This window comes from Cinclus cinclus, chromosome 1, assembly GCF_963662255.1.
Source record: "Cinclus cinclus chromosome 1, bCinCin1.1, whole genome shotgun sequence".
NCBI lineage: Eukaryota > Metazoa > Chordata > Aves > Passeriformes > Cinclidae > Cinclus > Cinclus cinclus.
In genome coordinates, this window is record NC_085046.1 from 15415360 (window position 1) to 15551247 (window position 135888).

Genomic DNA, 135888 nt, shown 5'->3' on the forward strand with positions numbered 1-135888 from the left:
TAGTAACAGTATTGTCAACTTTTTATTATCTTAATATATTCTATATTTTGTTTCTGTTTTTCCTATGTTGTATTGACTCATTGAAAGAATGTATTTCACAGTTGTACTTAGAGAGGATTTAGGTAACAGTGATATCTAGATAAATGGTCCTGCTCTGAGTGAAGGAATATTATGGGAGAAAACAGTCTGAAAAAGGAAAATTTTGATATCAGTTTCAGTGTTACTATTGGAGTTGTTTAGGTAAGTGAGATTTTTCCATTGACACAGGAATACTCTCATCAAGAGGAGAAACCTGTCTATTGCTGAAGTTGTGAAGGAAGAAAATTGCACACTGTGCTCTTTTCCTTCTCCTGCCTGTCTTCTGAGCCCTTTGAACAAACTCAGTCATGTATCAGAGAGGACTTCCTCCATATATGAGCTTCTGGCATGTTTTTGAAAATGTGTGGTCAGGTAGTGATTGAAGTTGTATATTAATGATCCAGTGAGGGAAGTGTCTAGTGGGAGTTCATCCTTGAAGAGGAAGAGAATAAAATATAAGGGTCCAAACATGTAGCCTAGACACCAGTCAGGAGGGCCCTTCACTGGAAATCAGCCTTACTTTGCTCTGGTTGATCAAATTGCTGGAAATAACCACCACAGACTGCTGGGGTAGTAATTTCTACTGTCTTAATGTTTTTCAATACATGGCTTCTTAAATACTCTCTCTTTTTATTCCTTGTAGTCAAGGATTTCATCACTTAGATAATCTCTTTTTTTTTTTTTTTTCATCAGTAAAAATTTTCACATAAGTAGAAACCAGAGGGATCTCTCTCCTGATGCATTTACTTCACAGTCAGATTTGAGCCATGGAAGTAGAAGTCACACTACAAGATAAAATTATTTTAGAAGTATTTTTCCAAACTGCTGTTTGTTAAAGACATAACCATGAATGCATAAATTAAATGTCAAGCAGTTAGCTTGACAAGGCAAGCACGTTTTCAGTGGATGCCTAAGAGTGCCTAAATTATTATCTACTGTTCTCAAAGTCTTTTCACAAAGTGGGCTCTTGCCAACATACCTATGGTGTAACCGAAATAAAATGGAGAACACTGATAGAACATTGTACAGGAAAATACACAGAAGCCTTTAATAATTCTTATGGCTGAAGACTGATATGATGATAAGACCACGAGAAAGTTAGTAAAGGCAACTGTTGTCCTTTTCAGTTTGGGACAGTGCATGTTTTCTGTGTTGGTGTATTAGTTAAATATCTATGGCAACTACCAAATGTTATTCTGAGGTTTTTAAGTGGGCTTCATACAGAAAGATATTTGCGATTGTTCTAATTTTCATTCCACACGGCTGAGCGAGTCGGAGGTAGCTTCTTGCTTCTGCAGCGTCTTTGAAGACCAGTCATGTTTGTGCACGTCCTCTATGCAGTAGTTCACATTGAAGATTTTTTGAAGGTTCCTGTTGCCAGCAGTACATGCTGCCTGTATGGGCGGCTGAGCAGCTTTGGAAGGCTGTCAGGAGCACAAGCAGGTTCCAGTGGCCTGTCGGAGACCGTGTGATTAAGGAGGTGAAACCTTCTTCAGAAGAGTTTAAGAATTCACTAGATCCCATTACATTACAGCTTCCAAAGGATTTGACCACCATTTTCAATTCAGATTTTGTCTACTGAAACAGATTTACTTCTCCCAGTCTAGAAAACCTCCCTTGGCAATTTCCTGTGCTCACTAGATTTTGGAGTCTTGTATGCATGTCTCTAGTCACTCAATTACTTGAGGCCCCATAATGAATACAAGACTGACTGGCTGTCAAATTTCCTGTCTCTGCATGAAATCTCTATCTGGTATCTCAAATACTATTTGCAGACATTCTGGTTTAGCCCTGGAAATCAAGGTTATAGTCATCATAATTGTAGCATCCTTTAGAAAAATAGGTTGAATGTTTCTTGTGTCAAGCAACCTGGGTTTATGTGTCCAATCCCCAACCTGCCCACCTCCTGATTTGTAACTTTGCTCTGTTCATACCTGTTATGTTTTTGTCTGTCAAAAAATAATCAGAAGTCTTTAGGCTTTTCAAATGGGAAGAAAATCAGTTTATAATCAATAAAGTGCCAAAATATTGAGTAAAATACTCTTTCAGAAATAAATATTGTGGAGTCTACTGAGGTTTGTGTGGGAAGTTGGAGGTAGAACCAAGACTTCACGTGTTCTGTCTCCAACTGCATGGTGCTTGCCATAAGAACAAATTTGAATCAGCTTTTTTGCCTCATCTTTTCTCAGAAAATGAACTTGACTGCAATAAAGTGTATGCATGACTGATGGAGTCACTTCAATTCAAAAGCAATAGAGGATGATAGAATGAAGCTACTAAAGCTGAAATTCCGTGGAAGGCATCTTGGCACTCTACAGCTGCCTCCACCTGCTTGCTTTATCTGCCTGACCCCTGCCCATTGTTACCAGTCTTGTATTGACATCGTGAGGGATTAGAACGAGATTTATCCTCTCATCCTTTGCTAAGGGGTCTCTCTTACATTCCCTTGGAGAGCTGTAATTCTAGAATTTTGCCCTTTTGGAAGGTGCTTCTGGGAGGCTTCTGCCCCACTCCTGGCCTTGTGTGTGTCACCTTGGTGAGTTATGTCACTGTAATGACACTGCTGGTGGAACCCACCAGAACTGTGTCTTATCTTGATGCCCCCGCAGTGCGTGCAGAACTGTTGGAAGGAAGGGAAGCATTTCTGTGCTTTTTACAGGCTAGGCTTATTCCCCCCATCCCAAATACCTGCCGTTCAACCAGAACTCCTTACAATAGCGATGCCTTTCGTTACGCAGATAAACACAGGCGGGAACGATTAGGACGAACGCGGTTTTGGGTGTCGTTTCCACGCGTCGTTGGAGTGTGGGAAGCAGAAGCCGTGGTCGTGCCGGGAGCGGCCGGCAGGGGTCAGGCGGGAGCCGCCGGCTGAGCCCGATGCGGGGCGGTCCGTAGGAGCAAGGGACAACTGGAATAATGAAATCTCGAAAAAAAATAAGCCCTTTTTAAAGGCTGGTTGTAACAGTCCTGCTGGGTATTGTAAATGCCTCAGGTGCACTTGATACTGCTGTTACGTTCCTGGCCCTGGCTCCTAATTTTTATGGAAAGATGGATTGAACTTCAATTTAGGGATATTCGGTAATCCCTCTCAGGACATACTGTAACAGCTGGTATTTCTGTGTTGCAGCAAATCGATTCCATACAGCAGTCAGCGATGCCTATGGCTGGGCTCCGGCAAAAACTTCCAAAGCATTTTAAATAAAGTGAGCCAAAGAAAATAGCATCATCACTGCAAAAATGTAGCTTAATTTGCACGTTAGGAAAAAAAAAAATTCCTCATCCCATTCCAGCAAAATATTAAGCATTTTACTGGTAAGGATTTCATCAGGTCATTTATTTTTCATTAATATATATTTAGGATCTGGGAGGAATAACTTTATGCTGTATATAAGTTTCTTAAATAATGAGGAGCTTGATTTTTTTTTTTTTTTTTTGTACGGAATGATTTACTGTGAATAAAGAAAAATAAAGAAATGAATGGTGTTGAAACACATTGTATATGTGTAGATCAACAAGATTTTCTGCATTTTGCAGTGAACTCTTTTTAAGGAACCTGAATTTCTGGTTAATAGTAATGTGCTTATAGTGAGAATGCCTTGTTTGGTTTGTTTTAATTTTTTCTGGGTTTTTTTTTGGGGAGGGGGCGGTTGGGGTTGTTTTTTTGGATTTTTTTGTTTCTTTTTAATAGAGGAAAGTACTTTAAGATGCATATAAATCAAAGATGTTTCATTAGTAATCAATAATTTTGTTTCAACCAGTTTCTTACACATGTTAAAATAAAAATGCCTCCATCCTTCATATGCTGCCGTGATGTGCTCACGCTGAGGACTGTCGCTGAGTTTGGGACAGCACTCCTTCTTTATGTGTTAAACAGAAAACAAGCAGAATTACTGTAAAGTGAATATGTTCCTTCTTAATTGGTACAATGTGTCCTTGGCTATGATGTCTTTTTTTTTCCCCCCTTTTAAGCTGCACCCTGGCTAGCTTTACATATAGATGTTTTACAGCTCTTGTCATCATAAGATGAGCTTTGACTCTGGAATACTTAATTTCCTTATCCGTGCTTTAAGTTAATGGACTTTTGTGCTGACTTGATGAATGTCAAAATTTTCTTCTTGAAGCTGATTTTTTTACTGAAGACTTCTCCATAAACTTCTATAACAAAACAAAAAAAAATCCTAAACCCCTAAACAATCTTACTAGATAACTTTTAGGTTTTTATTTGGTTCTTTTCATCACAGAAGTTGTCCAGGGAGGTAACTTTTGCTGTATTTGCCTTCTTAACCAAACCACCCAGATTCACTTGGTAAATGCCATGGGGACATAAAAAACCCGCATACTTAAAAAAAGCTGCCAGACTATTTAAACTATAGGCTAATGCCTGGGGACAATTTAACAACTAACTTATATCTAATAACTGCTTTAAAACTTACTAAACAAAATCTTCTCGATGGCCCTTAGTATGCTGTAATAATTTTAGCCATGAGGAGATTTTTTCAGTGAAAAACAAAATTTTGATAGCATACACTGTTTACAGCACCTGTATAACACTCTTCCACAAGACTGTTGCCAAGTTAAAGTGGGTCCAAAATGTGCACTTTAAGAGCCAACATGACTTCAAAAGTCATTCTGATTAATATGAATGTGTTAAAAAAAACCAGCAGAAAACAAACCAGCAATAGCAGCTCAAAATGCTCTTCTGTTTGTTTATTTTCTTTTGCTAAAGCAGAACTATGCTACTTTCTTTCTTCAAGGTTCGTTTTTGTTTACTGAAATCTGAAAAAAAATCCTTATTTCCTGGTAGCTTCTACTTCTCCCTCTCCCTTCTTTCTCCCTGCAAACACATCAGTCTCTGCCCTGCTCTAAGTAGACATTTGCTGTCTTAACTTGGAATTTCTTTTCATGTTTACATTCCAGTTTCATATTTTAACATACTTGAATACAAATATGTTCACTGGTATTTGAAATTAATTTTAATTTTTGCTACATGTACTTTTAATTTTTTGCAGAAAATGGTTAAAATAAAGACACAAAATATACTATCAGGAGACCTGTACAGTTATTACAAAATATGTGTTAAAAAACCACCAACTTTGTCGTAATGAATCACAGAAAAATTCCTTACATGGTAATGGCTCCATCAACTCCACGAATCACACTGCTGTTTACCTTAGAAAAGTTTTTGCTCCAGTCCTGCTTTTTACAACTTCAATTAAAATTTAGATTATATTTCCACATTACAAATAAAAATCTTAAATGACCCAAAAACAATTGAAAGGAGGTTAAATAGAAACACTGAATAAATTACCATGCTAGTAAGAAATTTTATTTTCCTGAGATAAGTAGTAGCAAAATTAGAATGACCTCAATTATTCACAGTTTTAATAAAATACCCCCAGACTTTATTTCCAAAATAAATTCCCTGACATGCTGGAGTTAAAGAGTATAATTTACACAAGAGAAATGTGTTATATTATTTTTAATGCAGAATGGGATTATAGCCTAGACTGAAGAAAACAAAACTTGCTTCACCTGGAGGAAACAAATATCTTAGCAGTCATAAATTAACGCCTAGTGCTTGGTTTTGAGAATCTTAAATAAAAACTCATTTCATGATAATTATTTGATTTGGTTAGCTGCAGTAACACACAGTTTAACAATGCTCTTAATTGCAGAATTCTGTTTCTGTTCATTCTAGGAGAAGCTGGGAGATAACATAAATCTTTGTAGACAACTTGGCTGCAAGCAGTTAAACTGAAATAAACTTCTGCCTTCTGGCTGCAGTGCTGCTCTGAGGTTTCTGCGTGACGCTCTGCAGACTAAATCATGCCAGCGTTATCAACTGGATCTGGAAGTGACACAGGTACGCAGGCCAAGGAGGGGCTGGGTTTCCTCCACATCTTACTTGTTAAGTCTGTATTTCAAGGAATATAATTAATTATGGTCTCACCAGATTTTTAATTTAGGACTTAAAACATAACCTTTTCTCCCTGAAGTTAATTTAGATACATGAAACACTACAGATAAAATATATTAATTTTGAAAAGTCCCACCACAAATCTTCTTCCCCTCCATCCCCAACCTCCTAAAAAGAACAGCTCCAAACATATATTATAGATGGATCTGAAGAATTTGGATTCACCTCTGAGCATGGTTCCTACAATGTTAACTTGAAAAAGGACAAGGAGGGAAAAAGAAAAAAAGATGATGATATCATGCATGCCTTAATATTTGCAGCAGTCTAGACTATCCCCTCTGTGAGTTACAGTTATCAGTGTAGTTATTTCTGAACACAGACTGTTCAGTTTTGACAACTCTATAACAAATTAGGAGAAGAAAAATACTGTCTCAAGTTCTGTTCCTTCACTTGCCTTCCACGTCAGAGCCCAGTTCCTGTCACTGACTGCTGGCAGTGGGATTGCAGATATGTAGCTTTCCATAGTTTTCTCCTTCTTTGTGGCAATGTTAGGTTATATTCAAAGATTAAATTTCATCTTCTCGTTATGCTGACATTCTCCCTCTCTGACAGTATTTTTATCCCTTTGTTTGGGATGCCTGTTAGTATTTTTGCTTGAGAGTGTTTGTTAAAAAAGGGTGATCCAGCTGAGGTTGCAATATAATACAAAGGTCCCTTCGTGCTTTCCACCCCTGTGCCACATAGTTTTATGCACAAGAAGTAACAGCAGGATTTGGAAAATTAGGATGGAGATTTCAAGTCAGGAATCCAAAAATATGTCTATAAGTATATATGTAAGGAACTGTATTTGCTTCTTTTTTTTAGTAAACTGTACAGGGCAGTGATTTTGTTTTCCCCACATGTAAAATTTATCCTAGATGACAATATTAATCTTTACAATTAGGGCATGCATGTGTTTATTTGTTGCCATGGGGAAGGAGAGTTGTTTGGGTTTATATGTTGCTTTGTCTCCCTATTCCTGTGTTTAAGGGATTTGACTACGACTTTGCCAAACCCTATCTCGGCATACCTTTCTTTTCTCTCCCTCTCCTCATGAAAATAAGTGAATTGAAGCTGTTCAGTATGCTGAAGCTGAGTTTTGGAAGATGTGTCAGGTCTACTCTGGGCTAATGTTCCACTCTGGACCTTTGCTTTCTTTATCATGCACTCTTTCGTGTCCTTTCAAAACCTGCCTTAATTTTTTTGAAATTGTTACTTGTTCATTTAAAAAAAATTGTTAATCTATCCAAAGTAATAGTAATGGGCATACTTTCTGAATGAAGAAAGAGAAGGGCTTCAAAAAGTAGAAGATAATCCTAATTTTGAAATATTGTGGGTTAGAATGCATCTAAGCATGTTTTACTGTGCTATTTAATTAATATGATGATGCAAACATGCCTTTAGTAATTAAGATCTGTGTTAAAATTCTAGTGTCTCCATTGTCCCATGACACTTATAGTAAAACATAATACACGTCATTAATATCTTGCTGTTAAATAATAGTGCTTGCTAAATCCTATTTTTTTTTTCTGACTCAAGTTGTAAGTTATTTTTCTAAATAAAAACTTGCATTTGGAGTGAAAAGAAGATTTTTTTCTTCCCCTTTCTTTACAGTACTTCCTGATGGGGCTGATATGAACTTAAGTATTTTTGGGATGGTTACATCAAACTGTACTTTCTACCTTGGCTATGATATAGGTGGTTTCTAACTGGAGTCCTGCTTTTCTGTTGTTACTCTTAGATAAAAAAATAGTGATGTGCATAACATTTTTCCTACCTCTGTTCTTCTTCTCACCCTGCCTGCACAGACTGGTATTGTGACATGTGATGGGTTGAAACTGCTCTGTCTGGGGTACTGAGGACTTTGCAAATCACTTAGTGGGACCTTTAGGGTGGTGACATAATCCTGTTCAGTCTGTTTGCTAAAACTCTCTTTTGTAAATACAATCAGATAAAATGCAGCATAATCTATTTTTTTGTATGTTAGATACTGGATGAAATAAAAGTAAACCTGGATTTAAAAGCAAATGAAAGAATTCCGTGAGGACTTGTAAATAGAAATGCATCATCTGCAAATATTGAAAGTTGCCATGTCACAGACCACTGGACATTCAGTCACCAGTATGGGAAGATTAATAATTTAAATTTTTTTAATGTAGTCTGAAGTATCAGATCACTGTCAAAAGTAGGATAGTGTTCATGATGGGCTGTATTTGATGAGACTAAATTTTTATTTGACTGTGTTCATTTTACCTTGCTTTTACTTTGTCAACAGCTTTTATCAGAAGTGGCACCATGTACTTGCAGCTGCTCTATTCATACACATTCTTCATTCACCAGCTTTTGTTCTTCCGTGTTTTAACCTGTATCTTCTGAGCACAAGCCACGCCTCTTTAAATCTACTTTGAGGGGCATTTACCAGGCTTTAAGCTGTAATAAATCAAAATCATGGCTACATTATTTTCAATCTTTTAAAAAAATATTTGTTTGAATTTATTCAGATTGATATAGTGACTTTCAATTTAATCTTATACTTTACCAGATTGATCTGGCTTCACTAATCTAAAGACAGAGGACAAAGGCTTACATACAGATGCTTCTTTCTCTTCCACTCTCCATTAGCTATGTATAAAACCTAATTTTATATAATAATAATTGAAAAGCTGCTCATTTTGTATAACATCTGTGTGACCCTTAAGGCTTATGGTCCTGTCAGTGTCAAGCTTATGCCTCAGGCTGGGTCAGAAGCTTTCAACAGTTTCTGTGTTGCTAAAGTCTGCTTGCCCTCTGTGTGCAAGCCTGTCAAACAGATTTTTTGAAGACTGAGCAAGAAGACTTGCGTTTTTGCAGGTAAAGCAAATCTGGGAGATCTGCTTTTCACTTATCTGGTATATTTAGGAAGGTGTAAAATTGTAGTTCTGGCTTCACAGTTGTAGGTGACAGCTTTGTTGCTGACTTTGGTGGAGCCAAGATGACATCATTATGCTTTAAGTGTTGTTCTAATGTGAAAAACATCGTAAACTTGTTGCAGATTGCTTTCCTCCCAGTGCTGTATCAAGCTTAAAAATGCTTTTCTGTTCTCAAAAACCAGTGCATGAATGTGCAAAACAGACTTTGTGTTTTTGTTTCATGTGTTGTCAGCAGGAAAATTATATTTATGGGCCAAGTTTAGGCACCAAGTATAACTGTGTGAGATTGCTTATATACAGTGAAAGTCAGAAGCAGTTCTTGGATTTGAATGCTGTAAATTAGAGAAAATGTGCAAGGGCTTATGTTTGTTTCGCCTTGAGCATATAAAGGAGCTAACACTCTGCCAGATAGTGGAGTTTTCTCAGTATTACAAGACTGCAAAACTGAATACATGTCAGGTTTTTAATTTAAAAAAGCCCCACATTTGTTACTAACCAGACTCTAAGTTCACATGGCCTTCAAAATATTCCTGGTTTTTGTGTTTTCTTCTTTGTTTTGTAATAATACCGAATAGATATGTGAAAGCTGTTCTCAATGTTAGGTATTTTTCCAAAATGCGTGTACAGTAGTGTATTCTGTGTTTCTTTAGAATTAATATCAACCTCTGAAGCTACGTCCTGTTGATGTGGATATGCTGAATGCTGGCAGAAATATTTTTCTAGGATAGTTCATATGGATTGATTTCCCAGTGGTCAGAGACCACTGGCAGCAATGGGAAGTTCAAAGACAATTTTGCAGTCACCTGAACACAAAAAGAGGCTGTCTTGCTTTTATTGTTTTCATACAGATGTCTTCTCTTTACTTACTACTATAGTAATGCATTTTGATCAGCTTGTCAGTTTCAATGTGATGTTTTCTAAGAGGATTTGATAATAAAAAGGATAAAAGGGTGGATAAAAAAAAGTAATATTACATAGAAAAAGCTGAGTAGTCGGCTAAGCTGAAAGGGAGGCATCAGAAACATCTGTAGTGGAAGAAGGACAAATAATTCCAAAGTGCTAAAATTTTGATTTTAGCCTTTTAACCCAGTTTTCAGGGTTTGGAGGGAGATAGGTATTCAGAGTTCTATTTTTACAGTGTATTTAAAGAACTCAGCAACATAAAATGGTGGCCAAAGATCTGACTGCCTCATTGTTATGCGATAAAGAGAAAGAGAATTTAGGAGAGCAGTGAAGGAAAGTTTTCTGGGAATTGTTCTTCCATTGGAGGCTGCCAGGGTCATTGGTTCCTGTTCCAAACTGCCTCTGCTTCTGCATGGCGCCCTGTGGTTGAAACAGAGCAGAGGGAAAGCCTTCACTCACCTGCTTTACACTCTTGGTTACAACTTTAGGTATAGGTGTGCTTCAGCAAGTGTGCTATGTAAATGCTTTGGCTGCATCACAATTTCAAAGCTGCTTTAGTTCTTCAGCACGTTGAAGTGCATAGGTATGGCCAGATATTCCTGAAAATGGATATGACAGCCAAGTCAAAATTTATACAGAATTAGTAAATAGAGCCAATATTTTATCCATCTGCCAGAGGCATTAAATGACTTTTAGGATTACATTAATTTGGAAGATTTGGGCAAGTATAAGATGTATGGCTAGCTTTAATTGCAATCTGGCTTAATTTTTAAAAATATAACTTGCTGGTGTTGGAAAGGGTATTTATTTTGGTATCAACGTATTTATGGTGAATTTGTTAACAACTGGAAAATTTGTTAGACGTGAAATGAAATGTCTCTAAACTGTTCTGTTTTGTGTTAACATTTTATATTATGCTAGACCAATTCAATAGTGCGGAATCAGAAAATGTGTGTAAGTATATTTACTGATGGTAAACTCTTTAAAACTGTTACAGTTTTTGAATTCAAATGGTCTGGCAGCTGAAACAATTTTATCACCCCCCCCTTCTTTTTTTTTTTTTTTTTTTGGTGAGTTGTGTATAGTTTTGTAGTAAATTTGGAAGTACAATAGCCTATACTGTTTCTAAACAGAGGCTGTTATGTATGGCTCTGTTTGTTGGACCAAAAGCTGTAGTTTCACAAGTGCTTGACAGTTCTAGTGATGCCAGGTGTCCTTTGCTGAGAGCAGACTGCCGTGCTTTCCCCCTCAAGCATAGCTGTGCCAGCATCCAGGTTAGCCAGCAGAGCCTACTGCTGGCTCTGCAAAATACTGTGTGCACTTAGTGTCAAATGGAAGGTTCTGTGGCTTCTCAGCCCAGTATCACATCAAATCCTGGCTGATTTAAAAGAACTGAACCTTTTAATCAAAAGGCAATTTATTGCTACTAAGAGATAATGAGAAACTTCCCTGCTAGCTGTTAGTTGCCTGTTGTGAAATACAGGGATTCAAAATAGATTTTTTTTTTTTTTAAATAACACTTTGGTTTAGGAAAAAACCCAACACACACAAAGAACATCTCAAAGCCACATACTAGTCTTACAGATAAATGATGAAATAGTTTAATTATTTCAAATAGTTTACTTTCCTAAACTTACTTTCAGAATAAGGTGATGATGTTGGATCATGGAATAGTTTGGGCTGAAGGGGCCCTTGAAAGTCATCTAACTTCAAACCCACAACCGTGGAACACCTTTCACTAGACCAGGCTGCTCAGAGCCCCATCCAGCCTGGCCTTGAGCGCTTCCAGGGATGGGACAGCCCCAGCTTCTGGGAACAGCCTGTTCCAGTGCCTCACCAATCTCACCACAAATAATTTCTTCCATACACTAACCTAAATATCCCCTCTTTCAGTTTGAACCATTACTCCTTCTCCTATCAGTACAGTTCCTGACAAAGAGTTCCTCTCCAGCCTTCCTTGTAGGTCCCCTTCAGATATTGGAAGTTTGCAGGAGGTCTCTATGCACACTCCTCCAGGCTGAACAGCCCCAACTTGCTCAGTCTGTCAGTATACTTGACTCTCTTAATTTGTGTAAATTCCTATATTCTTCTATAAACTTTTATATCAAGTGTATGTGGCTGCATGTATATGACTGATTGTGTAATGGTAGAACTTGTTTTGAGTGTTAAATCCTAAACTAGGTCCTACAGTGAATCATAACACCTAAATAAAATACTGACTTGGTTTCAGGTATCAATACAGCCTAGGAATGTAGGATTTTTTCTTCTGATCTCATGACAGATATATATCCTATATGAGATACATGATTAGCATGTATCTTGACCATGAGAAGTTGAGATAGGTGGTAATCAGACAGTGTTTCCATTATTCTTAGACCCAACTGAGTTGAAAATAATGTTGATTTCTGGTGTTAGAAGTCTTTATTCAGGCTCTTAATGAGATATTGTGTCTTTGTTTTGTAGATGTTAAATGCTATGTTTAGGAGTCTTTGCTGCCCCTTCCCAGTGCCGAGTCTCTTATTACCTTGTAGATTGTGACTAAAGGGTTAAAACATGGCCAGCGTGCCCAGTGCCTTCCTAATGCTGGAACGAGTTCTTTCCAGACTGCCTGCCAGGTACTTGCTATTGCCTCCTCCAGGGCTGATGAAGATCTAGATAGAAATATTAAAGACTTGCCAAGCTGATGTCTGTGGAAAGGACCAGTCAATTAGTCAAGGTTATTCAAGGTGCCATCGTATGCAGGCTTCATTGGAGGAGATGGGGTTTTGGGTTTTTTGGGTTTTTTTTTAATATCATTTTTTTGTATGAGTTTTCCACAAGCTGCTTGTTAATTTGTCCTTGATGGGTCACTTTAAATCAGTTTTATGTATGTGTTATTCTTGCATATAATAGATGGACTTTTGAATGCTCATAAAAGTACATTTTATGAACTTTGAAAATATCCATGTTGACACAGTGTCTAGTAACTGCATTTTTGAGGGGGTTTCATTTTGAAACAGCTTTGATGAGCCATACAAGCAGGAACTTTGCAGCAAGTTTTGCCCTGTATGGATGCAAATGGAGATCAGCTCTTTAATTCACATAAGATCGTTAACGGTATGTGGTATGTTAAATCTGAAATACACATGTTGAGACAAATCCTAAAAGACCAATAACTGTTTCAAACAACTGTTTATTCTTTAGCTCTGGGAGCCAAGTTCCAAAACAAAAGACTTTTCCATTTTTAAGGAAATAATATTTTTAAACATGATGGGTTTAAATGATTACTCATTCAACATTTTCTGTCATAACATTGTTTTAAGGTGGGTTAACAAATTTACTGTAGCTTGGAGGAATAAAAATTAGGTACGACTTTTAAGTTAAAATACTATTGCCCTTATGAATGTGCAGTCTTGTTATTTAAGGACACTTACAGAAAAAATATTCTTTTTAATTGGGAAAAATATACAGCATTGGTATTTCTATTGATCTGCCATCTGTAAGGATTTCAGAATTTTACTTTTATTTGTGAATTGGCAAATAAATCAAAACAGGTATTTTTTCCAAGATGCCGATCACTTGCATGGCTTGATTATGTAGATATTCAGTGTTCTGTACTTTGAAAATTATTATTATTTTTTTTGTAGAAACACTAAACTGCAAAATTTAAAAAAGGTCTTTACTGGAATGAGTTAATCCATCTGGCTCTGCAGAGAAAAATTGTTACTCTCTAACCTTTTATAGTGTCAGCAAGCCCATATATTCAGTAGAATTACTTAAGAGAGCATAAAACAAGAATTATTTGTAGCACATAAATTTGAGTGCATAGTGGCCTTTTTACAGCTGGAGTCTGATAGGACGGTGCAGTGTGTCCATCCTAATACACAGACATACTGCATATGCTTTTATTTGAACCTGTGCACAAATACTAATCCCAAATTTTAGAATGAACTAATTTTCAGTATGTAGTGTTAGTGACTGATTTTGTTATTCAACAACAAGGATGTCAGAATGAGTGCTTCTACTGCAATGCTGTTTGCTTGTGTGTAAGGCAAATGTCTGAGCCTTCATAGAACTGAAGTGCAGTTCAAATGTGAAAAAAAGTTAGCTTGTTGTAAATGGCAGCAAATGGTGCTGATTATTTTACCTTTGACAAAGTGGAAAATTTAAAGGTTGGTTTGTCCCATTTTATTAATACAATAAATTTTTACAGTGTTGTTCTGGGCCTTTAGATATATGTTCTTTAGTGTTTATTATCCCTCAGTTGCTGTAAAAATTCTAGATTCGAAGCCTGGCATCATTGTTCAGAATGCTAATTCAGGAAATTAATTAGCATATGAAAGCAAAGGCACATCCATGTTTCCATTTCTTTCCTTACGCTAACCAAAACAAAGCTGGTGTTTTCTTGTAATATGCAAGAGTGATGGAACGCAGAGACCATATTTTTTATCATTTAGCACTAGTTTATAGCTTCCACAGACTTGTCCTAATAATGAAGCTATGAAGGATATGACAAGAATGGTGATATTAAATTTCTCTAGACTAACAGTAAATTTTTCCATTCTGATGTCAAGAATGTAGAGCATCTGGAATCTGCAGTGTGAGTGGTTCAGTACGGGAACAGTTTCATCAATTGCTTAGCCATTTATTCTCCTCCTAGGAACAAGCAGCCTTCTGTAGAATATAACTCTACAAAGGAAGCAATTTTCTAAAACTGGAAAAATCTTTTATGTCCTGTTGTTTTTGATTTAAAAGGTTTCATTGCTTATTACTCTTAAATCAGACTGCATGTCTATGCAGTCTACATGCAAATCTACTGTACACATTTTAAATTGGAATTAACATTATTCTACATTTTGGTCTTCAGATCAAATAAAACTAAATTGTATTAATTAAGTTTAGAAAAAGCTGAAGATGCTCTGAAGACAGTAACTGCTCAAGTATGTTGAAAGAACAAATTGAAATGTAACTTTTTACCCTATTAGGTGTGATTACATTGTGATAAGTCTTGGGGTTCCTCCCACCCGAGCTGTGGGAGTTACTTCCTCTCTTAAAATTGTGTAGTTGTCTTACGTATCCGTGTTTAATCACATAGTTATGTTTTTTGTTTGTATGCTCAGATCTTCTAGGAATAATTTTTAAAAATCAAAATAAATTAGTTTTTCTTGTTAAGTCATGTTTACTTTGCTGAATTTTGACTCCTGAAGTATTTGAAGTGTTTTGATACTATTAAATTCCAATGGGTGCATGATTTCTTTTGAATATAAATGCTGGTTAAACATAGGCAAACTAGACTTAAAAAAAAACAAAAAACAAGAACGTAAGTAGAATAGCAACAGTGTATAATAAAAGCAATTTTTTTTTTTTTGCTTTTATTATACACTTTTTGTAAGACATTCCACATGGTGGTGCCAACATCAGGCATTAAAAACAACAAGATTTTTTTTCTTGGTTTTTCTTTTTTTTTTTTCTAAACAACTTCTGGATAAATTTTTTAAAAAGCTCTTGCTTGTGTTTATTTACATTGTGGGCACCATTCAAAAAAACATGAGGTCCATGCATGCCATATGACTCAAGAAGGTGGGACTTCAAGAGAAACATCAAAATTGAGACCAAATCAAAAGTGTTCAGTGTGGCATCCCTTCAGACTACATAATTGCTACTGGAACAATTAAAAAAAATCTGGTTTTAACAGCCTGGCAGTACTTAAGCCATTGTTAAACTTGAACTTTTTTCCATAACCTTTGGCTCTGACTTCTAGAACCACCTGACATACTACTTAGAGGTTTTGCAGGAGATTTGAAGTTGATCTGAAGTCGACTCTACTATGAAATTCACATTACTTCTATGTCTGCATGGGAGCATCTCTGTGCAGTGAGATCTTATAGGGTTGCAGGGATTTGAGCTACTGCCCTTCACATGTAAGAAAGGTGCATGTGACAATTGTTCTGATTTGGTAAATAAAATTATGCCAGTGTGTAGCTGCCAATATAGTGGTGTCCATTTCATTACCAGTTTACACTAACTTGGCAAATTATTGTGTCCCTGTCCATATCACAAAAGCAGTTTCTTTAATATGTTGTGTGCTGGTAAAGTCATATGCCAACCACAATTTTCACTGTTTCACAGTGCAATGCATAACATCAACACATTTCATATATTTTACACACAAAGAAAAATAATGTTTTACTTGGAGGTGTGTAGAAGATCCATATACTTTATTTCTTAATATATAAAAATCAGAATGTCCATCTGAAAATGTCCATCTGTGCATCACAGATGGAACAAGAAGGAACCAGAAAAAAGGTAAACCTTTACAAGTGCTACCACCTTCTTCTGCCATTGTCTTCTGGAGCTGAGTCAGGTGATCTGTAATCACACAATTTAACTTTAGACATGTTTTAGGTGTTTGTCTTCTCTTCTCCCCAGGGTAATACATGAAGTCCTCCTTGTGCCTGATTTTTACTTGGCTCCTTGACGGAGTTGTTTTTTAATTCCTGGCTACACAGTGTTCAGTTTTGGGAGGAGTCTGAAGAGCAGTGGTGTTCTTCAGCACGCTGCATGGCGCAGTCCTCAGTTTCCATTGCTGTGGAGAAGGGCTGGATTCTCATTTCCTTCTTGCTGAAAGCTATAAACACGGGACTCTAGAGCCAAAGCAAGGAAGAACTAGAAGCATGGTTATGATATTGGATAGGATCAGTCAGCATTTGTCTAACTGTCTCCACTTCCCCAGGGAAGTTGCACGGACTGGGTGCATTGCTGTTGAAGCTGGAGTAGTGCACTAGGAACGTGGACATGTTTCCCTGGAAGGGGCAATTCAGGGCTATACAAATTAGTAAAGCTCATACAAACTCTTGAGCTGGATGTGAAACCTTCATGTGTGTAAGCACCTGCAGTGCTGGCAGTTGGGGTTTTCCTCTGGGAGTTTTGTGTGTAAAACCAAAGTCTCATTATGGGCAGATTCAGTCTCCCCTGTGTCACTAATAGTTAATCCATCACGAAATACAAACTTTCATTTTATTTTTCACAAGGGATTTTATTATCAAAGTGTTGAGGAGCAAGTTACAAGGAGAGAATAGTTTTACAGTTGATTACATGTGGAATTTATGCAGATCTGATGGATCAAGAAAAGAAAGCTTACTCTGTTACACACCTTTTATTTGAAGGAAGTGGCTGATGTTACTGCTTTCTTTCTTCTGCATGATATACAGGAATTGTCCCTAAGCAGTTATGCCATAGTGCAAGCTTACATTGAAAATTTCTATTCCATTTTCCGACAGCCTTCAGGTTATTTTGGGATAAATATATTTATGGTGACAAAAGTGGCCAAGTGTAAAGAGTTTTTAAAATTTTATAAATGAAAAAAAAAATGAAGAAATGTTTTAATTTTCTAAATTAAACTGTTTTCATAAATTGTGGGATAAAACAACCATTTCTGCTAAGTTTTGAAGTTCTAATAATCTGGGAAGTTGGAGCCTACAAGTCCCACTCAGACCGTTTTTCTCTGGCTGTCAACTCAATGATTGTATCTTGCTAGGAAAAGCTTGATGATCTTTTTTTCTGTCTGCAAAATTGTAGTGGTTTCAGTTGTATCTTCTTTTTGCAGTATTTCTGAAGCATAAACAAGAACAGATTTAAATGAAAGCAGGATTCTAAGAGAAATGAATGTGAACTACCAAAAAATGCTTGGAGTACCAAAAGAGTATATTGGGAAAGAAATTCTTTTTCCCAGAATATTTTACCAAGAGGCAGTAAAAAGATGAAAATATAAATAATCAGAACCCAAAGGTGCTGTATGTGATGTTGAAAGGAATATGCACTCCCTGAAAAGGTTGTGAAATTATGTTTTCTAATAAATATTCTAAATAATAAGTTTTAGGGAAATAATAAGCATAATAACAATAGGTATCCAGTAATTTACAACAATGTTCTTTTACCAGTAGAATATGTTGTGAATCTGTTCTTGTGATGAACAGCAGCACTTGCTCAGACTAAAAACAATAACAGGACCGTGTATCTTGGATCCCAGGAGACTGTTGGTGTTTTTGTAGACAGCAGACAGGAGAAAAAGGCATTTTGTCCTTTTTACCCCAAGTAATCCCACTGGAAAATTAAACATGTGCTATGAATTGATATCAGCTCATGCCAGGTTACCTCCCTAAAGACGACTGCTGCAAACACTGTTGCTACATTTCTTGGACAGCACTTTGATGGCCTGTGTGCACGATAGATATTTTATGCTGTACGCTACTGTGGAACAGTGTGCTACTGTCTGCCCCTCGGAGACCGCTGCTGAGGTGTGCCACAAATAACTGAGAGCAGCAATTGCTTTAGCCCTTGAGAGAATCTCAAATACCTGCAAATTAAAAATGTTACTGAAATATTTCTGTGTGCGTGTGTGTCTGGGAAAACTGCGTTGGTTTTGTTTTTAGAAGCTTAATCCTGCAAAACAGAGAAGGTGCTTTTGTATTGCTGTGGATCCTTGCTGAACACAGGATTGAAAAAAATATTAGGTAATATATTAGCAAGAAGTATTTAGAAAAACCACCAACCTTTCTTTAATGGACCACCCTATCCAGTTTCTGTTCTTTTAAGAAAGTTTTTCCTATTCATGACTCATTTCACTCTTTGGCTAACATCAAGGGAAATGGAATAACGATTAAGCAAAGGAATGTATGTTTTTTTCTGGGTTTGTCCTTTTCTCAAAACCTTTATGAATTTTCTGCATAACCTTGTGTAAATATATATGGATGTAGAAGTTTGACAACTATGACAAGGTAAAAAGTACACTGCTAATACTTGTTTCTTAGTAATTTTTTCTAAAAGTTTATTTTGATTCTACACGTTAATGTTGTGCTGGATACTCCAGACTCCCTCTTCAGTTAAAATGACATGCTCCAGGCAGCCAATTACACAGAACTGTTAAGTGAAATTAATGAGATCACCCTAGATCACACTTTGTGTTTTATTTTCATTTTATAGGTCTGTACGAGCTGCTGGCTGCATTGCCAGCCCAGCTGCAGCCGCATGTGGACAGCCAGGAAGACCTGACCTTCCTCTGGGATATGTTTGGTGAAAAAAGCCTTCATTCACTGGTGAAGGTAAACCACATTTAAGTCAGATTCTCTTTGAGAAGAGCATATGGAAAAATGTTTTGAGCGCCATCTAGTAAACCAGTGACCAAACTGTTGCTCAGTGAAAACAAAACAGCCTTGTTTAAACTCTGTTTCTGGCAGGGTGGAAGTTGTTAAATAAGATTTTACCAAAAATACATAGATGATTTCATTTAAGAGTGATGTTTTGGCAGTGTAATGCTAATGCAACAAACATATGTTGTTTGCCCTTGTTTAGAATAAAAGCATACAAAATAGTAGCAGGAAATCTGACACTTCTTTATGGTCACCATTCAAGACCTGGAGTTTAGCTTAAATAAATAAACATTCACAGCAAAAATTAGAAGGAATATATTTTCTGAGGTCAAGTATGGCAAGAGTTCAGTAGCCACATTAATTTAAAATAATTTCCTTTAACAAAGTCAACTGAAACTCTAGTAAGCTGTTTCTTTTATTGGCTTATCTCCATTTAATATTGTGTTTTGCTCATAAATATGCTGGACTAAAGTACAGCCTAAAATAAGTTGGATGAATATTTGAGCAAAATATTATGCTACAAAAATGATCAGCAACAAGAAATGCAAGCATGCTGTGGGAGTACACAGAGCTATCCCAATAATCTTAAAATGTGTAGAGCTGAAAAATGGGACCAATCAGCTGGTTAAAAATATTCCACTCCTACAAAATGGTAAGTGTGTCTTCAGTCCCTGATAAAGAGTTAATTCAAGTTTGAAGGAAATTCTGAGGTCTGAAATGAGTCAGTAGATGGTAGTAACCCATGCCATGAGTGTATCCAGACTTGTGCAGAATTTGTTACCCTTGTCGATTACTGATCTAGAGGAAGCTTAAAACTGGCATTATTTCTAAGTAGGTTTGAAAGAATCACATTTTCCCATTTTTTCAGCCATTTTATTCTGGAAAAAGATGTAATAATGTTGATACTTGGTCAAGTGCCTGATGATACTCTTCAAAATATCTGAGAATTTGCATATAAAAAGTAAACATAAATGCTGTCTGACATTTGATATGGCAAATGCAAGAGACAATGCAACAGTATTTGGCAATACTTGCTTGCCTAAAGGATTTCATCAACGTTTCTGAGGTGCCGTGACTCCCAGACTCCTTGTGGCTTTGCTGCAGCTGTCTGTGCAGGTGGCTCAGATCACTGCAAGAGGAATACCAGTCATCTTGCTGATGTAGGGTGACAGTGGTGTGCATCTGAGCAAAATGTTAGGTCAGCTGCTAAATTAGTTTTCTTTCTGGTTTGGGAATTAAAGAAGGCTGGCTAGAAAATGAGTGCAGATCTGTGAAACATTGACACTTCAGCATTTGCTCTAACTTTTTGTCAAGGCAAAATCTAAACCTTTTCAAACTCCTTCACTTAATGCCCTTTGCCCCTCATTCCAAAAGAAGAAAGCAGCTAACTGGTTTACTCAGTTGGAGTATGCTCTCAGTTTGGAGCTGTTGGCTTTCCTAGCAGCTCACCCAGTTGCATCCCCTGGTTACCATGTTTTTGTTATTGCAGGGTGGATTGGACTTTCTGACTGTAAAAGAAAATAAAGATGAGAAAGGGGATCTGTGAGTGCTCATTTTAATGCAATTAAAATAAGAAGGCACTGAAATATTCTAACCATCTTCATTATTTATCTTGTGCTCTGTAGGTTCAACTATTAAATATACATGTAACTTTGACCCTGTTGATGCTTCTTTTAATGTCCTGTTGAAGCCTCACACTCTGAAAATAGATGTCATTCTTGAAATCTCAGAACTACATTTTAGTTTTCACTATTTGGCCTTTTTAAAATACAATATATTAATTTCATTTGCGAAACTAGGTTTTTTAGTTACAAGAATTGAGACTGTTAAGAGCATTTGGTGTGACCCCTGCATGTCACAGGCTATCAAACCTCACTGTGGAGTTCTGGTATATAAAGAAGGGTATGGAGAGCTTTCGAAATGTTTTCTAGTTCATATACCTGTCTCAAGATGGGCTTAACTGTATGTGAAACTCATGGTATTTGTTTGACCTTTAATGCATTTTAGAAGGATTGTTCAGTATCCTCTCAAGTTTCAGAGAAGACAGTCCCTAGCCTTTTTGGAAGAGACCTGACAGAGCAGAAGAATGAGCCCCATCTGCAATAGTTTGTCCCTGTTACAACACTTCAGCAGTGCAAAATCTTTCCAAGTTTTGGTGTCTTATTTGAAAGACTGTTTTTTCCTAGCAGTAACTTCTTAAAGTCAACTGTACTTGCAAAGACAAATGTTTTTAATTCCGCAGACAGAGAATGATGACACATATTTTGTAATAAAAAAAAGAAAAAGAAAGGAAAAAATGTGCACTAGTTTTGAGCCAAGGATGTTGTGATCCTGGTATGTGGCAGTATAGGAAGTAAATGAGCATGAGTACATTACCGATTAGCACTGATATTTCTCTATTTTAATGCATTGCTTAATAAAAATATCTACACCGATCTTACCATACTGCTTAATAATTTCAGATACTATAAAAGAGCTTTTTTCCTAAGTTATGAGGTGGATAAACTGCTCCAAAATTATTGAAAGACTTAAGTATAAAAGAAACTTTCTACTTTTTCTACAGATACTCTGTTTTATGGGTATTTAATTAATATAGCATTTGCTTCATGGTTGTATACTATAGCATATGGTTTGTTATTCTGGCTCTCATAATATTAAAAAGAAAAAAAGCACCCCAAACCTTGTCTTGGAGTTCTCTTCATTCAGTATTGTTGGACAGAAATCTCTTTGAGAACTTGGATGAGCCTAGGCTGTTCTAAGAAGTCAGAAATGGAAAAGTTGTATTAGATCATCCAGTCCATTCCCCTGCAAATACTGGATTGTTCCCTACAGTACATTCCTATTGTAGTCAGTAAAACCAGCAAACACGGATGCAACTGTTCTTGCTTTCCCTTTTCCTCACAAAGGAATCTGTTGATTAGATTTCAGTTTACCAAGTAAAAAAAAAAGAAGAGGGAACCCACAACTTTTGTTGACAGTTTGGAAGGGAAAACTGGTTCTGGTTAGTGTTTAAAATTTGTTTCTGCTTCCCTCAATTTGTTACTTCCTTGTCTTCTTACATGACTCAGATTTTACCAAAAATCTTCAGCCATTTCGTTCCTTTTTCTATAGCAGAGATCCCGTTAATTCTGCGAGATTTATGGGATAGAAACACAGAGGGAAGATCCTTCAGGGTAATTACAAGCGTTGACATAGCTAATACCTGAAACAGTACATGTGCTCAGCTTGGATATTTTTTAGAAAGGATAAATAAAGATGTGCTCTAACTACTACTTTGGATTATTTTTAGAGGAGCAGCTGGAATTTCCATGTGTGTTTGCTTGCTGTTAGTGCACCAGACACGTTTTACTGTTTGTCTGTTTAGCTCCAGGATGAAGCTTCCACTCGCACTGTTGCTTTAAACATTTCTGGTTGTGGATGTAATGTTCAAGAATTGAGTAAACTTTTCTGTTGCACAGCTACCAAAGTATTTCATAACGAATTGCAATTTGTTTTTGGCCAACTCAGTACTGTACTTTCCATTATGAAAAAGAAGCCACAGCAAGTGCTATTGCACTTTCCCTAGATAGGAAGGAGTTTGTGCATTCAAAAAGATACATGTTGCATTAGGAAAAAAGAAACTACTGGGAAAGCAAGGAATATTTGGCGAATCAAGTCTGATTTTATTGTAACTGCATAGTATTTTGGTAGCTGGCCCTGCAAAACCTTAATTTGTGCAAGTTTTCCTAGTTTCACCTGGATATGATTTGACCTCAAGTTCTAAGAAGGTATATTTTCTGTGCGCTAGTTTGACCATGCAAATTGCTAAAAACATATAAAAAATAAACTAGTCAAATATATCCTGGTGAAATTCCTTTGGCATGTAAATTGAATTACATGATTGCATAGCCCAGATTTTACAGTCATTATGGTATAGAAGCATTGGAAATTTTCAGTGTGGATACTCAGATTTTTCAATATGTAAATGTTGATGGTTTCAGTATACTGTGGTTCCATTTTTTGGCAATAAGAAAAAGATAGTGTGTACAAAAATGAAGTTGACTAAGGCAAAGCAAAAAGGATTGATTTGACATTTCCTTAGTGATAAAATCAACTATCTGCAGATGATGTACTAAATCTTCAGTCTGGACTGTTCATGGGATGTGCAGCTTATTTGGGCATTTATGAAAACTCACATGGTGCAGCTTTCCACTACCCTGTGAAATGTCAGCTGTTCTGCAGCCAGCATCCAGCTGTGTGCTGCCCAGATCATGTGCATTCATCTCCCATGCCATGCATCCAAATGGTGCATGGTCCTGCCCGGACACAACCTCAGGCATCCAAAGACTTGGATCTTCTTCCCGTAAGAATGTACAGAAAATGGACTTCAGTTGTATCAGTTGTGAGTTACAGCTGATTGTTCTGAACATATTGTTCTGTATTTTTGGTGGGGATGATCATAGACGGAGGGAATGACATTTCTGAGTGTGCCTAAAAAGCAAGTGGTGGCTGAGAAGAATGTATTAGGTAATGTAAGACCCGATTAAGACATAGTAAAAAATGAAGGTTGGAGATCATACTGAGACAGAGTTGGATTTCTGCATGAAAGACTGATAGTGGAATATGTTGACTACTTCTGCACTTCAAGTTTGAAACTGGCAGTGAAATACGTTTTGCTGGACATACAAAACCTACTTATTTTCCCATTACTCTGTTCTTCACATATGCTTTCTCTAGAAGTAATATTTATACATTCTTCATAATTTATTGTTCAATTTGTCTGTTTTCTGCATGTCTCAAGACTTTTTTTTTTTTTCTCCTGTTAAACATACAGAAGAGGAAGAGAGCAGGGTTTGTTTGCAAGGAGATTTTGATGACTAATATATTTGCACCTGTTAAAGCAATGGTGAGGTGGTTTCTGATTCCAAGGCAGACAAAACCAGCCACCTCAGGAGCTCAGAGGAGCTCCGATACTCAAGAACTGCAAACCTGGAAAATGCACTAGAAGAGAAAGTGGGACTGGAGTTTTGTACCTAACCTCAGTTTACCTAACAGCGTGAGAGGGTTGTGATTTGGGGGGAAAGCACTGGAGAGTTGGAGAGATATATAGACCACCTTGGAGTGGGTGGAATCATTGAAGCTGATAGCTCAATCAGAAAAATGCTTTGATATTTGAAGTCCTTAAGTTTCTTTACTGCTGAGTTCTCAACCATACTTACTTTTAAAAACCTTTGCCTCCCCAGTAAAGGGAATAGGCTGTAGCTCTCTAAATTCATGTGGAGGTCTGAAGTGCTGTTTGCCTTGGAGATAGGAAAAATGATGGAAAAGGCAGTGTGAGTAAGGATTTACCACCTGGACATCAGGAGGAGGAGGAGGTGTGAGTGTGGAAGAGGTGGTTGATAGCCAGTAACAATATATGGCCAATGAAATTTAATTGTTCTTCATACATTAAAGGAGAATAAAGTAAGGTTGCTTCATATGTTATAGTTTACACCTGTCAGTCAGAGAAAGCAAGCAAAGCCACCTCACGGCAGAAGTAAAGCAATCACTCTTTTAACACAGACTGTCCAAGTGCTACACAGATGTGGTCTGTTGTGCTAGCGTGGAAACTTTTGCTATTTCTGGCAGGAGGAGAAGGAATTTACTATAGTTGAAGTAATTAATAATAATTAATTAGATAATGGGTGGAAGCTATTTGTCATTCTTTAAATCTAGATCATCAGAGACACGATACAGTTTTCAGCTCTGAAGAGCTACCTGGCAGTAGGTAGTGGGGTGCATGTGACAGTATTAGGATACTGAATCTGCAAAGATGTATTAGAGCTGCATGGAAGAAATTAAACACTTTTCATTTTCTCATTCTTTTTCTTATTTTCGGGACTGTAAGGTTGATCTCTAATTAATCTTTGAAGCTTCCTTCTTGGTTTTTATATACAGAATGTATATGGAGGAATGCTAGAATTTCAGTACTCATCTCATCCAAAGTATTTGTATAATTAATATACCAAAACGCAAACTTTCCACATGCTTTCTACTTACCTAAAGGTGAAAATTTTTCGGAAAATAATGCTGTGTAAGGGAGCCTCTTGATGATTGACAATAGTTTGTATTTGTATTTGGAGTAATTACCACTGAAGCAATGAGTCATTTTGCTTCCATCAAAATTATTACATTTTTAAAAAGTGTAATGCAAGGTGTTACTGCTCGTGAAATGCCACATAAACTTAAAGTGTTACTTTTCAAGCCAAAGTGATTTTTTTGAGACTTGCTCAATTGCCAGCAACTGAAATCTGTAAGTAAAGAGATCACTCTTAGCTGGAGGCAGTCAGCTGCCTTTAAACTTAATTTCCATGGGAACAGTGATCAGATTAATCAAAATAAGGTAATTGAGGTTTTACAGAAAACAGTACTGGATCTTTACTTGATTAGGCTGATATTGTTTCCATGAAAACACTAGGAAAAAAGGTAGCTAGCAGCCAGGCATTGAGCAAATGATTGCTTCTCTTGTTGAGATTCACATATTTTCTGGGCATTATGTGTGTGTTGAACCCTTTGACTTGTTTCTGCTTTTGTAGTATAAAAATGCAGTACATCAGGTAATAACTGGGCAAAAATAAGCAAAATAAAAATTGATTCCTTTTGAAACAATAGCTAAATGCCCCAACCTTCCATGTTTCTTCTCTAAGTAAAGACAAAGTTGTTTTTCCATGTGTGTTCACTTATACATACCTGTGCTTATTTTTGCCTTCAATTAAGTGAAAAATGCACCTCCTATTTATTTAGGCATAGCTTTAGATGATGTAGCCTTGTTTGTAGAAGAATGCAAGTTAGGGACAAGTGGATGGAATGATGCAGTTGTGAAATATGGATCCTATGTGATGGTTCAACTAAAATTATTTGTTATAGTTGTAGCTAGTACGTTATTTACTAAGAAGTAGGCAGCTGGTGGACATAAATAATCATTTTGTCCTATTCAAAATCTGTTGAATGGGCTGTCCTGTGGTAAATACTTATTTTGTGGGTTTTTAAAAATATATTTTTATTTTGTATTTTTTTGGTAGAAATTTATCTGAATATCTAGTGTTAACTTCTTTGTCAGGATTTTAGACATTTGATGTGTCTAGGATCTTTCAGTTTCTACATCAGAGCTGCTAATGTGTTTAGTAATAGGCACTTGCAACTTTTCATATGAGGAAGTCCTGTTCCTGTCATCAACTCATCTATCAACCCACTTTGTTAAAAATAATAATAAAAAACTGAAGATCAGATCCCAAAAGGATCAAATTGTCCTGTTGACAGTTTAGTCCCATAAAAGCTGTATAAATTAGGTTGATATGAGAAGCCTCTAGAGGTGGGTGTAACTTTAACAAACTTTTAAAATTAAAAATAAAGCAGATAAGCTTATTAAGTCAGAGGTGTGAAGTGTTTCAGTATTACTCGAAACTTGTGAATAAATCAGTGCTTTGGAATGTGAAAAAACTTTGGTTTAGGTTAAAGTCCAGACAGAGGCTTTTTTTGGATCAGTGGTAATTGATTTAAAGTTTCTGCTGGGAAACCTCCAAAGAGTAGCAGAAATACAGCCAAAATGTACTGGACATAAAATAAGAAAATCAATCCTTCTAAGATAAATAGTTTGTAATTTCATTGTTACCAAGGGGGCAGTGTATCAGCCTGGTGACCAAACTGGTACCGCACTTCAAAGAGAACTTTTAGAACTGAAATCTATGCTCATACCCAGATTTTTCTTGTCTTACAAAGCTTGTGCAGTATTTACTTAACCAAAGTGATACGTTTTTGTCTATGGTACTGAGACCAATGAAAGGTCTCATAAGCTGTTCAGTAATAGTCTGATAAATCCAAGACATCCAAGGATAATGTAATTTTAAACTGTTTTTCTACAGTGTTCTTCCTCTTTGGACCAGAAGTTCTGTGGCAGAACATGTGAGGGAGTGTTTAAAATAATTTTTTTTTGTTACTGGTCTTGGACTGTTTTTCTTTTAAGAACAGAAAGTCATAGCTACCCAAACCAACCTCTGCAGTGTGAAAACATTGGAAGAGTTAAGAGGGATGGGATGTGATAGTTATAAAATCTTTCTGAAGCATGGAAACTGATACAATAAGATTTAATAAAAATTATGCTTTTAAGATCCAGCAAAAATGCCTGCCAGTGTTTCCTACCAGCAGGTTTTGTTACTGCTTATGTTAGCTTTCCTTCCTTTTTTTTTGGAAGTCTAGGTTGTATCCTTTCTCCAGCTAATTCTCGTTAAGTTCATTTGTAGTGTTCACTGATTTTTTTGCTATGTTACATACATATTTGCTGTCTTTCCTTAGCAAGAAATACAGGAATGCAAGCATGGGTTTTACTCATCTTTTCTTTTTTTTATTCTTATGTATTGCACTAAGCACTTAAAAAAACTCAAACCAAAACCAGCCCTTTTTTTTCCATTCTCTCTATTTTAACTCTTTTCTTCCTTTTTGAAGCAAGGGAAGAAGAGAGAACCGTAGGTGTGCACTGTTCCTTTAGATTTCCACATGGCATTGCACAGCAGAGTTCTCTTAACCACAGGTGGTTTTCTCTAAAAGCCATTTCTGTGTATCTTTGTAGAACCCAGTCCTCACCTTGCAGGTGTGGTGGTGTTAGTGAAGTTCATTTCAAGCTTAAGTTATGTTGAGAGCTGCACCATGTAAGTGCTTAACATACCAATACTCTCCACCTGGTGCACAGTCTCTGCAGAATAACCAGTTAGGAGCCGAGTAAATAAGATTTCAGAGCACGCAAAGAATAAGGCTTACTTTTTATGCAAGTTTCATGGGTTGACTTGGGCCAGATGCCAGGCACTCACATAAGTCAGTCCTCTCTACAGTTGGACAGAGGAGAGAAAATTTAACAAAGAGTTCATGGGTTGAAGTAATGATCAGGAGAGATTGCTCACCAAATACCACCAAGGACAAAACAGTCTCAACTTTGAGATACAAAGTGAATTTATTGCCAACAAAATTAGAGCAGGATAATGAGAAGTAAAATAAGCCCTTAAAAAGGGCTCCTCCCTCCTTCCCAGCTCTGCCTCCAACCCCAGTGGCACAAGGAGACGAGGAATGCGGATTATGGTCACTTCATCACCTGAGGCTTCCTCTGCTGCTTAGGGAGAGGAGTTGTTCTTGTTCTCTTGCTCCACTGTGGGGTCCTTCCCATGGGAGGCAGTTCTCTGTGAACTTGTCCAGTGTGAGTCCATTTCATGAGCAACAGTTCTTTGTGAACTGCTGCAACGTGAATCCATCCCACAGACAGCAGTCCCTCATTGTACTGCTGCAGCATGCAGTTGTCCAAGGACAGACTGCTTCAGTCTGGGAAGAGGGGCCCCTCTTTCCACAAGTCTCCCACTGGATCACAGCCTGCTCCAGGCATCCACCTGCTCCAGCATGGACTCCTCCTCAGGCTGCAGGTGGATCTCTGCATCCCCCATGGATCCCCATGGGCTGTGGGAGGATCTCTGCATCCCCCGTGGATCCCCATGGGCTGTGGGTGGATCTCTGCATTCCCCTGGATCCCCATGGGCTGTGGGAGGATCTCTGCATTCCCCTGGATCCCCATGGGCTGTGGGAGGATCTCTGCATCCCCTGTGGGTCCCCATGGGCTGTGGGTGGATCTCTGCATCCCCTGTGGGTCCCCATGGGCAGCAGAGGCACAGCTGCTTTACCATGGTCCTCATCATGGTCTGCAGAGGAATCTTGTCTCCAGTACCTGGAGCACCTCCCCCCCTCCTTCTCCACTGACCTTCTTGTTTGCCTAGTTGTCCTTCTCACATGTTCTTGCTCCTGCTCTTCTCTGGCTGGAAATAAAACTGCGCCACAACCTTCATTTTTGATTTCTTATTAATTATGTTAACACGGAGACATTACCACCATTTCTAATTGGTCCAGCCTTAGCCAGCAGCATGTCCATCTTCTGAGCCATCAGGGATTGGCTCTGCTGGACATGGTGAAAGCTTCTAGCAGCTTCTCACAGAAGCCACCTCTGTGCCACCCCCCACTAACAAAAAATAGGCCATGCAAAACCTTGACAGCAAGTCAAGGGTGAGTAATTTATTATGGGCATTTGCTGTAACTTATCTGTGCTTTCAATACAATAGCAAAACCTAAATCTACATATTCACTCTGACGTAGCATCTCCTGTATGGTGACATAGTCTGTTTCTATGCTACAGAGGAAAGGGCTTCATGTTTTCTTGATCCACCTGGACCACTCGGAGGTATCAGTGGTGTAAAAGAAATCTTTCTTATTCCTGTGGAAAGATTGAATGGTCTAAAGTTAGAGCTGTCTTGGATTTGTTTTCAAAAAACACTGGTGCCTCAGTGAGCCATTTAGAGTTGCACGTGCATACCTTGTGGTCAGGGATTTTCTGTCTTTACCCACTCAAGATCAGTTTTTCCTCTGTATGTTCTCCCACGTATGTCTGCAGGCTTATTCTATTTCTTGTCTACTAAATAAGGCTTGGATTAATTCCTTGTCTCTTAGGAAAATTAAGACAGTAAGTGTATGAAGAGAAAATATTTGTATGCCATGTTATCGTGGCTGTATACATTCCTAGGGAAAACATTGCTTTCATCTAGTTTGCTATGTTGCTCTCATGTATTTGCAAAGTTACGCTATTTTATTTGATGCAAACTAAGTGATACTTCATCAGTGCTGGAATTGAAGGTATTTTGAGATTTTCCAAGTGTAGCAAATACCAGGACAGGAACACTCCTCTGTCTTGGCTGCAAAGGTGCAGTCTGGTGCACAAAGAGATGGATGCAACCACTACTGAGCACTTGCACCAGTAGCCAATGGACCAGAAAAGCTACCACAGGCAGAGCAGTGCTTCAGCCAGCACAAAACACCAATGGTGCTCATATGAAAAAAAAGCAGGCAGCCTGGTCCCATTTCTTATCTCCAGCTGGTCAAAGCACTGCTGACAACAGTGACACACCTTTCTGCTCTCTAGATTTCTAAACAGATCCATGTTTGTAGATTCCCCAGATACCAGCACAGGTGTTGAGTCCAACTAAATAGCCATGCCTGGACCCTAAACTCTTTATCCAGCCACAGGTTAAGACTGTAAGTCCTTCCAGATAAGGGTCTCCTCTTATTTGCTGGCTGCACCATTAGGGAAATACAAACATACTGTTTTTATAATTTTCTGGACTCGGATGTTACACAGAGAGACATTACCTATCAATATGATTATCAATAAAATAATAAACCATTTTGACTTCTGAATTCCATTGCTTATTTTAATTTCATTATCTGTAATTCACACACTGTACTAGATGCATCAGAATAACCCTCTTGATCCTTTTGCCAGCCTGCGCTTCAGAACTCTTTGTTTCAGAGAATGTTAATGCTAAGTTGGCACTTTGTGCTCTCTCCTTCAATTTTACAATGATTACCCTCTGATTTCGGTCTTGCTGCCTTTCTCCTTCGCTCTGTTTCATAGACCACTAGCATGAAATCATTGCTCCCCAGAGGAGGAGATTTTGAACCTTGAAGCCACTGACCTTTTTCTGCCCCAGTGGCTCAGATACGGTGTAACTCTTTATGAAGAACGTGATGTTTATTGAGTGGAGACCATGGTGAGGGGTAAACAGTCTTTGTCTGTTGGAAATTAAATCTCTATTGTCTCGCTATCTATTTCTAACTTTTCTTGTTGGCTTTTGCTAGCAGTCACAACCTGCACAAGATAATTCCAGTGATTTCAGTTATTCACAAACATAACTGCCTCAATTATTTTGATAGCAAGAGTTAAAAAAGACCCCAGTCCTGCCAGCTATAAATGCTAGTAATTATGTATGGGATAGCCTTGAGTACTGCTTTACATTTACTATGGATATCATCTTCATAAAGTATTTTCAATTTTAAGGTGCTTTACAGATTGGGTTTCATGGAAAAGAGCAGTTTTTGTTGAGATTTAGTGATTAAATAATCCAGTAATGACACTGCAGACATACACAGCTTTAATCAGGATCAAACCATAAATCAGGGTGTAATTTTGAATTTCCAAGTTTCAAACATTCTAGGAAAAAAGTAACCCATAATTGTCATCATGTTAATTGGTATATGAAATACTAAGCTGATTATACTGAAGTTTAGTGTATCATTAAAGGCTAACTACAAATCATACCCCAGCACGTGCCAAGCATCAAGGCATTTGTAATTGTGTGCTGCTGTGCTTTCATTTGGAAGCATACGCTTTCCACCAATTTATAACTAATAATCTGATGAAGTTTATTATTTTCTTCTCCCAAAGGGGAAGCAATATTTTCCTTTTGTGGTATATCTGGAAACCACTGAGGAACACCTATGTGTAGCTTGACCCTGTGTTCTCTTCTTCTGCTTTTTCTCTCTTTGTTTTCTGAATACATGTATTGGTCTTTCAACTTACTAGAACTGGGTTATTTTGTATTTATTATTTTCTATTGCTAAGTGAAATTTTAATGTATGAAAGCTTTGTGTTATGTGCATTTATTATCCCTTCATAACCATTCTGTCATGGCTTCTTTGTGAGAATGTCATCCTGGTTTTTACTTACGTCAGCTTTTCCACTGATTTAATAATGTAGGCAAGAGTTACCTCTCATACACTTGAGAATGATCATTTAAAGATGGGTATAGTTAAAGTACTTCACTGTATTTTGATTGAAGTGGGGGAACTCAAGTGGCTTAAGTTGGATCATTATTTTTGATCTCTTGATCTATCAAGGGTAAATTGACATTTTTGCACAATAGAAAAGGAAATGTGCTGCCTTTTGGTTCTGTTAATGTTATGATTCGTGGCATAAAAATGTAAAACAAAACATCACTAGATAATGATACTCCTGATATTATTTAGATTTTTGCTGGTTTCATATTCAAATGGAGTGTAAACCAGGTTAGGTCATGCTAGCTAATGTTTTGGTTGAATCCTACTTTGAAAAAAGACTGAAGTTGGGTTGCAGTTCCAGGTTGGAAACTGTTAGGAAATCTCTTGGCATCCCAGCAGTTGATAATTTTGTGTTGCTTGTCTGTATATTTATAGATCTTTACTACAATAATGAAATTGCTAAATTTATCCCCATATTCTTTTTTGTAATGGTAGGAGTATTGATGCAGCTCCCTTATATTTGTTATTCTCATCTCCTCATAGGGAAATTTCTGCTGTTTTCTAGCAGCTTTCCAATATTTAAAGATATGGTATGGCTGTAATTTTGTGCACCTGTGCAAATACATTTGTGTTACCCCTTCCAATATGAGACTAAATTAATGTATTTGCTTTGATTTGGAACTTCCTGTGAAACAGGTTTGTATGTTTAGATGATTTAGTGCAAAACTTGAAGTGCACTGGTCTGAAAAGGTATGGGGAAATGACAGTAAATCTCTCCTAAATTACTGCAATTTTCTTTCAATATTGTGTCATTATTTTTTCATATTTCTTTTTATCCTACAGCACACATTGCACTTAAGTGTTGGTGTTTCTCTGTCCTCTACAGGGAATGTTGAGAATTAGTTCTGTCCTTTAACACTATTGTAATTTTCTGATTGAACTTACTTGGGACATTTTACTCCTAACACATCTCTGTATCCTTTTAAGTAAAAATTAAGACGCTGTTTTCATGTCTTTTTAAATTAAAATTGTTGCTATAAATTTTGCTCGTTGGTATTAATTGATTTGTTAGAATCTCCTTATTTTGATTTCCATGCAGTTTAAATGGTAGCCTGGCCCCTGGCTGCAGTATGCAGGCCTTGGCAGCTTTTCTTACGTTCTGTGCCTCCTGAAGTACTCACTGAAAGTCTTCCATTGCTGGTTTTTACTTATCTTAAATTTGCTCCCCATTTACATATTTTCTCCACATTTTTTTCAATTTTTCTTTGTCTGCTTTTACCATTATTCCCAGAAAACAAAAAAATAGTGACTTTGTGTCTGTCTCTCATTGTCCAAGGTCTGTTTGGTGTGTTGTGATTGGAAGGCTTTGTGATCAATCACCTGTTTTGGAAACAAGGGAAGACTTGAATGCAAAGCATGTCTTCATAGATGTTCTTTGGTTTCATAACCATGATTTCATTCAAGAATATTTGAGTAAATGTTTAATTTTACACTGGTGACTTGCCCTAATAGTCTTAAGTATAAACATAATGTTAGTGATTGATTGCTTTGTTTTGCTTGGTTTTTGACATGGGACTGTATGTAGGCAGAGGGACAAGGGAATGGTGATGATTTTAGCTCCCTTACCTGTTGGCAGAGGCTGGTAGAGATTTTGCTTGGTGCATTTAAGCATCCTCATATGCAGCTGCTTTTTATTTTTGTTGTCTGTATCTTGCCTAGGGTTGAGGTATGGGGGAGTCTGCCTCTGATGGCTTTTACATTTGAAGTCCTTCAGCACTGTTTATTTACATTATTTAAGTCTCCTGCAGTTGTAAGTGCAGAATTGACTAAAAATCCACTTTTAGATTTGAGAAAATATATTAATGATTAAGGTTAGTCCTTGGTATCTGTTTATAGTTGACCTCTTTTAAATTAATTATTGCGAATATTTAAGAAATATTTACTCTGTTATTTTGTTAAGGTCTTAGGTTGGGATCCAGTGTTTGTGGGACTTTGATGGAGTTTTAGCAAAAGTTGTATTTACAGTAGGATTCTGCTCTGATGATGGAGGCCTTAAACAGAAGGTTTTTTTGCATTATCTGATGCTTCAGTGTAGCTTCTTTCAAAGAGTGGCAGATTTTTCTTGAGGCATATAATAAGGAAGCAAAAGAGTAAAAATAGAAAATAATAATTAAATTATAGTTATGTTTTGCATGTGTATGAATGTCTAAATGATCATGGTTTTTTATTCCTATCAGTGGATTTTCACATGTATGGACATACATTTTTCAATGTCAGTGTTTTTCTTAAAATGTAATTTATAAGGCGAAAACATAATGTTGTGAATTACTTGGGTTTTTTGTATTGGTGTTGTTGATTTTTGTCTTTGCATCTGAGTTTTGTTAATCACGTGACCTGTGTGATGACATGTCCCATAGGATGTAGAAAAGTGAGTTGCATATTTCTCACATTGCATAAAATGTACTGACCCCACTAGATGGTGCTAATTGATAAATGTATGTCTATGTGTATTTTTATATATATATATATATTTAATTTTAGCTCAAAGCATGGATGTCCATGCCTGTGAATGAAGTTTGGGTTTTGGGTAGGTTAATTCTGTAACACTGAGCTGCACAGAAGTGATCTCTTCAGGGAACCTGAATCAAATTCAATCTTGGACTAACTTGCATTGAGCATAGACTGCGAGGATAATGTTTACTGCACTAAGCAGGAATAAACCAAACTCTTCATGATATAAAGTCAGCAGTCTCTGCCTGAATATAAAACTGAAAAAGCCCAATTTTATGCCAAAGTGTCTTAGTATCTTGTCTATGTGCAGCAAATCCTGTTTTCTTCAACTAATATTTAATTGGCATTTCTCTAGGATCTTAATTCTTCAGGCAATGGAGCTTGCTGAAAAAAAGCAACCATCTGACTATTAAATGAGCAGTTTAACTGTTGTTCCTGTTAGAATTGTGTTTATTTGGTAATCAGGGTTAGGAAAGTTCCTTTCTTTGGATTTATATTGTTAACAGAACAGTGGAAGTCACTTGCTTTTGGAATAAAGTCTGGAAATTTTCTTCTGTATAATGACATAAAAATGAGAACATCAGTTTGGATTTGTGTTGTTTAAAAACAGTAGTATCAGAAGAAATGAAATTTGCAAAGCAGAACATTTATAGGTAAAAATATACTTGTGGGTGAATTAGATCCTTTTAATGTTTATATAAGTATAGTTGTTTTCTGAAATAAAATATTGAGACATTTGAGGCATTGCTGAGGTAAGTATCAAATCTAGGCACATATTTGTATTGCTTCTAGCCTCTAAATTAAATCCTAAACTTAGACTTCAAGGAAGTTTATTAGCAGCGAACTGGGGACCTGCTCTTATTGCACAGTGTCTCTATATTTTCTTTGGAGACTTCCAAAGACAATTCTAATCTTTCAGTTCTGTCTCACATTAAAGTTTCTTCTTCCGCTGTGTTTATTTGACAAAGCAGGACCATACAGTTGTTCATTTAAAACCTGTCCTCTTACCTTTTTTACTTGGAAAAGTGCTCTTTAATTTAATTTAATTTTTTAACATGCTATCTCCGTATTCCTAGCAAGTTATCTCTTCAGTCCTCTGATTTGAACTTTGGGACTAATGCAGCATGAATGGGTATTAGTGTTGGCACAGAAGGTATTGTAAATTTTTGTTTGAATTCACTTTATGGCTCTTTCCTTGCTAATCGACATACCAGCATAAAGCAGTAGGAAATAATGGAATATTGGTTTGGGTTTTTTAAAGTTGCTGAATCAGATAATCAAACTCGATCAACAGTCATGAAATGTTCAGAATTGCCATTTTCCCATGTGACCCTCAGCAGTAAGATGAAGGTTGTTGCTGGTGTGTTATCTTCTTAGAAGGATTTCAGATAATGGTAGTTTCTAAAGTGCAGTCAGCTGTTGATGCAATCTCTGTTCTTTACGTTTCAGCAGCATCTCCTTGTCTAGCAGTTTTTTTCTTTCCTTTTCCCATTCATATTTATCAGTATAATTATGCTTACCTATTTTAGATATATTTTTTCTTTGAAGTATTCAAATCTGATATTTGAGATCAAAGAATGATTATATTTTTCTGATTTTTCTAAGGTAAAACTCCTCCTCTCAAATTGATAAAGGTCTTTAAATTTAAAATACCAGACCTCAAAGGAAGAAACAGTTTTGCTACATAAAACAGTAACATTATATTTGCACTGTTTAAAAAAGGTTTGCTATAAAGCTGAAGAAACTTTTATTTTTCTTAAAATCTAAACAATACCAAGACGTGAAGTTTTTAATTTCTGATATTTTTTATCAATTCTTTGGATTATTTGTTATTATTTGTTACATAGTAATTCAAATTAATTAGGCATATATTTTGCAAGTTTTTGTTGCATTACTTAGACACAGTCAGGTGATACCTAAAAAGTAAATATTTCAGTGAGAAGACATGAAAGGTGCCCTTAAATAAAAAACAAAACCCAAAGCTTATTTTTGGAATGTAGGGTTGAAGTAACAGAGACATGTATATGTATTTTTCTGATAGTTTTTATTTGATAATTTTTCTTTTTTATTTGATAATTTTTATTTGAACTTATTTTTAATTCATTATTGTCTTGAATGAAATGTTTTTCATCAAGTTTGTACTTAGAATCATTATATAAAAAGCTGCTTGATTATTGCAGTAAACGTTGCCATCTTTCATTACAACTGTGCAACTTTTCTGTGTACTCATGCTCGAAACTGAAGGGCTTCGGTGGGAATTACAACTCTTTTCTTGCTTGCATTAAGTATTCTTTAAGTAAATGTATATTTTAAAAGTAACTTAGAAATAGAGATTTCCTGATACATTTTACATATAAACAAACACTGCAGTTGGTCGTATGTATGTCACTATCAGTAATTGAAATACCAAAATATGTAGGCTTACAGGACTTTTTTCTAAAGAGATGTCATTTTAGTAGTATTGGTTTGGAAATCAAATACACTTTTTGTCTGTAGTCATTGTGTTCCTTTTGGTGATGAGGAAACTGATGCTTAGTTCCTTTGGTAATGTGCTTTTAAGTTTTTATATAAAAATGGTTATAATTCTGAGTACTGTTACCATTTAACCTTGCAGTCTTTATATCTGACTTTGAGAGTTTTGCTGTATGTGTGTTCAGTTCGCTATGTCTGAAGTACTGCACAAAATTTCCTGAGAGTTGACGCAGGATCTTTAATAAAAGATTTGGAATATTGTGTTGTGAATGATGAGCCCTCATAATTTTATTAATGAAAGGAAGAGAGAGAAATAGACACTTACGTGAACCCACCTCAATTTCTGTTTTCCGTTTAAATCTGAATGCTTCAATTTGAAAAGTGTTTTTTTTTTTATTTTTAATTGAAGTAACAATACTGAGGGGAGGAGGAGGGAGCATCAAAATGGGAGTGTATAGACAAAAGGGCCATAAACTGGGAAGAGAAATTGGGGACTCAGGAATTCTGAGTTCAGTATTGCCCTATTGAAATATTTCCCTCAAACTTTTACCAATTTTAACATGTGTTTACACAGGTCAGTGTGTGCTTTTGGAGAAGAGAATTGCTATATTTTTATTAGATTCTGACTGGTACTATTCAGACTGGGACATGATGGATTTATTTCTCAGTTTTTCTTTGAAAATGTATTTATGAAGGGTAGTGCATTAAAATTGTAGAAACCATTCAGCATCTAAAGGCTGCAGTTTGAAGACTGCTTGTTTGAAAAGAAAAAAGTCTGATGTTCTGTTCTTTCTGTTCAAGGACCTCATGTCCTTAGCTCACATACGAGAGCTTCATTCAAATTTGGAATTGTTCTGATGCTCCTTCCTTTGGAATTGGGGTTAAAAGTACAGAAAAACAATTTTGAAAATACTGTATACAGTAGTCATGTCGACTGTTTGGCTCTAAAGGGGCAGGGAAATTTATTTTGGAACAAGTGCAACTTGTTTAGCTTTGGTCTGAACTTCCTCTGTCTATCTAGGGACTCTTTTCCTATAAGCAAAGTCATCAAAACCTTTGCTTATTACTGACAAAAAAAAGCCTGTTTGAATGAAGTCTGTGAAATCTCATATAATAGGACCTTTATTTTATTGTATAAAGAACAATGAATTCAAAGTGAATTTTTTTTGAAGTAAAATAAACATTTCTAGAAACTCTACATGAATAACTGGGTTTGTAGCCAGTATTTAATCTGTTTTGCTTACCATTGCAAAAATAAAATAGCAAATGCTATTACCATATTACCTCCTTTTAGCAACAAATGGAGAAGGAGAATTGCCATCCTTTAGTGGGTGTGGGGAAAAACATTATGACAAAGTAGATGGAAAAGGCTGAGGTACTTAATGCCTTCTTTGCCTCAGTCTTTAACAGTAAGAGCAGTTGAGTGGGTAGGCAGCCCCAGCTGGAAGACAGGCACGGGGATCAGAAGGAAAGCCCATAATCCAGGAGGAAGTGGTGAGTGACCTGCTACAGCACTTAGACACACACCAGTCTATGGGGCCAGGGGCATCCACCCAAGAGTGCCGAGGGAGCTGGCAGAAGTGCTCACAAAGCCCCTTTTCATCATTTGCCAACAGCTTTGGCTAACTGGATAGATCCCAGTTAACTGAAAGTCAGCAAATGTGACACTCATCTCTAAGAGGGCTTGGAAGCAGGATCCAGGGAAGTACAGACCTATCAGCCTGACCTCAGATCCTAGGAAGGTCATGAAGCTGATTGTCTTGGGTGCCATCAGGTGGCAGTTACAGGACAACCCAGAGGGTCAGGCCCAACCAGCATGGATTTAGGAAAGGCAGATCCTGCTTGTCCAACCTGATCTCCTTCTGTGACATGGGGACCTGCATATTGGATGAGGGAAAGACTGTGGATGTGTCTACCTGGACATGAGTAAAACTTTTGAGACAATTTCCCACAGTATCTGCTGGCTTAGGTGGGTGTGCTCCTTGGGCAAAAAGCTGTTGGGATGGCTGGGCCCAGCGAGTGTTGGTGAATGGAGTTACATCCACCTGGTCACCAGTCACCGGTGGTGTTCCCCAGGGCTTGGTACTGGGGCCAGTTCCATTCAGTATCTTTATCAATGATCTGGACAAGCGCATCAAGGGTCACAACAACCCCTGCAGTGCTACAGGCTGGGGAAAGAGCGGCTGGAAAACTGCCTGGCAGAAAATGACTTGAGAGTGTTGGTTGACATCAGCTGAACATGAGCCAGTGAGTGTCCAGGTGGCCAATGGCATCCTGGCCTATGTCAGCAATAGTGTGGTCCGCAGGACCAGGGCAGTGACCATCCCCTGGTACTTGGCACTGCTGAGGCTGCATCTCAAATTCTGTGTTCAGTACTAGCCTCCTCAAATCAGGAGGGACAGTGAAGTGCTGGAGCATGTCCACAGAAGGTCAGCAAAGCTGGTGAAGGATCTGGAGCACAAGTCTGATGAGGAGCAGCTGAGGGAGCTGGGGGTATTTAACCTGGAGAAAAAGAGGCTCAGGGAAGACCTTGGTGCTCTCTACTCTACAGTTCTAGCTGCCTGAAAGTAGGCTGTAGCCATCTCTGGTCAGTCTGTTCTCCCAAGTATCAAGCAATAGACAAGAGGAAATGGCCTCATGTTTCACCAGGGGAGGTTTAGATGAGATTTTAGAAAAAATTTCTTCACTGGAAGGGTGATCTCCAGCACTGGAGCAGGCTGCCCAGTAAGGTGGTTGAGTCATTGTCTCTGAGGTGTTTAAAAGATGCATAGGTGTGGCACTTAGGGATGTGTTTTAGTGGTGCACTTCACAGTGCTGGGTTAAGGGCCTCAGTTTTAAAGGCTCTCTTTGGTTTTCAGCTGAAGGGAAGTCATGGTATATGAGCATAGTGGAGGTATTTATTATTTTCTCTCATATTCTTTGCTGATACTAGCATGTAGACAGGAAATTATAAATATTACAAGACTAGTTCTGAGACACAGATCTGCAGACACATCCCACTGTTCATGAAGGACGTGTTTGTTAACAGTGGTACTGTTAAGAGGTACTTAACAGATATTGAAGTACTTTTTCTAATGAAAACAAATGTTATGGGGTGCTGAAATTTAAGAACACAGTATATATGGCACAGAGAAGCAAGGGCAGGATCACCAGATTCATCAATTGCTCACCTAACGTCTTGATGTTCTCAAAAAGGAATAGAAGAGATGCTTTTTCATTTTACAATAAAAATCAAGAAATGGGTCCTTACAGACCTGATTAGATCTTGTTAGGACAAAATGAAATCTGACAATGCCCTCATGACTGTGTCGGGTTAGTCTCAGAGCTGCTACATCTGTGAGAGTGCCTCAAATAAACTCCTGAGTGCTGGTGCTCTTCCTGAAGCATCGAATTTTTGCTGTCTTCATCATCTTCCTCAGATGCTGCCCAGCTCATCAAGGTCAATCAAGGGTGTAGGAAAAATGAGGTAATGAGGCACAATGTTAAATGATTGACAAGGGAACTCTGAAAACAATGATAAAAAAAAAAAATCCTAAAAAAAATCCTAAAAAAAAATCCAGGGAGAATAGGATTTTACCATACAACTTACTGCAGTGTGTACAGGCATTTTTTCTGTCTTGAAGTTTCTGGCTAGACAATAAAAACTAGTTACTTGACCAGAATTTTTAGCAAGCTTCATTTTTATCCCTAACGAAATGAATACATAATTTGATTTTGCCAGTAGATAACAGTTGCCTTCTTTCCCCCCAAAGGTTCCTTTCTTTCATTTATAGCATGCCATGCTTCTTTTATTTGCTCTAGTTTTATAATTCATAATAATCACATGATACTTGCTACCACTGTTAACTGGGCACTTCCCAAGTTACACCTCTGTCACACATCCAAGTGCTTTGCAACCAAGTTCTGGCTGAACTAAATTTCAAGCAGCATTTTCTGAGAGTCTGATTTGAAGCTGTGGCCTCTCCAAGCTGCTGATTTGCACGAATCACATCTGATTTAAAATAATGTAACTTTGTTTAGCACATCATTGTAAAATTTTTACAAAACATAACTTGACAAGAAAAATGCCCTTAAATGTGATCTATTCTCACATTTATAAACTTAGAAAAATACTATAATTGTGCATACAGTTTTGAAAATTTATTTCTGAAAATGCAATGCAATTAGAAATTTCTGGAGGAATTCTGTTTTGAGTATAGGTCATGCTGACTGCTGGGTAAAGGACATTTTTGAAGTGTCATCCAGTACATCCTGGACTCTTAACAACTTTAAGGGCTGAGCAATGCTAGTGTAGATTTAGATGGAACATAAGGAAGAAATTTTTTGTAACGGGAGTGGTAACACACTGAAAGAGAGAAGTTGTGGATACCCCTCTCCTTGTAAGTGTTCAGTGTCAGAGCAACTTGATCCAGTGAAAGGTACTCCTGTCCATGGCAAGGGGTATAGACTAAATGATTTTTAAATGTCAAACCATTCTGAGATTCTGCACTTGGAGTTTGGTTTGCGTTCTTTTAACACAGCAGAAATTTTGAGCACTTTGGTGTGCATGTTTAATTGTTGTCTCTTTTCAACTAATGGACTTCAAGTACACATATGACACATAAAAGGAGTGTTGGAGATTTCTTTTGTTCACATGTTTTGCTGTAGCAGAAAATTGAACTAATATTTTTTGCAACTTCATGACTGTGGAAACAGGTTTCTTTTCCTGTGATGTCTCTAACGTTCCCTTCAGTGTTAACATGAGTGGATTTAGTCTTCAATACAATGTTTTGGATAAAATGGTTTATGATTACAGAAATTAACAAAATCCCATCAAGTTCAGTCTTAGACCTCGTATTTGAAACGGTATTAAAATCTCCAGTTACAACTCTTGTCCACTCCTCAAAAAGTCAACTCCTCAAACACCCTTTAATAAGGGTCGAGCTAAGGAGCTTGGGTTTCTGTTCAAGAATTTAGATGCCCTGTTGGTTATTTCCTTGTTCTAGGTGGTTATGAGGGGAAGAAACAAGTGCTGCAGAAGGAGTCACCACCACCAGCTGACCAATGCCCATCCAGTCTCCAAACAGTAGCTGCTTTGTCAGAACGGTCAGCTGTCCCAGCCGTATCTCCTCCCGGACTCTTGGCCACCCCCAGCCCACTCCTGCAGGGCACAGAGCAAGTTCAGAGCTGGTTTTGATACTGCACAAGCACTGTCCAACAGTAGCTAAAGCCTTGCCCTGTTACCAATGTGGTTTTGGTCGCAGATCTCCAACACAGCGCTGTACAGGCTGCTATGAAGAAAATTATCTCTGTCCCAGCCAAGCCCATTGCAACAGTTTATACCAGACTGTCTGAAGGTTTTCTGATTTATTAGTGATTTCATGGTATACTGATAAAGAAAATTTTAATTGTTTATTACAGTACAAGTTTTTCATTAGGGTTATCTGACATGTTCTGAGTTTCTTCTAACTTTCAGCTGTTCAGGCAGAAATGTTTTCATGCCTTCAGTCTGCACTTGAATTGCTAGGAAATTCATGCTTCTGCTTTTTGGAAAAAAAGCTTAAAGAAGCTGGTGCTCTTTTTGCTCATCTGTTTTGCTAAAACTTTTTGCTGTTGCAAATTACGCTAGAATTGAGATATCTGAGTATGTGTTTCTAAACCTTCAGAGGCTTGCTTTGATTCTTTTAACATTCTCTCCAAGACATTTCTATAATCACTTATTTCATATTTGAGGCAATTTAAGGTTGCTATGGGGATTGCTCATTGCAAACATCAAATAGTTAGCTATGATTTATTAATTTCTATTTTGTTTCCATTTTCTAAAATACATGATACTAATTTCTTAGCAGTATTCTGTCTCTAACTGCAATTCAATTGGTATGACTAGAATGTGATTTAAAGGCTGTATATGTTCTAGGTTTTCCTACACCTTGTGTTCATCATGCCACTCTATTGCAGAGTTATTAATGTATTTAAGTTCCTTAATGTACCAAAGCTGCAACAAGGACTACAGAAAGTGTGGAGAACAAATTAATAGTTTTGTATTCAGTCTGTATTTTTGTCCTGTGTAAATAGGTCTACAGACCACCATTGAGTGATGAAGATAAATCAAAGAGCTGGCTACTTTTTCTGTTACTTTCATGTGATACAGTGTGATTCTGAAAGGAGAAAGGAAGGGAATTAAACAGTCCTTTAGTTTAAATTCTACATCAAGCAAAACATGCATTCTCTTTCAGCAGAGATGATGGTATGTAATTATAATTTCTGAATGGTTTTAATAGTTATTTTCATTTGTTTCGTCATAGAACATAGTTTCTTTTTTTCATTCTTGCTCATTTATTTTACCTTGACTCAGTGTCATTGGTAAATTTAGACAGTGAACTCAAGAGTCTGAATTCCAGAGTCAAGGTGATTAAATGAAAACCCTCATTCTTTTCTTGAAATCTCACCGTGTAAATGTTGCAACTATTCACAAACATGTCTTTTACAGTCATGAGTGCCGTGGAATTATTTCTCTTGCTTCAGATATTTCAGATGCAGAACACAAATTGCAGATTAAGCCAAAACTAGCACTTACTCCTCCTTTAACAGTTTTTCTTTTGCTTTCTTTTTTGTTCTCTTAATCTACTCTGGCTTCTTCATGAATAGATGCTCCTCTTTGTAGTAGCCCCACTTTGTAGTGGTGCCACTAGTGGAATTAAATAATTTTTTGCAAATGTACATGAACCTGAAACTGGTGGATAATTAACAGCTTCTCTGTGTACAAGAGTCTTCCATTATGCATTACGCATCCATGTACCTGACTAAGCCAATAAATACAGCAGCTGCATAGTTTTTGTCAGTGCTTTGATTTTAGACACTCTTGCTGACAATATATGATGAAAAATACAATGAAGAAAGCAGTTAGAAGAGATGTTCTGCCAACTGTTATGGATTTTCTGCTACAATATATTCAATGCCTGTCTTCTAAACACAACTCGATGCTTTGTGTGTTTATATTGACATTCTAGTTCAGATCACTAGTGCATTTTTTAAAGAAATTTCCCATCTTCTCAACTTCTGCTGCCTTAGTTTTACATCAGCAGTCCAGTATGTTAAATGGGTTCCTTTCAGCTGAAACTAAACAAGCAGATTAGCTGCTAATGGGTATCCAGCAGGCAGTGCTAGGATAATCCAAAGGAAAACCCCAGAAATGCACATGATATGGTGTTAAATCGAATTTTGCAGGTCTGGTATCCATGCTGAGTGGTATCTCATCTTATGAAATAAAACCCAAGTAAAGGAATGTTTATATAACTTCTAAGAGGGTATGAGCTTCTGATGTTTCTCAAAAGGAGAAGGACTCTGGTCCAGAATTGCTGTCTGCCCCAGAATGATGGTCAGTGCAAATACTCACATACTCACAAGCTCCTCTTCAGCACCTCCTATCAGGAAGGTTTCATTACCATAATAAAAAGCTCTTACCTAGAGGTGTTGACATGTCTGAGTAGTCGGTGACACCCTTGAGTAGTCCACAGAACATTTTCACACTCTGTGTGTGACAGTTCTTGTCTTTTATGTGCTGGTTTGGCTCACTGATGACCAATGCTTTTAGGGTTACAAGTGATTGCATATTGGACTCTTAACACACACTTACTCTTTTCCTATGCCAACTGTTCTGTCAATCAGACTAAATTTGTCTTCTGTTAACTCTTTGACACCTTTGATACATGCTTATCCCACTCCCCTGTTTTATTTTCAATCATATGATATTAGAACTGTACATGGAAATTAAAAAATCTAAAAGGAGAAATTAAACTTATTTTGTAGGACTCTTTGCTGAAGGTTTTTAATTTTTGGACTTAGAAAGCTCCTCTCAGCTTTTGAAACAGTCCAGGCTGAGGACACTACTCTGCTTTATTATAGAAAGCTTAATTCGGTCTCTCTGGGAAAATCCAGAAACAATTTTTCCTGCTTACAAGTTTGCCAAAAATTGTATAAATTTGCAAATGGTTATTTTTCCCTCTTGGGGCATAACTTCAGAGTTGGTTGTCAGTTTTTGCAGAACCTCAAAGATCTTCTTACTCCACAGTGAAAAGAATAGGTAGTCATAAAGAAAATTAAAAATCCCCACAGCTTAGTCATCTGTTCAGCAGAACAGCTTTTTATGTTTTATTTACAATATATAATTCTTGCTTTAAGAGGCTTGGTCTCATCTGTGAAGAGATTTTCAGCATTGAGGCTTTACATGTAAATGTCAGAATAACTTAAAAGCAAATGTACTATATTTCCTATTTTTAAGCAAAGTACAGTCCTATATTTTCCTATAAGTTTCTAGTAGAAAGGAGGCAGTGGTATTAAAGTTACATCCGGTATTGCCACTCAGTGCAAGCTAAAGTTGCCTCTTGTATTAAGTAGAATTCTTTAGCTTGAAGCTCAAACAAAAGGCTGCAGATATGATACATCTTATTTTCTCTAGGTGAATGCTCTTGCTTCTACTTTTGAATCCACTCTAATACTTCTCTCAAAGTGTTCCAGGGTAGTTTTAACTTCTGTTAATTTCATTGAGTCACGTTTGTAAAGGGATGAAATATTTGCACCACCTTGTCCTGTTTTTCTTTTCATTTCTATGTTTGGCTACTTGACATTATTCATTTTCATCAGTGTAGTCACTTAATCTAGGTATTCAGATTTCAAATTGTACTTGTAGAAGAATTAAAATTTGGAAATGCAGTGCTTGGCATGCATATATTAGCATGATGTAAAAATTTCATATTTGGGAAAATAATTAACTGAAAGACAACATGTAGAGAGGTTGCCAAAGCATATGCTGCATGCACAGTAGTTTCTCTAAAGATGTTTGTCATAAATGCAGTCATTCATCACCCTGAAGTCTGGCAAATTCAAAGACCACCAGGTGAGCTTGCAAATGTGCTCTCTCATTGTTGAAAGACAACAGAGATGACCAAGTGCCCAGTGAGTAGGAAAAGGCAAGTACTGTACTTGTCTTCAAAAAAAGCCTAAAATTACAGCATGAAGAGCTAGAGGCCAGTCAGCAGTAGTGTGATCTGAGGAGGAAATTATGGAACAAATCATCTTGGAATTCATTTTTAGACACAAGGAGGGAAGGAGTTGCCTGAAAATGCATTTTTGCCTCACTGTAATTTTTGCTTTATCAGTGGAGTTGTGCTAAATCTCCTACTACATTCAGGAATATATTATATAAAAGTGCTGCATGCATTATGGATACGTTACTGATCCAGAAGTTAGAGGTTTGAGGTAACTGTTTTTATGATGCATGTGGTAATTTTATACTAGTATGAAAGGTAATTGCACATTGATTGCATCTTGGTGCACAGACCAGTGGTTTTCACTTTCTGTAGGTATATCCTTTAAATTACAGAGATGTAAAAGACAGATGTTGTCATCTAATGATCTGCTTTTAATGATCTATTTTAAAAATAGATTCAACTAAGAAGGCAAACTACTGTCAAATAATATTAGATATTTGGGGGGAAAGCCCCACTCTGTATTGCACCTCGAATGGAGGTGTGCTGATTTTGCAGTGTCCATTACCATAGACCATGAAGTGTTCAGCCCTAGAGTCACTCATTGTGCTAGTACATCAAATTAATACAATTTTCAACCTGAGGTAACAAAAGCAATATCTAGAACTGTCTAGTAGCAGTTAAATTTTCCTGCTTACTTGTTTCGCTTCTGTTTTTTTTGTTAGGCAGTGACTCTCTACAACTCCTCCCTAATCAAATAAAACCTTAATGATTGTCCTTAAATGCTTGACTGGAATCCAATATCCACTCTTAGGAAAATAAAAATTTGTTTTCAGTCATTTCTGCAGTTTCTGGCTATAGACAGAGCCAATAACTAGTTCAGGTTACACTGTGCCACCTCTTGAAAACCTCTTTTTGTTGCATGAATTTCCAATTGTATAACCTTTTTCTCAAAGGTGGGTTAAGTAAGGCTGTCTCCACATTGACTTTTTCTTTTTACTCTTATTAATTTGGTGGTAAAGATATGTACAGGTTGCCCAGGATGAAAGCAGCTTCATCAGCAGGAGTGCTTCTATTTTCTTTGAGAAACTGGGGCGTAACATAGACAACTGTTTCTGACCTCAGAGCTGACAGTTCAAGCTGGATAAAATCAAGATGTTGTCGAAACAATCAAAAATTGTTGGGTTTGAGACTTTTTGATTTACTATGCCTTTTAGTTATTCAAGTTAACAGTCCAAATAAATCACAAATTTCTGCCAGACTTGGGGAGCTGTGAATCCTTTTTTTGCTTAGTTTCTCTGCTTTGTGAGCTAGAAATATGAAGTTGTCCAGTCACTTACAGTTTTGTGAAATCCAGTATGAATTAGTCTAAGTAATTGCTGAGTAAATAATGTCTACATAAGGAATGTAAAATTCAGATTCATGTTCTGGAGACAGTAGTGCTTTCCATGTAGTTTCCAGATGAGAACAAATTATTTCACATTTTATAAATCAAGCGACTGTAGTGCCTTCATGCTTCACCATGATATGTCAGAAATTCAGCATCCTGTAATCAATGACATACTGAAATAATCTTGTTAAGATTGCAGAAATGATGAAGGAATCAATCAAGACTTAGACCTTACTATATCATATTGTACTAACATGCTCTTTACTTTGAATAGCATACAGTTTAAGTGAGGAAAAACAGATGTGGACTTAGGATTGTGGAGCACAGCAGAAGACAGGAAAAATGGCAAACATAAGTGTCACTGACATGACATTATTTTGTCGTGGACATATTTGTGAAAGTTCAGTGTAAATTAAGAAAGAAAAGGCTTAAAGAATGAGCTTTAAATTAGGAGTGAGGGAGTCCTAGGCAGTGAGAGGAGTGAGTGCTGCTGGGGGGAGAAGCAAGCAGAGAAAAGCAAATGTGGAAGAAGGTGGGGGAAGGCTGGAGGGAACATTTGGTGCAAAATGGAGATGATCTGGTCAGCTCTGAACAGTTTCAATGTGCGAAGAGTGCTTTGGTTGCTTCTTAAATCAGTCCCTGCTGTCTGACATCTGTTCCACTCCTCCCCCAGAAGTGTGTTGGGGAGTGCTAGAGTGTCACTGGGGATCCTATTTCCCAAGGACATGAGGGAGTCCCCAGCCAAGTTCTGCACCCCACGGCCTCTGCCAGACCTCGTTTTCCCCTTCTTGCCAAGCACAGAAGTCCCTGATTTAGCTCCTTCTGCAGCTCCTTCAACCATCTGGAGTTCATGCCTCCTACAGAGCAGCAGAACTAAAGCACAAAATCTAAGAATGGGGTATATTTGCATTAGTTCAGACTACTGTTGTCTTCATTTTTTAGATTTTACTTAGTATTTGTAAATCCAGGTATCTTCAGGAAAATAATGTTTATAAAGTTAAATGTTTAATATAGTCTTTTATGCTATTCTGAAATAGATAGAAACTTGTTAGAAGTTTTAAAGTACTTTGGGTCTTAAAAGCATTCATAATGGAAAAAAATCTAAATTTTGAAATGCATAACTTGTGGAGGAGAGAACAGGGTGGTGTTTAAATAATGGTGTATCCTTTCCCTTCTTGGAAGAACCAAACCACAGCACATCTTTAATGTTGCACACTACATGTTGCACATGTTTAATCTAATTATTCATTAAAAACCTTAACTTGCTGAAGGACTGCCTCTTTCTTTCAGATGTGTTAGAATTCATATTAGCACTGCTTTGCCCTTGTTTCTGAATTATTTTAATGACGGCAGCTGCTCCGTCAAGTTGTCTGTCAAGATGTGGGTGGCAAGCTATTATTTCACTTCATAAATCATAATTTACAGGGGTTTTTATATCCATCTTGGGGATAAACACTTTATGCTTTGTGTTTTCAGCAGCAATATAAAATGTAATTGATACTTGAAGCAATATGTTAGAAATATGGACAGAGAAAGCCAGGAGAGAAAAATCACAAATGTTTAGTTTTTCTGTGGGTTGGTCTGCATACTGAGCATTTTTTCCATCTGATTTCATATTCTTAGCACTTCAACAGAGGATGATGATGAATTGCATTTACATGATTACTGCCTGTAGGTTACTATAAGGATGTTTACAGACAGTCAACAGACTCAACAGGGTTATTTTGTACCATTTCTCATGCTGCTAAATAAACTTATCACTTTGTGCTGTTGTCTTCCAGATTCATGAAAAACTACATTATTATGAAAAACAGAACCTGATGCCCATACTCCATGGTGCAGCAGCCTTGGCAGATGATGTAAGTGTCCCCTGCTGAGATCACTGGTACCAAGTCTACCAAAAAACTGTCTGCAAGCAGAACTCTTCATAGTGCAAACATACGAATGTAATCCTCTGAGTTGAAATCATAAGAAGCTGCAAAGGTTTCCAAAGCTTCTGTCATCACGAGCCATTTGCTGATATTACTTTGATTTTTATTCACTTGCATGTTACAAAAACATTTCATCTAGGTAGCCTCTTGTTCTGCTTTAGTAACTAAGCAATTAAAATTACAGGTTGGAACTCTCCTGGGAGGGGAAAAGCTGTCAGCTATTAGTGTTTTGAGAAAGTCACAGACAAGAGGAATGCTTTGGAGAAATAAAGACAAATGAGATAGCAGCACTGCTGACAGAACATGAGAAACTACAAATAATATTACAGAAATGAAGCATATGAAATGCCTAGGATGGAGGCTTGTTGAAAAAAACCAAAACTACTTAAGAAAAAGTACAGTAGTGATTTATTGATATTGGAGCTTTCCAAATTACCTTCATAACCAAAAAATAAATTGTAAAAGTGGTCAGCATTGATGGAGTAGTTAATTTCCTGTTACTATAATTTTTATTTTCAAGAAAAAAAATCCAACCTGCCATTTCTTGCTATTTGGTTAATTCTAGGATTCAGATGAATTGTGAACACACCTGTATAAACTATGACTGAACCTGAGGTAGGCCAGAATAGAGAAATGTTTAATAAACTGTGGTTTAGGTGAAATCCAGAAATCTTTGCAATTGATGATGTCAGGTTGCTTTTTTGGAAAAGGCAATATGTATTAGGATCCATTTAAAATACACCGTGTTTGAACCTTCACATACTTTATAGATGTTTAAAAATCTTAACTATCTATTTATATAATTAATAGATTTTGGTTTTTAAATTTTACAAATGATTAAATGTTGTGAATTGAGATTGGTAGCATTTTAACAAAAAAATAAATTGGACTTATTTGAAGACTATTGAAAAAAGGATACACATTAATTTAATCATGTTTTAGTAAGAGGAGAGGTATATCCTGTAACATACCAACTATAATAAGTTGACCTTCACATCAGGCATATATTAGTAATATTTTTTTAACCTTCTCATAGCTTTGAATAGTGTTGATAGTAATTTTGAAAATTAGAAAGCTGGTTGAAATTCTCTTCATTAAGTTCTTGCTGACATATTAATAATCCTTGCTAATATTTGTGTTATGGTACTCTGGGCTAAAAATATTAATAATAATAATTTCTTATTTTTGAATGCAAAACTTAGTGTTTGATACTTTCATAAATGTTGAGCAATCTCATTCTTTGTTCAGACCCATTTAAAATGCATAGTTTTGGAAATCTCCAAAGTACTCTGTCCAGTTGAGACAGGTTGGGGCTTTTTACCCTACTAATGTATTATTACATACATATGGTAGTATTTTTGAGTGCACATGTTGGGACATGATTGTGTCTGGGCATCTACCTTCTTCAAATGTACAGGTTCTTTTTAATAGATGCTCTTGTTGCTTCTTTATGTGTAAGTGCACTGCAGCTTTTATGGGCACTGTCTCATAGGGTAAGGATATCCTTTGGTGGCTGAAATCAGGCTAGCACACTGCAGAATTTTCTGTTTTGATAGCAAATTTTGAGGAATCAAAATTACATGCAGTGGACTTTTAAACTTCCAAACTCACGAAGTTCCAGGTTTAAAGTGCTATTCATTTCTTGGCATGTTTTATGACTGGTTGTCAACTTCAGGAATTTAAGAGCATGTTGGTGTTATTAAACACGCTTTCATTTCAATAGGCTTTAAATTAATGTTTTCTCTTCTTACTGATAGTAACTGTTCTATAGTAAAAGAAGGAGATATTCTTATTGGCAGGTAGATATTTCCTGCTTGATTAAAAACCCAACTCTGAGGAGCTGCTATCATAAATAAAACTGTTTAAGGAGTGTGTTCTTATTCTTGTGTTATTTTTAAAAGCATTTTTAGAAGTAACAATTGTTGCAAGGCTTTTCTAAATATTTTCATATTCCCAGCTGCCATACCTTCTCTGTCCTCTACCTCAGGGACTTTAAGGCTGAATTTCCCATCAGACATTGTATTTGCCTCTTATTTTGGAGCAGCAGTATCTGTCACAGGGCTCAGTGATTCCATGCAAATGATCTAAACATCTCTCTTGGATCCAGCCAGGACAGGGTTAATATTTTGCTCTAGTTGGGAGACAGGAGTGGTTAGGACATGGTGGTTGTTTCTTACCACCTCATGTCAGCTCAGAGTTCCTGAAAGGGACTCTCTTCCAGAAACAAAGGGCTTGTTCCAGTCAAGAAAAGAGGGTGGAGGGAGCCATCTGGTATTGTCTATTACCAGGGAGTTTTTCCATTTCAATAATATATTTTCTTACACCTTTTGTTATTAATATTGTTGCTATTGCTTATTTAGTAATAGTATATACATACAGTGTAGTACATTGTCTTATCACGGTTTCCAGTAAATTACAATTATTGTAAATTGTAAATTATCCTGTAATCTTGCATTTGTGCCTCCAGGTGGAGAGGGAAGGGAAAGTGGTGCATGGTTTGAGTGGGAGTACTAAATTGGAGAATACCATTCCTAAACCATGACAATATCACTTGCAGGATAGGTATATACAGCAAATAAGACCTTAAGGCTGGTAGAAAGACTGTTCTGGCACAAGAAGTTTCAGAACTTTCTCCAGAAGCTTTAAAGACCAGTCCCTGGTACTGCTCCCCTTGCCAGCTTCACTCCACATCTGGCCTTCTCCCTTGCTTTTCTTCCCCACTCTTTAGTGTCAGCTTTTCATAAAGAGCTTGTTCAAAGGTTATGATTCCCTCAAGAGATCATAGAGGAGGTTTTCAGTGAGCTTTTCCTGCAGTCTTCAGCACAGGAGGAGATCACACCGTGTCAGTGTGTCCCAAGTATGCCATGTACTGCTGCTGGTAGCTATTTCAAATCTCAACACTTTAACAGCAAGAACAACAATAACAAATAAAAATCCAGTCTAAACTAGCTGAGATGGTATCTGTTTGCTAATTTGAAAACATGACTTTGTCTTTCAGTCTTTGTTTTCCTCCTCTTCTATCACAAGGTATTAAATGTGCCTAAAACTTCCATGAAAATGTCTGGGAAACAATATAAATCACATGAAGGAAAACAAGTTTTAATTTATTTTATCTCTGAAAAATATTTTCTAAATTATAAGATTAAAATTTCTTTTAAAGCAATAATGAGGGATTTTTCCCTCACTGTTCTAAACCTTATGTATGTTTGTTTGCATTTGTGCCACGAAAGGAAACACCAGTTCTGCTGGAGTTAATACTTGTTCGCTATTCATCTGAGAGAGAAATACTGAAATGGTTATTCTGCTGAGTCGTTGCTTGTCTCCATCAGTGAAACATGAATTAATAGATTTTATTCTCCAGTGATGAGCAGTATAATCTAAAGAATGAAAAGAGTACCAAGGGAAACCCATGTCCTAGACCTGCTGTCATTCCTATCACAGAATGTTTTCAATATTGCAGGACTTTTCCCACATGCAGACTCAACTGCAGTCAAATTACCTCAATATTTGGCTTTAGGTCTAAAAATATTTCATTCTGACCTTTCCTACAGAGATTGTTTTCTAATCTTTTTAGTATTAAATAACACAAATATTGTTAGTATTAGCACTGAGGTACTTGCTGGATGTTTTTAGCTATGAATTATAGTTAAAAGTCTGTAGGATGGTAGGTGATTAATTTTTGTTACTTTGTTTAATTTGAAGGTTAAAAGAAAAAAAGGCATTCAAACCATGTCAGATGTCTATAATGGCTTCTTCAAATAGATTTCTCTATTATATATAATTATGCAAAATATACATTTATCAATTTATTTTGAAAATGTATACAAAATGAAAGTACAAATTTAAAATTAGGTCAAACAAATAAAATTACCTGCTGCAAATAGCCAATCTTTCTTTGAGACATTTTTATGATGCTGATTTAATGCAAAGAAAACAAGTGATTATCTGAAATCATGTTTTGCATTATGAGCCATGTTGCTTCAGAATTCTAAACTGAAGTCCAGTGCTGTGAAGTGCATTTTATCTTTTCCTTCTTCTGGAAAAATAGTTGGAGCCTAAAATCCTGTAGTAAAATATGCCTCTTGAGTCCAAATTAGTTGAGAATGGCATGATAAGAAAAACCCAAGTCATGAGCCAAAAAGCCATGGGATTAAAAGTTAAACTGCTGCTCTATTGTTCACCAAGCTACAATTTTGTAGTATAACCAAACATAAATTACTGATCTTGTTGTTAGGACATAGTTTGTGCATTTTACAGGCTTGAATTGCTGATGACCTGTTGTAAATTATGTTATGATTAACTCACTTCACATTTAACAAGCTCCTTCCAGTGTATGTGTAAACATAATAAAAGGTTCAGATTGCTTGCACTGTAGGGGCACTTTGCTTTCTTATCCCAGTCCTAAACAGCACAGCTACTGTGGGTTTTTGGAAGCAGTGTGGATTTCACCACCTCATTCGAAACTGTTTTTTATAGACAGTGTCAAAGTTTGATCCAGTCATTTTTACAAGCACTTCTTTGTCTGCACGCAAAGGACCATTCACTTAAATGAAGTGCTGGGATTTGCCCCCTTTGCTATAAATCAGAATGTGATCTGGCTGCACCCTTGCCAGAAATGATTACTTGTGTTAAACTGAGCCAAAAGGCCTGGCTTAAATCTGGCCCGCTGAGGGCCAGAAACAGAAGCGTGGTGATTGATGGTGTTTTCCTTCATGCTGGCTTCTGTTTGAACATGCTGGAAAGCAGTAACCTTGAACAAGATAGATTCTGGTTTGTCACTGATGCACTGGGTAAAACAACGCTTTGCTAATGGTCTTTGTGTTGATTCAATCTCCCACCCAGCTGGCTGAGGAGCTGCAGAGCAAACCACTGAGCAGTGAGATCAGAGAGCTGTTGAAACTCCTTGCAAAACCCAATCTCAAGGTGAGGATGAGTTGCACCTGCAAAGTGTGTTCTGTATGGGTGCGTGCATCTGCTTCCTTGGGCTGTGTGTGGGTTTGTCTGCTTTAACAAGTACTATTTAAGAATGTATGCAGTGTTAATAAGAAATACCTGTGATGAAAAAACACATTTAATGTTTTCTAAAAATTTTTATGCTATTACTTGTACTTATAAAAGGAATCACTTATTTGCAAAGGTTCTTTTTTAAAGTAGATAATTCCTTTTTTCTTTTGCTAATTTTTAATGCAAGTACTTCGTCAGTTTGTTACAACTGTGCTTTTACTAAAAGGTTGTCAGTCATACCATTGATTTAACTGCATCATACATAAGGAACGCAGCCTGGTACTCAGGACAAAATTCATAAGGGATAATGTTTTTTAAAACATCTAATTTTGAAAATTTTCTATAAAACTCCTGGGGTTCTCTGTGGTGTTTTCGAGGAACTTGATACCTTTTATCTGACAGTAGACTATAGAACGACTGAATCCCTGAGGTTGGATGGAGGCTGTCTGGTTCAACATGCTGCTCTAAGCGGGGTCAACACTGAGCTCACAGCAGGTTGCTGAGAGCTTTCTCCCATCAAGTCTTGGAAATAAATGCCTGGGAACAGACATTCTTCAAATACTCTGTGTGGCCTCTTCCAATTCCTAATTACCCTCCTAGTGAAGTTTTCTTATATCCAGTCAGAACTTCTCCTATGTATCATTGGTGATGCACAGGATCATTTTATTTTTCCACTGTGAAGAGAAACAAGACCTTAGTGCTTTAGATGCTTATTGAAATGGCAATTTATTAAATGCAGCAATTGATAAGTAGAAATTAAAACTGTGGAGTGGAAAGGAGCTCTTTTAAAGACAGTTGCTCTTTTATCTTAAGTAGAAATACTGATCTCACAACCTGAGAAACTATGGTATCTTCAAAATGCTACAAAGTTGTAAAGATCAGTTGCACCTGACACTTTTTTGATGATTTTTGCACTGATGCTTTTTGCATAGTTTGTAAAGTGACAAGCAGTTTTTCTTTGAGGGGGTAAGTAATGCTGATGGTATATTAGGAGAAGAATTGTTGATGTATGAAATTGCAGAGATCCTAAGCTTCACTGGAGGTATTTTCTTAGTGGCTGTCCACATGTGCTTCATACTTCTAAAGGTTTGTTAGGTTGAATCTGAAGACAGCTCATTTGCCACAATTGTGTCTCTCCCTCTCCTTTTCTTGCTTTCTCTCATTCATTCACTTGTGCTCACTCTCGCTGTCTGTTCCTTGGTAGCTGTAAAAGGCAATGTGATAATCTTAGCGGGATTTCAGGGAAACAAGTGCTTTCCCCTCAGAGTGGTTAATGTGATTGAACAACTGCAGTAACTTAGCAAATGTCTTTCTTGGCTGCAGGGGGAGATGGCCAGCTGCAGGGTACCAACACCTTTGCCTGGCCAGACTGCCTAATCCTGTGCAAGGCGCATGATTCCCGGCCCTGCAGGGGCCTTGCAGGTGTTTGTGTGATATAGGTGTAAGAAATGATGGTATGCAAGGTACTTTGCTTGTCCCTTATCTTCTCCCCCTGCCATGTCATGGCAAACATGCCTCAGAGTGATGGCAAATGATCACTGCTCCCTCCTCTATCATGTTGAACAGATGACTGTACTGCATTCAGTCAGAGGCTGTAGTTAAGATTCTTCTCTTGATCTCCCCTGCTCTCTCTTGGACACAAAAGGGAATGAAGGACATTTCTGGGATTCAGTATTTCCACTTCCTCCTCAGAGATGTCCTAGTCCCTTCAGTTGTATCTGAGCTTATGCTGTACAAAGTTTTTCTAGCCCTTTGCTATTAGATTCATGGCTAGAGAGGGTTTCTTGGTTTCATTCTAGGTTCCTGGGACAAAATGATGGCTAGAACAGCTTTTTTCACACACCTGAAATTACTTGGGATAGGCTATCCATCTTTTCCAGTTATGTTCCATAGACTTTATCTAAAAGCATGTATGGCTTAATTTGGGGTTGACTTTAAGGTGGCTGTTATTTTTCAGGGGAAACTCTCCTCTCCTGACCGGATTTATAACTGCAATGTTAGCTGGAGCCAGGAGAGCTTCCACTTTCCTACAGCTCTGCTCTAACATTTATAGCATGGTGAAGGATACTTTGGATTAGTTTACTGCACTACATCACTGCTTCCACAGGTCTCATGGTGTAAGGGGACAGGTTTAGAAAGGTGTTTATAACTTTTCAGGTTTGGTTAATGGGCCAAAAAAGGCAGGGAGTGGTTTCTAATCACGTCTGATTACAGAAGTATTTCTATATTTTGATTCTGTATTACAAAATTATTTTGTTGAATATATTTCTGAGTGTTTGCATCTGATGAGTAAAACGTTGACAAGTTTTTTGGTGCTTGTCATTTTCATCTACTAAGAAGTTTTCCAAGAAGAAAGTAGTTTCTCTGAGGCAGTTATATTTATTAGACCTGAGATTTTCAAAAGGTCCTAGAAGTAATTCCAAGGTTTTGTCAGGTGTATTTTCATCTGAAAAGAAAAATAAATTGGGCATTTCTAGTCTTCTAAAAACTGCATGAAGTATCCAGTTACAGAGAGGGGTTTTTTCCCCTGCTCTCAAATGTGGCATCACTTACTGTAATTAAATGAACTAATAATGATTGTGGTTTATCTTTTCTGATTAAAACAGAACTCTGGAAGTAGAACAGAGCACGTAGCTCTGGGAAATCAAGTGGATTTGTTTAACTGTGTGTTAGACATTTCATTTGCGTTCTGGATTTAAAATATAATTGTGTAGCCCTTTGGACACAGGCCAGCCACACTTATTATTTTTAATTTCCAGCACTGAATAAGGACTTACGGTTTGCATTCTTTAATCTTGCTTTACCTTGTTAAAGATATCAAGAAACAGAATTGTATTTCCATACCCTAGAACCTAAATCCAGTTGAATACTCTATTTTGTTGTTAAGCAGAGCAGAAATTAGTTCTTTGAAATAGAAGTATAGAATAACCTTAGTTGAAATGGACCCACAAGAATCATCAAAGTTCAACTCCTGGCCCTGCACAGGACTCCCAAAAAATCACACCATGAGCCTGAGAGCATTGACCAAATGCATTCAGCTGTCTGGCTTGGTGCTGTGACCACTTCCATGGGGAGCCTGTTGCAGTGCCCAACTACCCTCAGGTATCCAACCTAAATATCCCCTGACACATCTTAGACCATTCCCTCAGATCCTGTCAGTGGTCGCCACAGAGATGAGATCAGTGTCTGTCCATCCTCTTCCCCTCATGGCCAAGCTGTTGGCTGCACTGAGGTCTCCCCTCCATCTCCACGAAGCTGAACTGACCAAGTGACCTCATCCACTGCTCATATGGCTTCACCTCCAGACCTTTCACCAAAGAGAAACTGCACTTTCAGAAATCTAAAATAGAATTGCAGAGAGCTGGGCAGGCAGACTCAAGCCTGATCTGCTGATGTCTCAAATCACCCAAATATGTCCTTGCTTAGGTCCAAACACCATTCTGAATGGAGCTACACAGCACTGCCCACAGGCTGGCCTGGCCTGACCATGAATATATAAACCTATAAGTTTTGTATCACCAGGGTATACATTTTATTGCAATTTAATAACAGCAACCAAACAAAATGCCCATGCACCTCCCACACAAACACAACGATGTAAGTTTCAATATGTTTAGTTCTAGTTATCTGTCATCATTTTAACTTTGACACGTTAAAACACGTCTTAAACTATTTTTTAACATGAGGAGTAGAATATATAATTGGTGTATACATGAAGAAATAGTATTTCTGATTTAAGAGAAGACATTCCCCTGAGTGCTTTTGTAGAAAATTCGAATAGCATAAAGAAATAAGTATTCTCAGCTTTAGTGGTTTATAATTTGGCAAAATTGAGAGAACCTATGTGACAGCAGAAAAGGATGTCTTTAAAGAGGAGCACTGTACAGAATTCTGAAAATAATTACAAATTATAATTTATTCTGAAAATAATTACAAAAATTTTAAAAATTATGATGCATCAGGTGGGCACCAATGCAATTGAGAGAGGTGTCTTTATAGAAATTTGGGGTTTTATTAATCTGGAAATACTCCTGTTGACAGCACTAAGCTTTTTTTTTCTTATTCTCTATAGACAAAATATTTTTCATTTTTATGTAACTATGTAAATAGGAACATATAATTGGAAGATTAAGATTCAAGATGCTAACACAAAATACACCTAAAAGGGAATTTAATTTTGGCTATTTAATTAACATGTCACAAGCAAGTTAGTGAAATGGTCTTACTTGTTAGTAGGGATGGAAATGGAAAGAAGCAAAGCGGTCACTAGAATAACTCTGTCAGTAACAAAGCAGAACTCCAATGAGAAACACTGTAAGAAAGGAGATGTACAAATGACAGATGATCAAGCTAAGAATTAAAGACTTTAAAGCTTCCAAATTCTCTTCCACATTTAATTAAAAACTGTCTTGAATAACTAGGTGTCAGTTCCTTTTCCAATAAGCTGGAAAAAACTGTTCTTTTTGGGATGGTGCCATAAGAGAAAAACATAATTGTTATTTATTTTAAAAATTATTTGTAAAACTGAAACAAATTACTATAGGAATTAATATTTTAGGCACGTTATTGCTGTGGCTGTAAACAAAAAAAGACTGTTAAAGAATGAACCATCTCTTAGTCCACTGAACATTGTTATCCCAGTTATGCTAACTTTGAGACAGCCTTGGGACATATTATTCGGATCCAAATGATATTTAACTTTGTCTTTATAACAGCAATTACATTTGTGATCATTACATATCAAAATAGGCAATTTATCATTGAAGGTAATCTCTATTACAGTAAATTAAGGACAGAAAATATGTCCTTTGTGGTCATTGGTGTAATGGGCAGAACAATAATTATTTCAAAAGTTAATGCCACTGTGCTAAAACTACTCTGAAAAATGTTTATACCTTTATGACTGGAGGAAACAAAGCTGTTCCAATGGTGGTTCTGCCTGTTTCAGTGGAGTTTAATTTCTGTTTATGTGTGCTGGAAGGTTTGCCAGCTGCTAGTCTGAAACATAAACCAGGTACCTAAACAAGGGCACCCGGCAGGACTGTGAATGAGTTCAGTGCCTCATGGTGCAGAAGAATGTAAAGTATTTGGGTCTCTTTGGGGCACTTACCTACAGCCATAGAGGGAGCAAGAGCATACAGTATTTTTCTTGTTTTTCTCTTTTATTGTCATAGAATGAGCAGAATTCTGGGAGTTAACTTCAAGATTACTTGCAGAGTGAAGGGAAAACCTCACTTGTATGACTGGGAATGTTACTGTTCGTACAAAATACAGATTCTTTGTTTTAAGTTGAGCGGTGGGGGGTTTAATTGCGTTCAAATGGCAAAGATGCATACACCAGTGAATTGCAAATAGAATTTAAGCTTGCTGTTTTATATTTGCAATTCATTTGTGGTACGCTTGACTTTCAGTTTCAAAAAAATAATTTACATTTGTAAATTTTTTCATCTAATTTCACCTCTTTGGCTTTCCTTCAGAATAGAATTGTGAGTTAAACAAAACTAAAACTGCAGATAATGAATCCAGGGCACTTTGTTCTTCATATCCACACTTCCTATTTGATTACATTTCTTTAAAAAATGGTGCTTCTTTGAAAATTAAGCATACCTTTAACATTGTCCTGTTCTGTTCTGGTATTTACTGGGAAGTTTGTACATTCTACCCTTTATTTTATAAACAAGTGCTGATACCATGATCCCTGCCATCTGAGGCATACTAGGTTTGCATAGTAGACTGTGCCGATCAAAGTGTGGCTTGTTCTGTTAAAAAATCAAGCATTTTAAGTCTTTATCAGCAGACCCTTCTAAAGTGGCCTTATAGTAACTGGTGAAAATCAGCAGTGTAAATTAATATCCAGGAGACTGTGGGCTTTTTTCTACACGAACTTTGACATACAAAGCACTGAAAGAAAATACTGAGCTATAATAATATAAAACAAAATCCATTTTTGCTTTGAAAAGTTCATGAAGCATTTCATGTAGCATGTAATTAAAAAAAAATAAAGTTAATCTAAACTTCGTCTTCTTTCCAACATTCCCTTTGTAATTAGACCTGTTGAAGATTTTCCGTCAGGGCTTTTTCACTGAGCTATGTGTTTTCTGTAAAGTCAACCTTTTCCATTGGAAACGGTTGAGTTCTGCCTACAACTATTCAGGTTTTGTATCTGAAGAGCTCAAAATACAAATTTCAGGTCTGTTAAAATCGGAGCTACATTTGGTCTGCTACTGTATCCTTAGGCACCTGGGGGACCTTTTGGCCCTGTCATGTTAGAGAGCTGTCTTTCCAGACATACCAATGTTTTCTGTTTCTGCACACATCCTGGGAGACTATTCTCCTCTTTGTGAAATGCGTATGTTTTACAAATGGTAATGCAAACTACAGTATCTGTGTAGAAAGTGTAATGTCCCATGATCTTTAACTATTTACTCATCAGTGATTTGTGAGGTGTGTTGGTAGGACTGGTTGTAGGATTGTGCTCGTACATTAAGAGATTTTACTATACAAACACTTTCGATTTATTAATATGGTGAGCTGGAGTACGATAAACTTCATGTCAACTGAAAAGTTACCTACGTAATCCTTACTTGCAAAATCAGATGCCATTAATTCGTAAACCTACAAGAATATGCTTGATTTTTGATGGTATACTGTGAAGTATCATCAGGGAGATAGAAATATTTATTTTTCCCCCTGAGTAATAGATGCAAATGACTGCAACAGTCAGCAAGGACCACAGCACTGATGGTTTGATGACATTGGTTGATGGATAGATAGCCCATAGTTGTTCTGAGCATACCAGCCATGAAGCTGGGCCAGAGGGGACAGTGCTGGGAGATTTTTGTTGGCAAATGACAGAAATCCTTCTGCCCAATGTTTCTTGTCTTAAAACTATTTGCCACTTTGGGAAGCTGTACATCACATATTTTGGCAACCAGCTGGAGGAAAAATATATTTTATTTGTAAGTCTTTTCAGCTTTAGACCTTGACTTCCGATTTCCATTTCTGCTTGCACCCATAATTTTTAAATTTTTTTTAATAAAGAAAACTACTGGGTAAGGAGAACTGGGAAAATATGTTGCTGTCTTTATTTTTGGAATGTTCATGTTACTGGGATGGAGTAAGTAAAACAAAAATGTAATGGCAAAATAGTCCTTTTAAAAACAGCAAGAAAAGCCTTGATTTTTCACATCTGTCAGGCAGAGAAAATCAGAAAGCGGTTGTGGCACATTTATTGTTGTAGGAGCTGACATATAACAGTATGCAACATATTAGAAGCATATAGACAAAATGAGAGAAGGGAGGTGAATGAATGTACTTCATGAGTATATTGAAGTAACAACCATCGTTTTACTCTGGAAATGCTCTCAGGTCCATCTGGTGATAACTTGGCTCATGTCCAGTGCAGAGCTTGTCTGTCGATCTTACACGTATGGATATGAGAATGCTAACTAGAAGCCAACATATAATAAACAAAGTGATAGATAACATAAACAAAAGTGAAGCCAGGCAGGTTGGCAGCAGAAAATATAGAATCTGAAGAGTAAATCAAAGAAATTCTTTGGTCGTATATACAAACTTTCCGACATGAGGGAACCAACTCTCACCCACCTAAGAATGTTGAGTTGCATGCATGTAACTACAGCATTCAGATACAGAACATAAAAGTTGGCAACATTGCTAAAGCCAGTAATTTAGGAGAAGGAAAAAGTCACGACAGACAAAATCATATCCCTTTCAAGTAGTAATTGCATTCATCTACTGAAAATGAACTAGTGAAATGAAGAAACTGCACAATATAAACCAAGTAGTCCCTTTTTTAGATGTCATCTTTCTATGCTGCTTTTTCCTTTAGTGATATTTTTCCTTTGCATTTGTTGTGCCATATTTGTTTGAACTCTCCATTCAACAGTCTCCTCTTTTCTACTTAATATTAATTAGGTTCCCACACAGTATAAGTACTCTATAGCTGAATTTAAGACCTCCTTAACATAGATGAATATATGTTATTATTTTCCAGAGAAATTGAGTTTATTCAGATTCTTTTAACCTTTTGGAGCAATAGAATTTTTTCTTTTGAGGACTTATGATGTCAATGTCAAATAAAGTCTGGATCATTCCTGGAGACACTTTTTTTAGAAAAGGCAACTGCATCCTCAACTTCTACTTTCTTTATATTTTTATATGATTTCTTTGGTCTGTCTTTGGATGGTTTTAAACCAAGAAAAGGTATATGCTACCACTGTAGACACTTAATCTTCTTGGGAAGCTGCCACTTTTTCAAAGAAGAAATTGATTAAGGGTTGCCAAGATATTGAAACAGTGCCACTGTCTCAGCATTTTCCCCTCTGAAAACCATCTATTTGTACTCTTGGAATTTACTTAAACAGGGCATAGAGCTTCAAGGACACTTCAGCTACGTGAATCATGTTGCGAATGTAAAACAGACTGTTCAAATTCTTCACTATTGATTTAAAATCAGAGCTTTTTCTGCAGTTACCCACAACTGAGGGAAAATATAGGGCTGTCATCTGGAAGGGTATTAACACCTTTACCAGATGATACAGATAGACGGAGTGTGTGTTTCTGTGAACACAGAGAACAGTTCGACTTGGGAAGCATCTCCAGGGGCTGTGAACATTGAGCCAGAGGAAGCGGGGGTCCGAAGAATCAGAAAGTTCATTTTTCTGTTGGCTGTTGCCGTCTGGCTACCAGTTGCAGGTAAACCCATCAGTTCAGACTGGTGAACTTGAAATCGAGAAATAGCATTTTCAGGCAAGGAAATTGCCCTTCTGTGAAAGGAAGTTCACACAGTCATGAATAAAGTCCACCATAGTAAAGAGGAAAAAGTAATATATACTGAATATTGATCCAACTGAGATGCTGCTGTGCTAAGATCATTAGTCTATGGTAGATATTAAGAACTCAGAACTACACATATAGTCAGTATGTGTTATTATTTTGAACCACTGCTGTGACACAGCTGCATGAAAGATTGGAAGACAAAGGGATTTAACTGCCAGCTGGACAATCTTAAACTAGAGGGCAACTCTAGTTTAAGTACAGATGCAAGCATGCAAGTATACTTGCAAGCATGGAATGTTATTTTCTGTTTTGTGCATGTGTAACAGCTGTCTTCTCATACCATGTATAATTTCTGCATATTTTATAAAGGATATATAGGAAAATATATAATTTGAAGAATAGAAGGAAGTAAATTAGCCCAGATTTTTTACTTCTTACTTAGTACACCTACTGGTTTCCTGATTATGAGCATAAAATTATGCTTTAATTAAAGGACCTTATTTAATTTTTCTTATTGTCCCTGTCTAAGGTTTTTGCTTATGTTGATTGAATAGTGTGAGTGATTTTCAGTGGCAAAAGCAAACTCATTTAACTGGAAGTTAACTGATTTCTTTTATATTATGTACTCCATATATTTAACTTGGAAATTTTGTACAGAACAGAAAATCCCAGATTTCTCTTGGAAAGTGATTAGATGAGTGCAGCATTGGAAAGAATAATACTACTTATCTGCTTGATATGTGATTACTGTAGCTTGTAAAAAATACTTTTTGTTCTTATTCTAGCCATCCTTTGGCCACTTCAGCAGCACAACTGAGTGCCTCCTACCTATAGTTTTATTTCTTGCTTCTGTTTCTGACTTATGCTTCATGCTTTAGCCGAGATGGAGAGTTCAGCTAATGTGATTGTTCTTATCTGCTGTCTGAGATGCCTGTTCTCACCTGCATTTTTGTTCCCTTGTTCACCCTTACCTTGCATCAGGGTTAAAGTTGCACATAGTCCCTTAGCAGACATAGTTGGTGAGAAAGAGATTATCATGTGCCATTGATTTCTGATGGCTGCTTTACCACACAGTGGCTAGAGTCTGTATGCCATCACCATATACTTCAACTTTCTGCTGGTTTATTCTACTGTTGTGTAAATTCTTACACATGTTTGGCTTTTATGACTTCAGTGCTTTTCCTTCCATTCTGATGCTCTTGATGGTCTTTCCTTCAGTGGTTCAGTCTTCTCCCAGCTCTTTCAGCTTTTTGTCTTTGGTATTTGTTGCTAGATAACATCAATCACATTATTCTAATTTTATGCAAGTTACTCATAAATTAATATTGCCAGCTTGAATAATTTTCTCCATCAACATTTTCATCCTTTTTTATTTCTTCTGTAACTTCATCTCAAAGGAAGGCATAATATGGTAGAGCTCTCTGGAGGATGAGCTCTGCCAGGTGAGTTCAGAGGCACGTTGCTGTGGTTGCTGATAAAGTTACTTTCCTCAAGTGAAACTTTTCTGTGCCAGGCTCAGTGGCAGTTACTGGCACCATGGCAAAGCAAAGAGGTGGGAAAATGTCTGTGTCTCACCTGACGGAGCTCAAGCTGAACTGCCAGAGAAGGTGGCTGGTGCTAATGATCCAAGCTGTGCACTGGGACAGCACGGTCATGGGCCATTTTGCTCCGTTTTGCTGACTGTGCTGCCGGGGCAGTAATGTGCTCCACAGGCAGGGCTGCCAGCCGCTGGGTTGGCAGCGTTGCACTCTTGTGGCAGCTGTTGGCTCTCCTGAAGGATGGTTTGAGTCGCTACAAAGATTCTCTTGGTGACTATTCACTATTTAAATTTATAATAATGTTTTTTTTCTAAGTACTGTTAAGAAATAGACTGCTTTTGTTTCTCTACCCATCCTGTTTCACTTCTTAAACGTACCATTTTCTAAAATGCTTTTCTAGACTACTAAACACAAAGCATCTATGAAAAATAAAGCTTAGATGGAGGTTTTGGGTTTTTTTTAAATAATGAGAATTAAAAAACATATGGAGCTGTATTCATGAATCAGGAGCTACTGGTGTATTTTTACTCTTACAGATCTCAAAACATAAAGGGAAGCAAAAAATAATATGAAATTTGCCATTGTTTTATAAGAGCAAAATTGCAATTAGTTTAGTTAAGCGATACACATTTTTCAAAGTATAGAATTGTTTTCATTAATAACATTTTCAATTTAAATAAACATTTAATGTTTCAGACCAGTTTAAGAAAAAGAACTTGCAACATTTCCAATATCAGATTTTCTTCATGTAAGTCGATAGTGTAAAGTTTCAATTTATAAACTGTGAAATGATCAGTGATAGTTTTAATACAAAAAATACAGCACTACTTATTAGACATTTCAGAGGTCCGATGAAAGTATTCATTTCCAGCTAGATCATGTCTAAGAATTTAGCTGAACATCAATATTTATATTTAGGTAGCGCAGGAGTTTGAATCATACCTTCTTTCAAATTCTAAATACAGACCATGTTTGCATTAGTGAATCATAAGCATAGAACTTAGAGCTGAAATAAAACCTTTTTCTCCAGAGGTGCTTAAATATACATGACCCAAATCTCGGATCCTATGTACACTGTGTATTTGAAAACAAAATCAGGGCATTAAAAAAAGAAAATTGGTATACACTTCTTGCAGTGTCCTGTGAGAGTTAAAAAAATCAGTGTTATGGAAATGAATCAGTTCTTCACTTCTTATATACAAAAAGAGAACATTATTGTCTTTACATTGCCTTGTGCATTTGCTGCACAATTATTCTGGATAAATCTTTTTCATCTTAGGATCCAAGTTTTATTTCTTGGCACTTGCAATTTGTTTATTTTTAAATGAAGTCCCAACCTTCTCTATACACAACCGGTCTGATACCTAGTTTTTTTAGGCTATATTAATTTAATTCTACAAAGAATCTGCTGAAGATCTGTGCATTTCTTCTTGTGTTCAGAACATACAGAAGTGTTCTGAGGACAGACTGATCACTTACACTTGAACATGTTAAGTGAAATCAAAATGGATTTTAAAATTTTGTTTGCAAATTAGTTATTGCCCAAAGTCTGTACTAATGACTATTTCAAAGCAACTACAGTGGACAGAGAGTAGTGTGTTAAAAGAAGCAGCGATAGAAAACAAGAAGGAAAGAAATCTTAGCATGTTCACTGTTAATCATAAATAAGTTTGTGATGAGAGAAACTCTTCTGAAAGCTTGACTGAGAAAAGATGCATAATTTCTGGCATTCCTGCTCTCATCTGAAATGTGTATCTTTGCACTGAAATAAAGTAGTGCTGGAATTTGGGGAAAAGATTTTATATTTCTAACTGTAGTACATTATGGTTTAATATGTTTTTTTGGGAGAAGGAATGGATGGATTGATTAGTTCTAGTTGTTATGAAGTTGAAGTGAAGAAAAGTATCATAAATACCAGGCATTGATAGGTATTGGTTTGTAGGACTTGGGATGCATCCTTGTTCTGGATGCGGTGTCCAGGTGCCTGCTCTGGCAGTCAGAGCAGGGAAGTGTCTTATTTACACTGTTGACATAATTCAGTGTAGAGGGGGACAGAATTAGTTTTGCAAGTTTCATTGTCAAGGGTAGGTTCCTTTGAACATATTTAAGTGTCTGCCTTTTACTCTGGAAATGGTGCTTTATATTATTTTCATCTGTTTTCTCTATCTGCCTGATTGTTTTTAAACTGCAATATAAAACCTCATTAAATTGGACCAGTCCATGAATGTGCCCTAGCTTTATGTGGAAAAATGTAATTGCAGAAGACTAGTTTTAGAAGTCTTAACTGTAAGTAGCCTGAAGTAAAAGCAAACACTACTTTTGTTTTAGTGTATCTTTGATATTTCACATGCATCTTAGAGGACTGCATGTGATTGCATGGCTTTTACATATGTAATGCATCACAATAAACATTTCCAGGGGGATCCATAATTGCTTGCCTGAGGTTTTTAGCTCAGATCTAAAGTAAAACTGATTGTTCATTGGAGGGAGATGGTAATTTCTGATGGTAAGTAGTATAAATTCATAACTGTGTATTGTGAAGAAAACCAAAAGTAATTAGTGTGTTGTAGTGTTTATATTAAATTGTACAACGTGCATAAAGATTGGTAAAACAATAGTCATTTATCACGAAGCAGGCATGATCTTTCTGTGTATTTGTTTTGTTGAAGCCCTAAGTTTAAATTCACACTTCAGAATTTGAAGATTACTATATGCTCTTTGCCTTTATCTTTTGATGTGGTAGCTTGTAGCATTGCCTGGAAATTGTTTTTTCTTGTTAAAAGTTTCCTCCATTCAGAAAAAAAAAGAAAGGAAGTGTAACGCTTTTTAAAAACAGTTGTATTATCATTGAGAACATAGTTTCTGGTACTCAGTCAAACACTGGCCATCTCTTACTAAGTAGCAAGGAAACTGGCATCAGAGAATGTAGCCATTTTCTTGTCCTTTACTAAGAAAGGCTGTTAAATAGTCACCTATTGACAGGTAACTACTTGAAAACAGAAGCAACAAAGCAGCAGGTAGGATTATACATGTAGCTGTTGCTGTTATTTGTGGTACAATGTACAGTTTTCACTACAAAAGCATTTTTCACCAGTGTACAGGGAATTACAAATAATGAAGACTTTTCAAAATATAAAAGAACTTCAGGAATTCTGTATCTGGAAAGAAATTTGACTCTTGTGTTATCACTAAAAGTTTTTTTGAACCTTAGGAGAATGAGCTTTCTGATTTCCTTTGCATTTCAAGATTCTTATTTCCTGAAAGTTCATAATTTTTTTTAAGATGGAACCTTTTGTCAATATTTGTTAGGCTTTTCTTTGAAAAATATATTTTTCAAGCAATGCATGAACTGGAGAAGCAATAGAGAAGGAAAAGAGGCAAGAAAGACATGCAACAGGTGATTGATAAGCACCTGCATAAACCAAATTGCTTCGGTAGTGTGTTCCTTAATCTCAGTTATGAATTCCATAATAAATTAAAAATTCCTAACATAATTTGAGGCTCACATTAAAGGAATCCAGTAACTAGGTAAGCTTTTAGAGCTCCTGTGAAGGGAATGGTTGGGCAACAGCTTCAACTTACACGTCTTGTGCTTGAACAGAAGTATTGGAAAGTGCTTATTATGTTTATTTGTTTCATAGGACTGTCTACTGCATCAAATAAACTTTTTACTTATTGCAAGTATAATTATTTACTTACTTTTGGAGACTAAGGTTTTCTCCTGTTTATAGTTCTAATTTCAAGCTAGCATGCAAAGCATATAATGTTGTTGTGAGTATGAAGACACAGTTCTCCATCCACAATTTATTACTGCATGCATTATGTATGTGGAAACATATCCTTTGTAGAGTTGTTTCATCAGTTTGAAATGAAGTAAAATTGCATATAAGAATTATAGTCAAATCTACTTGCATCACAGTAGTAGAGTCAGGGTATAAATAATATCTTCTTCTTTCCCTTCCCTAAACTTTCCAGATGCCAAATAATATACTGACTATTAATGTTTCCAGGCTTTGCTGTCTGTACATGATACTGTTGCCCAGAAGAACTATGATCCTGTCTTGCCCCCCATGCCTGACGATATTGATGAAGAAGAAGATTCAGTTAAAATAATTAGGCTCGTCAAAAACCGGGAACCATTGGTAGGTAGCCCTGTCTTTTGGTTTGGGGCTTTCTGTTTGTGTGCAGGCTGGGGAGTGCTCAGATTATAAACATGAGTGGGTGATATTAACTTGAAACCTGGATAGACAGACATTACGCGTGATTATTCATAACATTAAGTGATGCACTTGTGACTTCCATTCACAGTCATTATTAGTAAAGCATATGAAATGAATAATCATCATCAATTAATTATCATCATGGTGTTTAAGTATTATATATGTGGGCCAGTCTGAGCATTTAGATCAAATATATATTTGTCTTTTATCTTGAATTCAAATCATGAACTTACTTTAAAATGTAAGACAGAGAATGAATCCCCAAAGAAATCCTGACCTGTGTTGTGAACTGTGCCTGTTAGCATTCATGTAAAAAAACATAACCTTTCAATACACTGAAAAGAAAGCATGAAAACATATTTTAAAATACTTGAATTGAAATCTGGGCAAATTTAAAATGTCTGTTGTTGTACTTTGCATTATGAATACTAGAAAGTTAATATCTTCATGGGGATATCTGGAAAAATGAAAGGACTAAACCTAGGTTGTATTACAAGAATATTAAAATGCTTTCCTGATTTGGTTCTTTTTATTTGCTGTAGAGTGGGAGTCATCTTGTATAAAATTTAACTATGTTCTTTTTGTCCTGGAAACCAGTAAGAGCTTTGTTTTATGTTATACTGAATATTTGTTTTAATGGACAGCAATCCTGGAGAAATACCTGCAAACTTACTTGGAGAAAGTCATCATTCTGTACTTGAGATGACAGTGGGAGTGTGCGGCTTCTGTTATACATACAGGGGTAGTTTGTCCCACAGTAGATACCTTACTATCACTCTAATTCTTGATGGATTTATGGCATCAATAAACAAGAAATTAGTTTTCTTATTGACTGACTCTAGGTGCCCATGGGCATAATTACAAGTTTGACCATATGGAAAGTTCTTACTTTATTTTAACATACTAGATATCTTTTCCTCAAATATTTGAATAGCAGCTTTAAGCTTTTGTATATTTTTATCAAAGACATTATTTGAGAAAGTAAACAAGCTTTCTTTAGGATTTAGTGTCAGAAAGATTATTCCTTCTGAAAGGTATATGGAGATTTGAAGATAGAGTATGAAATGAAGTCTAATTGAGGGGCATATTTTTAGTGTTAATTATAACACCTTTTTTTTTATTTGTCAGAGAAAGCTTAATAAAATCTTAACTTACATAGTTTCATATTACAAACTTGATTTGTTATTATTACTTAGGAATTCAATACCATAAGTTAATAGTATCTCAGAATGGATTGGGTAATAGCAACTTGTTAAACATAACTCAGATATTTTCTGAAAAATTCTATAGAATATATACATTGTATATTTGCTTTTTAGATTTTAAGCTCTCCTAAAGAAACTTGGACTGTTCCTCAAATTCCACTCTTGCCTCCTCACTCCAGTGGGACACTGAGCTCTTCCAGATACCTGTGTGTGTATTTAAGCCCAGACTGCAGCTCGGCCCCACACAGCCACTCACTCATTTTCCCCAGTGGGACAGGGGAGAGAATCGGAAGGATGAACATGAGAAAACTTGTGGGTTGAGACAGTTTAATAGGTAAAGCAAAAGCAAAGTGAAATAAGGAATTAGTTCACCACTTCCCCTGGGCAAGCAGGTGTTCAGCTATCCCCAGGACAGCAGGGCTTCACCAATTGTAATTGTTTCTTGGGAAGACAAAAACCATCACTCCACACATCCCCCCTTCCTTTTTCTTCCCCTGGTTTTATTGCTGGACATGACAGCACATGGTGCAGGATATCCCTCTGATCAGATGGGATTGGTGGTCCCAGTTATGTCCTCTCCCAGCTCCTTGTGCAGCCCAAGGCTTCTCACTTGTGGGGTGATGAGAAGTGCAAGCTCTGCTCAGCAATAGTTAAATTATCCATGTGTTATCAACACTGCTGTCATCATAAATCTAAAACAAAGCACCATAGGAGCTACCATGAAGGAAATTACCTTATCCCAGCCAAAACCTGTACATTCTTAAACCCACACATGGCACAACTCTTGTGTTACAGAGGTAACAGAGACGGGGTTTTAGATCTTTTACTAGACAGGACAGCAGCCATGGAAAATATAAAACGTGAGCAAACTAATTTCTTTAGTTTAAGACAGCTTTGTTTATTTACCAAAGTGAAAACAGCCTTACAATGGACTCTATTGTAGAGCTTTTATTAGGAAGAGGCAAAGGGTGGGAGCTAATTGCAGCATACAAGTACTTGAGGGTAGGGAGCTCACAGGGACAATAAAGTCAAGCTCCTCAGCAGTAAAAGATGCTAAAACACAGGGCAGTGGTCACAAGGTGCAGTCCTGGGAGGTTTAGGCTTAAGAATTAACAGTAGTAGTCCATTAGTTGGGAAGTCCAGCACTGGAGCAGACTAACTGGATATGTGGAATCTCCAACATTTCTAAGGTTTTACTTTATCTGTGTAGGAAAACTGTATTTGTGATCTTTCCAGATCCTGAGCCTATCTTGATGTTTTATTTTTGTTAGAGAAGAACTTATGGTGCGTCCTGTTACTTGTTCTCCAGGAAGAGTTCAAAGAATATAGTGTTCTCCTCCTTTTCCTTAATGCACCATCAATCCATTTTAACATCATTCATGTTCACATTAAAAATTAATTTTTTTGTGTCATATTTATAGTGACTTATTATGACACCATCACCACAATACGTAACAAACCTATTATTTGTGTCTTTGTCTTCTCTAGATTTTTTTTCCTCCTTGGGAGAGTGAGCAGAAACATGGATAGTAACTCAGATAAAGTCTTACCAAAGTATAGCATGGCAGAATAACTGAAGACAGGCTTATATTATGTATATTAGATCTAATGTGTTTATGCTTCCCAAAGTCATTTTACTAAAGGAAGATACACCATGATCTGTTTACTAAACTAATTATAATTTAATTTTCTATTTATTTCCATGTCTTTTTAATGGCTTTTCCTTCAGAGCTTGCCCTTTGCTATTCTTAGGAGAGATCAAAGAGTCTTTACTTGTTCTGTTGATTCATTCTTCTCCAGTCAAAAAGTCTGACTTCCACTTGCAACATGGTATCAGGATTCTACTTTTAGAAGCAACTGAGTTTGAGATTGGAGGTACTATACAACATTTTTACTGGGATAGAGATTGTCTCATTTCTTGACTTGAAGATACTGAGCTCTTTGAACTTTTCTTCCACTCCAGATGCAGGCTCATATTCTGTTTGTAACCAAGCAGTAGGGATTGTTTTCCTACAAAGCCACGAGCTTTACATCAGTTGCACACCCTGGACATTCTGAATTGCATTTCCTTTGGATGACTTTCAACAGTACTCACTGTGAAGCAGTTAGGCACTCTCTTAAAGTCTTTGGAGTATACCTAGTGACCATTTTTATAGAAAACTGTACCATGTTTCCTCTTGTGCTTTTGTTCGTGCTTCTCTCTGAGTTAAGCACTTCACCAATGTTCTTAGCCAGGGTTAATCATGTATTAATGAAGCCTGAATTCCCAGGAGTAATCATTTCAAAAGAGAGAGAAACACATGGTTTGTAGGAGGGCCTTCTGTTTGCCAGATTTCATCAATTCAGAAGTCAGTGCTGAACTTTCCCCCAATTTTTTGACAGAGGTGTTTTATAATCCTTCCACAGTATTGGGTTTGAGGTTTTTTTTTAATTCTCTGTTAGCAAATGCTATTTCAGCAGTGTCTCCCTCAAGCGAAGTGAAATTGTGTTGGGGTGTTTTGTTTTAACAAAGAAATTTGGAACATCTCTGAACCTTACATAAACAGAAGAAAGATCTCTTTTCAGAGACAATCCAAAATGCACCTGTGATTGGGCTTTTTATCAGAGAGCTTGGAGAGTTCTTACTTATGCCTACCTCTCCAAGGTTTTTTCAGTGACAGCCCTGTTCCTAGTTAGCATTCCTGATATCCAAGATGAATAGCTGCACTATCAGGTACCTGTCCTCCTACTGTTTCCAGCTTCCAAATGTAATATTCCAGGTTTGTTACAGCTGTTACTCTGAATAGGATGCTTCTTCACTTGATAGGTTGCTTCTTTGTCACAAAAATTCATTTCACATAGATCTGGTCATTTGAAAACTAACCTCTACGCCATGTCATGTCTATAGTCAAGAGAAAAATAGCAGCTCCAGAGAATGACCTATGCCATTTGTTTAAGATTCCTGACTTAATGAAAGGACAATTCCATCTCCAGAACTACATAAGCAGCCTGCACACCTAAATTGAGCTATGTACCTGATTTCCATAGCTGAACTTGGTTGAAATGAATTTTGGTAATTTAAAGGAGTTGTTTATGTGTTCTATCTGTGCAGATGCAACAGCTTTCACTTGCCCCACACTCTTAGTCCCTGTAGCTCAGTTCACAATAGTGGATGAACCTAGCTTGTTTTTTGGTGGGATTCATTTGGATGTAGGGTTAGCTTTAGTCTACATAGTCTACACATAAGTGGACATCAACTTTTAAATAACTCCTCACTGTAAGGTAGATAACTGATACTTAGATACTATTTCAATAGAGAATGAATTAAAATAAGGCATATTGAGGTACTTATTTGCATTTATCATCTGCATGTGTTTTTGTTTAACAGAGAGGTATGCAACAATATTACTGATGTTTCAAATTCTCTTATTAGTAATTTATTTTACAGGCTAGTTTTTAATTCTTTAAAAATAAAGACTTAAAATGTTTATATTCTGGAACCAGCAGATAAATGGACGAACTAATAAAGCTCACATCTGTGAAATCCTGAGCAATGCTTATCCGTAAGTGGTACTACATTAAAAATGAGGGGGGGGGGGAAGCAACTAAAAAACAGTGAAAGAGCTTTGCTGAAGGAGCTTGTATTATTTTTAGTGCTTTTGTATGGTATACCTTTAAGCATTTTCTCAGTCTGATCACCATATGGCTCCCAAACTCCATATTTTTCCCTTTAGAAGTATTTTAAACTGAGCTATGCTATTACATCTGTATATGTCTCATTTAGGGTAACTTACACTTTTGGCTCACAACACCAAAAATATTTTCCAGCTCTCAAGGTCCAGTCTAACCTTCTTCCATTTTTAAAGCTCTAAATGAGGAGCTGCACTGCACATGTAACTGAAAGTACTGGAGCTGAACATCTTATAAGAATTTCTTGCCAGATTATATATACCTCATAGTTTAAGCAGGGTTGGCAGCAGTACAAGAGAAGCTGCTTTTTCAGAAAATCAGCTCTTCAGGTTTTCAAAAAGAAATCCACTTGTGTTTGATGATTTAAGAGTTCTGAATTGGGAAGAAAGTGGAATTTGTAGAAACCCCTTTCTAATTTGTGTACTAAAGGTACAAATACATAAACTCACTAAGTGTTTTTCATGGATCTGCCCGTTCACTTTGAGCTTGCCACAGAGGAGATACTGACAGTGAGAAAACTTGGGTTAAATAATTTCCCTGTCATTTTGAACTTGTTTTAGTCCTTTGTATGAAAATTCCAATTTACCTGTTATCTCTGTGAGGCCATCTTTCAGATCAGTTAATCTGTACTAGGAAAATTCATTTTGTGCCAGTTGTGATAATCACAAAGAGCATGAAGTGACTGTTCCACTTGGACAAGAGCCTTATTGTTACTTCCAGATGCTGTCTGGGTCAATAGTGTGGTCTTTGATTGCACACAGGTTTTTTTTCTAGCATCTGTCTAAAAAGCCCAGCAAAGTGAAGTACCACTTTCCAGACATCAGCATGGGGCTGGGGTAGGCCTGTCAGTCATTGCTTGCCTTTTGAATTTGGTGGCATTTCATAATGTTGACTTTTAGGTAAAAGGCATAAAGCCTTTCTGATGAAGGCTTTTTCCTTGATTAATTAGGAGAGCCTGATTTGTATGGACAGTATAGTAGAAATGTTCTGTATTTATATTTTCCTCTAGCATCCTGATGCTGTTTTTTTTTTCCTTTTGATGGACATTTCAGAAAAAAAAACCCAACAAAATCCTTTTTACTTTAAAATAAGTGAAGCATTCCTGGTATTATTATAAACTTCAAATTAGTAGCTGTTGCTGCAAGGTCAGAACTTAATATTGAGCTATAAGCTAGGGGACTTAAGGCTGTTTAATAAATTCCTAATGGTATGCAATTCTTTTTGCACATAAGTCTAGTAATGAATTTTTAAAGTGAGATTAGCTGCTGCTAAATCTGTATTTTTGAAACTCTCAGATTAACTAAAAACTGTAATGCAAACAAGTACATGCTGATATAATTGCATAATAAACAATTGATAAGAATAAGGCGGGAAAATTGCAGAATTAGTTTACTTATAGATAGAATTTCATGCTAATAAATTCATAATGTAAAATGAAATGCACAAACATAGCACATCAGTTTTGCTTTGGAATGCTGGCTGCTGTTGAAGTTTCAGCCAAACTGAATGGTGACTGTTTTAATTTTTCTCTATTTGAAATAAATGCAACTTGCATATAAAAATGTAAATTAATCTCCCATTTTTTGTCTTTGTGACTTGTGCTATATTTCCATCTTAGAGGTAGAGGGAAACAAGTATGTTTTCAGTCAGTGAAATTGCTAACTGTAGAAAAATCTCAGCTGTTATTTGTACAATTTTTCAGCTTTATGTTCATGAAGCACTTAAAACCTTAAGTAGTGATAAATATGATGTTCATATTTACTCTAAACAAATATTGCAAGGTAGCTATAAAAGCCATCAAATTATTCAAGGAACTTCCTTAAAAAGTACTTATCTACCTAACTCCAAGCACACTTCTCTGACAGAAGGAAATTTTAACCAGTGATGGCAGAGTGCATGTAGCACTCAGAGGTGAAGTAATGCTGTTCATTCACGAATTGCAAATACAGAAATTTTCAGAAAGATGACTTGCCTGACAGAGTCCTTAATTGGACTGTTGATTAACAAAGTTAGAGCTATTGCAGGTGACTAATTAGGTTATGGGAAAGTAACCATGTGCAGTAAAAAACGTCACGGACAAGGCATGCTTTTTTTTTATGTGTTTTTTTAAAAATACTGGATCAAGTAACCTTTTTGGGGGTGATTGCACAGTATGACTTACCTAGTTAAAAGCCCCACTGTTGTTCTGTCTCCCAGAACAGGGCCAGCATTTCCTCCCTTGCTCCCCCAGTTCTGCCTGAAAGGACTGGCACTGCAGCTGAGGCAGCAGCTCTGCACCTCTGTGTCCCTTCTCACCTGGCACTGCTGCTGCCTGCTGCTTCCCCATCACCTTGTGCCTGTTTTCAGTGCACCCTCGCAGTTCCTGTTACAACAGCATTTTTCTAATCAAGACAGCTGTTCATTGGAAATTCACTTACACAATGTCATTTTACCTCAGTGCCCCGTGCTATGTGTAGTGTATGAGAACAGCTGTGACTAACTCAGAAAATGTTCCCTTCCTCTGCATTTCTGTCCTGTGAGTGTTCAAGGTGAGCCCCAACATTCAGGGACACTTCTCAAATGTGTGTTTTTTTATTGATAACATTGTAAAGGAAAAGGGTGCACAACCAGTTCTGAGCATAAAGTGTAACAAATACCTTCTGTACCAGTAGTATGTAGTATGGCCTATTTTAATGTAGGAACAACAATTTATCAATTTGCAGTGGGAATTTAGTTCAGTTTTAGTAGCAGTCTCAAGTAAGGTAAATTGCAGTTACCATGAAATTGGAAAGCAAACTTTTTCCATCATTGTCCTTTTTTCTTTAAACCTGTGTACTCACAGAATGCATGAGTTACTTCTGATTGAAAAGAAGACATGTTTTAAGAGGACAGAAATACAGCAACATATTTTGTATATTATTTTCATAAGCAAATATAATTTCTGGCTTAATCTCAAATTAATACGTTAGCAGTTTTTAGTAGCAAATGTTTTTTAGTGTAGTGTATTGTTTGTGTAGTGTATTGTTTTTGTAGTGTAGTGTATTAAAATTTTGCTGATTAACCAAATAACTTTCTTTTTTCCTTTTTTTTTTTTTACCCAAGGGAGCTACTATTAAAAGGGATGAACATACTGGTGCAATTGTGGTGGCCAGGATAATGCGTGGAGGAGCTGCAGATAGAAGTGGTAACGTGTTGCTGTTTGGCACTAGCCATTCAAGAGTTCAGAACAAGATGAGATAAAATGTCATATTTTGTAGAAATGAAATACATCACTATCATAAAGAGAAGTTTTTTGGCTCTGGACCATTTTCTAAAGTGATATTTCAATACTGCTGAAAGTGTGCTGATTTTTTTCCCCAATTCAGTTGCAGCAAGGTATCTTTGAGTTAGTGGATACTGAGGGTTTTTTATATATCATGTTTTTTTTCCAATTGACGACATCATTTTATAAATCATAGAATATGCTGAGTTGGAAGGGACCCATCAAGATCATCAAGTCCTACTCCTGTCCCTCTGCCAGATGCCCCAAGAATCACACCATGATGGCATATGCCAACCTGCTGATGGAGGTGGTACAGGACATTATTTTATATTAGGATATCCATTTGGAGTTTCAGCTGGTAGTTCTCAAAATAACAGCCCATCCTTGGGATGCTCAGTGTCTGCAAAAACTTAAGCAAGAAGTCGCAAATCATGCATTAAGGTGTCTCTTTTCACTGAAGAAAATCTAGGAGAGCTGTGTTTCACTCTTAGATGCAGTAATGGAGTAAATCGATAAATAGATAGACAGACAGACAGACAGATTAGCAAGCATTTGTGCCACAAATTAGCACTCCCAGCCTATGTGCTCTTTGCACTACTTGCAGCTGTGTAGCAGTAAGGAAATAGTATGAGTAGAAAAAGAATTGGAACAGATATTTATCAAACATCTGCATGGAAGTCTGGAAAAGTTGTAGAGAATGTGGTACTAATTTTTAGGAGGAAGACAGGGAGTTGAGTTAACCAACCACCTTATCAAATTTTTCTGACGACAGTAGCTGTTATGTTCACCATATATTCCTGTTTTTAACTAAGAGCTTGAAGTGTGTGAAAATTGGAGCTTAATGTATATGAACAATGGAGAAACAAGATAAATGTTAATGTCCATTTTTTTTTGTAATAGATAGCTACAGTTTCACAACTTCTCTTTTTCTTCTGTAGGGCTTATTCATGTTGGTGATGAATTGAGAGAAGTCAATGGGATTCCTGTAGATGATAAAAAGCCTGAAGAAATAATACACATTTTGGTAAATACCAAAAATTTTGAAATTAATTTAGGAAAGCATAGAAAAAGTAATGAGACTTATGATTTCTACTGTATTTCTTAGAAAAATGTATATTCTACTATAATGTTTTTTTTTTCCCAGTGCCATTATTTACAAACCTGTCATTTCTCATAGAGTGACTTTTCCATGCATTACATATATATGCAATTATAGATTACTTGTAAAGGGTTAAAGACAGTAATATTACCATAAATATGTTGCAGAATATTGCAGACTTCAGTTTATAATCTATGGTTTTTAAGGGCCACAGTGATCTGTTGAATTAGAACTATTTTAAAAGAATTAACTAATAACTCATTAATAACTCATTGTCACTCCATGTGACAGTTAATAATACATGTACTAGATAGACTGTATAATTGGTATATGAATTTTTATGTGACAATGATTTACAGCATATAGTAATACGTATTATTCTGTCTGCGCTCTTCTAAACTGCACAGTCTATAAAGCCAGCCTGACTTCTCATTATTGAAACATTATTGCAAATTAAGTAATTTAGACTTTTTCAGAACTATTTAATATTTTTGCATCAAAGCAATTGATGAGGGTCATGACAGCTCTGTTATTCATGCTGTAGGCATTTCTATGTATATAAATACCTTGCTGTCCTGCTGAATTGAGCAGCTGTCTCACAGTTTTGGTTCAGTAATCAAGATCATTCAAGTGCTAGCCTGCTGATATTCATTCTTGCTTTATGGTTTCGTGTTCCCTACAGAACCATAGTTTCCTTCAAAAACTAATATTTTAAAATGTCTAGAAACAAAATACCACTAGAAAAGGTGTGAACACTTTCCCCATTTACCTTTTTGAGGTACAGTATAAACATCAGAAGCTAGTTAGAGCTTGTTTCTAAAGTAACAAAATTATTGATTCCAGTCCTACGGCGGGTGAAATAAGACCTTGGCTGCTGCCTGTCAAACAGCGAGCCTTGGATCGCAGACATGCCGGCAGAAGAATGTCTCGCTTGGTAGAGGACAGGCCTGTTTCCATTTTGCTTAAATCGTTGGCTGTCTCTTGCACTCTGCTCATTTTATGAAACTTGTCGGCTGCATGCAATAGTAGCAGAGTCTCCAACTGATTAGCACTTCCTTCAATAGCAAAATGTCACCGAGGCACTGGGAGTATACTGTGGTTAATAAGTAAAATGCAGCCAGACACACTTTAAGTGGGATATAGGGAAAGATGAATGGATGAGGTGGTTGATGATGGCTAACTTGTTTTAAGATTTATAGCAGAGGGCTTTTTTTCCATTTAGTACACGTAGTCTATTCAAATATGTTTTTCTTTTCTAGTTTCTTAAAGTTGCCAAGCAAATAAATCCACCCCCAATAGCTCTATATGATAAATATGGCACAAGCCTGTTTGAATTTTTCTATAATTTTTTTTTTGAAAAATGAAATGTTAGTTCAATTTTTCCAGGGATGTCCAAACTGTGCCAGGAGTCCAGCAGTTGCTTCTAATATGCATGCATTTAGACTGTAGCATTTTCTCCTCCCTTCGGTACAGAAGTGGGACCTCTGGACCATGCAGGTCCCAGCTTTTAACAGTCCATCTGCCCCACCAGAGAAGCAAATAAACCCAAGCATTCAAAGTGGGTATTTTAATTTTTTTCATAGAAAGTTTGTTTAAGTGAAGCTGTCAGACTCCAGAGATCTTACTTGGGAGAGGATAGATTCATTGTATTCTTTTAAATTAATTTGAATTTCTTTATCTTCTAAGATTTCTTTGAAATATATCGCTTAATTCTCAGTGCATTTTCTTTTCAAATGTTCACCAGGCTCAGTCTCAAGGAGCCATTACGTTTAAAATTATACCCAGTGTGAAGGAAGAAATGCCAATGAAGGAAGGCAAGGTAAGGAAGAGTATTTCAGAGGCCATCGCAGTAATTGTTCTGCTGAGGGTATGTGTTTTTTTGCTTGGATGACAGAACCAAGAATGTGATTTATACCTGTGGACTCAATTTTTGTAATGGGACAGTATATAGCACACTGTACACTTCAATACACGGGTGCTGAATTTATGAGTGGGTGTAACATGCTTCTTGAGCCTGAACTCTCAGCTGTGTAGTTGACGGGTAATCTTCTACCTTCTGCAAGGACCCAGCTTGGTTCCAAGTACTCCTTCCATCGTTCACTAGGTAGAAGATACTTGATAGCATCTTGGTTCAACAGTATCTTCTCCTCTGTTCCTCATATGGGCCGAGTGTGCACCTGCAAAGTCCTGCTTGCAGGACAATCACAGAGCCTTTGCTCCATTGAGACTGCAGTTGTAGAAGCAATGAGTTGAACATTCCCATATGAACTTTCAGTGCTAGACATTCATAAGGATGTTTTGCAGCCGTAAATATTTACATTATTTAGTTCAGTGGTTTTGAACAGTAGAAACAGAGAAGGAAGATACTTTGGATTGCATTTAATATTTGATTCTAAAGATTAAACACTGCTTGTTTCAGATGTTTATCAGAGCCTTATTTGACTATGATCCTAATGAAGATAAAGCAATTCCTTGTAAAGAAGCTGGACTTGCTTTCAGAAAAGGAGATATCCTTCAGATCATGAGCCAGGATGATGCAACCTGGTGGCAAGCCAAGCATGAAGGTGATGCCAATCCCAGAGCAGGCTTGATCCCTTCAAAGCATTTCCAGGAGAGGTGAGATACTGAGAAGCATAATTCATTTTTTTTTTTCCAGTAAGAGATGAGACTTATTGCTGAGTTGTTAAATTAGCATATTTGGCATGTGTAATGCTCATAGATTACATGGGTACAATAAATGTGCATTTGCAGCAGGACAACTGAACTTGGAAACATGTTGCTGAAATACTCTGGATTTCCTTATTTCTCTGGCTAGAATTAATAATGACAAAAAAACTGATAGGATAATACTGATCCAGACTGAAAGAAAAAACATATGGAAAATAGCACATCAGTATCTGCATTCACACTGGTACACTATACAGGAATAAGAACTGCAGCAGGTTTTGGAGAGCTTACAAAAATATCAGGCAGCATTTAATTTTTTTTAGATTGTGAATAGATTGCAATGGTTTGAGTTAATTTCTTATAAAATTTTCTGGGTATTTTGCAATAGTTTTATGATATTAAGTGTTTATTAATTCCAAATTTGCAGTGAAAACTGAGGAGTTTGTGTCTTTTCCCCACCACCTTCCATTTTATAGGAGATTTGCATTAAGAAGACCAGAAGTGCAGGTTCAGCCACTGAAAATTTCCAACAGAAAATCATGTAAGTCTGTTAACCTGGAATAGAAATAATACTCCACATCTCTAACCTTATAAAACAGCAGTTTGTTTCAACTACAGGATGCACTTCTCCCAGGCACAACAGGTTCTTGATCTCATTGTATCAGTAGAAAAATAAATATAAATAATGTCATTAAAAGCTTTAAAAGCAGCTAAAAACATTCCCAGCCCTCTGACTTTGTTTTTGAAGTTCTGAGCCCAATTAATATTTTGATACATAGTATTTCAAAGGTTGAAGAGTTTTCTTTTCCTGTTGAAACAGTACAGAATTGGCTCAACAATTCATATAATTTGGACTGCATTGACAGAGTGAAATTTATATTGAGAGTAAGATAAAAGGTCTGGTAGTCACCCCTCTCTCCCCCATATAATTGATAATTTTTTGTGTCACATGAAGCAGTGGAATTTTTTAAAAATCAGAACATTCAGTTCATTGATACACATTCACAGAATCACTTCTTACTGTTTTTTTAAACAAATTCATCCTTAATAGTCTCTGTTTTAAAATATGGTAGTTGCACAATATAAGAAAAATAACCTCTATGAAAGCACATACATTGAAACAAATATTTTCACTGGAATTTACATCAACATCTGTTTTAAGTATTATTGCATACTTTACTTGACCTGTTATTTCTTTCAGTTGTACAGACATAACAAAGTGAGCAATGTAAGAAGCTATCATGCTACAGTAGGATCTAAATCTTAAATACAAACATGATTGAGTTCAACTAGAAGTATTCAGAAAGTGGTCTAATATTTCCAACCACCTTTCATTGTCTAACAATGAAAGGAAAAGTATGGATGCTATGGCAAACAGTGGATGCTGGCATACTAAGTGCCAAACTGAATGCTTTTTACTTTACAACTCCTCACCAAGGTTTCTGTTGCAATTTTCCTAACTTCTTGCTATGGTTGCTGTGTTCTGAAGCTTGACAGTAACTGTTATTTTTCTGATAATCTGCATTTTCCATCTTTCATTCCATTTCACTGTTTGATTGTGTGCCCTAGAGCTATTGTTAACTCCAAAGTCCTTGATTAACTTTGTAATTACAGTTACAGATACTACAATTGCACTATAGCTTTTCTGTTTACATAGATCTTGGAAACAAGAGGAGCTTCTCTAGCTTGTAGTAAATCTGTTGTTTTTCTAGGTTCTAGGTCAAGTTGCTCTGCCCCAGTTTTGGAAAAGTGTCTGATCCCAGGGTATAGCTATTTCTCTCTGCCCACTGTTCTTGAATCTGGATAATACACTCAACAAGAGCCTTCAATTAAGGTGGCACTGGTGCTTTTGAAGAGGTAAATCAGCTGCTGCAGCAACACGGCATGAATCCTTTTATAATGGACTGCATCTTTCTAGTGACCTTCGAGTGAAAGGTTTTACAAGATGCATCTCACCCTTCCAAATAGGCAGCCTGAACTTGATTGGGAATTGCCAAAATTCCAACCCAAAGAAGACCCAGAGTACAATGTCTACTGTTGTCTCTGCTTTTTCCACTGACTGCCTTAACTAGCTTGAACAGGGAGAAGAGTTCCACTCCTCCTCTCTTTGCCTTTAACACATGACAGAGCATGAGGGTCAAGCAGTATGCCTATTACTGTCCACTCTTGGAATTGCTTTGAACAGAGCAAGTCCCAGCTAAAAACCATCTAGAAGGCAGTGGTTCCTCTTGAAGGAGGAAAGACTGCAGAGTAATGTAGGTTTGTCATTCTGTCTCTTCCTTTTTTCTTAAGACAGTCTGCTGCTCTGTCTGCCAGAGTTTCATGAGAACAGGGGAAATGCTGTTCTGAGTAGAGATTTACCCCTTCGTTCAACAACTAATCAATTTTTTAATGCTGGAAGGGAATTCAGATCCTTCATAGAGATGGCATTTTAGGATCAGAATCCAGCAGTAGTAAAAAACATTGGGTCTAGGATGTTGATCAAATGGCTCTCAGGAAAATCTTCCACTTACTTGGATTTTAAAAAAGATTCTGCTGGAAAACTCTGTACCTTTGTGGTCTTTCTAAGGTTAATCAGCTTTTTTTTGTGTTACCAAGCATAGCAGTGAAGCTGTGAGTTACAGAGGCCATGTCTGTATTTGTGCACAGCAATCATCTTGCCAAAACTAGGAGATGCTGGAAAATCATGCATTGCTCAGCTGAACAGCATTCTGACAGCACCAAAAATGTGTAAGGAAGGTGACACAGACAACAGAAAACTGGAAAGAACTGCTGGGTTCAATTTTGGGGTTTTTTTGTCCCATGTATGAAGGTGGAAATGGATAAAGCTTGATTTATTCAGGTTTGGTTTTTTTTAATCCTTCATCTTAATATAAGGTTTTCCAGTGCTTGGAAGGGTAATTATGTGGAGAGACATGTTCTGTAGATCATCCTGAACTTGCTGTATATTGAGAGGCTGCTTGCCATTGCAGTGGGTCCCATCCAGTAATGTGACTTGAATTTTCTTAGCAGTTTGGAGGAAAAAAAGGGGCAATCTGCCAGCTGATATTCTTATGGCTTCCAAAAAAGATGAAAAACTATTGACTTCAGGAGAACTGCTGAGAGAACTCCCTTTCCTGACAGGACTGGGAGTTGCACTAGGAAGCTTTCTTGATATGTGGCAGGTAGCCATGGATGTTGGTCTGCTCTTGTCAGTCAACTCATTCCACAGATCCCATTTTTTGTAATGAGGAAAAAAATCTTGATATGTATCTTTGTTTTTAATAGGGAGGATTGATTAAAAATATTCTGTTTTTTTGAATACCCAAAAAATGTGAGTCAGATCTGGTTTCTGAGGTGGGATTCCAGGGTGGTAGTGTCCTTCTACTGGAAAGTTAATCTAAAAATCAGTTAAAACCATATAATATGCATGAAGTATCTTATAGCTTCTTTTTTTCCTTTCTTCTCAAGCCAGTCCTGGAACTGGAAAGGACTGTTATATTTATCTATACAAAGAGCTCTCTGAAACAGTCAACAACTGTTTTTGCTTTTATAATTTAGTTGTTTCAAAACCTGCAAAGAAATAAATTGGATTACTTCTGGGAAGCCTTCTTTCTGTTCCCTACTTTGAATTTTTCATTCTTTTCAGCATAGCAATGCATGTAGTTGCTAGTCTTTACACATATTTATGTATCATACATTTGGAAGGAAAAAAAAAGTGGGCTTTTTTGGTGATGATTGTATGCATACCCAAATTGAGGAAAAAGTAAAAAAATACTTTCTACAATTTTTTTTTCTGCAGGAATTATTTGCACTGAAATAAACAAACTCAATCTAGTTCTAAGTTATTGAAAGGAACGGTTTTTAATGGAAATACCAATTCTTATTTGTACTTTAATTAGCCAAGTGAACTGTTCCACTCTTTCTATGTGTAAATACACATGCCTATCCTAGCATTTAGCCCTTTTCTTGAAAGATAAAGCATAATCATTTTCACATTGTATCCGTTGAAGTGAAAAACATTTCACATACTGTGTACACTGGAGAAGGGGGCAGAACAGTGTACACTCCATATTGAAAGGTAAGTGAAATCACACTTTCTTATGTGCAAATGGAGATGATGCACAGTTTAATGGTGTCTGGGACTGAAGCTGAAGGAAACTGGCAATGTAGGTGGATCCTGTGCTGATAAGAGGAAGATACAGAAAAAGTAGGAATAAAAAAATAAAGGGAAAGGAGAGGAAGTGAAATTTTGTATTGAGGGTGAAGAAAAGGAGGAAGTATTGCAACAAGGGCAATGGAAGAACACATGAACAAAAGCTGTCCATAAGCCCCATTAAGCAACACCCCACAGAGGATGGGCTTTGAAATTCTTAGATTAATGTAATTAACAATATTATGCAGGAGTATTGCTATAGTCACTATTTGTGCAATGGTTCAGTTGCTTGTTGATTCTGTTTAAATAAAATACTAATATATTTACTTTGTAAAAGTCCTTGAAACAGTGAATGCAAAAATTGCTGACAAGAACTCTGACCTGATTTGTTTTGCTATTGTTAGTAGAAAAGTTAAGTTCAACAGTAATATTGGATGCATGAGACTAGTGGCTGTTAGGTGTTCTGACGTGCTGATAAGTTTGATATGTTAATTCCCAGGCTTAGAGTTAATGCAGAAGTGATAGAAGAATAATAAACCACTGAAGTATTTTCAACATTTTTTCCATGCTTAACAGCAATGACTTTTCAGCAAAAATCAGTTTTGTACATTAATACTGTGGGGAATGATACTGGGGAAAAAACTGTAAGAATAAGAGTATAGGAAAAAAAGTAGGAAAATGGAATGAAAGTAAAGGAACAGAGTTGCATGAGATTGTGTGAGTAGGACTAACCCTGCACATGCTGGGATGGTGAATGAGCCATATACCTGAGTGGGTGTGAGGGAACCCTCTGGGGTACAGAGGGATGTTCTGTAGATGTGTCTGCCTATGTGGAATTGGCTTTCATGTCAGAGCTTGTAAGCCACTGCTGAATGCCAGCTCTGCATAAACTTGCTCACCTGGTATTCCTCTGTAATACTTAACAGCATTCCTGGCTTTAGGTGGTGATCCTAGCTTGGACAGCTTGTCAGCCAGAGCTCTCTCTGTGAGTTCTCCTGTTGCTGCATGCTGGCTAAATTGGAGTGACATGTGACTTAATACAGGGAAGAATTATTTGTTTAATAGCTCCCAGTCTGTTAACTTCAATACAAAGACTACTCATGCTCTGACTGAATAGATACTGCCAACAGGTTTGGTCATTCTTGCATGTGTAGCTTACTTTAATTTGTAGGCAAAAGTGATAAACTGTTTTTCAGGGAAAAAAAAATTCTCTGAATAACAACCAAATAACCTAATAGTCTGCAGTTGTTATAAACTGCAATAATCAGGCAAGAAATTATATTCCTTCAGCATAATTTTGCTTTCACAGTGGTTACTGTGTTTATTCTTACATTATGTATATGTTGTCTCTGATGAAAATTACTGGTAACTTTATATTTTATACTAGTGTAGCCTGTAAGCTCTGTCAACTTCTGCACTGTGTTCATATGTATATGTGTTTACCCATACCCTGTGTGTACAGTTTAATATATGTATGTAGCATATAGGACAGAGTTGTTCAGAGATGTCTTTTCCATGAAAATACATTTGTTCTGTGTACTTAATGCTAAATGTAAATACTTACTGTGATAAAGCCATCACCATATAGTTTTTCTACGGCTTAAAACCCATTTTACTTTCAATTTTGATTTATGATATGTGATTGGCATTGTGTGAGCAAGAGGAAAGACTTAAGTGCAGCCAAATGGTTTTCATTCAAACAAGATGTAACCCAGTTTACCCATAGTGAAGTGTCTTTTGACTTGAAGATTATGTTCTGCCAACAACAAAAAAAAAAAAAATAAACAGGCTAAAAGAATAAATGCTTTGTACTAGTTGTATTTGAAGACCAAACATTTAGGGAAAATGTATAGTAGGATTCTTGTGCTTGTTATAATTGCTGCACAATCTTAACACTGCCTTTCTTCTCAGTATTTTTCTGTGTTCATATTTGAAACTGGATTGCCCACCTGCAGGTAGTTACGAGTATAAACAAACCAGACCTATAGAGTTAAATTAGCACATTAGCATTTTTGTTCAGAAGTCTCCTGTCCTTACAAATCTTAACTTCCTGCTACCACAGAGAAATTAAGGAAACCTGAAGCTGGATGACATTTGAGTCAAGGTCACGTGAGACAGAACTGGAAATGGATCTGTCCTTCACTGCAAGACCATCCTTCTTCATTTTCCAAATTATCTTCATAGAGATACTGTTATCTGATAGCTTTATGAGAGAATTAAATTTGATCATCTTAAATTTCCTATTGCATGAACATAATGTATCATTCAGTCTACAAAACTCCATAGCATGAAAACATCCAAAACAGTATAAATGTTGATTGCTATATGGGGTTGTTCATCACTAAAAAATCAGGAGTGTTTAATATATTCAATGTAATGCTGACCGTTGTATGTCACAATTGCTTGCTTATTAAAATAAAGTATAGGTTAAGGAATAATGAAACTTGTTTGTGATAAGAAACTAGAACAGAGCTGCTGGATCAAATTTTAGATTGAGAAACAATTAAGTAAAATTGCTTGGTGGAAATATTTCTGAAAGAAAGTCAACAAAAGCTAAAAATCTTAATCTGGTACTGGACTGTTCCAAATAATTGAGAATGTTTCTGGAAGTTGCCCTGGTTTTGAGCTTCCTAAGTAGTATAATTTAGGTGAGGCCCCCAAAAACCAAATCTTGATTACATTTCAGTTAAAGTACATACAAAAATACAGTGTGTATTATACTGGTTTTCATTGTTGTAGTTTAGCATTATTGGTTATGCTGAAATCTTTCTAAAATGAATAAAACCACCTAAGCTTCCACTGTGTTTGTGTTTCCTATTTCTTTTTTCCCATTTGTCTTGTTACAGCTTTGTTGTCATTTCATAAACCTGTTTCATGAGTATTTTCTTTGTAACTTCCACTCCCTTCTTACCACAGTACGTTTAATTTACTGTATTTCTTCTTTTCTCAGTCTTTTATTTGTTCCGTGTTCCCTTATGGTTTGGGTTTGGGTATTTTTTCATTTTGTTATCGTTTTTGTTTTCCTACTTCCCATCAGATTTCCTCCTCTTTAGTCTTTTACCTCTTTTAGTATTTAATTTGTGCTTTCCAGCTGAAGAGTTTTCCTTTCTCAGTCCACTTCAATTTAGTGAAACTAAAAACTGTATTGGCCCCAGTTTTTTCATATCTCAAAACTTTGGAACTTTGGACACATAACTGTTGCGTGCATACAGGTGCTTCAGATGCACAGAGATGTATATAGCAGTGAATCACAATACAGTTTCCTGGCAAGTAACCTCTGACTTCACTAGGGATAGGCAATAGCTCTGGTAAAGTTCCTTGTAAAGTTCAAAATGGAAGCTACATGTTGATAACTGTTTATAGCTGCATTACGCTATTAAAACCAGTGATTTCCAAGACCTTTTCATTACAGACTCTGTTATTTTGAAACTTAAGAGTAGCCCAAGAAAGTTAAGAGCAGTATTAAGAAGGAACTTTTTAAAAAAGCACAAGTTCAGAATGCCTTTATCTAAACAATAAAGCTCAGTTTGTAGACATTTTAGCTTGTGCTTTCTGGGATCACTTGTCTCACTTGGGAATCCTAGTGTCTTTCATTTATGGATAAGCATGTTCCCTTTCCTGGCAGGGGCAGCCCAGAAGCCTGAATTCCTTTCAGCATTCTCAGCCCTGATGCTGTAGCTCCACCATGTACCACACCTGCAGGACGTGTGTGAGGTCTGCAGTGGTCAGGGTTGAGCAAGTGTACACCTGTACAGACCTCTGTCCGTGTGTACACAGCAACCTCCTTTGCTCCTGGGCTGGGTTTTCATGGTCATAAACGAGGGCTTTAAACCTGTTACCAGTGTTAAAATACCAGACAGTATTTTAAATTGCACACTCACTACTTAAGTCGAATAACTTTGTCGAATTCAGGAGACTTTTAAAATCTATTTATGTGAATTGGCCTTGAGCAGTAGTGACTTGTTTTCAGAAGATGCATTGCAGTCTATTGAAAGTCATGGAAATGGAAATATAGAAAAATTTATTGTACATCACAGAGAAGGAGAAACGAGTTAGTACCTAGAAGCCAGCTAGATCCAGATTTAGGCCATTTGTCAAGAACTGGGAGCTTTTAAGGTCAAGAAAAAATGATCTAATACTTTCACCTTCAAATTACAAAACTCTGCACTCTTTTAAGGCACCAGATGTGGTCAATCAAGGAGTGTTCACCTTCGAGGACTTCCCAGCCAACTTAAACCATATGGTTGCCTTGACCATAGAAATAAACTTTAAATAAGATTCAGAAAAGTCTTCAAAATTAATATTTTAAAAATTAAGTCCACAAGAAAAATGGTATCACAAAATGATTGTACAAAACAGTATTTTTCTGCAGCAGAAGAGACTCTTATGTCCATTTTGTGATAATGAAATGAGAAGAGCTCTTCTATGTGGTCATATATGCAGAATTTTGACCTAGCCTTTGTTTTGTACGTTAGTTATGCATAAAAGATTGTAAAATAGCTCTTGAATAATTTTTCACATTCTGAGAAAATACATGCTTCATGGAAAGTCTTTGAAATTATTATATTTTAGGCCCATTTATCCACATTCTAAAGGAAATGTGAATGATTGTTAAACCTGTCTATAAATCTTAATCTTAGTATGTAAAATATCTTTCTGAACACAAATTCCTTATATTTATCTTGCTTTTCTGTATAATCCCAAAGATGATTACACAAATGTATATATGCATTTCTACTACTGAGGCAGCAGAAATTTATTGATTTACTATAAGTAAGAAGAGAGTCTTCAGTAGATCTATGTTTTCAGCTGCAATTGTAGACTTTCAAAAAAAAGAAAAAAAAGCCGTAACCAAAAAACCTTTTCAAAATCCATCTGGGATTTGGGCAGTCCCAGCTCTTGCTGTAAGTGCAGCAAAATACTGAGATCATGTTCATGGTAGTGATTCTCAGAAATTCTAGGTTAAGACTGATTAAATGGAACTAACAAACTTTGTATTTAATACCAAATCTTCCATGACAATAGGGTAAGGTAATTTCTACCAAATGAATAGTGGAAGAATCACATATGGGAAATTTGAAGTGCACATAGTATTTCAATGCCTTTTTATGTCCTTTTCTGAGTGTAGTTAAACTCACTACTGGTTATGTTGGTATATGCCTTGATATAATAGGTGCTGTCAAGAGAATTTGAGAGTAGCTTACATACCTGAATTTTTTCCTATTTATGAAGTATTAAACAATAACACTTTGTCTTTTTGGCTGTTCTAAGATGAGGAAGCGGTTGAGTGTGGTAGGTGCATTTTTCTTCTTCGATTTAACTTTTCTTTCTTAAGTTATGTTTTCACTTCATTTAATGATTTCCTTTCCTATTTCTCCTTTGTGCTTCTCAGAGGAAATTGAAGGTACATGTATAAAAGTTTCCCTGAATAGCCCAATAATTTTATTTAGAGAACATGTGTTTAGAATTAAATTGAATATAGTCCAATGTTTCTAAGAGATGTTACACATATGATGCTTTTACATTGCCACCAAATACATTGAATCATGTTTTAAAGTAGATAAAAATACCAGAATATTCCTAGTTGCTTCATTTAATGATCAGTAATTTGAACTTTGTTTTAAACTGCTTTCTCTCTCTTGAACTTCTGCAAGATTTGTATAGAAAACCAGTATGATAGAATAATTCTGGCAGCACTTGGGTGGGCTGGTATGGGGGGAAGTTAATTACATGGCCATGAGAGCTCTTGCTTTTCTAGTTGATACTGACAGACTGTTTCTCTGAGATGGTAGAAGGTTCATCTGTGTGCTATCATCAAGACTGGTTTCCCTCTGAGTGTAGCTGGTTATTGTTATGTTTGCAGCCTATGTTAAAGTAATAGTAGCTGATCTCTTGTGTTTTTTTGGTTGTTTTGTTTGGTTTGGTGGGTTTTTTGGTTGTTTGTGGTTTTGTTTTGTTTTGTTTTTTACTTAAGAGGCTTTTGTTTATAAAAGCATTAGAAATTGTAGCTCATATTTTTGATCAAAGGGCCTCTGGCATGTAAAAATATATATTATAGCTATTTTATATTAAATGAGAGGATGTGTTTTTGATCAAAAACCTTTCTGTCTAATCCAGTGAGCCAAAACATAAAACTAAAGTCTGATAATGTATAGTTTAAAAAAAAAAAGCTTGATTTACATCAAATTGTTTTGCTTTCTTTTACATGGCATATTTTCTATTAACTGATAAAACATTAATAATACAGTGTTAGAATTTTTTTACAATGTTTTTTGTCATCACAACTTTTGCTTGAAAAGGTAAAAAGATCAGTGTGCATGCTGAAAAATCCAAGAATATCCCCAGCTAAAATATAAAACAATAAATATTGTTTTATGTTTTTAAGAAAATGGCTTATTGAAGGCTTTATAATGCTATGCTTTTGTACAGTTGTAATTTTAAAAATAATTTCTTCTGTATTTTTTGCTGGACTTCTAACTATTCTGCTTTATTTCTTGGCTCTTATTCTGTATGCTTTTACCCTTCGTCCAGAAGATGCTGAATGTGCTGGTTACAACAGTGGATCCTATTTAGGTGAGCAATTGGTTACAACAGACAATTTTGTTCCTTTCTTTCAGCTTCTTTTCCCTGGAGCTACTGTGTCCACTTTGCTTTTGGGGGTAATCTGCGTACAAATGTCCTTTCTCTGCATGACAAATGCATGAATATTAAGGTTTTAAACATGGCTCATTGGATTTGACATAAAGGGTTTATGTAGTGTATACCTTTACCTGGTTAAACATAGGCTACTAAAATACTGGTTTGATTTTAAAGTCAAAATTTTTAAAATACGTGAAGCAAGCTATGTGTTTAATGAAGCAAAAAGGTTACTGTATCATGAAAATTTGGAGTAATTACTTAAAGACACTCTCAAGGTTTTATTCAAGTTTTGTGTATGCATTTTTTTCTTTGTACATGTCTATCTATCCATTTTGGGAGGATTCAGTGAGAATACAGAGCAAATTTGCAGGCAACAGTTCTTTTTCCACCGTACAAAATATCAGTCATAATAACTCAGTAGCTTAAATTTAGCTTTAAAGCTAGTCTGAACTCAATGTATCATTGTGGGAAATGGGGAAGAGGAGGGGCAAGAGTCCTTTGGCTTCATTTTCAAGATTCCAAATTTCAAACAAAAGTAACATTTAAAAAAGGTGAATGTTCCATGATATGTTTCAACTTTTTAATTTGTGCCATTTTGAAACCTATGTAAAAATATTTTAGTTGAAACTGTCCAGAATTCCTGCCAGCTGAAGGCTGGCTGGAGCAGATTTTGTGGCAACCAGCCCTTTTCCCTATACTTTCATCCTCCTACTACAGGAGGAGTGGGGAGAAACTTGTCAAAGTACTTTAGTATTTCCAAGCCACTGGGCTCACTGGAACATCGTAGACCAATACTGTAAAATGGAGTTGTTTTCACATTACGCTTTACTGGTTTTAAATGTGGTGTATAAACTACATCAGGTACACACAAATTATATCATTGGAAGAACTTTGACCTTTTAACAAAACCTTAGTGTCATATAATTCCGTTCTGTGCTTGTGGAACTTGTGATTATCTGATCATGCTGAAAATACACTTCTTACCTTTGTTAAGTAAATGGTAATTTACTTAAAAATGGTGATTTGGATATAATTCCAGATGCAATTCATTTTCCTTATCAAATAATTTCTTTGAAACAGGAACAACACACCCCCTCCCCCCCAACAATCTTTTCTTTCTATATGTAAATACATACTGCATGAATTCTTAGGGTGAGACTATCATGTTTTGCAATCAGATTTTAGTGTTCTTCTGCTTTATTTGAGAATGAAGGTAGCAAAACAGAATCCACCTTTTCTAGGTACTATAGCCTTTTTCACTGAAACATATTGGTCCATAGTTACCAAAAAGACACGGACATCTTACAAAGGAGGTGTCTTGAAGAAGCCACTGTTGTCCCAGGAGCAAAGGACAAAAACTCAAGATGGCTTGTATTTTACTTAGGCATAACTTTATAAAAATTATTCAGAATTGCTAAGTAAAGTTTAGGCAATGGTTTCTTTCTTGAAAGCTTCCATGTAGTGGAATGTTGTCATCAGTCCAGAGGTGGTACCTTCAGCCATCTCATGCTGGGTATGTGGTTTTGGAATGAGATGTCAGAGAGGAGAGTCAGAAGGTAGAAAAACAAATGTTAGGACCAGTTTTGGGGTAAGGACACAAGTATATTAACTGATTGTGAATAAGTAGCTTTTTGGTTTAGAAATTAGGTTCCTTGGAACTCTTCATTAACAATAATTTGTTAAAAATTTCCTATCTTAAAAACAAGCAGGTAGGCTTTTGAAAGTTGATGTTACAATTCTTTTGCATGCTGTAACAGGACTCAGTGATTTATAATTGAAACTGTCTCATGCACTCCAGTGTCTCCTTGCTTCACAAACCATACATATGGCTCTGGCACTTCAATCCATGAACCAGATTATTGTGTGAATACCCAATCCGCTCTGAAAGGATGTGTTCTTCAGACACATACAAGGTGGTCATGAAGAGCACAGGAGAAGAGTCTTCAGAAGGCAGAATGTCTGAACCATTTGGGGTCAAATCTTTTATATCCAAGGCTATACTGCTATTAATTTAAACCTTCTCCTCTAAAGTGACTCAGATAACTTTAATGATTTTTCACCAAATTCTAATATTTAAGCCACAGTATGGTATCGTATGTTTCTGCTGTAATTTCCTGAGGACTTGCTGAGGAAAACATTAGGAGTTTGCCTTTGCCAAGCTTAAAATCTGGTTACATTGCTTGAACCTTTATGAACATACAGTAAATATAGATGAATATCACCTGTTTACTATTCTCAATTTAGTCTTTAAAATCCAGACATAATCTAAATTTTTATTAACCCTGTCTAAATGTGCAAGCTGGGAATCAGTCCAGAAGCAAATGGAGTAAGAAGTCTGCTCTGTGTTTGTGCAGTTCCTCTGTAACAATAGAAATCCTCAGTATACAAGCCAGTGTAAAAAAATACCAATATTTTGAGGGAAAAATAAATATCTAGCAAAATATCTAGCAAAAAAAATATTATGTTCATACAAACCTAGATAATGACCATGGTACCAAACTTACTTTTGTCAGTAATGTGAATACAAAAGGTCCTCTTAAATGCATTTACAGTTAAATAGAACTTGTTCACTCTAAGTTGAAATTAAATTCAGTGAAGAACATATGTAATGTAAACACATACTTAAGCACTTATTTTAATGAATGAAAATTAACAAAAGCCCGTGTAAGTGCTTTATAGAATTCTGGAGTCTTACTTATGAATTTATGAAGCATGCATGAATTTATATTTTATTATTTCCTGTTAGTCTAATCTGTCTGAATTTGAGAAATTAACTTTCTGGTTTTGTTAATATATTTGGACTGAAATTTGCACAACATAGTTGCAATCTACTTCTTCAGCATTATGTCATTAAATGTAAATAAGCACAAGTATTTACATCATCATCCTTTTAAAATATTGCAAGGCAGGCAGGTTCACATATTACCTGTTTTCATCTTGGATTTCTCTGTGAGGCCCCACTGAATTTTTCTGTGTAAGTGTAAGGATTTTGTTCTGAGATGATGAAATGCATAATGCTAATGGTTATAAGAATAATCAAACTTTTCTGCTAAGGTGTTTTCTTCATTCTTAGAGATCTAAGTAATTTCTCTTTGATTGTTGGGCCTACATTAAGTTTACTAGTAATGATTTTTAATTTTTATTTCATATTGAGAAGTATAACTTTTAAAGACATCAGTAGTTTGAGAACATTTGTTCTTAATATTTTCTTCCCAGAGCCTGCTCTTATTCAACCAAATCTGTTACATTCCAGCAGTAGTTTATGGGTTTGCATGTTCAGTAAGCTTCTAGTCATGTAGCTGTAACCAGTGAGCTGGTGCAAGCTTCTCAGTGTTCAGGAGGTTATGTCGCTTTAGTGACAGAATTTTCCCCTTTTATTTTATAGTCTGCATACTTGGCAACTGAGGATAATCTCTTCTGATACTCATATTCCACAGACAGTGTAGCCTGCAGCTCCTTTCATATTTATCAAGGTTTATATTATCAAATATTCCAGGCAAGCAATACATTTTCCTTTTGCTCTTTACAGAAATTTGCTTTTAACCTAAATCATTTTATAGAAACCTTTTATATTGCTTACTAGTATTGGGTTTGGTTCTCTGTAGTAATTGCCACTATATTTTTAATGATGATCTATTGTTAATTTAAATATATGAAGTTTGGTTTTCATATTTTCAAAACTATAGAATATGCAAACATTAGTAGAATATTTTTTGCCTTTACGTAAATGTTTTTTATTCCTTAAAAGTACAATATTGTTTCAGTTCAGCTTAGTATTTTTCTGCAGTCATATTTCCCAACATAAAATGCAATTACAAATGCATTCAATAGAAAATATTTATTAGCATTTCTATAAAACAGCTTCTAGGTCACAGTAAAGTTAAGCCATATATAAGAAAACATTTAATGGAAGATGATGAGTGATGAAGAATGAAGATGCATTCAGGAATGCAGCAGCAGTATCATAAAAGTGTTGGATATATTTGAAACAGTCTCATCCTTCCTCTTGGAACTGTATGTTTTATTTGAGTTTGAATGCTATTTAAAGCAAACTTCCTTGAGATTCTGTATGGGGCTATTCAGATGGACTTTGAGGAACAGTTTAAAAAATTTTCAGATTGACAGTAGTCATAAAGTGGCAAAGCAAACAGCATATCACAAACTTTTAATACTCAGTAGTTTTACAGAGCATCTTCACCAGCACACTGCAGAGAAGTCAGCCTTACTCTGGTTTCTATCTTTTTCTCATGTTTGTTCTTTTTAATTAGCATCTTTTATTTTCTGTAATGTCTAAGTTCTGGTTGAACTTCTTGTTGAGCTTTCTTAATATACAGGACAATATTACTATTTTCATTTTACTAATGAGTTTCAGTGGCAGAGATATCAAATATTTTATTAAAGGAGACACATGCTAGCAGTGGAATCATATCACCTGAGTCTTTGTTATGTTTTCTATGGAGCCTGTAAAAGTGACAAAGGACAAATCAGCCTGAAGACAGAGCTGAAAGATTTTCTCCTTTTTCAAGGAGTGAAAGAAATGAAAATTCTTAAATAATATACCACCTGATAGTTTGCTAATGAGATCTGAATGAATTGGTTGGAGAAAAGAGGAACAAGTTACAAATATTCTTACCAAAACCTAAAAGTGGGGATTAAATTGATAGGAAGATTTTGCAGAAAATTACTTTTCCTAAAGATTGCACAGTTTACCATTTAAGTGGAGGTTGAGAAGCTGTTCTAGTGGCATGTTGAGACAGCTGATCAGGGGCAGGGAGCTGTTGTTAGTGATAAGGTCAACACCAAACTGGAATGGAGACCATTGATGTAGCTTCATTTGATTGTTATCCTTACTTTTTACCTTTTCCAGGTACATGGATTTTTGGTCTTGTAACAAACCTCTTAATTTTGTAAACCATTTAGTAGTGAACAGTGAAGAATTATTCTTTATTTTTTCTCTATTTTTGTTTTTCCATAAAATGATTATAAAGGCAAAAAAATGCAGCAAGCAGAATAATTTTCAGGTTTTGGGGCAACTTTTTGGTTGGTTTTGGGTTTTATTTTAATAAGGAGCATTTCAGATGAGGCCTTAGGAAACTTGTAACTCACTTCATGCATCTATAGTCTGTATTGCTAAAGCTACTTTTAACCTTTCTTTATATGGCTGTCTCTACACTTAGGCATAGTTATGATCAAGAGAACATCCTTTTGTCATGATGGACTTCACCATAGGGCAAGCAAGATCTCCCAGGCCCTCTTGTGGGTGTGTAAGCTCTCTAACAGAGCATTTCTATCTCTGACTGCAGTCACTTCAATATTAGTGTTATTTAAATAATAAAATTAACATAAGCCAGGCTATTTCATTATATTTTTGTATCTCATATTTTAATCTTTTTTTCTATTCCAGCCCACCTCCTACTTAGTCTAGACTATATTGTACTTCTTAAAATTATCATCTGCCCTTTCTGTGGATGCTAGCTCTTCTCCTTTTTCATTGATTTTCAGCTTACTTATTTGTATTTTGAATATAAATGGGTTGACATCATGGTATTCTCAAAGAAATGTTTCTTCATCTTCTGTGTGTATGCTTCTGTGTTGTAGATTGCTGTAGATAGGTATAGGGACTTACAACAATTAAATAACTCGGTTAACATTCTCTGTAGTCCAGGTTCTTTGATGATTTATTCTCTGTGAAACTGTATGTGTGCAAAACACTAAGCCTATAGCTAAGCCTTGTAGCATTTCTCTTCAGATCTAGTGCCAAATATTTGCAGAACTGAATCTAGAACTTGCACTTCTTTGAAGAAGAAATTGTAATATGATTACTTCTCAAACACCTAAACCTAAGTGCCATTATAAGAATATGAAAACATTTTGCTGAAACTCTGGGGTCACCAGAAGTTTACACAGGTTTACTGTCCTATGAAGTGTTCTGGGGAAAAAATAACCAACAACTTTTCCAGTATTTAAAGTATTGCTTGTGTTTTACTCTACCACCAGATAGTAAAATCAGCTTTGCAGTCTTTCCTGTATTACCTTATAGAACAAAAGTGGTGTTGTAGAGATACCAATAAAATTTAATGTAATGCAAATATAAAGGATTTAGCTGAAAAACTCTAAGGTAATCATTAACAGAAGAGTAAACTAGCTTTTAACATGTAGTGTAAAACAGTTTTCTTGTGCTGTTCTTCTTGAAAATGGCTTTGATTTTCTCCTTTGAGAGTACTTAAAAGCTATGTGAAATTTCAAGTCTTCTCTAGAAGGTGCAGTAGATATCCCATGGTCGATGCAATTATAAATATAGATTTAACAGCAATATTTACTTTAATTTCATAATATGGGTACTGTATTGTCTAAGATGTTTCCAGTATTTTGTAATTTGAGTGCTTGCATTGACTATTAAACATACTCAGGAAAGGTTTTATGCACTTTTTTAATATACTATCAGCATGGAGCTAAGCACAACAGAATTGTTCAAGGAGTTAATTTTCATTAACCCTTTCAACTACCAGATATGTTTCCATCCTGTGTTGTATTTGATGTCTGTGTGCCATGGTGATTTAATAGACATGAATTAAATGTGGTACAAGACTACAGCTTGCATGAATTGCCTTGTGTATGTATATCAATTTATAAGATATTCAAATAATCTAAATATATTAACAATTTATTGCAATTACATTTTGCAGTTTGTTGTTGCAAAGGCTGTTTTTTCATTGGTAATCTTAATTTTGCAGTTTAAATAGGTACCTGATACAGTTTAAAAACATGGGAAATGTCATTCTAATGACCTGGCTTATTAAACATATAATACACTTTTTATTCTATGCTCCAATCCTTGAATGTTTGGAAGAGACTGTTTTTAAATGTTTTGAGAAGACTTGCTTTCTTACTTTGAAAAAACCCTGTTCTTACTGCAGCTGGTTTTAGAAGAAGCTTTCGTCTTAGCAGAAAAGATAAAAAAACAAACAAGTCCATGTATGAGTGCAAGAAGAGTGATCAGTATGATACAGCAGATATCCCAACCTATGAAGAAGTTGCAAAATATAGACGACAACCTAATGACAAATACAGGCTTGTTGTTTTGGTTGGTAAGTTGTTTTCTTTATTTTTGACCTGGTAAAACAGAGAGCTGCTGATTAGCACAATGCTTTCCAGAAAGTCATTTAGATTGGAAGGGATCTAAGGAGTTCATCTGGCTCAGCCTTCCACTGAGCGAGATTAACACCAGGTTCCAAGCAGGTTGATGGCAGCAACTCTGGGAATCTGTCTTTCCATCATGTCTTCTGTCTTAGCTCACACCTCAGTAAAGTGGTGGCCTCCACTTTTCAGTGAGTGTCAGAAGGGTGCTGGTGGGTCCCCCTGAAGACATCTCTTACCCAGGCTAGGCAAGCCCAATACCCACAGTCTCGCTTACAGGTCATGTGGTTCAACTCCTGACCATCTTCAAGGTCCTCTGATTTCTTTGATCCAATTTATCAACAGTATTTTAGTGTAGGGCTTGTTGTGGACAGAGTATTCCTCACAAGGAATACAAGGACTGACAAGTGCTGAGTGAAGGAGAAGAATCATTTCCCTCTGTCTATGGGACAGAGGGGTCTTGCTGATACAGCCAAGTCTCATTACCCTTCATTGCTTCCAGCAAGCACTGGGGACTCGTGCTTAGCTCTGCCCATCTGAACCCCAAGGTCCTTGTCATCCAGCCAGTCAATCCCCAGCCTGTAATGCAGAACTTTGTCCTCATCAAATTTCACTAAGTTGTGCTATCCCATGCCTGGAGCTCTGTGGATGGAAGCCCTGCTCTTGAGCAAGTCGCTTGTATCACCCATCTTGCTGTGGCCAAGCTTTGTAAGGGCCTACTTTGTGTCGCTGGTATGGACGTGAAACAGAGTGTTCCCAGGAAACTCCCCTTATGAGTTGTAGAGCGCAGATCAATTTCCCCTTCCCTTTGAACATGCTCCAGTTTTTCACCTATCTAGTAGTCCACCTTTCTAGACAGGATGTCCCAGCTTGCATATAAGGATGTTTAGGAGATTGTGTTTAAAGCTTTCCTAAACCAAGGGGAGATGACATTAAAATATAGCTACCATACTTATAAGTATGAATGCGGCTGTCAAGATGTACTAAAACTCAAAAGAATTATGTTGATATTCCACTGTTAGAGATAAATCAATATCTCTATGTGGAGGGAAAAAAACCAAAACAGGATAAATGCCTGAGGTCAATTAAGACAGACAATGAAAGTGGAAAGAAATTAAACCACCTACTGCATTAGAAAAAGTAAATGGACAAATAGTGCGAAAGGTGGATGCAAGGTAGACATCTGTAGGCCAAGAATGAATGTAAGCATAGCTGCAGAAGACTTAACATATTATCCTTAATCAGCTTTCTGTTCTTCTATAATCTGTCACTGCCATAGGTTCCTCACAGCATTTATTATATAATCAAAATGCATTGCTCCAGTCTCTGGAAAAGACAGAAAGTGCATTATCTTAAGCTTTTCAAAGGTACCAACTGGAGTACTAATGAGTAATGAGTAACCACTGCTATGAGTAATGTCTCATTGATTATCATTTCCTTGGCAATAACACATAGGCTGACGCTTCATTAGTAAACTTTCCTCCATTCTGAAAGCAGCAGAGCAGAGAAATACGACCCTCTGTCAGGGACCATTAGAAACTATTGAGGAGCTGTGTTTTTATATTGCTCATATCCAAGGGAACATTAAATTGAGTTTTTAATAAACAGTTTTGTCACTCTCCAGTACTAAAATTGAGCCACCTACTAGTGTGATCACTGTGAGATTGTGGGTTATATACAACAAGTAATAACATGGTTGAGTTGATTTTACAGTTACATCAACAGAGTGTAGTGCAAAAGTGTGATAAGTAGACTTTTTATAACAAATTGCATATGTCTGATCTAAGGAATGCCTAGAGATTCCATTTGATTTTTGTTGTAATAAATCAAATGAAGAAAGAGTGCTTTTTCAGTAACAAAAGCAATTCAGAATTTATTGCGGACTTCAGTAATTCTAATGTTTTTTCTCTGGATATTAAGAGCAGCTTAAGTCTGGCCAATACCATAAAAATGTCTTGGGCAAAATGTGGAAAAACTAGCAGAGCTAAGCAATACAGGTATAGTAGAAGCGAACACATTTTAAAAGCTTTTTGTGTGCCAGTAGCAACGTTCCATATAATACGTTGAATATAATTTGTATAGTAGTACTAGGAAAGAAAGGGACATATAATTAATTTTTAGCTGTAATTGATGGAGGCAATAGATGTCTGTTGTGTTGTGCTGAGTCTAAATATATAATTTACTGTTTAAAAAGGGGCATTCAGGTTTGGTTTTGCCTTTTTTAGGGGGAGGGAGTTTGAAAACTTTGAAACAAATTTCACTTAATTTTTAATTGGTCTAGTCTAATTTAAAGAACACACATCGCACACACAGTAATTTCAGGCCTGTTGTGTGATACACACTACTCTCAGGTTCAGCTCAATGTACCAGTTTGTCAAGATTTTACCTTGTCTGCAAATGTCGGTTCATGAACAAATCCCTTCAAATCCTAGGGGCTAAAATAACATCATCTGAAGCAGTAATGATACAAACATTTCTTGTGCTTTTAATTGTTAGGATTGTGATGAGTCTGCTAAAATCAAAATTATCCAATATTATGTCATCAGTCTGCTTTTACTAACTTAATGTTCCCAAACTGACAAGAAATCCTTAGTCTTCCATCACAAATATTGCCTGCATCCTAAGTGTTGCATACCTCACAGCCCTATCAGATGAAGGTGGAATATTTTAATATGACATGTATTATTTAGACACTAGAATTTTCACTTATATTAATGAGGGGAAAGTCCTGTTCACAGAGTCTTCTGCTGTAGTTAATTTTAAGAGCCAGAGTAGCATAAATTTTCTTTCCTTAGACATAGAATGAATGTGCTACATGCAATAACTTTATCTGGCATAGCTTCAGCAAAGTCAGAGCTTTCTGAAGGAGCACGATAAAGCAAAGTTCTTAGTAACAAACCATGACCACTTTTCCCCTAGAACACACACTGTTCTGAGCATGCAGTGTGATCACCAGAAGTGTGCAGAGCCTTTCAGGTGCTGTGGTCACCCATGGTGGTATCTCTGTCCAAAGTGGGCAGTGGTGGAAGCAAGGACCAGAGGCGTGTAGCCATAAAGGAGAAGTTGTCTGTTTGACATGATCAGAAAAGCCTCTGTCTCTGATTGAGGATGTCAGTACTTCCTACAAAGATGTGCTTCTGGTTGCTACTGCAAAGAAAGCACTCTGGGTCTGGAAAAGCTCTCTGTTGTATTGCTTTGATTTTTTTTTTTTTTTAATCAAACACCTCTGGTTTTATCCTGAAGGAGTTATCATGAAGCCAGGTCTATTTCAGAGCAAAGGAGGATGAAATGAAAGGGTCTTCTAACTCTCCACATCTCCTGACTTGGCTTTAACATGTTCAGTAGCAGCTTGCAGAGTACTAATTGATCTCCAGCAGTAGTGCAGGAAAATGGCCTACCATGGCCATGCTACTTCCAGTAAACTAACTGGACACTGAAGAAAGAGGCTTATAATTGCTATCTGCATTAAAACTTCCTGACTGAAGGCATGGGAAGGTCAGCAAGGTTCAGAACAAATGCATAGGGTGTAACATCGTGCCTAGCCTTGCCCAGGACACCCATATGAACTCACTGATCCTACTTCAGTCAACAGCAGATCTCAAAGTACACTTCCACTGCTTGTTATAATGTACTGAAACACAAAATAATGAGGTTCTCCTTTTCTACCACACTGAGCTGCAGTCAGACATGTATGTATAGTCATTGCATTATAGTGTACTAGGAACTGAACCACAGAGCCTCACTCAAGGCAGATTTCCTATGGGGTTCTTGTGATCCCAGAAGGGATATTGCCATCTAACACACAAAATCCGTTCTGAAAGACTGCTTTCCTTTTCTTTACAAAAGACTACTAGGAGCTCATTATATGTTTATGGGTAAAGAATGGCTGGTTGGCTTCACCCTCCCAAGACCTAAACTTAGTTTTTTCAGTTTTCTTTAGACATGTCTGAGTGGTACAAAATTTAGTGCAAGTTTTAATGATTGATAGTTTAATTCTTTAGATGTCTCTTAATAAAGTGAGGTAGGCACTGCAGTCCACCTGTGCAGGATTTGACCATTAACATGACTTAACATACAACAGCAAACAACACAAATGTTCCTTTAAAAAAGTAAGCAAGGTATCCCTAAGTCTGTCAGCATATGCTGACAAATATGCTGTAAATATTGCATATGACAATATGTAAATATTGCTGCCTGGGGTGATTTTATGGTAAAGAAAAACTACACTACAGCCATGGATCCTGCATGCTTTATATTTGACTATAAGAATCAGGTTTATCCTTTTAAATCCTGATACTTTATTCTCTTTTTGAGTTCAAATTGTGTTCAGATTCATAACTGTTAGAAACTGGCATCTTTCTCTGCTGCTTCAAAATGAAAAGAATATTTAGAAGGGAACTGTATATTACACTTGGGAGAGGTAGTATAAAAATCCACATAATGGATAGCTTTGCTGAGCTGGAATCAACCTTCAGTGTCCATAAGATACAGTTATGAGAACTCTGTGAACACAGTGCAGAAAAAGAAGAGTCTACACCTTTCAGTAGTTCAATTGAAAGATGATCTTAAAATGTTGACCTGGAAGAGGAGACAGTAGTAGTGACGTTGTGGTCTGGAAACAGAGTTAAGCTAAGTTTCCAAAGCATGTGTCGCAGGAAGTGGAGCCTGTACTTTATATAAATATAAATAGAGCTAAAAGCATACTATTGATTTGACAGCATGAAGAATAAGGAAATAATGTTTGTGTGGATTTGATAGGAAAGATTTTTTTCTTAGAAGGTTTTTAAAAACTAAATTCCATTTGGTTTGGTTTACTTTGCTAGGATATATTAAGAGTTTTAATTACTTTTCCTATAAAAGTCCGTATTTGCCTTAAATAGCTAAACTATTATAAAAAGGAAAAAAAAATAAATTATAAGAAAAGTAATGCCATTATCTGCATAACACATTGCTGTCCTCTGCAGACATGCACCAGTAGAGGCTGCTGTGCACCATATTAAATAAACATTTATACATACTGATAGATTAATTTACAGGAAGGTCAGAGGTGGAACTTGAGATATAGTTGTGCATTTAACTGATGTGAACACATAGAAACTTTAAATGTAGAAACTAAGATTTTACAGCAGGACCATATTCTGGGGGTAGCAGCAAAGTAGCAAGCACTTGCTTTTCATCATTATGTGTTTCAACTCCAGACAGGGTGTGTGGTCATTTTTACAGATAGGCACCTGAAGGTACTGAAGCATCAGTTTGGTTTTGGACTCTGACTAGTAAGTAGTGGTTACAACACTATTTTATTGAAATGTTTATTAGGGTTTTTATTTACAATGTTTAAAAGGTCTTTGTTAAGAAGCACTCCATATATAAATATGTCACATTTACTAGATGTGCAAGAATTTTCCTTAAAACCACAGGTATTATCCTTGCATTATTTGGATATGGTTCCAATGACTCGTTCTCCTTTGCCTTCTGCTGTTGACCTGGCTCTGTAGAAGTGAAGGCTCTCCACTGTTAGAAACATAAGATCGTGCAGAGCTGAACTTTCTTTGCTGCTTCACAGCACCATGGCTCTGTCAGCAAAGTGGGCAGGCCAGCTGGAGCCCTGCATGAAGGGCTCCTGGGGACAGGCAGCAAATGCCTGTGGAGCCTTTGAGACCTCACAGGACAGAGTGCCCTCACAGAGACCTGAGGCAAACAGCTAAGAATTAGGGACAACTCGGAAGCCAAGAGGAACATCTTGCTCAGTAACTTCTGGTACAGCCCTACTCAAGTAGAGGTGGAGGAGACGGGTCAGAAAAAATTCCATGCAGTCTTTGTTTCTTCCTGCCATCCTCTTTCCAAGAGTAGTCTCTGGCAGTAGCATGAAGAGGAAACATTTGCTTTGGACCTGTTCAGACAGCAGGCAGGAGACAAGCACAGTTTAAAAGAAAATCAACAACAAAGAAAGAAACCCAAACATCCCAAATGGTTTGTGACCTGGCAAGTTCTGCTCTTCCTTCCTTTCTCCATGCAATGCCACCCTCATGCCGAGGAAAGGTGGATGGTGACAGCTACAGGCAGCCAGGAGTGTTCCTGCCTGCAGCAGGGGCTGGAAGGAGCAGTGCTCCCAGGGCATGAGAATGTGGAAGCAATTGTCCCCAGGGGCATCTTGTGCAGGCAAGGGATGCAGCAGCAGTAGGGAGTAAGGTCCTGCTGACACACAGAGTGCAGAGGCTTTGGGGACAGTTTGCACATGTCAGCTGGGGTCCTCTAACCTGCAAGGTGGGGGTATTCTGACAAAATAAACAGCCAAACCAGTTTTTGTTCTGGAAATCTGCAGGTTAGGATGCAGGGGGTTGTAATAGGGCTGAGGTGGAGGTGGGTGCATGCTGAGGGTAGTTGCTGCAGAAAAGAAAGTCAGCTTTGTTGGCAACCTTTTTTCACTGATATTTCCTCAGTAATAAAGTAAGAACAGAGTAACTGTCAACTGCATCCCCTGAAATTTGTCAGCTCTGTATATTGTAGGAGAGGCTGGAACCATGGGCATTTCCAAATCACTGGTTAAAAGGCAGTAATGTCACAGCTATAGACTACATAGTCTGATTTTGGAGCATACTTGCACCTGAATACAAGAGACAACTGGCTGTTGGGAAACAAGACAACCTTTCTCTTTCAGGTCCTGTAGGGGTTGGACTGAATGAACTTAAAAGGAAATTGCTAATCAGTGATACCCAGCACTACGGGGTAACAGTGCCACGTAAGTAAAAATGCACTTCTATTCTCTAGTGACATACTTGCATTATTGGCCTTTATTATTGTATTACCTTTAAGGCACTTTCAAATTTGGGTCTCTAAATGCATGCTTGGCATCCAAATTACTTTCCTAATTTTTAAAAGTGCTGCTGCAGTTCTGTATTAAGTAGCATTGATTAAACTGATAGAGCTTTTTGGCTAAGAGACATTGCAATACACTTTCAGTACAAGTTTAGTATAATAAATATCCCAGAGGTTTAGTAAATGAAACTCAGCTGAAGAACACCCAGGATTTGGCTGTAAAGCAGTGAAATGTACTCTTTTACAAATGCTTGCATTCAGCAAACTGGCCTTTATCTGTTAGGCTAAAAAATGAAGATCTATGATAAACAGTTTAGTCCAGTGAATAAATTAATTAAATCCCTTTGATTAAATTTAGAGAAGTTGATTTGGGGATGTTTTCTCCTCTTTCCCCTCTCTGACCAAGTCATGTGATTTTTATAAAATTGAGCAACATTGTGTTTTATTAACTTCTACAATACTTTTCTTGGTTTTCTTAAATATGGAGAACTCAACAGTTTTAGACATTGATTTCTTGGTTTGCTTTCTACTTGTACTTTCTATAGGGATCCTTCAAAAATATGATTCCAACATTCTGAATTTGGGAGATTCTGTCACAGGTTTTTGCAAGTGCAAAAAATTCTGTGAAGTGTATATGTATTAATGAATTTACTAAGTAGAAAAATCAATACATTTATTTTGGCAGGTCATTTCTTTTGCATGTATTTGCTTCAACTGGGTATTGAAAGCAACAACAACAACAAAAAAGCTAGATGTTCCCAAAATATTAAATACATTGAAGTATATGCAATCATTTGCCCAAAAATATTTCTCTAAAAGTATTCATCAAGCTTCCTTCTCTCTTTTCTCTTCCAAAGTTGTGGTTATAAGTTAAAACAAACATGTAAAGGAATCCCTCTTCCTGAAATTCAGTAAGTCAGGACTTGGAGAGAGAACTGGGGTTCTTGTCTTGGAAATGTGTCAGCCTAAGAAGAAAAGTGATATATCAAATGGCATTTAAGACTGTGTTGCTTCAAGCAGGTTTTGTATGTCCATATGTGATGAAGAATACATGATATTGTATTATTCAATTTGTTCAAAACAGGATGTTTTAATGGATTCATTGATCATGAGTGACAACCCCACAAATAAGTTTCATTTATAAGCAAAACCTACTTGGGGGAAAGTAAAAACTGCAAATAATATAAGGCTACTGAAAGAAAACGGAATTCTATTTTGATCACCAGATAAAGAAAAGCACTAAACCATAAAGTTCACACCCTATTTTTTTATTACCGTGCTTCACATACCATAGCTACAAGAGTTGTTAATGAACATAACATTTCATAAATCAGGATGGTGTGCTTTCTTTCCCTTTATGGTCTCCTATGCTAATAAGTTTAGCAAGAGGCAAGGCTGCGGTAATTGTTATGGACTGCTATTCCTTTTATTATTCAGCTGTCCTCATTTTATTGGATTTTTTCCACTAGTTAATAAAAAAATAATCTGATCCTTGTCCAATAGGTTTTTTCCTGCTTTTCCTGCATGCATTTAAAACTCAATCCTGTCATGTACTTGTGTGCTGCCTACCAGATCCAGAGCAGCCTTATGTGCTTCAGAAGTGAGGGAAGTGCTATGCTTAGTATCACACAAAGGGTTTGTGCTTTTCAGTTTTTCCTGAACTGGTTTGAATTATATTGTTTTGTGCATATTTTACTTTTTTTCTTTCCTTTTCTTTTTTTTTTAATGTGATGAAACTGCAGACACTACCCGTCCAAGGAGAAGCCAAGAAAGCGATGGTGTCGAATACATTTTCATTTCCAAGCACTTGTTTGAGACAGATGTACAGAATAACAAGTATGTTGAAGAGACTTTTAACTAGAACTGCAGTTAAAACAATGGTTAAACAATGCAGTTAGAAAATGGGGCTGGTTGTTATTTTAGATAATAAGTCAAAGTGGATATAAGTTGCAGTGATTTGAAGATGTGTTAAAATTACATTTTGTTATATAAGCAGCTGGGGAAAAACACAGAGTAAAAAAAAAAGCAATATGTGCAAACACAACAGTTTCTAAGCTTGTAAGTAGCTTCAGTACTTCAGTTCCTCAAGGAGACACTGAAATCATAGGTGCTTGGGATGGGGGAGCATTCTTTTAAAAGAGCATCTTCTGTCATAGCACAAAAGCATTGCAGCTCAAGGGAAGGGGGGTTGTGGAAGTGCTGCAGACGTGCCTGAGTCAATGTTTGTATAGTTCTGCTCTCTTTCAGGCCAGGCACTTCCTCTGCTTTTGAGTTTAGAGATCTACAGTGAAGCCCCTGCCTGTACACCCTCCAGAAAATAAACTAAAATGAAGAGACAATGGTAGCATCGTGCTCTCCAGCAGCCTGTAAAATTCTGTAGCCTGAAATTCTGTCCCAGTTTCAGAGGGCAAAAGTGTATTAGACACAAAGCTGTTGGTTTTATTGAAACTTCAAACTGTGCTTTGCTTTTCTGGCAAATAGTGCTTCTACTTTTATAGCAAATAACCAGCTGCCTTGGTTACACCAGCACCGTCATCACTCCTCCTCTTCTGAGACAGAGAATCTGGATATTCTGTAGTGTGCAATGAAATTTCAGTAGTTTCTATTGTTTAGCTTATCCACTGTTTTATTGCATTGCATTAGTTCAGAAAAAGAGGTGATGGAAAACATTAGTGGGCTGTTGGACTACAGTGCTTTTTTCTCTTTAACTGTAATACAAGCAGGTGTTACTGATTTGAAAGCAGTAAAGTAGAAGATTTCTTAAAATTGACATGCTGAAGTACTTGACAGCATTTCCTTTATAAAAAACAGCAGAACTCTCATGTAAAGTAAAATATTTTTGCTCCTGAATTAAATCTTATAAAGCAAACTGGTAAGTTTTTTTCTGGAGAAAATGGAAATTATTCCAGTTGTTTTCACCTTCTGCCACAGGTTTATCGAGTATGGAGAGTATAAGAACAACTACTATGGCACAAGTTTAGACTCTGTTCGATCAGTTTTAGCTAAAAACAAAGTTTGTTTGCTGGATGTGCAACCTCATGTAAGTAAGCATGTCTTTTGAACTCTTGTACTTTCCTATATTGCATTTTGGAATTCCAGGAAAAAAATATTTCTAAAAAGGTGTACTTTATCCCACACTGAATGACTGTTGAGTGGGTTTACTGGCTACCTTTATCTCAGCAAGGCTATCTGAAAAGAGATAAATATACAGCCACTAAATAAGGGAATTGGAAGCCTGCGGCATAATACCAAAGATTTAATTACAGAATGCTCCTATATTTCCATTTATCTTTCTGTTAGTTTGAGCAAGAGATTGTCTCTGAAACTTTAATTTCAGGATAGTTTTGCGTTATCACTGAGTCCAGCAACTCTATCTCATGTGTTTCACTAGACTGTTCATGCCAAGGTTTCCATGCAGGGTGGACATGAGTCAAGGAATGCATTAAATGGGATGTTGGCTGGATAATTGTTAAGAATATTCCTCTCTAAACCATTTTTTCTTGCACTGACCTTGTCTTTCAACCCTGCTGAACAGCTCCACTGGGAATTTTTTGCTCCCAATAACCACAGTGCTTCTAGGAGCTGGACGAGTTTGTTTAAACTGAGCCAAAGCATCTCTTCTCCAAGGGTGGCCAGTGTGTGGCTTCTGAACCCTGACAGCTTGTGCGCAGCTGCCAGGGCAGTTTGGGATGTGGGGCTGTGCCCCAGGAGCAGGGCAGGGGCTGCACTGGCAGAGGAGTGGCCAGGGAAGCCATAGCCTGTGCCAGGGGAGGAGGGGAGCTGATTGCCTGTCCCACACAGCCCTGTGTTCCTGCAAAGCACTGAGTTCTCTTGGGCACCCAAGCTTGTGAACCATTCTGGATCCCACTCTCCAACATGAGATTTTCCTGTGGACCGTGGCAGTGTGGAGAGGATAGAAAGCTTCTGACCATCCACCCTGTGCTGCAACTGAAACACAGACCTGCCTCTAACACCACACATAGCTCACTGGGGAAAAATGAACAGCAGAGAGTGGTGTGATGGACACACAGTACTGAAGAGAAAAATCATTGACCTTTTGTGAACAAGTGGCACAGACACCTCTTTCTGCTAATTTTCACGGGTGCAGAAAGATGTGGTTACATTCTTGCTAAAATGGGTTGAACTTTCCCTCCTCCCCTGAGTACCTGCTGTTCCCCTCCATCCTCTCGAAGCCAGTGGCACTGATGTGCACAAGTCAAGCTTTGCCAGATCTCATGGAGGTTACCAGCAGCCGTGTGGAAATCAAGACCAATGGTCACCCTTGGAGAAAGGGTTTTCTTACCGTTCTGAAAATTCTCTGTACATGAATCAATGCTGGTCAGCAGAGCAGGATGGCAGTAAATGAAAAATTTACCTAAAAATACTTTATGGGTTTATTATGGTCAGTGGGGAGTTTCTTTTAGTATAGTAAATTCCATTTTGCAAAATAAACTAATTAATTAAAATGTTTCCTCTCCCCAGACAGTGAAACACTTGCGGACATATGAGTTTAAGCCATTTGTTATATTTATAAAACCTCCATCACTTGACCGTCTGAGAGAAACCAGAAAAAATGCCAAGATTATTTCAAGTAAAGATGATAAGGGAACTGCAAAACCCTTTACAGTAAGTATAATTAGACATGGTAAAACATGAGAACCTGTTAAGAGTTCTGTTGTAGCAGTTTACCTGAAAGTAAAGGTCATCACTGGTTCTCCTTGACAGCACTTGTCAGGGCTTACACGAGCATCTTGCTGTTTCTCAACCTCTCTCACATTACACATTTACTGTGGTGTTTTCATTGTTTGATCTGCTCATGGATATTTACAGTTTCCATGCTCCTCTGACTTTATGTCATTAAAGAACCCCGCAGTGCAAGCGAATCTTTATGAGAGATAATGCTGTGGATTTCCTTTAAAAAATTTGCAGCTGGGCTAAGATGTTTCTGTTCAAACATAAGAATTTATTTGTCTTATCATCTGTATTAAGGGGTCTAGATTTAGAGAAAAATGTAAATACAAAGAACCAATTGAAAAAGTAAATGCTACTTTAATAAAAACCCCATATTTATGGATAAGAGAAATAGAGGGTTTTTAAAATGTTATAGGAAAATGAGCATAGTAAGAAAGAAGAGGTATCTAAGTAAGAAACAAATGCTGTTTTTGGCAATCGTCAGAAAAAAGTTTAGATTACCTAATATTAACATACTTGCTTCCTTGTATCACAATGAAATAATATTTTAATTGAATCTACAGCAAAGTCGATAATCATTAGACTGTTTATCTGTATTTACAGTGTATTATTTTTCCTCATTGAGTGTTACTTAAGATTTTTTATGTTTTATTTCAAAGTGAGGCACAGATACAGTCACAGACTGTATCTGTGTAGAATGTAGCATTTGGAATAGTTTGGAAATTGCATTCTGTAAGAAAATGTTGGTTTGTGGTATATAAAAAAGTAAGAGGAGTTTGTTCTTAAGAGCAACCTTCAGGCCATTTCTTAGTTAGGACAGGTTTCGTCTCTCAAAGTAATTTAAACAAATTACTAAGATTTGTTTCCCTCCCCAAACGTGAAGAGAAATATACTAAGCCAGATCGAACAAGGCATAGAATGATGACTCCTACCAAGCTCTTAAAAGAAAAAGGGCTGTGCTGTAATTCATGGTGTGCTAATAGCAAGCAGAGATTAACATATTGAAACTTTAAATGTATCATCAAAATAAACAGTTAGAAACATTTTCCACTGGTACTGCTAACAGAAAATGTCTCCATAATTACCATTCAGTGACTAATTGTGTCACTACAAAGGGAGAGATGAAAGAATTGCCTGTTCAGCTGAGTCAACTCATCAGAATACTCTCTGACATCACTTGTAATGGTAATCTCAATTTTTTTTTTTAAATTAGAAGTACAATTTCCATCTCCTGATGAGATAAGAAATAAGCTATTAGACCATATTTAATACAGAGTGAGTTTATGCAGTGTTGCTGTGGATGGCTGTGCACTGATCATTTTTGCACTGCTCTTACTAGGAAGAAGATTTTCACGAAATGATTAAGTCTGCCCATGTGATGGAGAGTCAGTACGGCCACCTTTTTGACAAGGTGATAGTCAACGATGACCTCGCTACAGCTTACAGTGAGCTTAAAACAACTTTTGACAGGTTGGAGACCGAGACCTTCTGGGTTCCTGTCAGCTGGCTACACTCATAGTCATCTTTTAAGTAGACAAAACCTCTGCTGTTGTATCAGCATCTAAACCTTGGACGTGGTTAGACTTTACTCAGTGGCCATTTTCTTGGGAGGAGGGCTTTTAATTCTACTGAGCAGCAGGTGTACACTTCATGCACTTGGAACTGGTCTTGTTTTCCTGTGTCTTCAATTCTGCTGTCCACGGTCTGGGGCAGAACAGTCAGATTAAACCAGAGATTTACTGTGCTCTGTAAAGTGAGCTAATATTAGTGTAGCAAAACTGCCAAACACCTCTTTGTCATCATCTCTGTGTTTCCAAGGTGAGTGTTTTTAACACAGAGTTTGCAGAAGATACAAATTGGTGCTGGAGATCAGCACTTCAGTGGTTTTAAGCATAACTGTTCCCATAAAAGACCACATCAGCACTTGGAAGTTACTGCTCTTTCAGTACTTGAGAGAACTGAAACAGGCAAAAGTGACCAACATTTTTATGAGGAAGACACCATAGTTTTAATTATGTATCAATGTGTTTTTACTTTTCTAAACGTGAACCTTGTCTTACATGTACAGACTGATTTAAATATTGCTTTGTAATTACATAATCATGGAAAGAAAGATGTATTCAGTGGCTTAATATGAAACACTCAGCTGTGAGCAGGCATGGATTGAAAATACTTTCACTGATGCTCTGTGGCACAACAAAGAAAAGTCATGGGAATAATTATTTGGGAAAAAATATGAGTTAGTGTGTACATAACTTCAAAGTCTTTGGGATTAAAGTTCTGTAAAATCAGTGGCAAAGTGATATGAATAGCAACAAAGTAGAGAATATTTTTTAGCCCCTTTAAATTGATTTTAAATATTTTTGGCACACTTTAGAACAATTTTCCCATGAGAAATTTTCAAACAGTGAGGAAACCTTGGACATCTGAGAAGCAGTTGAAAGAGATTAATTCTTTTTACTGTTGAGTTTGTAGTGATACTATTTAGTAGTGTAATATGTATTTTGTCTCCACTCAAAAATAAACTAATGCTGTAGAGTTCACTGTAAAAAATATCCTTGTCACTGGTCAGGCAGTTGGAAACCCCATTTTAAGATTTGATGTGTAAGTGTAAGCAAATGTATATTAGAGGATGTATTTTTAATATAGATAATTTGGTATTTTTCTTTACATACAACTGATATGCAGGAAATGAGTACAGATGTAAAGACCAAGTAACACCTGTGTGTTGTGTTGTGAATGTCTTGTAAGTACAGAATGTGTATAGGAACTTACTGACTTCAGATCGTCCTATCTGTGTCATTCAAACAGGAAACCATTATTTCATGTTAATCTGTAAAGAGAATATAGTGCTCTTCTTTAAAGAAAAAAGAATATAGTGAAACTTTATATATATTTATGAAAGGGTTGAAAAGGGATGTTAAGTTTTTCAATTTCTTGTCAATGTGATCATTTATTAAAGAGATTACTAAGTCTGTAATTTGAAACAGTCTCTGTAAATGGGGCTCAACATTCCATGTAAATATTTTATTTCAGTTCGTATGCTGATAAAGCCATGAGGTTTTGCAGTTTTATTCTAAATGTGTATTAAATGTGTGGGCCACTGCATTTCGCTTAGAGTCTTATAAAACAAATGAAATGCAAGAAACAACAGCAAAATCCCTGGGAGTCTGGAAATGTTTATGCAAGTGTTACAGATGTACTGAGTCCCAGTATGGATACATGCTCTGCTTGAACAGCTCTACTGTAACTTCTGTCAAATGTCACCATTTTCCTGGTGAACTTAAACTTTTTTTGTAACATAAATAGGAATTTGTTGATTAAATTAACTGCATAGAGATTATCTGAGTTGAGAAAACATTTTCTATTTTTTTTAAATTACTGAAAGACAAACTATTTTTCAGGGGATATGGAATTCAGCGGGTCAGTTTGCCTTTGCCTGTGAGATGCCAAGTGCCTTCACCACCTCTTGAAATGGAGAGGACACTCAGCATCTCTCAGGATCTGGCCATTTTCAACAGGAGGGGCTTTAGTTCTCACTAAAACACTATTGACATTGCTTCTAACCTGGGCTGTCTTGGAACACTGGGGTGCAGTCATGCTTGCATAAGGGACCTGCTTTTCTCTTTGTGAAGTAGATGCTAGAATAATCTGCAAACTCCCTGGTAGAGACAGTTCTGGCTGTCCTGCAGGCTGTTTTCCCTGTCTTTTTGAAATTAATTTAATTCCCATTCCAGGTCAGTGTGGTCTGGGAGGATCTTGTGCACAGCTCAGCTGTCCTAGGCAGCAGTGAGCAGCGTGGTGCTCTGCAGTGTTCCCAGAGACACTGACCCTCTGATCCACGACACATCCTGGCAGGAGTCTCCCAGAACGATGGCTGCCTGCCCCGTCTCTGAGCTAGGAGCTAATTCCTGAGTAGTAACACCTGCATAAGAAAGAAAATCTCAAAAGCATAGATCCAAACAGCAGAGTAAAATGTGAACAGTCTTTGACGAGTCAGAAATGTTTTTAATTACATTACTAAGTGCTCTTTAAAAATCAATGTTATTTCATTATTTAGCTTCAAAAGCTAAAAATCAAAGCCCTCCATGAGGCAGGCAGAGATGACAGTAGGTGTAGGCAGAAAAAATGTCATAGTTAAACAGTTTCAACAGGACAGGAGCCTGCTTATCATGATGGATGCTGAGTCTGTGTGCTGAACTGTTCTGGGGTATCAAGGGGAACAGGGGGGTGGATTGTTCCTGTGACTCTTAAGAATTTGGGAATGAAGACAACTAAACATGTTTCCAATATTCCACATATTCAAGTTGTGCTGTGTGAGTTTTTAGAGAAATGTATGTTTTGACAGTCAAGTCCAGATGTTTTTATTGTGTTCTAGCTGTTTGCTGTAATCAAACAAAGGGTGGTATTTTTTAATATTGTACCAAGCTCTATACTTGAATTCACAATCAGGTCCTTGGTTGATGTCTTACCTGAAATCTGATCTTACCTTCTTATGCAAAACAATAAATTATTATATACCACTGAAGGTGTTTTTTTGTTTAATCTAAATTGCACCATAACACATCATAGACTCATAGAATGGTTTGTGTGGGAAGGCACCTCAAAGGTCATCTCGTTCCAACACTCCAGGCATTGTCAGGAACACTTTTCACTCTGAGCCCCATCCAAACCTGGCTTTGAACTCTGCCAGGAATGGGGCATCCACAACGTCTCTGGACAACCTGTTTCAGTGTCTTACCTCCCTCACAGGAATTAATTTCTTCCTAATACCTAGTCTAAACTCACCATCCTTCAGCTTAAAGCCATTCCCCCTTGTTCTATTGCTACACTGATTTGTGAAAAGTCCTTCTCCAGCTCTCTTGTAGCCCCTTTAGGTGCTGGAAGGTGCTATAAGGTCTCCTCAGAGCCTCCTTTTCACCAGCATGAACAAAATTACTTTGAAAGGTAAAATGCCTAAGTAGTAAATTATTTCATGGGACCCTCTATTAACTTTAACACTCCAATTATCTTAAATGGAAAAACAAAGCACCCTAGAACAAGGATAACAGCTCTTAATATTTCATTTTTGTTGCCAAACTCTTCTTTGGAATTGATGTTTATCCTTTCCTGTAGCCCACCCCATAATAAACCATTTTCTTTCTGAGGGGAAAAGCTTACATCAGTGGATCAAACTGAAATATCAGCTCATCTGGGCTTGCAAAGTCTTGGAGTGTTATCCAAGTTGTTGACTCGGAGCGTTTCACCAGACACATAAACTTCTGGGCCACACACAAGTCCCATGGGAGGTTGTGTGCATTTGTAGGACTCAAAGAAAGTAATGCTCGAACTCAGTTACTTTTTTTGCATTGTGTTATGCCTTTTCCAGGAAAAAAAGTAGCCTAACACATACTAGGATTAGGGAGAAGACTTTTAAGCACCTTCTGTTTTGTTTCAGTGCACTATTCTGCATATCCCACATGTACTTCAGTTCAGGTTTCTACTGGGTGTGGAAATTGTTTTTCTTCAGCAAAGCTCATATTTAGCTTTTGTGTGACTGTTTCAAAGGATGAATAGTTTCTTCAGAGATTTGAAATTAAATTTATAAACTAGTCTATTTTTGCCACCGCTCTCTCTACTGTCATTTCCCCACAGGATTAAGAGTTTTCTGTGTATCAGTGCTTGAAGTAATTTGTACTTGAAATTTGTCCAAGATCCTTCTGCTCTCAGAGTAATTAAGTATTTATCATATATTACCATGATTAATGTATGATACTGAGCATTCAACAAAAAAATGTCTGAACACAAAATTAAAGGAGACTGTAGGTGTATTTGTTGTTTAAGAATTCTGGTGCTAGATAACAGTTAAAGGTTTCAGCAGAAAAACACACAAACATTTGGAAACAGTTAAAGTCTGGTCTTAAAGTTTGTCTTCTGTTAATGGCAGTACAAATGAGAGAATTCAGAGTTCTAGACAGCTGGAGACTTTTCCCCTCTTGATATCTGTGTCTGAAACACAAGTTGGATATTTGGAAGGCTATGTGGAATGATTTTACATCTCTATAATAAAATACTATGGTATTTTCTGTAGCTGAAATCCAACATTTGAACAAAGAGGGTAAATCTGTGTGATTATTGAGGCTTTGTTTTGCTTCTGTTTCAGTTGTACACTTACGTCTGTTTAAACAAATTTTTAAGGACTCAGTGGCAGAGGCTGCCAGCTACACATTTCAATATATGGAGAAAAATATCCTCAGAATTTCCAAGAGGGTTCGAATGGCTCAAACAGTATCTGAAAATTTGTTGATAAGAAATACAGAAAATTACGTCACCATTTCTTTTGTAATTAGATCTCTTTTCAGTAGCTGTATTAATATTCAGAACTTGAGTATGCTAAAGAAACCCAGAAGGCATCCGATAATTTTTAAGTGAAATTTAGATTTGTGTTTTAACAAAGATATTACATTACAAGCTTTCTGTAGGATTATACACAGGCTCATAAAAACGTTGGTGTGTGTTTTAAAAGGACAGTCTGTGGGTATGGTGGAGATGAATTAAGAATGTTACAAATGCAAGTACTACCCTGAAAATACATCTTCAGTTTTGTAAATCACTGAACAGGAGGCCAGAACCTGGCTGCAAATGTGCTGCAGTTTCTGTTCCTTCCTTGGTAAATACAAATAAGCACCAGTAAATCTTCATTGGTAAATAAAGCTAAAATTGTCCAAATTATGGAGCTGAAATGTAGTATTCAGGAGGAGTACTCCAGATCCTGGTGATGTTGGCCAAGTTGCTGCTTTCCCTTCTTTTAACTTCATAAACTTTTGCAACAAGAGTACAGCAATCACAGCTCTAACTCAAAATTACCAGACTGTGTTTAGTCATTGACAATGTTGTTCTTTGTTTTCTTCTTCACCCTTACACAGTTTAAGTTTAGTAATTCAGTCATATAAGGAGGAGAAAAGGGGCAACTGATCTTGAAAAACAGGCATAAAAAAAAATTGATACATTTTTTACTTCCTTCCCAATGGACACGGGGTGGTGTGTTCCTGCAAAAGAAGTGAAGAGCTAGTGTTTTTTTACAGATGGAGAGCACCTGAACAGTGCTGTCCCATGAAAGCAGAATTGCTCTGAGAGGTCCCTGTGGCCTGTTTGATGCATGAAAGCAGCGTGTGGTAAAAAAGACCAGGAGCAATTGTAAATTTTATGCAGCCAGTGTTGGCTTCAGTGGTTCTTGTTTAAAGCAATGGCCACTGGCAGCAATTCTCCTTGGTTTCTGTGTGACCTCTGGACATTTCCTGGTGTGTCCTCTCCCTTTTCTAGCTTTCCATTAGTGGCTTGTTTTTAAGCAGCTACAGTCCCTTAAAACTGGTCTTAACCTCAGGCAGTGGTAGTAGTCATGTTTCACGATCAAGGCTGACATTCATGGTCAGGCATTGCCCAGATGTGAGCATGGGTTGAGAGCATTCCACAGAGCTTTGCATGTCCTGTATGGTTTATACTTCCTCACTAAAAGTATTTTGATGCAGCTTCTGGGGCCCTACCCCCAAAAACAGGCTGGCCTGTGTTAGGCACCAAGTGAACACAGAACAAAGACATAGTGCCAGGTTCAAAGGAGCTCACTAGAAATGAGAGAGATGGCAGAGCAGTGGGAAGGTGCAAGGAGATGCACTGCTGTTCCTACCAGCTGGCACAGAGGCAGTGCTGGCCTAAGGGGGCTGTCAGATCTAGGATTCAGCATCTCACAGGAGGATCAGGTGGTTGGAGCTCCCTGGCAGCACTTCAGCCCGTGTTGGGCAGTGCCCAGGCACAGCTGAGGGCTTGCAGAAGCCTGGCCCTGGCAGCCGTGCAGCCAGCTTGACTGCAGGAGGGAATCAGCTGTGTGTATGAGCTGTGCTCTGCCTCCTTCCTGCAGAGCCAGCACGGCAGGGCTGGTCTTGGCCCATTTCCCTGCCTGGTACCAACGGAGGCAGGAATGCTCCAAGTCCCGTGTGCAGTCCTGGCCACTGCTGACTGTAAGGCACAAAAGGAGTTTTCTTGTTTGGTTGTGGTTTTTTCATTGTTGTTGTCGAAAACTGGCTTGAAAGCTTTGTTGTTATTGGTGCGATCTGGACAGTATGAAAGAGCAGCTTCATTTATTGGCCCTGATGGGTTATTATTCCAGATGTTTTTCTTTACACAGCTGTTAAGCAGGAAGTAGAACCAAAACCAAAGATTGATTTGAACCATTGTTTTGTCAAAACCCAGAACTGAACCTGAATTATTGTCTTCTCTTGACTTCATAGAATTCAGATTGGTCACAGCTGGATTCAACCCCAGCTCAAACCACACTGAAAAAAAGCACAGAGCCTGACCACACTTTTGAGTAGGTGAGACTTTGAAGGCCAAGAGCCTGCATCTTGTTGTGAGTGCAGCAGATGTTACCTTCAAGCCAACAGCATCTTTTACTGAGCATGTGTGTACATGTAGATATTATTATGTATTTATCAAGTGCTTTAGTGCACACCCATTTATTTTAATGAAAACCACAGGTTTATATTGCATAATTGGAAGATTAAGGGCAGACTAAAGAAAGAAGTCTACTTATAGAATACCAAAGTTTTAACAAATAGGTGTGTAGTTTTACTCCAGAAGGACTCGCACAACCCAGGAAGCTTAGAATTTTACATTTCATATATACCGGTTTGCCCCTATTTTCTGAAAGTCAGAAGAGCTTGATTGAATGCAGACTACAAACTTGTTCACTACAAACCTAGTTAAACATGAAATCTTGCGGGATTAACTTAATTGTTCCTTAAATAAAAAAGCTACATTGTGCACAGACTACAGTTTTATGCTTGCCAGATAAAGAAATGTGAACCTGTCCAGAGACACAGGAATTTGTCTGTGCAGGAGTATCACTGAGCCAACTGTCTTGCCTTTTATGTGAGATTGTGGTGTAAAACATCACTCCACTGGTTTCATTTTGCAGAAAATAGTCTCTGTGGTGGTACCCTGTGGGAACTGAAGTATCAAATTCTATTTTCCCTTCAAAAAGCCAACTCTATTCGTACCCTGCTCCTGACACCGCGCTCTTGGGGAGTGTCAGCCAGCGCGTGGGCTCGGGGGATGCTGCAGCACGGCAGGGGAGCTGCAGGGAAGCTGTTCCAAGCAAAGCAGGAGGTGCCACTGTCGCAGGAGAGGCTGCCATAGGTAACACCACAGTGTTTAAATGAGGGATGGTATCCCTGATAAGGTTACACCGTAACTAAGTAAATGAGGAAAATATTTTATTATTGCATTTTTAATTTTCAGAGGATTATGTGACACTTCTGATTATCAGACATTATTACTCTGACTGCAAAGTCTTCTGTTTTTCTTTGGCTTTCCTACTTCCTCCTTGAAAGCAAGGGTTGCTGTAATTAAAGTCTTTATTTGTTATATAAATGTAACCATAAAACATGTGGAGTTCCTATCTTCCAGAGCTACCAGACCAAGCAAATAAAGACAAAATTTCTGCAAGTGTTCTCAAGTGACCTATTCTGTTTAATCTTGTTTCCTTTCTTCCTAACCAGTCTTCTCAAAAAGCCTCTCCATGTCAGGGGCCAATAGTTTAACAAAGGCAATGTGAAGCAGAAAGGAGAGGCTGGCCAGGAACCGCTGGAAGGGAGAAGCTGGGACACTGCTGAACACTGGCAAGTCTCCAAGTCTTCACAAAAATGAGCATCCTATGGGTGAAAACAGCATGGGAAGATGATTTGAGCAGCAGGGTGTCATTCAGTCCTTCTTCACTAGAAGAAGGAGCCGTCACCACCCCGGGCCGTTCACTTCCCCTCATTTAGCAGGGAGCAGTTGCGGTACCCCTGTGTCAGGATAACACATTCCAGTGTGTAGTTCTTGACTACCTCATGGCAGACTCTGCATGTGCTTTCCCTTCACAGTGCACTGAATGACCACTTTGTGGTCTCCAGAAATCATCTTGTGAAAGAAGCATCAAAACCTGCCTGCACCGGAGAGTCTGTTCGTGCCAAGACAGGTGTGGTTGAAGTGTCTGTGTATCGCTGACAAGGGGGTTGCATTTTTAATCCTGAGCCTCCTTCACGTTCACCTACTTTGTACCAGAGGGCTGGTGGTGGCTGGTGCTAACTCTGCTGCCACTGGCAGAATGTGGTTCATTTATACATTAGGTGTTTGTTGTTGTCCCTGAACCACATTTAAGTACCCCCAGTGAGACACTCATGCCCTGCGGGAACTCCTGGGTCACTCCCAGCTATGCTAATTTGTCTGTCACAAAGTGTAAGTGGAAGGCACAAGAGGCCAGATTCTTTCTAAATCTGAGCGAGCTCTGCAGGGAGCCAGTGCTACTGCTCTGCTCCCCTCTCAGCTCCACTTACAGCAGTGGTTACTTGGCTTGGAGTCATGAGCATCATGTAAAATCCTTATGGATCCTCATGGTTTCAGTGCTCAGGATTGATGATTCTTTCTTCTCTTTTAGCATCTTGTGAATAACTTAGAATTTTTTCATGCTAATGCAACTCCCTCTCTTCCTGGTAAATTGCCTCATTTTGTGCTATTGGAAAGTGCTTAGGCTAGATTGCTTCACTGTGAGTACCTAATGGCTGCTGCTGCTTTCTCTATCATGTGTTTGGGACAGGGTGAAATATCAGCAGAGAGCTGACACCACTTCAATCCCAAAAGGAAGGACAGTAGGAACTCCTCCTGTAGTTAGCCTCAAATGACTTTCATCTGTACCACTTGAGCACACAGGATTGTTCCTGCAGTTTAACAGCATGGCACAGATGAGATGGCAGTGGATGAACACAATGAACATGCAGTGCTGTTGAAGTTAGAAAAGTTTCATTTTTATTTTAACAGTATCAGACTTTTACCTCTTTTCTTTCCATGCCTGGGAAATCAGGAATGCCTTTGCTCTCAAGACCTCATAATCTAATGCCAGGTCTTGCTGACTTTTACAGTTGAATCTTAGTGCCTTGTTTCATGTGTGGTCCCTTTGACTTCTGTAACACTCCTTACAAAGCGGTTGGCAGCTCTTACCCTGGAACCAAGCTGATTGCTTCTCTGAGCTCGGGGTCTGGCTTTAAGATAAGATGCAATCAGGAAAGATGATAAATATTTCAGCAAGTAATCAAATGTGTGAGAGCTGTCTGGTTATTATCTTTGGATTAGTATCTGAGATTAGTATCTGGGAGCAAACTTCAATGCAAATGCATCAAAATCCCATCAAACGTGGTAGTAAATACATGTGGCTGAAAAATCTATTGACTCTTTGTCTAAATTATTTAATAGAAATTGTGGGACTGCATTTGATGGCCTTTGCTGCTCAGCTGTCCTTTCAGTGTTTCATTTCTTTTACACCTACAGTGTGGTCATGGTAAATCTTCTACATGCTTTCAAGTAATTTCCCAAGTGCTCTCAAAATGAAGGCAGCAATTCATTACTGTCACTTTAGGCAATCATTACTGAAATCTACAAAACAGTGTTTTGGAATAATTAACCTTAGTTAGCCTTAAGCCTTGAAAGATTTTCTAGTGTTGCTCAGTACCTGTAAGCTGCCAGTTGTACATTTGTACATTCAGAGCTGTCACAAGTTCTCAATCCCTGTCGAGTGAGCTCTGTCTGCTTTACTGATTTCAGCTCACGTAAAGGCACAGCACTGTACAGCTCAACTTGTAAATGGCATATCTTGGGGATTTTTTGTTATTATATTTCTGTGTAATACTTTCCAAACTCTATTTTATTGTATTTTGCAGTTAAAAAACCACCTGGATATTCCTTTTCAAGTCTTTTTTTTTTTTTTTTTTTTTTTTTGGTATCTCTAAGCCCTTAGCCTTGCATGTTTTTGTAATGTGTAAGACAGACTCAGAGGCTTCAGAAGAGTTGTGCAGCTGGTAGCTTTTTGATGATTTCACTTCACAATTCTTTGGAAATAAACGTGGGTACTAATGAGAACAATGAGTAAAATGTCAGCTGTACAAAATGTAAGTGATCTGTTCTAGAAAAATACAAACGCTTCTGTCAGTTCAATTACACCTGTGCATCGTTCTATTTTAGCAGAGTAAAAAAAGTAAAGCCTGTTGGATGTATGGTAAGGACACAAACGTTTTGATCCAAGGAAACATCATAAATCCTTTCTACTAGAAGCTCTAGTGAATGTTTTAAAGACTGAGAGATGGGGATATGTCCAGGTGTCCTTTGAACCCTGTGAGTTGATTAAAGGGAACAGTATAAAGTTGAAGTTACAGTACTGATATACATGGGATAAATGCATGGGATGGGGATTTACAGAAGAGGAACAGCAAGTTCACTGGAATGGCAAGACTGCCATGCATGGAAAATAGGGGAAATTAACATTTACATCTTTCTTCAAGTCAGAAAACCAGTTGTGGGGAATCTCTTTAAATATCTTCTTTCACAGGAAGTAAAATCTTATTTATCTCAAGTAAAATATTCATTGCTCTGCTGGAAGAAATATGAGAGCCACAAAGACTTGAAAGAGTTACAGTCAGCATCTAAGGTCTTCACAAAGTAGTGAAATACTGAGTGCTAGAAGGGGATGATACGTTTTATACATTTTTCAATTAATACAAAATGCTACTCTCCCCCCTTTTGCTGTGCAGCCTGGGTTTTAGAATGTCAAGAAAGTATTTGACATTTACAAGAGACTGCAGGCACTAATACAAATCATTTTTATCCATTTATGCATTTTAACCATCATGCTGAGTGAATTGTTGGCTCTGTCCAATTAGTCTCTGTGCTTCTTGACAGTATAACCACAGATTTTCACAAATTCTATTAATGATGCAAGGTGGAAGCTCTGTTCTCCAAGTCTGCTATTTTGTTTCTAGAAAAACATTTAATTTCTTACAAACCTGATATAAATAAGCCAGCTGACAAGTATTCCAAAAGAATAGAATATGCTTGGAATACTGAGATTTGAACTGACGTATTTTTGGCAAAAAATTAAAAAGTTATACAAGCTGTATTTTTCTGAAAAATTAAAAATAGGAGCCTTTGTCATATATGGCAAGTGAGGCCAGGTTGAGTCATGATTGATGTCACTTGCAAGAATACTTTAAGCTTAGAAAATGACATCAGAATCATCAGAATTTGGTGAGATTTAGAGTGGTTCCTGAAGCCAGGGTGCTGGGGATTCAGGAAGATACTTTGTGGATGATACACAGCACACTGCCAGACATCATGTGAACAGAAGCCAGGAGTTATGGTACTTTCAGATTACATTTCTGAATGATGGGCATAATTTGTTTTAATAACATTCATTTTAAGTTAAAGGCATGTTTTCGTTTTTTATAAATTTGGTGCAACCCCCCATTTCAGGCTGGCGGAGCAGTCTGTCACTGCTTGACCTCTCCCCCTACTCACTTACATGACAAGTTTCCAACAGCAGTCAGAGTGCTTTCCTTATTACCATGCGTCTGCAAATACAGCAGGATCTCTTTCCATTTACTCTTCTCCAGTTTTAGCGCTCGATTCCTGCTGACTTTACTACTGAGCATTTATAAGTCAGACTGTAACAGTACACATGTATGTTAGAAGTATTTCTTTTAGCTCCCAGGCTAAAACTAAATTTTGTCTGTCTGTCTGCTACTGCTGGTGTTAAAATGGAAGTAACAAAACAGAAAAGGCACTTGGATTTTGCTTTATTAAAACTAACCAATAAATCGTGCAGAGCCCAGGTCACGGAGAGGCTGAGCAGAACTTTTGCTGTGCAGAGTAGCAAACCTCTCAGGAATAGTTTCTTATATTTCTCCTTTGCTTTGCCACATACAGCAAGTCTTTGCTCCTTAAAGTAATTTTAGTGTGAAAATCAGCACATTTAAGCTAAGTACACAATGCTACTTCTGATCTGATTAGATCTGTCTTGCTTTGGAATAGCTTTTAAACATGAAGAGAAAGTAAACTGCAAATCACGTTTCTAAGCAGACTTGTACTTGCATTTAGCGGCCACATCTTTTTTTCCTAAAAATTACAGATATTAGTGAAAAAAAGTTGCTTGGCTGCAAGCCTTTCACAATATGCATAATCAGTTTTCATAACTAAAATGAGTTAATTCCAGGAAAATAAAAAGTTCATCCTGCAAGCAGCTCCGTGGGTGAAGCATGTGTGTGTGTCAGCTAAGAGCCGCTGTTATCTGCTGTTTAGATTTGCACGTTGTGCTCGTTCCTGTTCTGTTTGAAGAGCCAAGTGGTGGATGAATTATTCGTGGTATTCCTGACTTCTACTTCAAGCCAATAAACACCTGTGCAAGACTGGTCTGCCAGAGCCATTCCATGAAACATCTGGGCATGCTCCAGCCCTGGGGCTACTGGCATTCAAAACAGTTTTCCCTGATCCTGCTGCTCACTGCAGCTGCAGTTGGGCCTGATTACAGCAAGAATTGGACTGGGAATCCCATCTCTCCCATGCACCCAACTCTCTTGGTGGCAGAAGAGGCAGAAAAAAAGGACAAGGGCTCTGGAGGATTATGCCAGTGGTGAGGCAGAGGGAACTGTGTGATTCCTTTGAGCAGAGGGAGTTTTCTGTGCATCCTGTTGTGTAGCACACAGAAAGAACCTGCGCTGGAGGATGGATCACACCACAGTAAAAGTGAATGTGCTCTGTACAACCTGTGCACTGCTGCAGCTGCTGGAAGGACACAGTGAATGAAGCAGACAACTGCAGAGAAGAGAACAGGTTTTCATGATTAAGGCATGAGTGCATCTCTGGGGAACCAAATCGTATCCATGCCTTTGCCACAGATTTCCTGTGTGATACGAGTCACTTTGCACAGTGGTTGTTAATTCTGTTTTTCATGGTGTTTGGTATGGAGGAGTGTAATGTGTAGAAGTGCCACTGCAAACTGAAGGCAGTGTGAGCTGTGCTGTGCTGAACACTGAGCAAGCAGCCACCCTCCATCCCAACGAGGCAGGCAAGCAAAGTGGAGGCATGGATTACAAAGATAGATCTTCATTAGTTCAATTTCTGTGGTTGAAGAACAGCTTGAAGGGGTTTGTCCTTCTTAAACTTTTCTTTTCCTGTACCTAAATTAAGAGCATATTTCTAGTTAAATACTAGAAATATGTATTTGTGAGCAATTGCTGAGTTTCAGATACATATGCTAAGATGAGTAGTAGTAAAGTTATTGTTTAGCACTTGTCTACCCTTATCTTTCTTCTTTATGCTTTTAAATGGAAATGTTATTGCATCACTGAGCAGTCACTGAAGAAATCCTTATTAAAGCAATACTGTGAATACTTGTATGCTTTTACTGGCCATATGCAAAGTTAGAGCTTCAGTACTTGTGTTTTCCCATAGTCTTAAGGTGCAAAAAAAGCTTAACAGTACAACTAAAAGGAATAAAAATACTACACAGTTCTGTTAGCAAAAGTTGAAAAGGACAATAGGGCACTTAATGGGAAGATACTTCTTGAAGTGAAGAGCTACTCTTCTGCTTATTCACAAAATAAAGCATGATGGTTTGTATTGTGGATTGTATGCATAATTACATTTTCATTACATGAACAAATGAATTTTTTATGGAAGACATTCTTCTATCAAGATGGGCAAAGGCATATGTGAAATGGAAGAATGGGAACAAAAAAGCATATAACTTCACAGATTTCTGTAGTATAGTTTTGTCACCTTAAATACTGTCATTCCTTGATGTTGTAATCCAGTGCCAAGGTAAATTATAATTTGCTCTTTAGCAGTGCTATTTATTTTGCATATTCACCATATTTTATTAGAAAATTCTGCTATTCCCCCACTGGTTAATCACAGATTTTTAAAACAATACATTTGGGAGTGCCTATTTTATGTAACTGGAAGAGGTATGCTCCATTCCACCAGAGGTATTAGTAACATAGGTGACTAGAAAATTAATGGATTTTTTTTTTTTAACTTTAGTAATCAGAAACACTACATACTACATACTACTACTACTACTACCATACTATAATGGAAACCCAGCTATTTTCTGAATTTTGTTTATTTAAGACATACCCCATATTTTTGTTGGAACACAGATTATACACTCAGGATGTACACAAGGCACCAAAAGTGGAGTTCAGGCAATCCAAATCCACAAAAGCGATTTTAAAAAGCTCTGCTTTACTTACTGTAAAATCTGAATTCACTTGGGTCCATTGTTTTGGTCCTGTCAGTCTGCTAAGTCCAAAGCTCAGGTTTCTATAATTACATCGAGCTCTCAATTTCTACCTTCAGCTTCTTTTAACCCCACTAACAGACAAGTCTGGACTTGTTTCCTTGAGGCAGTCCAGGTGCCCTGAGCACACCTACCACTTACTGACTCCACTGGCTGCTTCCAGGATGCATCTCACTCATGTCCGGGGCTCACGGGTGCTTGGCAATTGCCCAAGACCTTGTGGAGTTGTCCGGTAAAGTGGTGAGTTACAGAGGACCTGGGTTCCTGCACGCTTCAGAGTCCCTGCCTGACTGTACAAAGCTTCAGCCTGTTTTATAGAAGGAAATTCCTCTGGACAGGGACTGGGGCTCCATGGGGAGCCTTGGGAGAGTGCCTTAGAGCTCTGCAGCCACACAGACACCCCCCAGGCTCCAAAAGGAAGTGGAGGGGTTCAGAAACCCCTCCACATTCACCATTCCTGTTTGGCACACTCAAGAGCTGAGTACAGCATGTCTGTATGTGCAGTGCAGCATGTTCACAGAATCAGAAAGCTGTAAAATGTTTCGAGATGTATTTTAATATGGTCTGCTTTCAGTCTCAGACACAGCATACACAATAATCACCAAAAGTGGACATCACCAGATCATCCTTTACACTTACCAGCATAGCAGACAACATCAAATATTTCTAATTACTGTACTCTACTTCTACAGAGAATAAAATAAAGCTGGATTTAATTGTAAAGTATCAATATAGTGAGATTGCAAACAATTTGCCCCCCTGAAGATTCTACTAAATCCTTCCCCATATGGAGTATTTAATTCCAGTTTTGCTTACTTTAAACCGAACGGAATTTTTGTACCAAATTAGGACAACTAAGTCCTTCCACGCAGAAAACTACTGAGCTCACTGAATATTTTTCTGTTGGGATGCCAAACCATACAGTAATCATACTGAGGATATGGATGGAAGAAACGTTGCTCTGCACAGTAATTCCATATAGGAATCACTATTGATTACAACGAGGCTACTTTATGGGTAGTGGTAAATTATGAGGTTTCTCTTGTAAGTGAGAACATTGATTTACATGAGTAATGCAAAGGCTCACACGTAAACTGAACTCAAACTTTAACTGTCAGCCGTAACACATCTATTTATACCACAGATCTGTGCTTAGCTACTTATATTTAATTACAATCAGTTGTGGTGCCTCCATTTTCTGTGTTTACCCAGAGAATCACATTTCTGAGGTCAAATGGAATGACAGTTATACTGTAGTTATTTGAAAACATGCTTAGTTGTACATTCTGCTTTTATTTGAGGACTGAATTTCTGCAGGAGAGGATGGATATGATTCATCAATCCTTCCTTACATGAACACAATTTCACACACATCAGTTTTAGTCAGGGCATGTCTGTGCTGCACAACACGGTGCTGTGGAGAGATACCCAGAGCAGCTCAAAAGGAGCCAGCTCGGGTAACTGGAAGCAGTTTAACCACATTGCTTAATGCTGCACACTGTCTAATTTACCCTGGTTTTTAGCAAAGTAAATTAGCTTTGACAAAGCACTGCACAAATAGGCTACCCTGCTCGCAGTCCCTGAGCCAGCTTTGGCACCGATTTCTATGTTGGACTTACTGTGCAGTACAGCACAGCACAGCTAGCAGTAGATGCAAAAGAATGCTTGCATAAAAATGTGCAGATTCAGATCCTCAAATGTTATTCTGCACTTATTCATTTTAATGGCATAAAACATTTTTAATTCCTAAATATCACTGCTTAAAATTCAGTGGTATTACTGAACCAGAACATCAAAAGACTACAATAAATGAATCACTAAAGCGCATCAGTTTAGGCTTGCCATGGTCAAACATGCTTTTATGATTTATTTTTTTGTATTTACGAACAGCAGTAACAGACTGCTAATTGGCCACAGTAGTAGTTGTTCAGACTCTTAAGCCTAATTTCTAGTGTCCTTTGGCATCCTTATTTCCAGTGTGAAAGGCTTTACCAAAATCCTAACTGCTCACAAACCTTTCACACTGAAATCTCAGAAGAAAAATGTCATTATTATAACTAAAATATGTTTTAGAATGCCACAGGACCTACATTTTTTTTAAGAATCTGGAAAAATGAAGTTTCATTGCCTGCTTTCTGACAGTGTTGTTGATAGATCAAATCTTTCCTCCCATGAAATCAATGACAGAAATCCATCGATGACAATGGATGCAGATACTAAAGCCTCACCATATACAATTTTCCAGCAGGGACAGAATCCCTTTTCATCTCTCAGAAATTATTTCAAACTTCCTAGTAAGACAGTTTTTTGGCATCATAATCAGCAACCTTTTCAATACCAAAGCAGTACACACTAACTCGATATTCCAGGAAAAAATGACGTTCAAACTATTCAATGTTATTCTTCCAAAATCTAAACAGAGCACATACACATGCATTTTGAAAAAGTGGCCTGCTTCAGCCCCCAAATTTTGCATTCAGAGTTGAAGGCATACTGCAAATCAACAGCTCTTGTAATAAGCTGAAATATTAATTTATGCATAAATTGGATAGAAAAGTAAGAGTTTTAAAAAGTAGATAGTTTTAATCTCTATGTCTGCTAGAGCTTAAATATAAAGACATAAGAGCAACATGCAACTCCTTCTACAACAAAATAACTAACTAAGTAACTGTGGCAGAGCTCCAGATCCTCTAGGAGAACCTTAATGATTCTAAATTTAAATTAAAATACTTGAATGTATACAGTTATTACAAGAAAAAGAAATGGAAAAAAAACAGAGGAAAAACGTACCCATATGGAGGACTCTAATATCCATGGCACAGATCTTGAGAACAATACCAGAAAATTGGCTGAATTAACTGTATCAGAATGTACACTATGCAAGAAGACATGTATATGCAACACGCATTTCTGCTTCTCTCAATAAAAATAATTTTGATAAAAAGGCAACTTTCCTCCCCAAACTGAAGTTCTACTGTAAAAGGATTTGGAATGGAGCTATAACCCTTGTTCTCATCCATGCAGGACTTTGTTTTCATCCAAATTGAGTGAAGATGTCATATTCATCAAACATATTCTGTGGACTTAGAATTGATTTTTTATTTTGCTTTGTTTAATAGCTCACACAGTGCAATCAAATGAAGCAAAAATTTAGATAAATACACTATTTTTCTACCAGGAACTGGATTAACGCTCAACCTTGCAACATCCAACTGTTGCTCCATATTAATTTTACAGCCAATTGCTGCTCAAACCCTGTAGCGATTTGGCTTTATTCTGATCTCCACTCCTCTCACAATTTCACATTTTCCCTTATAATATTACTGTACCACCATAAATGATAGAAGCAGTCTCTTCAAAACCAGTGATTGCTCCAAGGTGCTTGAATTTCTGCCTTGAAATGACCTACAAAGAAGAGAAAACGTTCTGATGTCAGTCTTGGCTTTCTTTCTGATTATATAACAGGGGGAAAATGATACATTATTTTTTACTTTTATTTTTTTGTTATTTTTGTAAAAACTATGCAGGGAATTATCCAGAATTACTATTGGTGATTACCTAAGGAATGAAGTGGGGCTACCAGAGTAATAACTGGGAGCTGAATAACTGGGAAGTATTTTAACCTTCTCTCTGACTATGTAGTGAATTTTTGTGTTCATATTTGTACCTCGTGCGAGAATCTGCTCTTCAAGAAACAGTCAAACTCTCTCTCCCAATTAATATCCCCATATTACAGTCAAAAACACTTTCCACCAATAACTCTCATTTTTTCTCTATGAAAAGAAATTCATAACTGGAGACTACTTTTGACATTCTATTTCTAATTTTAAAACAATCTCCTTTTCACACTCCCACCACAAAACAAACAGCCCAATCATTTTTCCCCTTTTCCCCTTGAAAAAGGAGGCAATTTATAGAAATGACTGAGAAAGCAAAAGGCATTTGAGCACGTCAGTAACATTCACTTGCAAAGGTTTTATGTTTGAAAGCTAAAAATGCTGTTTTATGTTTGAAAGTTAAAAATGTTGTCCTCAATACAGTATAAGACACACTATCTGCAGTATGGCTTTTAATATCATATCATTGTAAATGTCCAGCACCACAAGCTAAACCTAGGAAGTATAGCTAGCAATTTTTCTGCATACATTTAAAAATAGTTCTCAATTTTTATTTTTACTTGCCAGAAGGTTGAATTCCTCTCAAAATTTCAAAGGTGCAAAGTGTTTTTGGATAACATAACTTAGAGTAATTTGCAGGGTTATCACTCAGTCCATTACACTTGGCACACACTGTTTTGGATACATATTCTTGCTTTGACTTTTGTTTTGTTTTGTTTTGTTTTGTTGTAATGGAATCTCTACAACTTTGGAGAAAACTATCACTGCTAAACTTCCATTAATTTTTATAGTGTAAATTAAAATGCCTGATTTACACTGAAGCCTTTAAAGGCTGCTATATCCTTCTGATTACTGCACTGTATTAACTTTGTAATTATAATCTACTCACAATTCAACCCCCCAATGGGTAAATTTTAAAAGACACTAGTTTCCACTGATTCTGAACTGCTAAATTATTAAGGTCAGAACAATTAATTAGTTCTAAGAAAAGCATTTTATCTGTACATCAAAAGGCATAGATACCTTTTTTCCCTGGAAGAGGGAGAAAATACAAGCAAAACGTGGGTTTTTTTAGGGAAGGATCAATCATAAAAAATAAAGAGAATTAGCCACTAATGCTTAGTGTGTGTAAGGGCTTTTGTTAATTTGTAATGAACAAATTAAGGTGACTCATTGAGTCAATACTTTGGTGACTCCACCTGTAAAAATCAACATTTTAAAACAATCTGAATTTATTAATATACTTAGGAAAACCTGCTTCAGAATAGCTTTCTCCAAAGATTTCTCTTTCAGTATTATTAGGCACACATATGTTTGTGCAGAAATTTCAAGGCAAAATATTATATGAAGAGAGAATTGAAGTTGATCATGCAAAAAGATAATATATGGATTAAAAAGTAAAAGCTTTGAATGTGATTATTCCCCGCTAAAGTATTACAAACTCAGGAAAAACAACCTAAGTTGCACTGAAGTGACATACCACCATCTTAAGGCCCCTGATAACCTGACCTGGATTTTTCCCAATGTTATAAAGAAAACAAATTAATTTTCTGCATGTTTCAAAAACAAAGCCAAATATTCCAAATATTACTATGACACGGTTATAGCCACCTAGTTATTACGCCAGATTGATAATTTCTTTCAAATTATACTCAAATATCTTCCAAAATTCTGGGTAGTAGTAAACAGAAATTAACAAAAGGGAATAAATGGCCATCTGCAAATAGAGGGAGGTCTAGTAACACCGTTAATATTCTGAAATATTATATTTTTTATTGATAGAAACTGATTAAATCACATTCAGTCTTGGACTGTAAAACATGAATCCCATCTGGAAGCCATTTCTAAAAAAGAACAGCAGAATTTCTGTTATTGTCATTGTTCAGGAAACAACTGTGCAGATATTGTCAATCTATCACTCATTAGCCAAAGTATTGTCCATTCTTATTTTCTCTGAAGGTTTTTGAGTAACTCTTTCTTTGCCAGGCACCCATGCACACCCTTGTCCACCTCTGCCCCTTGCATGAAGTCCCATTTCAAAAGTGTCCTTTTCTGTTTCTTAACTTCTAGGCTCAAGAGAGTGTATTGGACAATGTCCAAGCCTGAAAAATCTTCACTGCAAATAATCTGCCCTTTTTTGAAGCAGCAATTACTCAGAAAACAAAATCTAAGTAGGAAATCACAACACAGAAATCAGAGACTGGGTGAAGAATCAGTAGTCTGCTCTTTCTAAAGATTAGGTTTTAAACATTGTTTTCCATTAAACCTTGCTTAAAGAAAAGACATCAACAGATTCATCATGTCCTGTTCTTCACCTTACATTCTCATGTACATCACCTCTTGAGCTGAAACCCTGCCTTTCCACAAAGCATTACCCTCCAATTAAAAAAAAAACCTAAACACACAAACCCACCCCCCCCCAAAAAACACAGTAACAATAATAGATCATCAGAAATTAGAGATGCATAAAAATGTTTGTGAAGAACTCCAGGCGGCACCTAAATGGTGCATTTGTACTGATACAAAATGAAATAAAAGCATTGGTAAATCCTTTACATCAAAACAGTAGGATTTCAATTTTTGTGAATGCCAAAAATAGGTCAATTTTACAGGAAAGGCAAGCTAATGAACAATAAATTGATGACCATTATATTGTTTTCTGCTGATTTACAGCCTGTCTGACAAACTAACCATGAAGCTGACCAGCTAAACTGCTATTTAACAGAAGGACTAGCTGGTATGATTGACCTTTTTTGTTTTACATAAGCCTCCACAATTTTTTTACAATGGGTGTTACTTATCTGCTTCCACAGTAATAATTTACTCCCTCCTCTTGAAGAATGTGAGGAAAAATACACATGAAAAATTGCTTGCACATTCTGGCTGCAACTTTTAGATTGTAAAAGAAATTTCCAATTACCTTACTCTCCATGTTAACAAATTCTTCATATTCCCCATTTCTCTGTGCCAGTAAGAAATGATCTCATCTTTTGTTACTGGCAAACATCTCACCTACTGTTTTATAAAATGTTTTTTACGTTCAAAATGTAAAAATAACAGAAAAAAAAATCACTCCTACATAAATGTACTACTACTAGTTTACAGAATTAGCCAAACGTGGTGCAAATGCCATCTCTGGGTGGATGCAGTTCCTGAGCAAGCTGTTTTTGAGAACACATTGCAGCTTTATTGACTGTAATGTTTTGCACACTGATTTTGGGGCACCAAGAGAGTACTTTCATATTTCTGTAAGTGACTACTTAACATTTTAGCTTTCAGGCAAAATTTTCTTGCAAGATATCCATTTATGCTCTTGTGTTAGGTAAATGAGGGACTACCTAAGTACTTATTTTTCAGTGATTGATGATGTAAGAAGGCAAGATTCCTTGTCATCCAGCAAGATACGCCTGAATGTAACCAAGGAAATAACCCAGAGCTCAAATACCAATGCAGTAACTGCAGTAACAACTTGCTACAGCTGAAACATGTCTGAAAACATGCAAAAAACTACAGAGCATGGAGATTACAAGGAGGAACAGAAAATGTTCATATCAATTAATTATTTTCAAGACCACAACTCTCTGTGAAATATGTTTCAAATTTAATATTAGATTCAAAAACTATTTTGTAAAAGAGGGAGAGGATGGGAACCAAAATATAGAGACCACATGCTATAAATATTTCTTTTATTTAAAAGTGGAATTTGGTTTTATGAGGGCAAACTGCAATATTATATGCTCAAATCTTTCAGAAAGCTGCAAATTCATCAGATGAATACAAAAGTAATGGATTAAAAATTGGTTGATTTATTCAACTACAAGGTGACAACAATCCCCAAATGTGAAAACCAAATGTAACCCTAGAATGTAGTAGTTGAGGAGCTTCCAAAAGAGATGAAGACTTTTAATGCCATTGTAATGGAACTTGGTGAAAGGATCTTTAGAAACAGTGTCAAATCTATTTTATAAAAAAAGCTCAGACTGGAACAGAGGGCAACAAGGGATACTAAGATGGTAAAAGAAATTAAGAACTTGCAGTCTGAGTCTAGAGGAACTGAACTTCTTTAGCCAAACAAAGTTCAATCTAGGAGAAAATATTCTAATTCAGAAAATGGGTGTAAAATCTGTGGAGGAAAAGTAGCTGTTGAAAATAAGGTAAAGAACCAACATTTGCATAAGAAAATAATATACAAAAACTAGTCATACAAGTTATAAATTAAAACAGGTGGTTTCTAGGCTTCAGAAGAGTTAGAGCAGTCTTCCTGAGAAGCCACTATACTATAAACTATGCATTTGCCAGCCACAAAGAAAAAAGTGGAAAACCTCTGATTCTTGAGCATCCATAGGCATTGCCTCTACTACCAGATCCCAGCAGCATTCCTCACTGCTGGTTGCAGAATCTGTTCTGCTTTTTCATTTTCTGACATACCTGCTCCCCCAGAAAGTTCCACTGGTAACTAAACCTGAGCTAGTTACCAAAGTTCCATTTCTGGCCAGTGGAGATGCACAGCCTTTGAGGGTACACCATCCCATTTATCTCTGCCATTGAAATATCTTTTCTTCTTGCAGTTCAGTGGAAGAGAGTGATCTCATTTAGGAATTCTATTTCTTACTCCACCGACTTCTTGCTTAAAATACTCAGCTCTGTGTGAAAACTCACTGTCTTCACTCCCCACCACCCATGGCAGGGATACTTTTATTCCCTTTCACATTTTGTTTCTTGCACCTTCTGCCCTCAAAATCAATTTTTAAAGAGTCATTACTTCAGTAAAATGAAGAGATTTAATCCCTTCTGCAAATGTATTCATACATAGTATTCCGTACAGAAAAGAACTTGTATTAAGTCTTTAACCAGGCTTTTAACTAAAAAAAAAAAAAACTCTTTCAGTTTCACCTAATAAAATTAGCAATTTTTTATCTTCTCTAAATTAAACAAGTAAAACAAGAAAAGACAGTGCTATTCTTAAACCATTACTGTGCAAACTGCATGTATACAGTTACTGTATACATAGTTACTGCTTGAATGTTTTGGTAAGTAAAATGTATATGAACAATCATCTCCATGAAAAAAGTGTATTAATCCCATACTGTTATTCTTCGAGATACACCTCGCATGCATTCCATGAGCTTCCTCCTTATTAGAAGTTTCCTACCCGGCTAATTTCTCAGTTACTTCTTAGTTATATAGTAAAATAACTCTGTTGGAAGCTGGGTGCTTCTGCTGGACTGTCCTGTAAAGGATTATTTATTTTCCTGTGCCTTCATAAGGACAAACATACTGGAGTGCTGGCCAGAGCTTCACTAAGTGTACAGCAGGTAGCCATTCCTTCCTACACCAAATCCAAGTCTGATTTTTATCATCTGACCGGGATTTCGATGAAAACAAATAACAGAACTGGAGGGGTAATTTACAAGTAAGAAGTCAGAGAATATAATTCTTTTTGGCTCAGTGGTACGAACGATGAGACAATGCATGATGAGTTCAGTAGGAACCTTGTAACAAAAATTTATCCAGAGTGATGGCTCGTTCAACAACATACGGATTGATAACAGAATTTGGGGAACAGTGTAGATAGATTTCCATTCTGTGTTTGGGGCTGTCTATTTGTGCATGCACAGTGCTGCGTTGTCCTCAGTATGTGAAAGAACTTTATTCACTAGCACTGCCCATACGTATTTCCTTCACTTCCTTCAAGAAACACAGATGATACATTTCCTTTAACAATAAGCATTTCAAGCACGATCACACTGTCTCAAGAACAAAGAAGTGGCCAATCTTAACCTTCATTAATTAAAGCTGTTTTTCTGTGACCGCTGAATGCCAGGGAAGGGTTCAAGCTGTACCGGCCCAAATTCGAGCTAAAAACCGTTCGGTGGTCTTCCTTTAACCTGTGGTGCAAGCTAACCCTAGTTACTGCATTATTTAGCTCTACACCGAAAGCATGCAGCCTGCTTTACGAGTCCAAGTGCCGCTGCCCTCCCCTTCCCCGCGATGAGGAGTGCCGGCCGGCCCGCGGCGGTTCCCGCTGTCCCGGTAACGCCGGCCCGTCCCCACGGCAACGCCGCCGGCCATGGCGGGGCGCGGCGCGGCGGGCCCGGGCCGAGGTGAGGGCCGAACGTCGGGAGGGCTGAGCGTGAACCCCTGGCTCTATTCTGTCCCTGCTCCGGGCCCTCCGCTCCGAGCTCTCTCCCGCTCCCACCCCGACCCCGCCCCGCTCTCCCCACACGGCCGAGGCCTCCCCGGGCTGGGCGGACTGGCTGAGCCCTCCGTCCGCCATTCGGGGAGAGCGGGGCCGGTGTGCCCGCCTGCGCTCGGGCTTTCAACGGGACGATTCTTTTGCTGCAGCCTCAACTGAGGCCTCCTGGTCTCGGCTGCCAGAATTTCTAATAGCAGTGGGAATTAAGATGAAATAATCAGTGTTTGCA

The 135888-nt window shown here is 37.1% G+C and overlaps 1 protein-coding gene across 1 annotated transcript; it reads left to right on the top strand.

Annotated features, from left to right (window-relative positions):
• Positions 1-5835: 5835 nt before the first annotated feature.
• On the top strand, positions 5836-111224 carry MPP7 (MAGUK p55 scaffold protein 7). The gene is made up of 16 exons (XM_062494116.1): positions 5836-5941; positions 18808-18926; positions 48692-48769; positions 53684-53764; positions 68196-68327; positions 76361-76442; positions 77459-77544; positions 79364-79438; positions 80039-80235; positions 80763-80827; positions 97978-98148; positions 104856-104936; positions 106756-106849; positions 107945-108053; positions 109496-109639; positions 111045-111224. The coding sequence occupies exons 1-16, from the start codon at positions 5905-5907 to the stop codon at positions 111222-111224; spliced, it is 1731 nt and encodes a 576-aa protein (XP_062350100.1). The 5' UTR covers positions 5836-5904.
• Positions 111225-135888: the final 24664 nt, after the last annotated feature.

Bases quoted from the DNA above. Each gene is read 5' to 3' on its own strand.
- MPP7 (XM_062494116.1), top strand. From the start codon at position 5,905: ATGCCAGCGTTATCAACTGGATCTGGAAGTGACACAG. The intron at 77,545-79,363 runs GTAAATACCAAA...AATGTTCACCAG, and splicing joins AAGAAATAATACACATTTTG to GCTCAGTCTCAAGGAGCCAT. The intron at 80,828-97,977 runs GTAAGTCTGTTA...TTCTTACTGCAG, and splicing joins AATTTCCAACAGAAAATCAT to CTGGTTTTAGAAGAAGCTTT.